This window comes from Setaria italica, chromosome V (assembly GCF_000263155.2).
Source record: "Setaria italica strain Yugu1 chromosome V, Setaria_italica_v2.0, whole genome shotgun sequence".
Lineage (NCBI taxonomy): Eukaryota > Viridiplantae > Streptophyta > Magnoliopsida > Poales > Poaceae > Setaria > Setaria italica.
In genome coordinates, this window is record NC_028454.1 from 37,632,290 (window position 1) to 37,767,487 (window position 135,198).

General features: G+C 45.4%; 21 protein-coding genes and 2 long non-coding RNA genes across 28 annotated transcripts in view; 8 read left to right on the top strand and 15 right to left on the bottom strand.

Moving 5' to 3' along the window:
- Positions 1-10,116: 10,116 nt before the first annotated feature.
- On the bottom strand, positions 10,117-13,549 carry LOC101778817. The gene is made up of 2 exons (XM_004970000.2): positions 13,053-13,549; positions 10,117-10,485 (listed from the first exon to the last, which is right to left on the bottom strand). Exon 1 carries the CDS (start codon positions 13,469-13,471, stop codon positions 13,058-13,060), a length of 414 nt encoding a protein of 137 aa, XP_004970057.1. The 5' UTR covers positions 13,472-13,549; the 3' UTR covers positions 10,117-10,485; positions 13,053-13,057.
- A 458-nt stretch (positions 13,550-14,007) lies between these two features.
- LOC101779226 (glycerophosphodiester phosphodiesterase GDPD6) lies at positions 14,008-19,566 on the top strand. 2 transcript variants are annotated; one of them, XM_004970001.3, is made up of 8 exons: positions 14,008-14,258; positions 15,680-15,858; positions 16,098-16,281; positions 16,608-16,682; positions 17,299-17,408; positions 17,758-17,976; positions 18,141-18,296; positions 19,052-19,566. In XM_004970001.3, the coding sequence occupies exons 1-8, from the start codon at positions 14,243-14,245 to the stop codon at positions 19,304-19,306; spliced, it is 1,194 nt and encodes a 397-aa protein (XP_004970058.1). In that variant the 5' UTR covers positions 14,008-14,242; the 3' UTR covers positions 19,307-19,566. The 2 variants fall into 2 exon arrangements, with proteins under 2 accessions (XP_004970058.1, XP_004970059.1); XM_004970002.4 differs by having other exon boundaries at positions 14,014-14,258; positions 19,070-19,566.
- Positions 19,567-20,041: 475 nt separating this feature from the next.
- On the top strand, positions 20,042-22,866 carry LOC101779891 (protein CHLORORESPIRATORY REDUCTION 7, chloroplastic). Its single transcript, XM_004970003.3, has 3 exons — positions 20,042-20,219; positions 22,138-22,238; positions 22,346-22,866. The coding sequence occupies exons 1-3, from the start codon at positions 20,153-20,155 to the stop codon at positions 22,616-22,618; spliced, it is 441 nt and encodes a 146-aa protein (XP_004970060.1). The 5' UTR covers positions 20,042-20,152; the 3' UTR covers positions 22,619-22,866.
- Positions 22,867-23,191: 325 nt separating this feature from the next.
- Positions 23,192-24,458, bottom strand: LOC111257390. Its single transcript, XR_002677803.1, has 2 exons — positions 23,554-24,458; positions 23,192-23,440 (listed from the first exon to the last, which is right to left on the bottom strand). It is a non-coding gene; the product is annotated as an uncharacterized LOC111257390 (long non-coding RNA).
- A 470-nt stretch (positions 24,459-24,928) lies between these two features.
- LOC101780305 (exocyst complex component EXO70E2) lies at positions 24,929-28,125 on the top strand. Of its 2 annotated transcripts, none has more exons than XM_004970005.4 (2): positions 24,929-25,298; positions 25,965-28,125. In XM_004970005.4, the coding sequence occupies exon 2, from the start codon at positions 25,981-25,983 to the stop codon at positions 27,805-27,807; it is 1,827 nt and encodes a 608-aa protein (XP_004970062.1). In that variant the 5' UTR covers positions 24,929-25,298; positions 25,965-25,980; the 3' UTR covers positions 27,808-28,125. The 2 variants fall into 2 exon arrangements, with proteins under 2 accessions (XP_004970062.1, XP_004970061.1); XM_004970004.4 differs by having other exon boundaries at positions 24,930-25,298; positions 25,968-28,125.
- A 131-nt stretch (positions 28,126-28,256) lies between these two features.
- Positions 28,257-30,264, bottom strand: LOC101780962. Its single transcript, XM_004970006.3, has 3 exons — positions 29,632-30,264; positions 29,183-29,524; positions 28,257-29,097 (listed from the first exon to the last, which is right to left on the bottom strand). The coding sequence occupies exons 1-3, from the start codon at positions 29,926-29,928 to the stop codon at positions 28,588-28,590; spliced, it is 1,149 nt and encodes a 382-aa protein (XP_004970063.1). The 5' UTR covers positions 29,929-30,264; the 3' UTR covers positions 28,257-28,587.
- Positions 30,265-31,474: 1,210 nt separating this feature from the next.
- Positions 31,475-32,913, bottom strand: LOC101781371 (PLASMODESMATA CALLOSE-BINDING PROTEIN 3). The gene is made up of 4 exons (XM_004970007.3): positions 32,606-32,913; positions 32,224-32,466; positions 32,088-32,121; positions 31,475-31,972 (listed from the first exon to the last, which is right to left on the bottom strand). Exons 1-4 carry the CDS (start codon positions 32,787-32,789, stop codon positions 31,738-31,740), a joined length of 696 nt encoding a protein of 231 aa, XP_004970064.1. The 5' UTR covers positions 32,790-32,913; the 3' UTR covers positions 31,475-31,737.
- A 644-nt stretch (positions 32,914-33,557) lies between these two features.
- On the bottom strand, positions 33,558-35,437 carry LOC111257281. The gene is made up of 2 exons (XR_002677708.1): positions 34,046-35,437; positions 33,558-33,973 (listed from the first exon to the last, which is right to left on the bottom strand). It is a non-coding gene; the product is annotated as an uncharacterized LOC111257281 (long non-coding RNA).
- Positions 35,438-35,973: 536 nt separating this feature from the next.
- Positions 35,974-38,713, bottom strand: LOC101781774 (glutathione S-transferase 1). The gene is made up of 3 exons (XM_004970008.2): positions 38,341-38,713; positions 37,349-37,397; positions 35,974-36,641 (listed from the first exon to the last, which is right to left on the bottom strand). The coding sequence occupies exons 1-3, from the start codon at positions 38,488-38,490 to the stop codon at positions 36,202-36,204; spliced, it is 639 nt and encodes a 212-aa protein (XP_004970065.1). The 5' UTR covers positions 38,491-38,713; the 3' UTR covers positions 35,974-36,201.
- A 4,561-nt stretch (positions 38,714-43,274) lies between these two features.
- LOC101774228 lies at positions 43,275-47,035 on the bottom strand. Of its 2 annotated transcripts, XR_002677940.1 has the most exons (4): positions 45,716-47,035; positions 45,413-45,638; positions 44,306-45,331; positions 43,275-44,172 (listed from the first exon to the last, which is right to left on the bottom strand). XR_002677940.1 is itself a non-coding variant. In XM_022827153.1 (3 exons), exons 2-3 carry the CDS (start codon positions 44,648-44,650, stop codon positions 43,591-43,593), a joined length of 927 nt encoding a protein of 308 aa, XP_022682888.1. In that variant the 5' UTR covers positions 44,651-44,653; positions 46,668-47,035; the 3' UTR covers positions 43,275-43,590. The 2 variants fall into 2 exon arrangements, 1 of the variants encoding a protein (XP_022682888.1); XM_022827153.1 differs by lacking the exon at positions 45,413-45,638 and having other exon boundaries at positions 44,306-44,653; positions 46,668-47,035.
- A 1,443-nt stretch (positions 47,036-48,478) lies between these two features.
- Positions 48,479-49,224, top strand: LOC101782171 (CLAVATA3/ESR (CLE)-related protein 10). Its single transcript, XM_004970009.2, has one exon. It carries the CDS (start codon positions 48,493-48,495, stop codon positions 48,841-48,843), a length of 351 nt encoding a protein of 116 aa, XP_004970066.1. The 5' UTR covers positions 48,479-48,492; the 3' UTR covers positions 48,844-49,224.
- Positions 49,225-51,511: 2,287 nt separating this feature from the next.
- Positions 51,512-54,796, top strand: LOC101782579. The gene is made up of 7 exons (XM_004970010.3): positions 51,512-51,895; positions 52,063-52,174; positions 52,336-52,495; positions 52,846-52,994; positions 53,092-53,243; positions 53,739-53,853; positions 53,941-54,796. The coding sequence occupies exons 1-7, from the start codon at positions 51,570-51,572 to the stop codon at positions 54,076-54,078; spliced, it is 1,152 nt and encodes a 383-aa protein (XP_004970067.1). The 5' UTR covers positions 51,512-51,569; the 3' UTR covers positions 54,079-54,796.
- Positions 54,797-54,884: 88 nt separating this feature from the next.
- On the bottom strand, positions 54,885-55,916 carry LOC101782989 (lamin-like protein). Its single transcript, XM_004970011.2, has 2 exons — positions 55,625-55,916; positions 54,885-55,485 (listed from the first exon to the last, which is right to left on the bottom strand). Exons 1-2 carry the CDS (start codon positions 55,878-55,880, stop codon positions 55,157-55,159), a joined length of 585 nt encoding a protein of 194 aa, XP_004970068.2. The 5' UTR covers positions 55,881-55,916; the 3' UTR covers positions 54,885-55,156.
- Positions 55,917-57,435: 1,519 nt separating this feature from the next.
- Positions 57,436-61,573, bottom strand: LOC101783394 (chorismate mutase 3, chloroplastic). Its single transcript, XM_004970012.4, has 6 exons — positions 61,277-61,573; positions 59,653-59,866; positions 59,479-59,565; positions 58,563-58,706; positions 58,155-58,247; positions 57,436-58,007 (listed from the first exon to the last, which is right to left on the bottom strand). Exons 1-6 carry the CDS (start codon positions 61,447-61,449, stop codon positions 57,774-57,776), a joined length of 945 nt encoding a protein of 314 aa, XP_004970069.1. The 5' UTR covers positions 61,450-61,573; the 3' UTR covers positions 57,436-57,773.
- Positions 61,574-71,379: 9,806 nt separating this feature from the next.
- Positions 71,380-72,618, bottom strand: LOC101783793. Of its 2 annotated transcripts, none has more exons than XM_004970013.3 (2): positions 71,753-72,618; positions 71,380-71,694 (listed from the first exon to the last, which is right to left on the bottom strand). In XM_004970013.3, the coding sequence occupies exons 1-2, from the start codon at positions 72,476-72,478 to the stop codon at positions 71,557-71,559; spliced, it is 864 nt and encodes a 287-aa protein (XP_004970070.1). In that variant the 5' UTR covers positions 72,479-72,618; the 3' UTR covers positions 71,380-71,556. The 2 variants fall into 2 exon arrangements, with proteins under 2 accessions (XP_004970070.1, XP_022682266.1); XM_022826531.1 differs by having other exon boundaries at positions 71,380-71,528; positions 71,632-72,618.
- Positions 72,619-89,658: 17,040 nt separating this feature from the next.
- On the bottom strand, positions 89,659-91,138 carry LOC101784205. The gene is made up of 4 exons (XM_004970014.3): positions 90,977-91,138; positions 90,708-90,863; positions 90,093-90,326; positions 89,659-89,858 (listed from the first exon to the last, which is right to left on the bottom strand). The coding sequence occupies exons 1-4, from the start codon at positions 90,980-90,982 to the stop codon at positions 89,799-89,801; spliced, it is 456 nt and encodes a 151-aa protein (XP_004970071.1). The 5' UTR covers positions 90,983-91,138; the 3' UTR covers positions 89,659-89,798.
- An 861-nt stretch (positions 91,139-91,999) lies between these two features.
- On the bottom strand, positions 92,000-96,763 carry LOC101784874 (clp protease adapter protein ClpF, chloroplastic). The gene is made up of 11 exons (XM_004970017.4): positions 96,605-96,763; positions 95,700-96,123; positions 95,403-95,462; positions 95,232-95,323; positions 94,941-95,019; positions 94,746-94,839; positions 93,680-93,792; positions 93,178-93,223; positions 92,867-92,907; positions 92,604-92,767; positions 92,000-92,532 (listed from the first exon to the last, which is right to left on the bottom strand). Exons 2-10 carry the CDS (start codon positions 96,018-96,020, stop codon positions 92,612-92,614), a joined length of 1,002 nt encoding a protein of 333 aa, XP_004970074.1. The 5' UTR covers positions 96,021-96,123; positions 96,605-96,763; the 3' UTR covers positions 92,000-92,532; positions 92,604-92,611.
- Positions 96,764-96,949: 186 nt separating this feature from the next.
- LOC101785538 (glutamate 5-kinase) lies at positions 96,950-100,931 on the bottom strand. The gene is made up of 12 exons (XM_004970019.3): positions 100,736-100,931; positions 100,389-100,634; positions 99,849-99,946; positions 99,697-99,739; positions 99,229-99,290; positions 99,059-99,115; positions 98,562-98,597; positions 98,360-98,437; positions 98,052-98,118; positions 97,896-97,961; positions 97,378-97,481; positions 96,950-97,262 (listed from the first exon to the last, which is right to left on the bottom strand). Exons 1-12 carry the CDS (start codon positions 100,806-100,808, stop codon positions 97,170-97,172), a joined length of 1,023 nt encoding a protein of 340 aa, XP_004970076.1. The 5' UTR covers positions 100,809-100,931; the 3' UTR covers positions 96,950-97,169.
- An 86-nt stretch (positions 100,932-101,017) lies between these two features.
- Positions 101,018-104,298, top strand: LOC101786216 (putative pre-16S rRNA nuclease). Of its 2 annotated transcripts, none has more exons than XM_022826480.1 (7): positions 101,018-101,307; positions 102,431-102,488; positions 103,012-103,083; positions 103,158-103,253; positions 103,464-103,556; positions 103,687-103,795; positions 103,912-104,298. In XM_022826480.1, the coding sequence occupies exons 1-6, from the start codon at positions 101,156-101,158 to the stop codon at positions 103,741-103,743; spliced, it is 528 nt and encodes a 175-aa protein (XP_022682215.1). In that variant the 5' UTR covers positions 101,018-101,155; the 3' UTR covers positions 103,744-103,795; positions 103,912-104,298. The 2 variants fall into 2 exon arrangements, with proteins under 2 accessions (XP_022682215.1, XP_004970077.1); XM_004970020.3 differs by having other exon boundaries at positions 101,019-101,307; positions 103,917-104,298.
- A 10,072-nt stretch (positions 104,299-114,370) lies between these two features.
- On the top strand, positions 114,371-119,534 carry LOC101786612 (probable indole-3-acetic acid-amido synthetase GH3.2). Its single transcript, XM_004970021.1, has 3 exons — positions 114,371-114,819; positions 115,018-115,119; positions 117,818-119,534. Exons 1-3 carry the CDS (start codon positions 114,479-114,481, stop codon positions 119,199-119,201), a joined length of 1,827 nt encoding a protein of 608 aa, XP_004970078.1. The 5' UTR covers positions 114,371-114,478; the 3' UTR covers positions 119,202-119,534.
- A 350-nt stretch (positions 119,535-119,884) lies between these two features.
- Positions 119,885-123,591, bottom strand: LOC101787007 (formamidase-like). Its single transcript, XM_022826481.1, is given in 9 exon segments — positions 119,885-120,171; positions 120,296-120,376; positions 120,379-120,544; positions 121,097-121,164; positions 121,166-121,333; positions 121,610-121,800; positions 121,925-122,162; positions 122,257-122,460; positions 122,462-123,591. Coding segments are annotated over 9 exon segments (1,158 nt in total). The 5' UTR covers positions 122,477-123,591; the 3' UTR covers positions 119,885-120,144.
- Positions 123,592-123,747: 156 nt separating this feature from the next.
- Positions 123,748-130,025, bottom strand: LOC101752872 (pentatricopeptide repeat-containing protein At2g29760, chloroplastic). The gene is made up of 9 exons (XM_022826727.1): positions 128,562-130,025; positions 126,938-127,159; positions 126,603-126,840; positions 126,335-126,525; positions 125,881-126,116; positions 125,091-125,334; positions 124,896-125,003; positions 123,991-124,102; positions 123,748-123,893 (listed from the first exon to the last, which is right to left on the bottom strand). The coding sequence occupies exons 1-9, from the start codon at positions 130,008-130,010 to the stop codon at positions 123,823-123,825; spliced, it is 2,871 nt and encodes a 956-aa protein (XP_022682462.1). The 5' UTR covers positions 130,011-130,025; the 3' UTR covers positions 123,748-123,822.
- A 1,106-nt stretch (positions 130,026-131,131) lies between these two features.
- LOC101753537 overlaps positions 131,132-135,198 on the top strand; it is an 8,698-nt gene continuing 4,631 nt past the window's right edge. The window contains exons 1-4 of the mRNA XM_004970024.2: positions 131,132-131,329; positions 131,435-131,879; positions 132,895-133,634; positions 133,960-135,198. The exon at positions 133,960-135,198 is cut by the window's right edge and continues 134 nt beyond it. Of these exons, the coding sequence (XP_004970081.2) occupies positions 131,132-131,329; positions 131,435-131,879; positions 132,895-133,634; positions 133,960-135,198 (2,622 nt within the window). The remainder of the gene's footprint in view (positions 131,330-131,434; positions 131,880-132,894; positions 133,635-133,959) is intronic.

The following is a 135,198-nucleotide window of genomic DNA, read 5'->3' on the forward strand; positions in this document are numbered from 1 at the left end:
CGTGATTTTAGAAAGTTATGCTAAAGAATCAAAGAGAATTATTTTCAGCCACATAATCGTTCCTCTACCAAACAAACCCTGAATGAGCTGGGGGCAAAACGTAATGAGGCAGTTCTCTGATCCCTTATTCAGTAGACATGGTGGTCATCATGGCTTCATGGCCATAGCCCATAGACAGATGATTTAAATGACTAACCTTTTGCGACTTTGCGTCGGAGCCCGGGCAGACACCCAGGGTCGCTGGGGCTGTGTCCGCCCCTGACTGTACACGGGGGCTGAAAATCTTATAATTGATTTTTTTTCAAGAGAGCCGTTCTTGATCTCGTTAGGTAGATGAGCCATTGATCTATCAAATGAACATATTCGACGTAACTCAATTTAACCATAATCAAATGATATACCACCTAGGTATGCCGACAAGACAAACATTGCCAAATGGAGGGAGTAGATACTAACTAGTGGGCCGGGTACTCCAGAACATAAATCAATAAATCACCAGAGTTTAAAAATAAATTAGGGTTGAGTTGACGCTACAGTGTGCTACAGTGCTGTAACAGTAATTTGGCACCTCCCAAATTGGCCAACTAAACAAGGCCTAAACATGGCCTGGGTTTGGATGGAGGCAGTCGTCTGACACTGATGGTTGGGCGGCATGCGGGACAGCACCGATCCACCGACCACGCCGCCGGTGGCGGGCACTAAAAACCAGCGAGCGTGTCAGATATTACCGTGGTTAGCAGCGAGGCAGCAGATTTGAGAGTTAGAACTAACACCAGAGACAAAGAAAGAGGGTATCAGGGAGTGGGAGCTCATCTGATCCGAAAAAGGAAGGAGGAACATTGATAGGCCTCATGTATTCAGGTGGCCCCAAGCGGTGTTACACTGTAGCTCAGTCGGTGTAGGAACTAGCTAGGATCTTGTGACAAGGAAGAGAGAAGGGGCTGGATTGTGGATAAGGTGAAAATATTGTGGATCGAGATGTGTGGTTGGATCCAAATCAAAGGTTCACAAAATTGACTTACACAAACACAAAATACCTCATGAGCAGATAGATATCCAACTTTACGACTCTATTATATGTGGCCTTTGTTAGTTTGTAAGAGCATGGTGTTATAGGTAGCTAGTCTAGTAGAGAGATCGTCTACTCTGATACTCCCTCGAGTCACAAAATAATAGGTGACAGTTTGGGGTTATGTCACATCAACAATCTAAAGTCTAGGTATAAATCACTTTTCATTTCATGAATTTGGAAATTCAAGAATAGTATGAATACATTTGTCTAAGATGTCGTATTCTCGTAATTTTGCCATACTCTCCAGCTAGCAGTGGATGCAGATCGATCTGCGCCCGGCCGGGAGCGAGCGCGACTTCCTTTTCCTCGCTCGGATCTCCTTTAATTTGTTCCGGCCCGGTCGTTCAAATTAACCCGTGGCCGAGAACACTTCTGGACTGCTAAAGCGACACATGATGCGGCGGATCGGAAGGGACCCGCCCGGCCGTGTCAACCAAAATGCATGCATGGCCGTCCACCAGATGGGCCACGACCCACGGATTAGCTAATTGATCGATCACGTCCTGCCGGCGGAGAGGATCTATCGAAGCCATCAATCAATCAGTCAACCGAATCAACAAGACAACAAGCATGCATGCACACGTGTACGCGTATTGTACATGATGTTGTGGGCCGGCCGTGTTGAGTCGCGCGCGTTCGGTCGGTCGGTGCTCGCGGGACGTGGACGTGGGATCGAGAACGAGAATGTAACCGGGATAGTGAGGATAGAAGGGGAAATCGTAATGGAAGACGAAGAAGGAAGCATGATAGGATGAGTTCAGAGGAAGCTTGGAGTTTAAGGAATAATTTTACTTGTTATCCTCTCTCTTTCCTCTGCTGGTTATATATCTAGTCCACGGACTGTGTCCCTTTCTCGCGTGCAAGCAAGTGACCCATTCTGGGCCGGCGAGACGAATGTTGGTCTTGTTCGTGGCCCAACTGCCAGTTTTTGAGATGAGCCGCTGCTAACATCCTCCCTTCTTGAGACCCTGCTTGCCCGCAAGTAGGTGCACGAGGGAACTGCTGACGAATCGCAACGAAGTCTTGCTAAGTAGCTAAAGAATCAGGCCAACCAGACCACTTAATAAAAACTTTGAACCATTGGGTGAGTATTGACAGTTATCGACCTCCTCTGCAAGATTTTCTCAGGTACACGAGGCATGTCAATAGCATCAGGGAGTGGAGCTATTACCTCAGAAGTTGGTATATTCGCCAACTTCGATTGAGATACATTAAAAACTGGATGGGCAATAGATTGAGCTAGAAGGTCCAATTTGTATGCTACACAACCCACTTTAGCAACAATCTTATATGGGCCAAAATACTTGAATGCCAGCTTCATATTAAAGCGAGGTGCTAAGGAAGATTAGACATATGGTTGGAGCTTCAGAAAAACCATATCGCCCACGGCAAAATGACGCTCAGATCGATTCTTGTCTGCCTGCCTTTTCATACGCTATTTAGCTCGAAGTAGATGCTGGTGGATGAGATTGTTCATTACCTGTCGATTCTGCAACCAATTTGACAACTTAGGAACTTGAACAACCTCGACCGCAGATATCCCAAAGTGCTTTAGTGGTATCCATACAGAGCTTCAAAGGGGATCTTCCAATAGCAAAATGTGTACTTGTGTTATACTAGTATTCTGCAGAAGATAACCAATCAGCCCAATTTGATGGACAGTCATTCACAAAGCAGCGCAAAAAAAGTTTCCATTATCTGATTCAATCGTTTCGTCTGGCCATTCGTTTGTGGATGGTAACTAGAGCTCATTCTAAGTTCAACATCCACCAAATAGAATAACTCTTTCCAAAATGTGCTTGTGAATACTCTATCACGATCAGATATAATTGCTAATGGAAGACCATGTAAGCGGTAAACTTGATTCATAAATACCTTTGCCACTCCTGCTGCGGTGAAAGGGTGATGCAGAGGCAAGAAATGAGCATATTTGGTAAAAGAATCAATTACCACCAGCACACAGTTGGCGTGGCCAGATATGGTTTGTCAAGCTCCAGAAGGAACATGCAGTGGTTGAAGTAAGCCAGGAAGCTTGTTTCTATCAGGTTTTGACTACTGACAAATCATACAGGCTTTGACAAATTGGATAACATCTTTCTTCATACCTGTCCAAGCAAACATTTTCTTAAGCCTTATATATGTCACAGGAATTCCAGAGTGACCACCAATGGCACTAGAATGACAAGCATGTAACAGTCTCAAGTGTAGTTGGGCATTCTTGCCAACCCAAATGCGGTTCTTATATCTGAGCAAACCATTTGTAAGGCTCAAATTGGGCACTGCTGCAAGGTCAATAGAAAGTTTAGCAATGAGTGACAAGGCATGTTCATCCTATTGATAACCAAATTGTACTTCCAACAACCATTGAGGTGATGTTGTTGACACCGTTGCACAGTGAACATCATGGGTAGACTTTCTAGAGAGTGCATTAGCCACGCCATTGTCAGTACCTTTCTTGTAAACAACTTTGTATTGAAGTCCCAACAATTTGGTGAACACTTTCTGTTACCATTGAGTGTTCACTCTCTGTTCATTTAACTGAGCTAAACTCTTCTGGTCAGTATAAATTATGAATTCAGCATGTTGTAGGTATTGCCTCCATTGTTGTACTGCCAATAAAATAGCCATGTATTCATTCTCATAATTTGATAACCCTTGAGATTTGGGTCCCAGTGCCCTACTCAAAAATGCTAAAGGATGTCCTTCCTGAAGCAAAACAGCCTCTATCCAATATCCACTTGCATCAGTTTCAATACAGAAAACCTTTGAAAAGTTGGGGAGAGTCAGGACAGGTGAGAGCAATAAATGATTCTCCATAAAATTGTGTCCAGACAAATAAGACATGCTTCTTAAGAAGTTCTGTTAGAGGTTTACTTATAATACCGAAGTTACGGACAAACTTTTAAGTTCCTTAGCAGATGATGGGCTAGGCCAACTAGCAATAGCAGCAATTTTGCTACGGCCTGTACCAACACCATGTTCACCGATCATTTGACCCAAATAAGAGATTTTCCTTTGAGTAAAAGAACACTTGGATAATTTCACATTCCACTTGTCTTTGGCCAACAACTCAAACACCAATCTGAAGTGAACCACATGTTCCTCCAGAGTTTGCTATAAATAAGGATGTCATCGAAAAACACCAGCACAAACTTCCTGAGGAATGGAGCCAGAGTTGTGTTCATGGCATCTTGAAATGTACCAGGAGCTCCAGTTAATCAAAAAGGAACCACTCCAAACTCAAATTGGCCACAATGTGTCTGAAAGGCTATTTTGAATTCCTCTCCTGGTTTCAACCGAATCTGGTGGAATCTTGACCTCAGATCTAGGTTAGTAAACCAACTTGCATTAGATAGTTCATCCAAGAACTCATCTATGATAGGAACTGGGTACTTGCCCTTGATAGTAATAGCATTCAAGTGTCTGTAGTCAACACAAAATCTGCAACTGTTGTCCTTCTTTTTGACCAAAAGGACCAAAGATGAGAATGGACTAGAACTCTTCTGGATCAGAACTGTTGCTAGCATTTCCTTGACTTGCTTTTCAACTTCATCCTTGAGATGCCGTGCAAACTGATATGGTCTGACACTAAAGGGGGCAGCTCCAGGAACTAATGGGATAGTATGATCACAATACCTGGGAGGAGAAAGATCACTTGGAACTTCAAATAACTCAGCAAAATCTTCAACCAATTGTTGGATCTCAAGAGGAATAGATGCTTCCACAGAATTGCCTACAGACACCTCAACTGAACACACCTGGACGACTGAGCCTTCAGGTAAATCAGGTAGCAGCCCAAATAACGTAACTGAGGAATCCTTGTATGGAATCACCATCCATTTGTGCTTCCAATGAACCTTCATGGGACTAAATTGTTCCAACCAATCAAGACCCAAAATCATGTCATAGGAAGAAAGCAGCAAGACTTTGAGATCAGCTTGGAGTTCATACCCCTGAATAAACCATACTGCTGAAGGTAAATGAGATGTACAATGGAGCATATTGTCATTTGCCACTTCCACTCTAAGAGGGTTTGTTACTGGCTGCAATCCTGACAGCTTATCAGCTAGCTGTTGACTGACAAAAGTGTGAGAACTGCCCGAATCCACTAATATGTTCATCTGATAATGTTGTATAGAACCCATCATGCACATAGAGGGTGTAGGAGTACCAGACACAACAGCTATTGATAATGTAAGGAATAGTTGTTTAGAAGGTCGAGTTTGGAGGTCCTCACCAGAGATTTCATCATACAACATATGGAAGGTTTCTAGCACTTCCTGCACTACATGGAGTTGAATCTTCTTAGCACAAGTATGGTTTTTGGACCATGGCTCGGCACATCGCTGACAGAGACCTTGGGCATGGCGGTATGCCCATAGAGCCACCCAACAATCTTCAGCTAACCGTGCTCGGGCCGCGTCAGTACCATGACGATCCACTGATTGGACCACAGGAGGCTTGTCCAACTTCGGAGGAGATGGCAATTGCATTGAACTATGCACATCATTTTTGTGAGGCAGAGTGTAGTCGGCTTTCTTGAATGGCCATTTCTTCGCAGGGGCGAACACCTCTTCCTACAATTGAGCGAGCACAAAAGCAGTATCTAAAGTGGAAGGACGCTAAATAAGAACAGTAGCTCCTAATTTTTCTTTAAGCCCATCAATGAATCTCATGGTGTAATGTAGAGGATCTGGCTTGCTTTCATAAGTAGCCAACAGATCAACTAACCCAACAAAATGGACAATATAATCTGCCACACTACTGGTCTGCTTGATGTGAAACAACTGTCTAACTAAGAGCTCGTGTTGATTTCTACCAAAGCGGTCTATCACCATAGCTGAAAAATATCCCAAGAACAAGTTTTAAGCTCATCCTCTACTGATTGTAACTAGCGTGCAGAAGCAGTATCAAAGAGCATCGAGACTACCATTATCCAATGGAAGGGTTCAACATTACACAACTCAAAGTAATCCTCACAAAGACTCAACCAAAGCTCGGGATTCTTGCCTTCAAATTTAGGGAAATTTCATTTAGGCAAACGTCCTGTCCTAGATCCCCTGGATTCCCCATTACTAGCAGATTTCCAACGATTATTCAGACTAGGCAAAGGAGGAACGGGCAATTTAGGTGTGTGTGTGGATGGGGGGGGGCGTAACGCACCCTTGACGAGGGATGAACTATGGTCGTAACAGACCCGTAGCCATCCTCCTGGTGGAACTTGTCGTCGCGGTGCCCATTGGGCCTGTTGGCTTCGCTCGTAGCAGATGGGCGCTTGGCAGCCGAGGGAGTAGTCTCCAGAAGAGGAGGCAGACGATTCAGCACCATGCGCTCCCAGTGCTTGGAGAGCTTGCGCACTTCGAGCCGAATATCATCAACCATGCCCTGCATCTCCGGTCGCCAGTCTTCGAGGGATGCGGCAGCGCGCTCCAGCGCGTCGACCTGCACGTCTTGCAACACCTTGAGGTCCGCGAAGTTGCTCTCCTACTTGGCATCGGACTCGGAGAAGCGCGAATCCCACTTGTCAGTTGATTCAGTGTAGCGCGTCTCCCACTTCGCCTCCAGATCGTCGAAACGCTTGGTGAGCATGTCGTGGGTTCATGGCACCGTGGCGGCGTTGGAATCTGGTGAAGTGGTTGTGGGGAGGAAGCGGATCCAGATCGGTAGATTCCCACAAATCGCTCGAGCGTGGATCGGAATCACGGGCTACCCCAATTCGCACGATGCGTACAAACTCAGGAACACCCAACCAGATCCGTTTGCCCATAACAATCAATGGAATTACGAACCAAAACGAACTGAATTCACCTAAGGATTGACTAATCTGATATCAATTATTAACGGGATAGCGAGGACAGAAGAGGAAATCGGAAGGAAGACGAAGAAGGAAGCAGGATAGGATGAGATCAGAGGAAACTTGGAGTTTAAGGAATAGTTTTACAGGTTTGTTTCTTGTTATCATCTCCCTCTCCTCTACTGGCCATATATCTAGTATACGGGCTGTGCTCCTTTCTCGCGTGCAGGCGAGTGAACCCATTCTGGACCGGCAAGATGAATGTTGGTCTTCTTGGGCTTGGAGCTTGTTCGTGGCCCAACTGCCAGTTCTTGAGATGAGCCGCTGCTAACATCCCCTTCTGCTTGTCCACAAGTAGGTGCACAAGGGAACTGCTAGCGAATCGCAATGAAGTCTTCCCAAGTAGTCAAAGAATCAAACCAACCAAACCACTTAATAAAAACTTGAACCATTAGGTAAATATTGACAGTTACCGACCTCCTCTGCAAGATTTTCTTGTTCGTGGCCTAACTGCCACTTCTTGAGCCGCTGCTAACCGAGAACGAGCAGTTCGCAACACGGCAAGGAGCTGGGGCGTTGATGCGTCGGTGGCTCGGTGCGGCTGCAATCTCGATCAACCGCGCGCGTTTGGTACCTGTCCTAAATCACAATCTTCTTTCTTTCGTCATGTTTTGATTCGATCGCGGCCTTGTGTGTCAAAGCTTACTAAGCAAGTTCTGCTTCGTGATTGCTACTGGTAATCAAGAAAAATTCAGGGTCAAAAGGATCGAGAGAGCGCACCAAATTAACTGATAGGGGACAATGCTCGATGATAGGGGGTTGTGGCCTGCCGCTTTGCTTGCAGTAAAGAGGTCTGGTACGTATACACGGTCGTAATCCGTCTTATCACTGCACATTTGTCTTAAGGAAACAAAACACCCTCTCAATTGGCAGCAGCTAGCGGTTCGTCCTTGGCCCTGTTTCCCCAACCAGCAGCAACCAGCGCAGCGAGATTCCTTCGTCATGTGCAAATTTTGTACGTACTACTACTACTAAAAGACTGCAGATCGAGCACTGTTGCAGATGAGCCAACGGCTGTCAGCAACGTGCCCACATCGTGCGCGGGAACTGGGCGCGTGGCTGGTGCAGGCGGAGGGGAGGGACAACAGGGATAAGATAGGGCGGCGTTATTAGAGCGGGAGGGGACGAAGAGGGACGTGCCCGGTCGGATGGGAGCGGGGGAGTGCCGGAGTGGTCGTGACGCTGACGCCGGCCGGCCGGTATGCATGCGGTGATTCGGGTGGGGCTACTGGCGGCGCTGCAGGACGACGGAGGGGTTTGGTCAATTGGTCAATCCGAAATAGTAAAAGATATGAACGAAACTGCTTTCATCAAACAAATAAAAGCTATACCACTCTGGATACTAATAAGGATTTTTATATTAGATCATCATGCAAGTGCTTATTATGCGGTGGCATTCGTTGTTGCGTACAATGTCCGATCATGGTTGGCCAGCGGTTGCGGGCACTTAGGGCTGCACCCGGGGCACATCGCCTTGCAGTCATCCCGCGTGTAGTAACAGATGGTGTGTGGTTGATTCATCTGGCAACAGTAGCATATTTTGGATTTACACCAATCCTTAGTGCAAAATTTCAGGTAGACCTTGTCATCTCTTGATGATGTGGAGTCAAGAGCCGTACCTTCCGAACTTGCATTGTGTTGGTTGAGCAGATCCTTTGTGTTGCCTCATCGTGTAGGAGAGGACGACCTGTTGCATAAATTTTATTTCATCAGGAGGCAATGCAATTATTAAGAAAATGTAATGAGAAGATTAAAAAATGACAAGGCAATGCAACGCGTGCAATGAACAAGATCATGGACATCGCATACACCAGGCTCCAGCCGTTGCCGCCCCCCATATTGAATCTCTCTCTCTCTACCTTATCGATTAAACGCAGGAGAGGTAAATGTTGCTCAAAGAAAATAGGGTGGATGTGAGCTATATATGGCCGTGTTGCACTCGATCAGACCCATATTTACATAGAGAGAGGTAAAAAGTAAATGTTGCTCACATAATAGCCGGTTGATTTGGAACTAGATCAGAAAGATTATAAAATATCGGTGCAATCTTTTGTTTTAAAAAATATATGCATATTGTAGGGCAAGTGCATCGCACCGCTATTCAGTCCCATGCGTTTGAGTAAGTCCTATTATGATCTGCTTCTGTTTTAGACATGGCTAGTGTAACTAGAACTCGTAGTACTGCGAGTAAAGTAAGGCAATGCGATGCTACTACCTTGATTTTGCAAATCTTACACCGAACGGAATAGAGAACATCAAATGATATGTACACATCAAATGCTATCTCTCTTTGTAGATTATTTTTTTTCTCTCCGGTGGGACAAAAGAAAATCTGTTCCAATTGGAAAGAGAAGAAAAGTTGCTCCATGAATGAAGAATGAAAAATGTTCTATAAGAAGAAGAAAATAATTCCAGAACAAATACGCTAGTTGGAAAGAAACATATATACTCCATGACGACGAAGAGAAAAAATGTTCCATAAAAATATATATATTTATATCTCGTCACCATAGGTCTCTCCACTTTCTGCCGCTGGCAGAATTTCAGAAAGATCATGCAGCACGTACGAGATGCATGCGAGGGCGCGCGCCAAAGCGGCAAGCGCGGGACGGTAGCTAACGCTGCGTTTGCCCTGTTGCGTCGGTGCAGCGGGCGGCGATCGATCGATCGGCACCGATCACGAACGATTGACTGGGACGGCAGCTGTCCCGGTCAATGCTTTTGATTCGATTGTGGTCGCGTGTCATGCTCACTAAGCAAGATCTTTTTTCCTTGTTGATAGGCATGGAGAAATTTGACACTAATATATGATTCAGTGCACGAAACTGACAGGCGACAGCACTCGATGATAAGCTTGCCTGTCGCTTGTGGCTTTTATGTGGAGGTTTGATACACGGTCGCAATCGGATCCGTCTTATTAATTGAGGATGCAAATCCCTCTTTTAACTGACAGCAGTGATCCATGGCCTTAATGCCCCAACCAGCAACCAGTGCAGCACAGAGATTCCTGCTTCTTGTGGAAATTTTGTCCTGTCCAAAAATACTGCAGAGCGACATGGAACCTTTAACGGTGAGCCAATTCTGTCACCAATTCGTCGATTAGAATCAGGTTGTTTAAGAGTACACAAGTCAGCACATGCACGTCCCACGATTGACTTCTGCAAGCCAAAATAGAGGTACACAAGGGAACTACAAAATGTACCGGTATGAGTTTGCAAGCCATATGCACATAGTTCTACATAGTACAGAAGTACAAGAGGGAAGTATTCCATCTTTTGTCAAATCATCATAATTTCGCAGTTAAAGCAGATGATGTTCGCATTTGAACGGAAACCTTACATTTTTTGCATTCAATCATAACATCCGTATCAGGTAGACAGAGTCTTGGAATACAACTTACAAGAAAGGTGCATTCAGTGAGCTCCACGAGTGCCATATTATTGCCGCCATCATCTTTTACAACCAGAAAATTTTCACTGGGAACAAGAGAGGGATACTTTAAACCCGAGATGAAAACAGTGCAGATGCTGATGGAGTCCCATCACAACAACATGGATGCCTGACAAATGAACCAGCATCAAATCAGTAATCTTTGTAATCTTTATTGTAATGTAACCATATAAAAAAAGACAATAATTACACATGACTTCCATTTCAAGTGTGGAGCAAGCTATAGCTGAAGGTCCAAACCTCAGCTAGGAGCTTGAACCATCTAGTTTCATTGTGACCTGATATTTTAAAAAAAATAAAGGATAAACAGCAACTGCAATACTCCCGAAGTTCCAATGCAAATGTGTGTAAATTTTAGACAAGAAAAAAAAAAGATGCTGCTTTGCTGTAGTGCTACTACAAACATGCTAACATGACAAGCATTGACGAAAGATCACAAGGTATTCATTAGTGAGAAAATGCAGTTGACACGAAAAGAAAGTTGAACACAAGAGATCCTAAAAACTTTGGAATTAAGGCAATAAACTCAGCAAGCAAAAAATGAACAATGCCAAAAAAAACTAGGCCGGTGGGGTAAGATCACCCCACGGTTTTGTTTTAAGAAGAAAGCTGAACCTTCTCCCGGCCCAGAAACCCCCCCAAACCCTGACTTTGCCAGCGAGGGTTTTTTTTTTAACCTAGCCTGAAAATTCGCTCCCACCGGGAGTCGAAACCAGGACCGGGTGCTACTAAAGCATTGCCACCACTAGGCTAAAAGCTTTCCCAAAAAAAAAATCGACAATGCCACAATGGTGATGTACAAATAATCAGTTAGGGGGTGTTTGGTTCTTTAGGAGGTCCTAAAATTCCTGTCACATCGAATATTTAGATAATAATTAGGAGTATTAAACATAGACTAATTACAAAACCAATTGCACAGATGGAGACTAATTTGCGAGACGAATCTATAAAGCCTAATTAGTCCATGATTTGACAATGTGATGCTACAGTAATCATTTGCTAATGATTGATTAATTAGGCTTAATAGATTCGTCTCGTGAATTAGGGGGTGTTTGTTTCTTTAGCACCTCCTAAAATTCTTGTCACATCGAATGTTTAGATACTAATTAGGAGTATTAAACATAGGCTAATTACAAAACCAATTGCACAGATGGAGACTAATTTGCGAGACGAATCTATTAAGCCTAATTAGTCTATGATTTGACAATGTGATGCTACAGTAAATATGTGCTAATGATGGATTAATTAGGCCTAATAGATTCGTCTCGTGAATTAGTCTCCATCTGTGTAATTAGTTTTATAATTAGCTCATATTTAGTCCTTCAAATTAGCTTTTGAATATTTGATGTGACATGAATTTATTTTAGTAAGGACTAAATATCCAAACACCCCCTTAGCCTCCATCTGTATAATTAGTTTTATAATTAGCTCATGTTTAGTCCTCATACTTAGCGTCCGAATATTCGATGTGACACGAACTAGACTTTAGTCCATGGAACCAAACACCCCCTTAGATTCATTTTGAGATGTACAATTTCTTTGTAGAACTGAAACCAGGCTAAGCTTTATCAATATCACTAAACAGCATAAGTTCGCTAATCAGCTTGCCAGCAAAAGCCCCTCCCCCTCCCTCCCTCCCTCTCTTGCTGCGGATTGCCATTCACCTTTATCCCATTCACATTCACTTAATTCAAGCAAAGATAAATTTCGTAAGTCGAAACAAGCGTGTATCTTGAACCTGTTATCTAGCCTATTCATTGACTAGCAAATTAAACATGATAACATTATTCAGATGGACTACTTATCATAGAAGGTGACCTCAGGCTCCAAACATTTCCTCATTCGTTGATGAAAATCAGCATAATAATATACAAATTTTGAGATTCCTGTACCACCAGACCAACCCAAACAGTGGCAGAATCTGTTGCCATTTGAAAGCCCCAACCCCTCTCCCACACAAAGAATAAAATGCACACACACACACACACGAAACATAGAAAACACCTCTACACTCTACAGAATAGGGAGTGACCACGAGACATGAGTTTTACAAGTAAAGCAGAGTAAGCCAGTTCTTGAAAAATATTTATCTGATGTTGAAAGGTTATGGTATATCAATCACTGAATGCATGTCAACAAGCTACAATCCCTTCCCACGACCATTATCAAATCTTAAATAAAACTATAAAGACATAACAACAGAGGTTAAAGGTTCTTCGGACAATGACATACTGAAGTGAAACAAATCAACTTTGAAAAAAGACTGCTCTACAATGAAAGTTTACACCTACAGAAATCACAACTCACAAGCATTAACCAACAGAATTAGGAATTTAGGACATGTATCAAATTACAAGCAAAAGCAGCTATAACATCCCCCATCAGGACAAGAATTCCTAGGTCATATGATCATGTCAAGTTCTTTGGCTTGTTTGATCTAACATGAGACCTTGCCTGACATTGCATTCCTACCAAATTAAAGCTAGCTCCATATGCAAGTATCACACGGCATAGGCATCAAGAAGCAATTCAAGTTTAATCTGGGTAACTTTCAAACGATTTGCAATACCTCGCTTAGTAAATATTGAATATATATACCTGATTTTAATCGCAAATAATGACGAAGCCCTTGCTGCAAGCTCAGATCTAAGATCAGAAGGAAACACAACTCCTCACCTGGCTCACTTCTGGTAGCCTCCGCCAATGGTGTTGTCGTCCTCCTCGACGGTGGTGTTGACGTATGGCACGGGGAAGTCCTTGGTGGGGTCGAACTGCTTGGCAGCCATGTAGCGCTCGAGGTCGGGCTTGCGGAGCAGCGTGCGACGCACGGGCGGGCGGTTCCGGCGGCGGTCGCGGGTGAAGTACTTGATGTCGTAGACGGTCTCCGGATCGGAGGTGGGCACGATGGCCTTGTCGCGGTCGTCCCGGATGGTGGCCGGGCACTTGTCGCGGTACTCGAGCGCGTTCGGGAGCGCGCTGCGGTACTCGGGCGAGGCGCAGGGCCCCGTGATCTCCCACGGCTTCTTGAGGAACCTGCGGAGGCCCTGGAACAGCGACTTGCCGGCGCCGGCGGCCGAGGAGGCGGCGGAGGCCATCGAGGTCGGCGCGGTGGTGGGATCGACGGAGTTGGGAGGGGAATCCGGGAATGGGGGAGATCGGCCGATGCGGCGAGAACACGCTGGAAATCGCGATGGGCTCGGGTGCTGTTGGGCGGAGAACGTGGGCCGCACTAACGGCAATAGCGTCGAGTCCGCGCGGAGCAGGCCCAGCCCATGAAGGCCAGTAGCATTCGATTCCGGCGCTGAAAGGGAAGCCCAGGAACCGGCGCCCCGCACGGCAGCGCTCGGAGTATTCCCAGAATATTCCGTCGACGGCGATGGAAACGTGTAACAGCACGCGTCTACTGACTGCTACAGACGGGTGGGCCCCGAAGAGGTCGCATGGCGTTGTAGCCACCTGTCAGTGAACGGTAGGGTGGTTGTGGGCCGTAGCCGTAGGGCGATCTCATTGGTTGGGGCGTGCATTGATTTTTTTCGATGAAATGAAAATGCGTGCGTTGATTTGGTTGGATAGCGCGTTCCGTTCCGTCATGGTCCTGGGAATGGCGATTGCTACTGCTAGTGATGGCGTGACGGAAAGAAAAAGCGGGAGAGAGTACAAGGGATAGGGGGGTGGGGCCCGCAGGCGCAGGCGCACAGCACGGAGCGTGGAGCCGCGCCGTCTCCTCTTCTGCTCCGCTGAAACTCCGGAGCTCGCTGCCTTGCTCGCTCGCATATAGCGGGGAGAGCCCGGGAGGGACTGGAGGGAAGTGGAGCAAGAAGAGTGTGGGCAAGAGGGGGGAGGGAGCACTCCTGCAGACCTGCACCATGCGCCCATCTCGCTGTAAGTGACCCTTCCTCGATTGATCAGCTCTTCCTTATTTCTGAATGCTCGCCGCAGCGCCCACCGATCTGATAAACCTGGTGTCTGCAAACAGATTGCAGTAGATGATTCGGCGTTCTCTCGTTTAGCTTTGCGGGATCGCCTTAGAATTTTAGGGCGGGGGGCTGCATTGGCCCCGAGCTACTGGGGAATGGCCAGTTTTGGGATGATCCAGCATGGATTTTGTTGGTTCGTGACACGGAAATAAGGCGGCGAGTGGTATTTTTTTTTCAGGGTGCGAAATTGAGTGGGATGTAGTAGAATGAGCTCGCTCTGAAATCTGAATTGCCTATCTGCTGCTACTTCTGTCTAGTGGCCCATGTTAGCTTTCTGTATTTGGTATGCCTTGCTGAGGTAGATATGTCTGGATGAATGGGAGCAGAGTGGATTTGGTGCCTTCCAGGCTGCTTAATAGGGAAATTGATGGGTTTATGGGGGCAAATTAGATAATGATACACTAATTTCACACTGCACTACTGAAGAAGATAAACTCCGATGCATTAAGACTTGTTCTGATTTCATATGCTGCGTTATGTGGAAATACAATAGACAAGTGACATGTTCCATTCTAAATAGACACTCTAAATTAAATTTGAAAATTGATCTCGAGAATTGTGACTTGTGACCCTCAGTAGACAGTGGATGGAGGAGCATGGCAGATAAGAAAAGAAAGAAAACTTCAACAAACGGGGAGGATTTTTTTCCTTTCTTTTTGAACTGCGAGGAATCTTTCATTGGCTAAGGTTTCAAAGCATAAACATTCCTATTCTTTACATGCACATATAGAAGAAGTAGAAAACAAAGGCAGCATCAGCTAGATTTGTTCTTTCTTCTGTATCTGATATCAAGGCTAGTCATGTTCTCTCCATATAGCAATTGGCATTCTTGCATATTCTATCCATGCAGCTCCAACCTAAATATCTTATCAGATCTCCATGATAGAATCTTCATGAGCAACTGATGGCATTTCTTCGTTTGACAGCCCTGACGTCATGTCTATTCTAACCATGACTAATGTTTTCTGGATCACATATCCCCTTAGCTATGTTGTGTAGCTAATAGTTGACATATCACTATTCAATTTTGAAGCATTCTGTTCTAGCCCATGTTCTGATAGGAAAAATTCTAGTACAAGTGTTACTTATGGCCCTGTTTACACACTATAAGAATACATGTATACAGGTGTTTCTCACAAATTTTACAATCAAATACTACTCTTCGAATTATGCAAAAATACAAATACGATCTTATAGTTTTGTGATTGCATATTTCTAAATAGCATGCAAAATAGGCTAAATGAACATCTTAAATTTTCCCTTTAGTTGCATTTGCATAATGCACATAGCGTATGCCTAATTTATCTGCATCAACATCCCTGACAGGTTGTGTTCCCCTTTTTCTTCTGCTACTATCACATTTGGCATTTGCTAGACCTCTCTTTCCACTACCAAGTAAGACGAAGAACGAAGAGAAAAGGCCCATACAGACATTTCGACCATATAATATTGCTCATCGTGGCTCAAACGGGGAAATTCCTGAAGAAACAGCTGTTGCATACCTGGTACTGCTCAGAAATTTGCAAGCGCGTATGATTTATATCAGGATTTCATATTTCTATTTTGCTAATGGAATAAGCTATTTTTCATAAGCGGGTACACCTAAATGCTAAAGGGCTTGCAGATATTGATCACTGCAAATGACTGTTGTATTCACATATGACAACATTATAGTTTTTGTAGTATATGGACGATATTGCATTCTAAATTGGAACTTACAATTAACAAAAAAATCATATTGCAGAGGGCTATTGAAGAAGGTGCAGATTTTATAGAGACTGACATCCTTGCTAGCAAAGATGGGACCTTGATCTGTTTTCATGATGTAACACTTGATGAGACAACTGATGTTGCCGAGCATAAGGAGTTTGCCAATCGAAGAAGAACCTATGAAGTGGAGTGGTCTAATGTTACTGGATGGTTTGTAGGTTTGCACCTTACAACCAACCTTGACTCCATCACTCATTTTGTTACCATTGTAATTTGCATATCTGCTACATGAAAAGTAATTAAGCAATAATAAGGATATAACAATACACCCCTTCACTGTTTGTTGACTCTAATTCAGGAACTTTTTAGATGCTAATGGTTGGCATTAGTGCATATTGGTCGATCTAAACTCTGAACACTATTTACAGAAAATATATTGACAGTTTTAACTCCATGTTGGTATGATGGGTGGAATGAGAATGATAGATTTGTAGGCTCATGTGTTCTTTATTATTTAAACTAATATTGAATTGTTGGTTTTCAGTGGACTTCACCCTGGAGGAACTTAAAACACTTAAAGTGAAGCAGAGATACTCATTCAGAGATCAACAGTACAATGGTATGGATATCCTTCCATTCTTTTGTCATAGTTGTTTCATGTGATACTTCCTCTTCTACGACCATGTTGTTGTGCTCCAAAGATCCTTGAAGCAGTTCTTGTCACATGCATGTGCATTTTCTGAATGCCCTGCTACTGGTGGTTTATACTCCTTATCACAAATGCCATAAATATGGCAATTAGCTGGAAATAATTAGTATGATCACTTGCCTGCCAAAATATTCTGGTATATTTTCCTGAGGGAATATTCTGACATGTTTCTGTGCATTGTAAACAACATGCCCTGTCGTAGTTATTTATAAGTGCAATAATATTCTAGGAAATCAGAGGAACTTGTTGTTTTAATTAGAGAGCTCAGAAATGTATAGGATGTGATTCGTTGGTTCCTTTTTTTCAATAACATTTCTTTCCATTATGTAATACAATCTAGGATTCTGATTTAGCATAGTTGTTACTGTTCCATTTCCTTTAAGAAGTCCTTGTATGTTTAGAACTAGTACAGCTATATTATTTTGTGTTAGATTTTACTTGAACCAAGAACACATTTGCATGAACTGACATGAAAGAGTGTGATTGGGGATTAACAATAGCAATCCATTATTTTCCTGCCATGCAGGTATGTTTTCAATCATCACGTTTGAAGAATTCATTTCAATTGCCCTAGATGCGGATAGAACTGTTGGCATATACCCAGAGATTAAAGATCCAGTTTTTATCAACAAGCATGTAAGTTGTTCTCAGAAGAAGTATGCACTATTATGATTTGCAATGTTATCTAATTATGTCATTGCCACAAAAAATTCTTCTTATATGTTACATACGAACTCTATGTAGAATGATCATAACAGCCGCTGGCTGCTTAGCTTATGAACAGGACTGAAGATGTTGCTTTATATAATGATTCTGTCTCATATAAAAGAGTTTCTTTTTGTTACAAACGTGATCAATCGTTGTTAGCCCTGACTATGATAAGCTGGATAGTGCAAACCTTCGTTGTTCTATTTTTCATGTCAATGTAAAGGGCTAACTTCTCAATTTCTGACGTAACATAATGAGTTCGTATTACTTTCAACAGGTCAAGTGGGCTGATGGAAAGAAGTTTGAGGACAAATTTGTGGATACCTTGCTTAAATATGGATACAAAGGTCAATACATGTCAGAGAATTGGCTAAAGCAGCCATTGTTTATACAATCCTTTGCTCCCACCTCCATTATATATGTATCCAAATTGATTGACTCTCCCAAGGTATTTTTGATTGATGATATAACTGTGAGAACACAAGACACGAACCAGGTACTAACCTTTTTGTAACAGTGTCTCTCACCCATTTGTTCCAATGCTATGAAAGAAAAACAGTCTGGATAACAAAAATCAATCCCTGAGGTTTTAGAGTTCATTTTGTGCAACTTCAGTGGAACATGTCTTTGAATATTACTTAAGTCATTTCCCATTTGCAGTCATACTGGGAAATAACTTCAGATGACTACCTTGCATATATTGGGAAATACGTTGTCGGCCTTGGTCCATGGAAAGATACCATTGTTCCAGCTGCAGGAAACTACTTGATGCCACCAAGTGATCTTGTTGCACGGGCACATGCTCATAATCTCCAGGTACAGAATTCGTTTGTATTCATTTCATTATCTAAACTTCAGACTTTACATGGATTGTTGTAAAGTAATACATACTAGTTGGACCAACTTCCATATGTCTGCCATCTTCTATGTTTGTCCATCTAAATGCATCTGGTCGCTGATAACCAGAAGGATCTTGGTCGTTTTTTTCCATGTTCAGGGGCACGTATGTAATCTAGTTCCTGTGGGGGGGTGTGGTGTGTGTTTTGTACTCAGGTTGGACCTGTTCATTTCTCCTTAATGAAATGACACGCAGTTCCTGCGTCGTTCGAGAAAAAAAAGATAACCAAAAGGATCCTACAAAACATCACGGCCACCTTGTCATATTGATCTCATGCTCTTTGACAAAATTCCAGCCAGTCACTGAATGCATCGAGTTCGAACACAACACATCAGCCAGCTGCCAACACCTACATCAACAACGCAGCTCTCTTTGTTTTCTGAAAGTTACCCACATCTGTGTCCTGATCCTCACCTTGTCCTATGTGTTGAATTGGGAAGGGTGCATACCTTCAAAAAAAGGATAAGGATTCCCTAGTAACAAGTGGTCTAGTTTAGTCAAATTCTTTGGCCCTCATTAAATGCGTGTTTAGCTCTGCATTGTGGTGCAAACTTTCTGCTGCAAAAAGAACATGTGGACCAAATTATCACACTGCTACATACTTTTTTTACGCTTGTTTTGTTTCACAGAATATGTTTCTCAAGTAATATATATGCTGAAACATGTTAAACAGCATTCTGTTGTTGTGCAGGTGCATCCATACACTTACAGGAATGAGAACCAGTTCCTGCACTTCAACTTCCATCAGGATCCCTACGCTGAATATGATTTCTGGATAAAGAATGTGGGGGTTGATGGACTGTTTACAGATTTCACTGGAACCCTTCACCAGTACCAAGAATTGACATCCCCGCACCGGAAGGATGAAACTGCAAACAGCCTCCTAGTAAAAATTAGTCAAATGATCTCAGCATATGAAGGTCTCTGAACATTCTACCATTGCTGAAAATTGTTTGTACTTGCAAGACTACACGAGTGTATCATGGTGTTACTTGACCTTGGAAGGTTAAAGAAACGAGTTGTTTTTGCTAGGTAGCACGAGTCATACCTCTACATTAAAACCCTGAATCGCTGGGGCAAATATCTATGGTAGAAATAATTATTTTCCGGAAGGATTTGTAATGGTTAGTTGTTGATAAATTTCTATGGTGGAATCCCACGATGGGCAAGTTGCCAAGGTCTTGTTTACTTCCCAAGTTGGGAGTTGCAAAATTAGCAATTTGCCATAAATGCGATACTGTAGCGTTTTGTTTGTATCTGTGAATTATTGTCCAAATATTGATTAATTAGGCTCAAAAGATTTGTCTCGCAAAGTACAACAAAACTGTGCAATTAGTTTTTGATTTCGTCTACATTTAGTACTCCATGCATATACCGCAAGTTTGATGTGATGGGGAATCTTCTTTTTGCATAGTGTTAAAGTTGGGAGTTTGGAGGGAAGTAAACAAGGGCCAAGTTGGCCGGTTTGCCCTGTCTGCTGTCTCCACACTGTGCAATCGTACTCCCAACACCTCCCCCCCCCAAAAAAAAAAAAACTGTGCAATCGTACTCACCGGCTGGTGTGTGTTGAAATGCAGCTGGAAAGTAATGGTTCAGTGGTAGCATGTCCCTATCTGTCGTCACTGGGAAGGAACCAGTCTTCTCTCTAGATAGACGCTCTTGTCACCAATCTCAATGAGGATAACCTCAAAGAGGGCTTCTGAAAAGCTTCAGGTTGGGGAGCCATTGAAGGGATAAAGAAGATTTCAGGCCACACAACCTGAGCGAAGGAAGAATGGAAACGGCGGCGGCGACCGTAGCCCGGCCACCGGAGTGCGGCTCCACCGGCGGACTGCTCAGTGGTAACGTCAGTTTCCCAACCACTCTTATCCTCTGTTCTGCTGCTCAAGCAACACGCTGCACACCATGGTTCTCCGTGTTAGAGCATCACAGTCACTGCATACAAGGACCAACATGCCATAGTATAGTAGTTTAAACTGATAAACTGAATGCGCACTAGATTGTGACTGGTTTGGTTACTGATTTTGCAGAGTTTTTTTAAAAAAAAATCGGCATCTTGAACAAGTCATCTCTAGTCTGCTTAAACAAAACTGTCCATACTTGTAACTAAACTGCACTGCTGAAAGTCTAGGGACGACTTCTGAGGGATATTGCAGTTTTATTCTAGCAAGACCCGGCCACAAATTCATCAGATAATATCTTTGGAATTTGACTGATTGTGTGCACAAGCACAACCCTTTTGACCAGGACTTGGCAAGAGAAAGAAAATCAGTCTCGTCCTGCAGTTGGTAACCGAAGTATGTAAGCTAAGACTACATTCGCTAGAACTCGAGAAACACAGACTAAAACAAGAATCAACCCTCCAACATTTAGCATCTTCTCAGCATGGAAATGTTTTGGAAAGAGGGTTGCGCTGATCCCCCAACTTTGGCACGGGAAATCAACACCTGGCACTTCAAAACCAAGTCCACTTTTGAACCGGGCAAACCTTTTGAAAAGGCTCTGTTGGCGCAAATTCGGGGTCAACATACGAAAGCACTAGAGCGTGCAGGTTGCGAACAGACCGAACAGCAGTGATGCTGCTCAAACCGGTCAAACCGGTCTAGCAACCCGGTTGGACCAGTTTCCTAGGATTTTGCCTAGATCGATCATTTGAAGGTATAACTACCATACTTACATGATGGAAGATAGCTAGGTTTACGAGCAAACCAGCAAAGGGATAACCAACGTACTTACGTGGTGAAGAACGACTAGTTTATGAGCAAACTAGCAAAGGCTGTCAATGCTCTCGCTTCGAAGGGACCCCGTCAGGGCGTGGACGTCGCTGGCGTGCTCTAGGTCAACCAGCAAGCCTAGGACGCAATCTCTGGTCGTGGAGATCAGTAGACGAATAGCATGGAGGTTGGAAAAAGAATTTAAGAGATAAAAAGTAAATACATAGTAGATTGATTCGATTCGGTTGTCTTCAATCGGTTGTGGCCCTTTAGATTTATATAGGGTGGGGAGGTCTTGCCCCAGTAGGTGTCGAATGTTATACAAATCCCGTGTCAAAATACAACTCCTAACTCGAATTAGGCTGGTCAAACTGGTCGGACCGCCCATTTAAACCAGTCTAACCGGTTAGCACAGGGTTAAATCTTGCCAAAGCCATAACTCATTCATCCGGACTCCAAACTGGACGTTCTACATATGCATTTTGATCGTCTCGATGAGATCTTACGCAATGGTGAAGTCCAATCAGAGATTTGACAATGTTAGTAGAACCGGTCTGACTGGTTTGTAGATCGGCTTGCCTAGATTCAGACAACAAACTCCTATGATGCCAATTTTAATCTCAAACGGGTCCATAGAAAACTTTCTGGGTCATACTCCTGCATATGAAACCAAACGCTTTTCCACGAGTAGTCAAGCAATGCTACCACTTCAATGTTTCTCTTGGCATTTTTCATGGCCCATAAAAAACTTTCTGGATCATGGTGGGCAAGTTCTGCTCCTGCATATGAAACCAAACGTTTTTCCACGAGTAGTCCTCTTGGCATTTTTCATAGCCCATAAAAAACTTTCTGGATCATGGTGGGCAAGTTCTGCTTCTGCATATGAAACCAAACGCTTTTCCACGAGTAGTCAAGCAGTGCTACCACTTCAATGTTTCTCTTGGCATTTTTTCATGCACCCACCACCGCTGACCACGCTAGCATTTCTCAAGAGTCACAGCGTACAGCTGCACATCGAACTGCACCTGACGTGTCTCCTACGCAGGCAGGAGGAGGTCGCTGCTGCCCCACCGGCGATCTGGTGCCGTGAGCTTTTCCACAGCCTCGCTGAAGCGACCTCCGAGAATTCAACACCACGGATCCCAGGTCCAAGTCTTGCCATGGAGTAACTTCGTCTCTACGGAGAAAGTGAAAAGTATTTTACTACGCCTGCCTGAAAGTAACCGCGCGAGCTCATCATTTTCTTTGGGTAGGTTTGCGTGGCGCGGAGGCGGCGAGCGGACATCCAGTCGGACACGTACGTGCTGATCGAGCCCGGCATGGAGGAGGAGTTCGTGTCCCGGGAGGAGCTGGAGGCGAGGCTCAAGGGCTGGCTGGAGAAGTGGCCCAGGGACGCGCTGCCACCCGACCTCGCCAAGTTCAACACGGTCGACGACGCCGTCTCCTACCTCGTCAGGGCCGTGTGCGTGCTCGAGATCGACGGTGAGGTCGGGTCCGTGCAGTGGTACCAGGTCGAGCTAGAATAGTCGGGGGTGTCATGGCTGTGCAGCTCCTTCTTAACGTCCTCCTAAGAGTGTAACATTCCCGGGGAAAATTCCCAAACCTGGATTGGAAGACACAACTACTCTCAACTTGTACCGTGCAAATTGCAAAGGGTCAATTGATGATGCAGGCCTTTCCCACTCGAGCAAACTGAGCGAGTTTGGTTGTTTCGGATTATTATTCATGTCAGATTGGGAGTATTTACGATAGTCCCTCGATTAATATTTTTCAATGGCTTAGAATCCCAATACCACTTTCATTATTATTTGAATATTATACTAATTCGTACAGAGGGAGTTGCAACTACTCCGCAGCTACTCCTTTATTTGAGGAGGGGAGTGAATTATTAAGTTGTTCCAATAATTTATTGAAAAAGGAGAAAAATAAAGGGAGCCGGCCGGATCACCATTTTCTTAGGGTCTCTCCAATGTGTGGTTCGTAACCTCTCTTATGGAATCAGGACCTATACATTGTGAAACTGATTCTATATGGAACCAGATTCCATACATAGAACCAGGTCCCATGCAATATAATATAGGGAAAATGGGAGAGAGAAGAGAGATGGAGGGTTGCGGGTTCCATATTCATAGATTCAACTTGTTCTATACATTGGAGCTAATACAACATGTGATATCAAATCATTGTTGGGTCCCATCTTAGAAACAGGGGTGCACCTTATACCTTGCTGATGCCCTTGCTAACTCTCGTAACATGTTAGTTGACTCTCGTAACATGCTAGTCGGATCGGGGAACGGAGATCTACCACTCCAACGGGCGCTCCTATCCCAATCCTATACCCACCGGACCTGGTTCCATACGCTGTGAGGTCGGTTCTATCGAAACGAAACACAGAACCGGGCTCCCATGCATGGGAGCGGGTTCTACAGAATAAAAAATTTGATCTCCTCCCTCAACCCACCTTTCTCTCTCCTGCCGTCGCTGCTCCCGCCCGCCGCCTGGATGAAGCCGAGGTCGAGCAGATCCGTATGGACGAAGCTGAGGCCATGGCACCGCTCCGAGCTCGCCCGCGCTGCTGTTCCGGCCGCCGCCTCGCGGTGCTACCTTCGACCCCGCCGTCTGCGGTACTTCCTGGCTGCCTCGTCCACGGCCACACCTGCAACCCCAGCATGCGTTGCTGCAGCATGAAGGTTGGGGGCGTCGCTGACTGAGGATGGACGGAGGAGCGTCGTCACCTGGACTCGTTCGGCCTCCGCAGCAATGGCGTCTGGAACGAAGGGGCCGCTTCACTGGAGGCTATCTTCTCCGAATCCGGCACCATAGCCTTCAGATCCAGCCGCTAGGTGTTTGATTTGTGCCTTTTTGGGGAGTAGGTTGGGAGGATTTGAGGCAGATCAGAACTGGGAAGGGAAGAAGATGGAGACAACAAGAAGAGGAAGCGGCGTGCTGCCGGTTGCCTCCATGGGGAAGAAAGGGGTAGTTGAGAAGAAATTGATTTTCTTATTTATATGTGGGTCCCACTCAAACCATGTAACCGGCTCTTTCCTGTACATTGGAGACGTCCATGGACCTTACTTTTATTTGTTTCGTCTTCTTCCTCCCTCCCTCTCACCTAAGGTCGCTCCTACTACCCTTTGCTCCTCTCCTCTAGCTCGGTCCAATCTATCTCTGCCGTTACTACCGACCGCTGCACCAATGCCGGCGACCGGATCCACTAGTGGGGCTCGAGGTCTTTCACCCGCTACGGTGAGCCGAGCTCGCCCTACTATGCCCTCCTCTGGCTGGCCGCCAGTGACGCACCAAACAAGCGCCGCTCGATTCCGCCTACATCCGTCGCCCCGCCCTGCCCCGGCACGCTGCATCCCGCCGCTCATCTAGGCATGTATTTAAGAAATTAAGAGGGAGCATAATGGAGAGAAGGAGATGGAAGAAAAAAAATAAAGAAAATAGAATGCATGTCATGAAAAATAGAGGGAGAGAATTAGAAGCTATTTTGCTAACATAAAAAAATAAAGGCAGCCTCATTTAGCATTTGTAGGGTCTGATTTGGGGCTACCGTTGGAATTACGCTAACACAAAAATAAAGGTCAGTGGGACCAGGCCAGTCACAGCAGGGAGGAAGAGCCGGTGGCAGGCAGTCGCTACTACAGTCAGCAGCAGCGCAAGCCGGGCTCTCCCAGAGTCCCAGTCCCAGTCCCAGCCAGCTGGTGCGAAAGCTCGCCCCCTCTCCGTTTCCACAGAACGGTCGCGTTTCCGTTGGAACGGAACGCGACGGCCTGTCGTCCTTGACTCCTTCGGCGAGAGGGACGGACAGGAACAGGGGCGAGCGAGGGCAACAAGAGAGCGGGAGACCCGGGCACCACGGCACCCCCGTTCCAATTCCGTCCGCTGACCATCCCCGTCCCCATCCCCTCGCCGTCGTCTTCCGCAGAGGCCCCCCTCCCCCTGCCGTCGCCGTCGCTCCCTCGGGTTGACTTGACTCGTACTGTTCCACACTACACCACACCCCTCCACTGACCACCACCCCAATAATCGCATTCCATTCTCCTCCTCGCTTTTGCACTTTGCGCCTCTTTCTCTCTTCCTCTATCCTTCCTCCCGCCAGACTCTGAAGATTGCTTCCGTCGAGTTCTGAATCTGGGATTGTGGCGGCTTCGTAGGCAGCCGCCGGAATCCGCAAAGAGCGGCAGCTCGTCGGTGTCGGCGGTGAGTCTCTTCTTCTTGCTTCGTAAGGGTTCCTTGCAGAGTTTCTTACTGTTTGCATCATGTGTTCCAGTTAATTTTTTCCATCGAGTTTGGTCTCGCTTTAATAAGAGATATTTATGGCCAGATTGCCCGTGCGGGCACTTTTACCCCCAAGAAGTGCTATATGCCTCTAGTTAGTGCGAGAAATTTTGCCAACTGTTCTTGGAAATAAGAGGAACCTGCCCTGTTCTTGCTGTTGAACCAGAGCAAACTGGATTATTAAACCATCGGGCTGGTGGAATCTTATATGATCAAATTTTCTCCAATATTTTTTCTTGAGAGAAAAATAAGGAAGTGAGAAAAAGGAAATGACTGGGTAAAGAAAGAACAGGATAATTAGTTTGTAGTTGTTCTAGTCCCTATCACCTTAACTGTGATGTTACCTCTATTCACCCTTTTTATTTTCAATTTCTACGTTGCCTTTGCTATTTATATGGCTGTGCTTGCACTGCTTGAAAATCATGTTTGGTTTTCGTGAATCAGTGTTTAATTGTCTACTTCCATTTATTTGTCACTTTATGTTTTTCTATTATATGTACTTATTTGCATCAGTAGCTTTCCGAAATTCCATTATTAATTCTGAAATATATTGGAGTTAGACCTGATCTTTGTGCTAAACAAATGAAGCAGGGAAGGTCCTAACATGATGGCTGCGGAGTTAGTTAAGCAGTACTCAAACATCACTTTGGGAGAAGACAGTGAGATATGTGATATTAAACATGCGCTTAAGGCATTGAGAAAGAAGATCCTTAGTTTGGATTTTGACAACTCTATGCATGTCCATGATCCACAGGACTCATTTGAGTACTTGGAAGTGCTGTACAAAATCAGACGACTGTCTGAAAGGTTAAGGAACCTAGACCCTTGTGGAGAAGCCAAACAGCTGGATGAACTCACTGTGTATGCCGATGACCTTTCTGAAATGGCAATGGCAAGGCTTGAAGAGGAATTTGTTTATCTTCTGACACATTACAAACAGCCATTAGAACAGGAAGTTCTCTCTTTTCGCTCTACAGAGGATGGCAGTGTGGAAGACTTTTCAAGCAGCTCATTCAGCGAGGAACAATCAGAAGGGAAGGCAACACCAAATGATGTCGCTGGAGGACCGGAGTATCTTGTTCCTGATTTGATTCAACCCGGTGCACTCTCTGCTGTCAAGTCCATTGCTAAATTTATGTTCCTGAATGGCTATGATAAGGAGTGTTGCCAAGCTTATATAAACTCACGGCAGAATGCAATAGATGAGTACTTTGCATCTCTTCGTCTGGACAAGCTCAGTATAGAAGAGCTTATGAACACAAGTTGGACCAAACTGAATATTTTAATAAGGAGATGGAACCGAGCAATGAGGGTTTTTATCCGAGTCTACCTTGCAAGTGAGAAGCGCCTTAGCAATCATATCTTTGGTGAACTTACAGATTCAACTGCTGACTTGTGCTTCTATGAGATTTCATTTAACTCAGTAATACAACTTCTGAGCTTTTATGTATCTGTAGCTATTGGTCCTCCAAAAACGGAAAAGCTTTTTCGTTTGCTTGATATGTATGAGGTCCTGAATGATCTTCTCCCTGAAGCTGAATCCCTGTTTGAATCAGGATATGATGATATGATCTTGAATGAGTATCATGAAGCACTACTGCAGCTGGGAGAATCTGCAAGAAAGACATTTGCAGAATTCAAGTATGCCATCCAATCATACACTTCATCAAATGCAGTGGCTCGTGGAGAAGTGCATCCACTTACAAAGTATGTTATGAACTACATAAGGGCTCTCACAGCATACAGCAAAACTCTTGATTCAATTCTCAAGGACACAGATCGAAGACACCTGCATCTTGCTTCTGACATTCAGTTGATGGCGAATGCATATCCTAATTTCACAGCAACAGCTTTGCATCTACAGTCTGTTGCCGCAATTTTGGAGGCAAATCTTGAAGCTGGTTCTAGACTGTACAGAGATGATCGATTGCAGAACATCTTTATGATGAACAACATCCACTACATGGTCCAGAAAGTGAAGAACTCGGATCTCAAAAGCTTTCTTGGCGATGACTGGATCCGGGTTCACAACAGAAAGTTTCAGCAGCATGCTATAAGATATGAGAGGGCGTCATGGAACAGTGTCCTCTCTTACCTGAGTGATGATGGCTTGTGCGCTGCTGGTGATGCTGCTTCTCGCAAAACCATCAGGGAGAAGATAAAAAATTTCAACCTATCCTTTGAAGAGGTTTATCGAGTTCAGACAGCATGGTCTGTCCCAGATGACCAACTTCGTGATGATGTCCGGATTTCAATATCACTGAAAGTTATACAGGCCTATAGGACATTCGTGGGAAGATATGGAAGCGTCCTTGATGGCTCAAGGCATCGAGATCGTTACATAAAGTATAGACCCGAGGATTTGGAGACACTTTTGCTAGATCTTTTTGAAGGAGCTCAAAAGTCACTGCTGCATTCTTGTCGAGCGTGAAGCTTAAACCAGTTCGTCGAAGAGATGCATCAGCCCCCTCCACCTTATTTTTGGTTTTCTTCTTTGGTTTGTATTATAGAATCATAGAATGTATAGTTGAATTATTATAGTGATGTGTTGTTCTGTCTGCCCAACTTGCATAATTTTGCCTTTTGTTCGCAGCTCCTCTTGCTGCATAGAATTCCTTACAACATTGCCGAAGTTCAGAGGATGTTAGAAATAGCAATCTGTTGTTCCCAAAACTTTGATACCTGAGTATGTATAGTTTCTGAATGTCTTGGTACTGATACAGTAATCTTGCATCCTTGGTTCGTTTAATAATTTGCCTGCACTATGAAGGATATGTGTTGCTCTGCGGGTTCAGAATCAAATCTTTCAGTGTGATAAAGACAGATAGCTTCATGCATTACTGAGCTGTAAAGTACGAAAGCAGCTCATCATAGCTGAAGAGTTCAGTGAAGTATGAAACAAACTTGGTACACTATCAAATGTTTGATAGAAATTACCAACCAAAATCAAAGAATTTAATCAAGCTCCCACCCCCTATATCTTCTACACTTTGTACATGATTTGGCCATGTTTTCTCCTAAAAGATAATCGTTAGGTATTTCTATTTCTGGAAGAACACATGCACATGCGTGCTCATAATTCCCTGCAATATTAATTAATCAGAAAAAAAGGAGAGAAATGGAAGAACATAGAACTACTGCCACCCCTATCAAAAAATTTGCGTGGGCGAACGATTTGATAACGGTCAATCGAAACACTAGCCGTAGCCGATCACTTATTCTGGTCGTCGACGTCCTTGTTGAGGTCTGCCGGCGGCAAGAAGTAGTCCGTGGTGAGGCCGTGCACGTTGAAGTCGGCCTCCTCCACCGTCCACGTCTCCTCCAGCTTGCGCTTGTGGTTGACGGATCCCTCGCCGTAGCGGAAGAGGGTGACGGCGGTGTGGCCGCCGTGCGCGATGTTGATGCCGTCGATGTAGCGGTAGTCGGAGATGACGGACTCCATGCTGGTCTCCCAGAAGATGTTCTCGCTGCGGCGGGCGCCCTTGCCGGACTTCATGCGGAGCAGGTGGGAGTCCTCGAGCTGGATGAGCAGCCCCGTGCGCTGGCTGAAGTAGCCCCACACCGTGTGGTGGATGATGTCGAACGCCGGCGCGCTCCGCGCCCGCAGCGTCATCGCGCCGGCCTCCAGCTTCAGGATGAAGCACTCCTCGCCGTTGAGGATCTTCTCGCCGATGCACACCGCGTCCGAGAAGAGGTTCGCGATCGAGCGCGGGTCCAGGCCCTGCAAACGAGGTTGGCGATTGGAGATGATGCATCTTGATGAATGGAATTTGCATGTGCCTGGCCCTGGATGATGCTTTTATTACCTGGAGGGAGCGGCGGAGGGGACGCGGCGGGCCGCGGGAGACGTGGGACTGCTCGGCGGCGGACTGGCGCCAGGCGACCTTGCCGTCGCTGCCGGCGCTCATCTTGTGGCCGGCCATGATGAGCTCGAAGAACCAGACCTCGGGGGTCTTCTGCCAGAGCACGAAGCCGCCGACCTCGGCGCGGCCCTGCGCGGCGGTGACGTTCTGGTCGCCGAGGTGGAACTCGGACGCGCACATCCGGACCTTCCCCACGGCGTACATGCTCCGCACCCCCTGCAGCGCCGCCTGCCCACCCATTGCCGCGATGTACTGCTGGATGATGTACTTGGCCGTCGACGCTTGCTTCAATCCATCATCGCCGTTCACGCAACGCACCGGATCAATTCTATTTCTCAGATGATTACTGTGGACGCGTGCATGGCAGAGGATCATGATGATGGGTGGCTTACGATGGAGGAGTCGCGGATGGAGCGGCTGAAGGCGCGGTCGTGCGGGACTGGGCAGGGGATGAGCGGGGACCCGACGACGTTGAGGAAGAGCTGGAGCTCGGCGGTGGCGGAGGCGTGCCCGTCGACGGTGGCGCGGTCGAAGGCCTGGTTCTTGAGCCACGCGCGCATGTTGGCGCCCCCCGCGCCGCGGCGCTTGTCGGCGCCGGGGGCGTTGATGAGCATGTCATCGGGGATGGGCACCTCCAGCACGGTGTCCAGGGAGTCGTCGCGGTCCAGGTTCGGGCACAGCTTCCTCATGGCACGGCCGCCGCGTTGTCGCGCCGCGCATCAATGCCACCGATCCGTTCGTGGGGTGCGGACGGGCAAGCGCGCGGGTGTAGCAGAGCTAAGCTAGCGCGTGCCTGCCGGAGACAGGGGAGAGAAAAGAAGAGAGAGAAACAAGCGGGAGAACGGGAGGCCAGGAGCCGGAACATGTAGAAGGTGGCAATGGCGGAGGCATGCAGTGGAAGCGAGGAATAAGTGGATCGCGCAAACAACGGGGGCAGTGTTGAGGAGGCGAGGAGCTAGTGCTCGAGCCTCCGGAGGGGAACGCAGGCGCGTCCTGCTTTCGCGCTGGACGCGCGGACAAGCATCCGCGCCATGGTCATCACTCATCAGGCCATGCATTGAAGTCAGATTTTCCTCCACATAGTTTCCAACACCGACATGGAACTCTTTTGGTCCTGTTTGGTTTAAGGCATGCAGATATTTACCTTTGAGATTAGCACAGCTAGGCTCAATTCCTACGAAATCTCCAACCACTACTGGTCTTGGCACAATCAGTGTCACCGGAAACGTGTTAATGGTGACATGTTCCTAGCTTGGCCCAGGAAAATAGGAAATTGTTCCCATTCTGGTAACGCTGGAACAATCATGCCCTCTATCTTATCAAAACTTGGTGGCGCAACCCATAGAGTTACGCTTCATTCATTCCGTCAAATCATAATAGTTGGGTTAATAATTCGCGACTTTAAATCAATGCACTACTGTCCTCTTCTCTAGTTTCGTTGTATACTCCAAGTTTTGGCTGGTAGATCCTGCTCCAGCAAGTATCCTGTGGCGACTGGCTCCACATCCTAGTAATCTCTGCAAAGAGTGGGCATTTGGAAGTAATCTTTGCATGGCACTACGCTACTGTTCTTCAATGATGAGATCAGACAGTCTGAACACTTAACTTCAGCAAATACTCCATCAGCAGCATTGGGTGTGTTGGGTACCTCTTGACGTACTGAACTGGCTTGCCGATTAAACTCCATCCCTTGCAGATTTCTCGGGCATTCAAGTAGTCAATATACTCCCCCGTCCTATAAGTTATAAGTTGTTTTAGGATTGTCCTAAGTCAAACTTTTCTAAGTTTGATCAGATTATAGAAAAACTACATGTATTTATGGTATGAAATAATTGTCATTAGATTTATTATGAGATATATTTTTATAATAATCTATTTGATGCCATAAATATTGATACTTTTCTCTATAAATTTGATCAAAGTTAAGAAAGTTTGACTTAAGACAAACTAAAACGACTTGTTTTTTTTTTGGGACGGAGGGATTTGACTTAGTTTTTTTGTGGGACGGAGGTAATTCCAAAACTTGCTGAATGCCGTGTATTAGCTAGTTGGGCAAGCTAGCTCTAAAAACTCTGTCCATGTCAGCCCATTGGCCCGTCTCTTTTTTCGACGAGCAGAGCTGCCACGGCGCAGCCTGTTTGTAGTCTCGAAACAAATCGTACATTTCGTCGACAGTCAGGCCAAATTATTCAGTACACGAGCAGCTATGAATCAGTATGAAAGTAAAACACACGATGGCACGAGCAGGAGCGGTGAAACACTGAAACGTAACAGAATCTAGACTTCATGTGAAGTGGTACTAATCAAACTCGATCCATTTCCACGGACCGCATGGCCGCATGGGGCGGAAGTAGAATAAGTTAAACCAGCGAGAAATTAAACATGAGAGCAGAAGAACGAACAATAGCCGAAGCCCTCGTGTGCCCCGGAGGATTACAGAGGAGGAAATGGCGCTTCCTGACGCTGCTCGGCTGCCTAGTGATCCAGCAAGTCTGTCACTAGCGCACCAAGAAAGCCAGGACGGAGACGACGGCGAGGAGGAGGACGTGGCGACCAGCGAACGCGGCGGCGGTGGCAGCGCTGACGAAGCTGGGTGTGGGTCCAGACGCGCCGACCGGTGTCGTGAAGGTCCCTCCCATGCTGGGCGTCGTGGCCGGGTTACTTGTGGAGCCTGGCGGCGACGTGCCGGTGCCGGCGCCGGCGCCGGTAGAGTTGCCGCTTGTCCCCGCTTCGCTGCATTCGATGCACAACGGAGACGAGAGCAGCAGAAGAACACGTCAGTCCTGTGATCATTGTTTCCACCAGCGAACAGCACTGCTTGGTCGCTACGACTAAGAATCATACGTACCTCGGAGTCGCAGGGTATTTGCAGGTTCCAGAGCCTGCAACCGGCAGCAAAATACGGTTAGATCACGAGCGGGAGACGCTGCAGAGTCAGTCATGTATGTGACGGCGAGGAAGGGGATCGGAGAGCGTTGCGTTACTGGGGTCTGTGTCGGTGAGGTTGGCGGTGCCGCCGAAGTCGCAGGTGGCGCCGCTGGCCTGGCTGTTCCGCTGGAAGTAGCTGTTGGCGGCGTAGGAGCAGTGCGCTTGCACCGAGGTGGGGCTGTAGCACGGCCCGGTCGGGAGCACGGCGGCGCAGTCCGCGCCGTGCCCGCACGCGTAGTCCAGCGTCTTCTGCAGCGCCGTGTCCGTGGCGTCCGACCGGCACACGCACCACGCCCCGTCTGCATGCATATTCATGCGCCACACGGGGCACACAAGCAAATTGTTATTTTCATAGTACAGGTATACGAAGAGAAACTCGATCGATCGATACGGGCATGGAAGGCTATCTGTGGACAACGAGGTAGCGAGATGCCTCACCTGATCCTCTGAACGCCATGGCCAGCAAGAGCAGCAAGAACACCGGAGTTGCCATCCTTAGAGCGTGGAGGCTGTTCCGGACACTTGACGGGGAGCGCCCCCCCTTTCTCTCTCTAGCTCGGCGCCGCTGAATCCGCGCTGTGCTAGTAGTAGTAGTAGAGCGCGGCGCGGCGTCAGACTCCATTTATTGGCAGTCACCAATGGCCGCGCCCATTTTTCTGCCCATTTCGGCCATCCTGCAGGCTGTCGCGCTTTGGACGGAGCTGCGCCCGCCCCGTCGGCGTTCGCGGCCGGCTGTGTGTTTTCTGGCTGCTTTGGGGCCGGGATGACGAGCCATCCGTGCTCCAAAGCAAAAACACCAAGCAAAGTTGCTTGTGTGCTTTGAAGTGGCAGGCTGCTAGTGCTAGCCAGATGGCTCGAGGCCATTAGTGTGGAGCCCTTTTATCCCCTCTTTGGAGAAGCAAAGCTATGTGTACATGTCGGCTTCTCTGTGGAGAGCAACAAAGTTGTACATCCATGCGATACTTTCCGTCGTGGAAGATGTAGAGGAAAAAAAAGATGTACTCCGTATCTGCAATCTGCTCATGCCTGCATAGGTTTGAGCTTCTCTACTCATGATGCTAACCCCGCAACAGTCACAGGGTTTGACTTGCATTATCTCACCATCACATTTGTAGTAGTAGTTCAAAAGAGACTGCTCCTAAAAAATTGAACAGTTCTGAACAGATACATAAACCCACCTTGAGAAATTCGCAAAGGAAACCTTCCATCTATTATTTTCAGTTTCCAGGCAAAGCAGCAAGCTGATTCGTGTTGCTAAACATGCCATCTGCATTTTTAAGGACATATCGATTGAACCATCCAGACTTCAGTACCAATTGGACCATGCACAACGGATTTGTTATGATAACAGCAAACCTGGCCGGTCACCACTCAAGACACAAATGAGAAATCCTCTCCAAGCACCTAACAGAGTTCATTATCATAAGTTCCCAAGACAAGAGCATAGGAATGATCATTTCAATAAACAAGACCGGATCACAAGCATCTACCACAAACCATTTTTTGAAGATGTTATATTGAAAAAGAGGGAACGACCCAAGAGGTCGGCAACTACAAACGACTCTGCCATTTACAGCTGGAGAGCAGCCGCATCTCAAAAGAAGACACAAAGCAACTCAACTCAAACTCGTCCCAGTAAGCCAGGTGCTTCGCCCCTGCCATAATCCAATTCGATGCCTCACTCTTTTATGACCACAAAGCAAGGTACCTCCACATGATCGAAAATCATGTATTACGCTCCTTCCAAACTTCCCGCATGTTTGGATGATAAGGGATCTTAGCCCCTTGCATGACAATCCTGTACTCCTGTCGCACAAATCATGAAGATTCAGCAAGAAACCATGAAGATTCAGCATTGAAGGCACACCATAACAGCACCTTGAACAAACAAACACCAAGACAGAACTCTAGCTTATTCCAAGCACCACCTGCGTTAGGACAACCATTTCAAACAGATCCATCAACCCGTGCTCCCGCACGAGCTAATATTTTTAAAAACTATTATATTTGAAAATTATTTAGAAATTAGGCTCTTACTACTCTCTTATTTATTTAATATTGTAACTCAATACTCATATAGATATGTGTACTTATATTAATAGTTGTGATTGATTTTTAATTAGTAATTACTCTACACTTTTTTCAATCCACGTTCACATTTTTTTCATTTTGTATTGCACCATCATATATTGTGTTTAGCATTAAAATTAATATTTTTCATCGCTTCGTCACATACATTAAAAATAGTTTACATGGTGACACCCACCATGTGTAGATAGCTTAACTTAGTATTTCTATATTAACAATGACACAAATACGTAATTCAAATTCATATATTAGTTTACTTTTGGACATTTATGTACGATGAACACATATATAATTAGATTAAGATTTAGGTTTTTATTTTAGGTTATTTTTAGTAATGACATAACTTAGATACAAATCTGGAATAGTATTTGATGTTGTGTTTTGTAATGATATGCATGGGTAAATTAGATGAAGATTATGTGGTTATTTTTAGATTATTTTTTATTATGGTAGAGCTAGGTAATTTAGATATAGGTTTAGAATGATAGTGTTGGGTAACATTATAGAAAATATAATAGATTATTAACTATGATTATTAGAGTTTACATGATCGATGTTCGAAGTTTCTGCTTTTTGTAAGAAATTCTAGAGTTTATATTTTTTTCTAGCATATCTCATGAGAATTAATAATGTGGAGTCTCCAATTAAAAAATGAGGCCACATTGCTACAAAACTGTTACATAGAGGCTTGAGTTACCTCTTATTTATTAAGTATTCTAACACAATACTTATATAAATATATATTTATTATTTTCATTCGATTATGATATATTTTAGTTAGTAATTACGTATAATTTTTCATCCACATTTATAATCTTTAACTTTTCACTTTGCATCGTAGTTGTGTGTTTGAATTTGTTTAACAAACCTAAAGTTTAAGCTACAATTTTAACATAAAAATCTACATCCTTGTCACTTCCTTTATTTATTTATAAATGTTGACTATCTTATTATTATATTATATACTATTAGTGCAAAAAATATGCAATTTAGAACCATATATTAACGTACATTGCATTATATTTTTAATGATGATGATTTTGATTCAAATTTAGAGTTACCCCATGTTATTTTTAATAATGACATATGTGGGTAATATAGACGCAAATTTAAGAGGTTAATTTTAATTTATTGTTTAAATATTAGTGGTGGGAAATTTAATTGCAAATTTAGGGGGTTATTTGAAATTATTATAATGGTATAAGTGGGTAATTTAGATGAAGGTTAGGTGGTTATTTTTTTATTTTATATAATGGCATAGGAGAAAACCTAATAGATTCAATGGCTATGATGATTTGAGCCTGCCGATTGATGGCTAGATGTTTTTCTTTTTTTTGAGAATTTCTAGAATTTCTTTCTTTTTCTAAAATGTCCACCTAGGATCCTAGGTGATGCAGATGTTTTTCTTTCTTTTTAGAATTTCTCTCTTTTTCGAGAATGTCCACCTAGGATCCTAGGTAGCATCACCTGAAAGTTTAAAAGGAGCTCCAATTAGTAATAGTAATAGTAAGACGATGAGTAATAGTGAGTAATAGTAAGATGGCTTCATCAAGCTCCAGTTTTCCCGCAAAGCAGCAAGCTGATCCATGTTGCTAGACATGATAGCATCTCCATTTTTTAGAAGGGCATATCGACTGGACCATACAGTGCACATTGGATTTGTCATGATAACAGCAAACCTGACCAGTGACCGCTGAAGACACAAAGGAGAACTCGTCTATCTGCAGTCACCAAACACAGTTTATTATCATTGCGTTCCCAAGACGAGCACAGGAATGCTCATTTCAGTACAATTCAAGACCAGATCACAAGAATCCTAGCACAGAGCATGAAAATTCAACATAGATGGCACATCATAGCAGCACAAAACCCGAAACAAGCAAACAGCGAGGCAGAACTCAGATTATTTCCCACGCACCACCTGCACTAGGAGAACCACTTCAAGCTTATGGCTTCATCAGAGCCGCAACCTTCTGAACAGATGGCCTCTCCATCAGGCTAGACCACCAGGCCTTCACATGAGGGTAACCATCAAGCACCGACGCGTGGGGTGTCGCAAACAAGCACAGGGTGGCAGAGACATGGTTAAGGTCAGCAAGGCTGAGGAAGTCTCCAGCCAGGTACTTGTACTTGGTCAGGCGCGCCTCGTACACCTCCAGCACCTTCTTCAGCTTCTCAAGGTTGTCCTCCACAACCTTCTGGTCGGTGGTTCCCCCAAGCATAGGACTGATGAGGCACTGGAAGAGGATGGCGTCCAGCACACAGGTGTACTGATTAGCCTCCACCTCCATCCAAACATCCACCATTGCTGACTCCACGAGATTGCCTTCCTTCAACAGCTCAGGTTTGTTTTTACGGGCTGCATACTTGCAAATTGCACGCGATTCTGATAGGAAACATAAGAACAAGTTAAAGAAGATATAACATCATTGGTAGATACAAAAGGATTCTACAGGAGCATTCAACTGTCTAAAACCTCTCAGAAAGTGATGATAAATAGAAAGAAAAAAAACATAACACCTCTTCACTTGATTAGATTTTACATCGAAATTATCCTGATGAGTGATCAGAATGCAAGTAGACAGTGTAAGTTTGATGTGTGTGCTTGAATAATCTTACTGGATTCAAGTTTGCAAATTATCACTTCTTTGGAACAATACCCACTCATCACTAAGTGACACCGCATGACGAGCCAGGACAAGTTGATTAAAAGTCAAGCATTGGGGTCCCTTTCGACTTTAGTTTTTATATGCAACATAATCCTAAATATAAAAATTATCATCATTGGACTGGTCCAAAAAAATATTGAAGTGCGTTACAAGTAGTTCCTATGGCACAACGACATTTTGCAATCAGACAGTATTTTTCATATTTAGGAATGTTTGAAAGTTGTTGGCTTCTTTTAGTCAAGGTCTCTGAACAACCCATGTGCTTAGAAAAGGCTGAGATACCTTTTCTTTTTTAAAAGGAAAACTTTGAAGTGCTAACCTCGTCATATGTTATGAAACGGGTAATAGTACCAAATAAACAAATAGTGACAACAACAATGTACAAGAAACAACTCAAAAGGATCTCCACGAGATAGGATCATACCCCAGATGCACAAGTCACCATCTTGCAAAGCTGGAACCTGACCAAATGGCTGCAGAGAAACAGATAATCGTGTTAAGATTCAGGACCTTGAGTCTAAAAACTCATGTTTTAGTACATTACATACTCGCTAGTTTAAATTTCCAATGAGCTTATGATTGTGTAATCATATTATATTTCAGATAGGTGATACATGCTACGTCGTTTTATCATTAACAAGCTGATGACATACATATATTCAACAGACTTTTGTTTTATGTCAACGATAATTGTAGAGAAATATATAAAGGAGTTGTTCTCATGTATTAGTTTCCTTCTTGAAACGGTTTAAAGAGAACACACAATTGAGCATCTAATAAATTTGCAGATGTACAAGACTTTAGTCATTTCAGCGTACTAAACCAGTTACCAGTACAATGACCTTCAGTTTCTAAGCTTTTAACTCCCCAGATCCGAAATTCCCATTGCCCTTTTCTCTCCCTTGCTAGCACTTGGTCAAATCAAGTGAGGAGCAATCCAGTGCATGAATCAAACCAAGCCAATAACAATTGGACCAGGACAAAGAGGGGCGAACTAGACCAGAGCAGCCGGCAGTCGATATCAACCTTCTTATTGGCCCAAATCGAGCATAACGGAATTTCAATCCTTCTCGTCCAGCCCAAATCTTGACTATAGTCAAGAATGTAAAAAGTAACATTTGCGCACATATCTACACCGCACAGTTGGAGGTGGAGTACAAAGCATGATCCTCGGATATTTAAATCTCCTAAATCTTAAATCACCAACTCCCCCACCCCAAACCCTAGCCAATCCTAAACCCCGTTGAAACCACGACGAGAGGCTATGCGCGAGAGAAAAATCTGCCCAGTTAACCCGTCGATGATAGCGACCGCAGCACCACCAGAACGCGAACGGAGCACCGCCGCTGTATTTCCAGGCGGAAAAAGAAAAAGAAAACACAACATGAGAGAGAACCATCGGGGAATAATACGCACGTTGCGGGCGAGGTGCTCGGGGCTCTTGTGCTCGGCGGTGGCGAAGTTGATGGGCACGATCTCGTACTCGGCGCCGGCCTCCTCCAGCGCCACCGCGCACCTCGTCACGTTCCACGACATCGTCGCGCCGTACAGCTTCATCGGAGCCATGGCCTCCCGAACCCGACCTTCCTCTCTACCCTCCCCTGGGTTCTTCCTGGGATTCTCTCTCCTCGTGGAACTCGCTGCGCAGAGTGGACCATTGGGCCGGGGCCCCGTTTAATAGACGAGCGACCGGCTGGGAGGGCGCAGCGGGTGCGGGTGTGCCTGTGGCTGTCGAGTGGAGTGGGAGAGGGGTAGGTGCGGTGGGCGTTAGCCAGCCCGTTGGTCAATGTTCCCGCGCGTCTAGATGCTTCTGTTCCGCTCTCGTACGAGTTTTTTTTATCTTGAATTTCTTTTTTCTCACAGGCAGGAGCCGACGCAAGTGATTACGCTCGGCTCGGTAGTGCGCCACCGCAGCGTCGAGATTCGCGTGCCCGTAACGTTGCTTTCTCCCGGCCGTAACGTTGATCCATAAACGGAGACGAAGAAAGGGTCCATTCATGTGGATGTGTGAGCAAACTGGACAGCTCAACGACCTCGGGGAGAAGGCTAGAGCTGGTACAGCAGGTTCGGTGAAACATCGCGAGCAACGACCTTGGGTCTCGTTTAGTTGGCCAAATTGGTAGGTGTCAAATTACTGTGCTGGCACTGTAGCACACTGTAGCGTTTCGTTTGTATTTGTGAATTATTGTCCAAACATTGACTAATTAGGATTAAAAGATTCGTCACGCAAAGTAAACAAGGGCTTGGTACAACCTGCACGCTTTCTCGATGTCGATGGATGTGATGATGTCTGTACAACGTTGCAACAGTGGCCTTAGCACGGAATCGACGTGACAGCACGTACTGGACTGTGAATAAAATGGAGTACGAATTAGCTCAGGGTTTTAATCGCGCGTCTTCTATTCCAGTGAAATGCAGAAACCTTCCAAAACAAGCATACGCATGCGATTCTCATTCCATCTATGGGGGTCGCCATATATGTGTTGTGATTTGCGAAGCTGTGTGAAGTACTCTTTTGCTGTTGACCCACTCGAGCACTACTCCATGTCGTCGCATGCATATAGACCTGGTTTTGTTTCCCTGCTTATTTTTAAGCACCCGTCACATCAATGTTTAGATACTAATTAGAAGTATTAAACGTAGACTATTTACAAAATCCAGTACATAAGCGGAGGCTAAACGGGGGAGGAGGAATCTATTAAGCCTAATTAGTTCATAATTTGATAATGTGTTGCTACAGTAAATATTGCTAATGATGGATTAATTAGGCTTAATAGATTCGTCTCGCCGTTTAGCCTCCACTTATGTAATGGGTTTTGTAAATAGTCTATGTTTAATACTTCTAATTAGTATCTAAACATTTGATATGACACGTGCTAAAAATAAGCAAATGGAACCAAACAGCCCCGTATTCTTGTTCGATCATGATGACGCTCAACACCCAACAGTGGCTGGTAGGCAACAAACAGCTGACAGGCACAGTACCTAACTGAAAATCATGGTCACGGATTTCTTTTCTGTTTATGTGTACCAGCATCTGGCAAAAGAGAGATAAAAGTCGCTTGACGACGCTTTGGCATCAATCCACGGAGAAGCACCGCCAATCGAGTGATTGATGGAATATATACATTATACAGATGGGAATAAAATGGCACGTTTAAAACTTACATGGAAAAGCGTCTTCTGTAACAGTTCCTAGTCCCTTAGTACCAGTTGTACAACCGGTATTACTACTTCGGTACTAAGGGTGTCTTTACTACCGGATCAAATAACCGGTACTAAAGAGGGACGTTTAGTACCAGGCGTTTATACCAACCGGTACTAAATTGGCTGCCCCATCCCATGTGGCCGCGACCAGTGCTAAATATCTTTTTTTCTGTTTATTTTCTCATTTTCTTTTCTATTTCTTTATTCTATATTAGTATTTTTTTTCTTCATACGTATTCTAGTTCCTTCCAAACTCCCCGCGTGTTAGGATGATAAGGGATCTTAGCCCCTTGCACCACAGTCATGTACTCCTGTCGCACATATCATGAAGATTCAACATTGAAGGCACACCATAACAGCACCCTGAACAAGCAAACACTGAGACAAAATTCTGGCTTATTCCAAGCACCACCTGCGTTAGGACAACCATTTCAAATAGACTAGTCCCTCAACCCATGCTCCCGCACGGACTAATATTTTTAAAAATTATTGTATTTGAAAATTATTTAGAAATTAAGCTCTTACTACTCTCTTATTTATTTAATATTGTAACTCAATACTCATATAGATATGTGTACTTATATTTATTTAGTTGTGATTGATTTTTAAATAGTAATTACTCTACACTTTTTTCATTCACATTCACATTTTTTTCATTTTATATCGCACCATCATATATTGTGTTTAGCATTAAAATTAACATTTTTCGTCGCTTCATCACATATATTAAAAATGGTTTACATGGTGACACCCACCATGTATATATACCTTAAGTTAGTATTTCTATATTAACAATGACACAAGTACATAATATAAATTTATATATTAGTTACTTTTGGACATTTTATGCATGATGAACACATATATAATTAGATTAAGGTTTAGATGTTTACTTTAGGTTATTTTTAGTAACGACATACCATACGTGGGTAACTTAGATACAAATATGGAATAGTAATTGAAGTTATGTTTTGTAATGATATGCATGGGTAAATTAGATGAAGATTATGTGGTTATTTTTAGATTATTTTTTGTAATGGTAGAGCTGGGTAATTTAAATATAGGTTTAGCGATTTACTTTAGAGTATGTTCATAATGATAGCGTTGGGTAACATTGTAGGAAATATAATAGATTGTTAACTATGATTATTAGAGTTTACATGATCGATGTTCGAAGTTTCTGATTTTTGTAATAATTTCTAGAGTTTATATTTTTTTCTAGCATATCTCATGAGAATTAATAATGCGGAGTCTCCAATTAAAAAAATAAGACCACATTGTTACAAAACTGTTACCTAGAGGCTTGTTTACCTCTCATTTATTAAGTATTCTAATACAATACTTATATAAATATATACTTATTATTTTCATTTGATTATGATAGATTTTAGTTTGTAATTACTTATAGTATTTTCATCACATTTATAATCTTTAACTTTTCACTTTGCATCGTAGTTATGTGTTTGAATTTGTTTAACGAACCCAAAGTTTGAGCTACAATTTTAACATAAAAATCTATATCCTCATCACTTCCTCTATTTATTTATAAATGGTGACTACCTTATTATTATATTATATACTGTTAGTGCAAAAAATAAGCAATTTAGAATCATATATTGATATACATTGCGTTATATTTTTAATGAAGGTGGTTTTTTATTCAAATTCAGAGTTACATGATGCTATTTTTAATAATGACATATGTGGGTAATATAGATGCAAATTTAAGGGGTTAATTTTAATTTATTGTTTAAGTATTAGTGGTGGGCAATTTAGTTGCAAATTTAGGGGGTTATTTGAAATTATTTTTATAATGGCATAAGTGGGTAATTTAAATGAAGATTAAGGGGTTATTTTTTATTTATATAATGGTAGAGGTGGGTAATTTAGGTATAGATTTAGAGTGTTACGTCATGCTATTTTCATAATGGCATAGGTGACATTTTTTAAGAAAACATAATAGATCCAATGGCTATGATGATTTGAAACTACCGATTGATGGCTAGGTGTTTTTATTTTTTTGAGAATTTCTAGGATTTCTCTCTTTTTTTTCTAGAATGTCCACCTACGATCCTAGGTAGCATCACTTGGAAAGTTCAAAAGGAGCCTCCAATCACTAATAATAGTAATTGTACCAGTAGGGTTTTACTACTCCTGTTTCCTTTAAAAAAAATCCGAACTTTTGTCGTAGCACGAAGCCAACTGCCAACCTAAGCAATATCCTGACAACATCCAAGATGAAGGTTCGGAACCGGAGTCGTTCCCAGTATCTTGAATTTAAATTGCCACATTTGTTGAATCCTCGAAGATTGCCACAGTTTTTTTTTTTGCCTGTTCAACCCCCTCGCAGCGTCACCGCTGGCGATTTTTGGGAGAGGCGGAGAGATAACAAAACCAGCAACCATCGGCTCTGTCATCCATTCAAGTTCTCAAACACGCAGTCAACGTAATTAAGAAAATGCACTTGTGGCTTATTGGGCGCTATTTGGAGAAGAAAACAACGAGTTTGAATAGACGCAATGCAAGAGTACAAATCAAACTACATCATGTAAGGCGTAAGTTATAGTTGACTGAAGAGACTCGAAAGACAAAAGTACCTGGAGGTAAGGCAGGTACTAAAGGTGATAAGATGAACTTTTTTTTTAAGAGTACTGCAAGAGTTTTACCGATAATTTATTAGAGAGGGAAAAGGAACAACATACAGCCAAATACAACTTCAAGAAAAAGAGGAACAATTCTTCTTCTTTTGCAACAAAAGAGAGATACAACTTGATGGAAAAGTGCCGGGTGAGCGAGCAATGTTTATTGTAGTTCAGTCAATTAATAGGGAAGTTGTATAGGTGCTAATGAAGGATTGCTCAAGGAGCTAAGGTAGTGTTTGGTTACTTGAATGAAGTGGAACATGTATGGGATGGTTCATCTGGATAGGATGATTCTGGACGATATAATACAAGTTGGATGTTTGGTTGTGTGAATAAGATGGTACATGATTTTGTTTGGTTGCTTGAATAGGATGATACAGGATGGTACAAGATCATGTTTGGTTACCTGAATGAATCAGGGTATGGTAACTTCCCTACTATAGGTGGTAACTTTACCTCTAATATAATGAGAAAGCAAATAAAGCGTGTTAGATAAATAAATTGACATAAAAGAACGCATCCAGATATAAGCCCAACACTGAGATATATCACAGATAATAGTTCATACATATCAGATCATAGTTCATTCATACCAGATAATACCATACCATAGTTCAAACATATCAAACCATCAACCACCGTAGTAGTTCATCAACCACTGTAGTTTTAGTTCTACGGTTAGCAAAATATTAGAACCAACACCAACATGCTACAAAATACCCCAGCACAGTTCATGACTAGGTACAACACACAATCACTAATTATAAACCACCATAGATTACAGTTTTAGTGGTTAGCAAAATATTTAGATTGCTACTTATAGATCAGCATCGGAAAGGTGCTCCTTGATGTACCTTGCAACCCATATCATTTTGCTTGATAGGGGCAACTTGTAAAAGGCCTTTGCTTGTGGTGGATGGTCACACAAATAAGCATAGTAGTGATCAAGATGGGCTGCATCAAATCCAGGGATACTCATCATGGCATCATAAAGTCCCTCAGGAATGTCACCATCTGAAGCAATGGCCTTGGTGACATTTGTTATGGCTGCTGCTAAGTTCCCGAGGCTCTGGCTAATCATAGTCACCATGGTAATATTAGGATCTTCAACAGTGACCTTGGCCTTCTTTGGTGGTGGTGGTTTAGTACCTGAGGACTCCCCGCCAGTATTGTTGATAGACATTGTCACCTCATCGGGCATTGCCCCTACTTGATCATTTGTAGGTGAAGCATCTTCAGTGTCTTTTGGTGCATTCTCTGTTTCAGTAACCTCTGCAGCGAGAGGGTCATTTGCTCCCTTGGCATATGCACCAGTTGCCAAACTATTGCCAAAGATAGTGGCCATCTCATGGTAGTGCTCAATTGGAGTGTTTAAGTAGTTGGCATCCTCACGATGGTCCTAGCAAGCCAAATACATTGGTGCCATGAATTTTAGTAAAATATTAAGACTCATATGACAACAATTTCAACAAACTAAGAAGAGCATAAGGTAAAAATTTCAATCCAGTAATAACAATCATATGGCAACTAACCCGAATATGACCAATGTAATGCTCTCTCTCAAGGGTTATGGTACAACTTTCTTCGTCCCAATTAGCTGCACTCAAGCTTTTCAGCTTCACAATCTTTCCATAAATCTTTTTCCACTTTCTGAGGTGGTTGCTAACTTGTGTACCGGTGACATGAACACCCAGACAGTCATTCAAAGCCCTTGCACAGGCATTCAAATGAACTTGCTTGAAGCCTGAAGAGGTTTTAGTGCCACTAGCCACAAGCTGAGACAAGTAGTTGAGCATAAAGCTTGACATAGCACTTGTCCATTGAATTGCACCTCCACCATGTGCAGCCAAGTTATCTCCCTGATGTTCCTGGTCCATCTCCTACAACATACAAAAGAAACACAAGAATTCATAATATAGAAAAATTATTCATATTAAATCAGCAAGGATTCATATCAAAACAGCACAAGCATTCCTATTAAACAGTAAAATGATTCATATTACAACATCACAATGGTTCCCACTAGGCACAACACAATGGTTCATAGCTGCTACATAAATTCGAGAAAATAAACAACACAAAAAATACTTCATTGGTACAATACAAAGCACATTATTAATGTCCGTAGTGATTTTGACGATCTGCCCACATTGCTTCAGCAATCAATTGCCTCTTGTCAACCATAAACCTATGGTCATTTGCTAGCTGCCTTGTTATCCTTCGAGGGTTAGGTGTCCAATTGCTCTCTGGTAGAATGAAACGGTCTGTTCCTTGAGAAATAACCCAATTGTGAAGGATGCAACAAGCTAGGACAATATCAACTTGAGTGCGGAAGGGGAAGAATGGGGTTGCATCATCAAGAATTTTGAATCTCCTCTTGAGTGATCCAAAGGCACGCTCTATGGTCACCCGTAGAGAAGAGTGCCTAAGATTGAACAACTCCTCAGCATTTTGTACAGGGTTGTTTCCCCACTCATTCAAGTGATACCGTACAGCACGGAATGGTGGCATGAACCCAGGTTTGGCTCCATATCCAGCATCAACTAGGTAGAATTTTCCTAAGATATTACCAACATGGTGATTAAATAAGGTTCAATTGAATTGGTATGAGCATAAATATCTAGAAACAATTATGTTACCTTCCGGGACACGTAGTCCATTCTCACGCTCTATTGCATCAGCTAAAACCACAGCATCATGTGCTGTCCCCTCCCAACCAGCCAGCACATATGTGAATTTCAAGTCAAAATCTACCGCTGCCATAACATTTTGGGTAGAAAATGATTTTCTACCACGAAAGGCTGCTTCCATAGACTTACTAACAGATGCTCTTATATGTGTTCCATCAATAGCACCAATACAATCCTATTGTTCACATAAAAAAAATCAGAAACCAAAAGTTATGACCATATATCCCTAATCTAGGGTTTGTCGTGTCATACCTTGAAGTATGGATCCCATCTTGGGTTCCCTGCAATTTTGGCTGGGGTCTCCAATGAAGGTGGCCGAATAAGATCATTGCGTAGCTCACCTATGGCATGGAGGACTAATCCAAAGTACCGACTAACTGTTTCACCTGACCTATTAAAATTAGTACCAACTAACCTATTTCGTAGGTTGTGACCAACTGTATTCAAGAACATGGCAACTTGTTCCTCAATGCATACATGTTTAGTGTCACGTAACAGAGAGCGTTCCCTCAAAACTTGGCACAACTGGAAAAATGAGATTCTCTTAAGCCTTATCATTTTTGTGCATGTTGTATCATCCTTGTAGATCCTTGTGTTAAGATACTCAATTCTAGACTTATCCCTCTCCTCCATTGGCCCATAAGTAATACGTTGCCTTTTATTGCTTAATATTCTAGACATCACAAACAAAGCCACCATACATGAAGCTGCATATGCTGCTGCTGCGGTAATAAGCATCAATAATTTTCTCCTAACAAGGTTCCTGTTGTCCATCTACATTACCCAAAATAGTGCAAAACATGTATCAATTTCATAACTAACCATACTGTGTCAGAACAATATATCAATCATGTTTCAGAAATGCACTTTCTAAACGCCCAGAGGGTCAAGGTAAGCTACCAGAAAAAAAAAACAAAACAAAACAAGCTGAGTACAGAGGTGAAACCAGTACAGCACTACAAGCATCTCGAAGATCGGCCTGAACCATCACAAGAGCACGTCACAGCCTGCACGAAATCCTAAAATTCTTACAGGAAGCCTCTACACAACAAGCAGACGGCCAACTTCATCCGTCCAGATCCAGAACAATAAAAAAAGCCCCAATCTCTCACACCATCCGTGAATCCAGAACACGAGCGCGTAAGGTCAAACACGAATCCTAGATCTACTGGGAAAGTAGGAGGGAGGGGGGTGCCGGCCTTACCTGGTCCAACTCTTGACTGTCGCTGGTTGCTGGAGGAGGCGTGGGCGGGGCGGCTACTGTCGCTGGTTGCTGGAGGAGGCGTGGGCGGAGCGCCGCCCAGTGCCGTCGCCAGGGGCGAGAGAAGAAACGGAGGGGGTGAGAGAAACAGAGGGGTGGGGAAAAACCGAGTGGACGGGAGGTGAGCGGTGAAAAGGCGAGCGCGCCTGGTCCTGGATCGGTCCGTTCCGTCAATTTTGCCGCACCGCTCGGTTCAGCATGGGATAGGAATATTCTTGGAATATGGATGACCCTATCCTGCACCGCTCGATTCAATTCGACCAACCAAACGTGGTGACCGTTTCTGATTCTGGACGGACTCGTACAAGTACCGGTTCATGCAACGAACCAAACACTACCTAAAATTTCAGTTTCAACCAAAACTTGTGACCTGTGAAGCACTTCGAAAAATAAAATGACCAATTGTCCTGGGATAGTAACATTAGTACCGTACAGATTCCGTAAAAAATCAGGACAAAACGTTGTACGTCCTGTATGTACGTCTAGGTCCAGTAATAAACTGTAAAAGGTCAACGAATTTCACAGGACACTTGGCAGTACAAATGAACTATTTAAGCCCATGACGTCTCACACCCGCAAAAAGAACTACTTAAGCCCATGGGCCGAATGGAAAGCCGTACGTATATGAGCTTGATGGATGGCTTCAATTTGGGCCTTATGAGTTCGCATGTGAAAAGTTAGGTCCAGTAAAAGGTCAACGAATTTCACAGGACATTTGGCAGTACAAATAAACTATTTAAGCCCATGGGCCGAATGGAAGCCGTACATTATATGAGCTTGTGATGATGGATGGATTGAATTTTGGGCCCAATGAGTTCGCATGTGAAAAGTTTACCTCGCGCACCCGATTAAGAAATGGTGGTTCGGATCACAAGGAATCGTTTTTTTTTGAGTAACGGGATCCCAAGGAATCGTAGAGATAAGGATAGAACTAATTCAGAATTCAGGGAATTAGAGCATCTCCGAGATGTATAAAAAATAGCTCTAAAAATTTCTAAATAAAATTTTAAAAAATAATTTTTAGACCTTGCCGAAAAACTATTAGGAGGGAAAAATACCTCTTCAAACAACAATTTCAAAATTTTGGTCCAGAAAAGACTAAATTCTTATCCCATCATCAGAAAGCTTGATTTTTCTAGTAATTCATACCCTTTTTTCATAGGTTTTGGGAGCATGGAGAGGAGGCCAAATTTAAGTTCAAGATGGAGTTGGTAGTGGACAGCGAAAAAGTTGGGAATAGAATTAGACAACTTTTGGTGTATTATTTTTTTAACCTTGTTCCTAAAACTAACTGTTGAAATTATATATCAGGTATTTTTGGAGATGCTCTTATATCCATCAATCTCTATTCTCCTGCTGAACCCTATCAAATCGCTTCATATACTCTAACAAACTTGTAGTATTGTATAATTTGGAAGGTTGTTTTGATGGGGTTGAAACAGCTATGAAAATCGCAAAAAAGAGAGAAAACATGTGTACACTATCGGTGAATTTTTTTATTTTTAACTAGCCACGGCGCATGGCGCGACTAAAAGAGTCACGCCGTGCAAATAAAGTTGGGATGGAGTATTTTTAAAATATCTTTAAAAATTTAAAAAAAATCATTATCGGTGGACGGTGGTGCGGCGAAGCCGGTCAACTGAAGCTTCGCTTTCCCGGCGGCCGTTTGGCTCTTCTCCGTTTCATGCGCGCCTCGCCGTTGCTATAAAGCCTACCACCCCCAAGCCCCCAACTGCAAGGAGATAGAAAGAGAGGCCGAGCGCCAATTATGAAGCCCTCGCGTTGCCTCTGCCTGCTTTTCCTGGCCTCCATCCTCGTGGCCTCGTCGGCCGTCGTCACCGTGTCGCTGAAGGAGACCGCCGAGGAGAAGAAGGCCTGGGCGGCGCCGGCGCCGGCGGCGGTGGAGCCCGATGAGGCCTTCCTCGCCCGCCTCTGCGACGAGCAGCGGCGCGGGCGGGTCCTCCCGTGGTGCAAGCAGCTGCACGCCAGGCGCCGCGGCGGCGCCCACCACCGCCACCTGCCGATGTCGCCCCCCAGCCGCGACGGCGAGGAGATCGACCCGCGCTACGGCGTGTCCAAGCGGCTCGTGCCGAGCGGGCCCAACAGGCTGCACAACTGAACTGATCGTGCGACGCGCGGCTCCGTGATTGATGCGCGCGCGCGGCCGTCAGTTTTTCATGCTAGCTAGTTTCCTTATTTCCCTTTCTTTTCTTTTTTCCTAGGATTCTTGCATTGCTAGCTTTCTTTGTGTCATTGGTTTCGTTCAAGCCTAGATTGCTGGAAAGGGTTGACAATGGAGGATGATGCATGCGCCGTGAAGCATACTCGATCGAGCTCGGATCTTCGTTTACCATATATAGATCCAATCTTAGTAGCAGGCACTCCATTGATAATGAAGACATGTAGGTTCAAAATCTACCGTAGGTTGGTTGGTTTCTTTTGTAGTGATAATAATGTACCTTAGAGTACTATATACATCTTGCTTGATTTGTCCTTTCAAGTTCTTGTTCATGCATGCGTTGGCTCTTGTTGTAAGCTTGCCGGAAAGGTCAAGTTTCGTGTTCATATCCACGCGCTCGATCTCTCAGACTCCTACTACACGCTTACTGGGCATATGTGAGTTTCTGTTCCTGTTCTGTTTAATTTCACTGTGTGTTCTGCAAAGGCAACCACCAGTGTTCTTTGCAGGCTCCGACAGTGGAGTAGTGCTAGTTAATGTGGTCCAGCTTTTCCTGTGATGAAAAAGCCGAGTAGTTCGAGAAAATAACTTCTCACAGCCATTTTGCCTTTGTACTAACTGCTCACTTAACTCCGAGTTGTATTGTAGCAATTGCGTTAATCCCCTTCGATTCAGTTCTCGCGATTTCACGGTGGATAGATAGTGAACGCCTACATTTTAAAGATAGTTCTAAAGATAGAATAGATTTGATCCAAAATTTACTGGTAATGTAGTTACGGCATGTTCCATCACTAATTAAGGTGGCGAGGTGCTTTGTACCAGAATTATTGAAGATCTGATTTCAACTTGCAGCTACAGCCGGCCGTTTTGGTGACTTTTTCAGGCTATTAATGTGTTGTTCAGCCTTCACCGATGCGTAAGATCAGCTGGACAGGCCCTGGTCGACAGTTCGACACTTCCATGAATTGAGGGTAATGGCTGACTCTTTATTCAGGTGTACTAGGTTCCGCACTTTCCAGCTCAATTCAGTCAAGAAAAAGCCGATGTGCAATAAACTGAACTGAGCTGGTGTTCGGAAAGCACTTCACCTTCACTGCAGGTGGTGCAAAACTGCGCTCATCCAATCTCCGTTCGTGGAAAATGCATTCATCCAGTAAGCGCTGGGATCCGTGCAAAGAATAATGCAGGATCAGGGCAGTCCAACGAAATAGTAAACTGCTCTTTCAATGCAAACACCACTATTCCATATTTGAATTTTATACTACTCATCTCTTATTATGTCTTAGATGGTTTTCTTTTTTTTATAAAAGAAAAAGGAACAAAAGGGAAATAGTAGCCCAGCCCTATAAACCATCGTTGCCCATTCGGGCCTGGTCCAGCCTATCCTCTACGGGCCATGGCCCAACTCATGAAGCGAAACCAAACGGCGCCACCCAGTTCTTTCGGTGCGGGCCTTCCCTGCGCGCTTGGTCCCACCCCATTTGCATCGGGCGCGTTTGGCAGCTTGCAACGCCTCAGCCAGACCCACGAGTCCAGGCTCGAGCAAGACAGGTTATATCCATGAAATGCAGAGATGTTAATTAGCAAATATACACCATATACTGCTAGTTGGGTTGGGAATTTTTTTGAGCTGCACAGTAAAATGGGCTTACCTTGTATTGAGAAAGTGGTAGAGTTACCACAATCTTCCTCCTCCCAGCACGCGCTGCCGCGCCTCCGGCCGCCGCGCGTCGCGGCCACCTCCCAACACATGCCACCGCGCGCCACGACCTCCTCCCGCACGCGCCGCAACGCCACCTCAGCTTCGCCTCGGCACCGTTGTTGCTCGGCCAGCGAGCTCGGCCGCTCGCCCTCACCGCCGCCGCTTAGCCACGTCCCCCGCCAGAGATTGTCATAGTGGAAGTGGAGTGCGGCTTGGGGGACGAGATTGCGAGCGCTGGCCGTTGGGATGGAGCTGTGGGCACCTTCTCCTTGTGCCTTCCTCTCCTCCGATCGTGACGGTAGCGGCGGTCGGCTCTTGCGGGGCCCGCCTAGCCTCCCCTTCGTCGTGGTGCTACCGCTCGTCGACCCAGCCCCGCACGACGAAGGTGCTCGCGTGTGCTCAATGGTAGGCATGACGGGTGGCTCGGCGATAGGAACAGAGAAGAGGTGTCGAGCGTGGGACGAGACGGAGACAGCCTACGAGCATGGCGCTGCTGCAAACACCGGGGAGATGCAGATGCTGCCTTGCTCCACCACTTCGGCGATCGTCGCGTCACCTTTGCGCTCTCCTCCCTCTTGTAGTTGCTCCCGCCATGACCTGCCAGTCGACGCAGGTGAAGGGGAACCTACGAAGGAGTTGGCGGCGAAGAACAGAGGAAGGTGAGCATGTTTTGGTGTGTGACGAGAATATACTAAGGATCACCGCAACGAGGCTATCGAGCCTGCATCGCGTGGAATGACCGATTTTAGCGTTTCACGCGGTGCAGCCTGACGGGCCTCTTTTGCATCGCGTGGATCTGGCCTGGGAGGCTAACTAGGATGGCGAACACAGCTGGTTGCACCAACCAGCTGAACCTGGCCCAACCTCCGTCCGGGCCAACATACGAGCCCTTCCTCTCCAAGTCCAGAGCGAGCGGTTCGGCGAAGTTTGCAAGTTGCGGAGCGGCTGCAACTCGCCTTGCCTGATGGGGCGGCTGCGCGCTTTCTGCCGTCTCCGCCGCCTCCTCGCGCCGCCGCCGCCACAAGCACCACCACTGGGTCACTCTCTGGCGCGCGGGCCCCACGCCACTGCCGCCCACGCCTCGCCCTTCTCGAGGCTCTTCTCGTCGGCCTCGGCGGTCGCGGCCGTCGCGCCCCACGAGGCCCGAGACTCGGGTTTCGGCGGCTCAGCGTACTGGGCCTGGATTCGCGCGGCGACGGAGTCGGCTCCGGCGCCCGCGCTTCCGCCGGAGGAGGAGGACGAGGGCCCGGAGCGGTACATCCCCGTCAAGGCCTACTTCCTCTCCACCAGGTAAGCACGCCGCGTCACGCCAACGCTTGCTTGATTGGTGTTTGATGATTTATCTGTGGGGGGAAACGTTGTGTGCTACCGTGCTATTTCGAAGTTGCGCACGCCCAATAGGCCAGCGAACTAAAATGATGGGTTTTCCTTTGATTTTTCTCTCCACTTTGTGGCAGCATTGATCTGAAGAGCATGCAAGCAGAGCATGGTAGTGATATTGTACCTCCATCGACCCGTTTGCTCAACTACATTGCGCTTCGGTACTCCGAATTCCCGCCTGAGATTATGGTTAGTGATTACAGTTTAGCATCACCTTTGTTTGGGGGCCTATTGAAATCTAGAATTAACTGATCTCAGGCACATGCGGGCCCCTTTTGGACATGCTGTTGTGACATTGACCTATGCTGCAGAAATTGATATCCTTGTGATTTTGGTTGATACTTGTGCAGGACATTGGAGTGAAGGACAGCAGATTTTGCTATCGCTATGTGGTTGTTTTCCAATATGGTTCTGCTGTGCTTTTCAACATTGCTGATCATGAAGCTGAATACTATCTTGATATAATTAGGAAACATGCTTCAGGATGGCTTCCGGAGATGAGAAAAGATGGTACGTCCATGCAATTCACTCCCAGTTCATATGTATTATCTGCTAAACTGAGTTCTGTTTGCTGCTTTTTAGTTGTCTCCTTTTCCTGTGTTCCTTGATAACATCAGTATGAACAGAAAACAATCCATTTTGCCTTCTATAATATTCAAAGATACTATTCCATGCATTCTATAGAACTTAACTTAAAGAGAATCATTCCGTGCCTAGGCTGTGCTTTATATGTGTTTTTAAACCTGAAATAAGTTTCCACTGCTTCCCTTTCACTGAGACTGTAATGGTGCTTTGTTGTACAGTCCCAGGAACTGTCCTGCTTAATTTCTCATTGATGGCATCTATTTTGCAATAAACAGATTATGCAGTGGTTGAGAAACCGTCGCTAACAACATGGATGAAAGGAGGTCTTGATTATATAGTTCTTAAAAGTTTAGACACTGATGGGATTCGCATAATTTCAAGTGTTCTTGGTCAAAGTATTGCCCTTGATCATTATATCCGGCAGGTACTGAAATTGAGCAAAGCTAATGATCTTTTGCATGGTGATTGTATCATTAAAACTGTCTAAAAGTTGTGAACTTCTAAAACACTAATGTTGATAGGTTGATGATATGGTTGAGGAATTCACTGAAATTAATCGTGTCATGGAGAAGACTGGCAACTTCACCATGCAGAGAAAGAAGCTCTTTCAACTTGTAGGCAAGGCTAATTCCAATCTTGCAGATGTTATCATCAGACTTGGTCTTTTTGACAGGTATGTCTTGAACACTAAAGCACTATATTCATTTTAGGTTGGTTCCATCTCCTGTACAACATGTATGAAGTTAAATATTTTATGTATGGAAGAATGTGTCGGTATCATTGAGGGATTTTTCTGTAGGATGGAAGGTGTTTAATTCTAGATGCTAGATATTGCTTGCCTATAGACCAGTGTTATGCGCACATGCTATTCACATTTGGAGAAAAGTTATCACGTGGGGTTTATGCTGTTAGTTTGGAGTTTCTTCCACTGCATTGAGTAAAGATTGATGATTTTGATCATCGTACTTAGAAATTGGATATTACTATGTTGCAGTACTCACTGTTTTAAAAGCATTGTGCTTGCCATGCGCAGATTATATCATATTTTTGTTGGCTCTGTTGCATTGACCACATGTTTCTGCTTTGACTCACTGGTTGCTTTTGTAAATGCAATTTTGCTTGTGGGGACATGTACCTTCTGTCATTTAACGACATGAGTTTTCCCCAGGTCAGAAATTGCCTGGAAAAATGCAAATTATGCACAAATTCTGGAGTATCTTCGGGAGGAATATGAACTGAATCAGCGTTTTGGAAGCCTCGACTTCAAACTGAAATTTGTGGAGGTAAGTGCCTTGTGTACTCATTCTTCTATGGTGCAATCTGTTTCTTTTTGAGTTTTCGTTTGTGTTTATAATTTATTGTTGTAACAGCACAACATCCATTTTCTCCAAGAAGTCCTCCAAAATAGACGGTCTGATCTGCTGGAGTGGGGTGTCATAATTCTACTGACTATTGAGATTGCCATCTCACTATATGAAATTGTCAAGGATTCCAACATGATCTCTTGAGGGTTCTCTATCCAACAGATCTGCGGCACTCTTATCCACCTTCACCTAACATCCCGAACCTATCATCTTGTTATGCTAACTCCAGGCTCTCCTGTTCTTAAGAAAAAAAAGGTAAACGAAAAGGAATACTCTAGAGTTCTCCTCTGTCCTGACACACTGCCACTTTTGATCTGTAGCCTTAGATGAAAACAAGTTGGGTATGCTGCCACTTCCTATGATAGCTTACCTTCCTGGGCACTCTGAGTCTGACCTTTGTGAGCGTTGCATCTTTGAATTTCCTTTTTATCCTTTGATTCCAGTTCACTACTAACGAAAAAAAGTTAGTCCAATTTTCGTATGCCCAATGAATTTCATGGCTGCCATGGTTTTCAAATTTAAGCAGAGTACTAGTTTTCCTTCCAGAATTCATATCAGGTGTTCTTGACACATGCACTTTGCGACATGTGCCAGGTTTTAGTATTTCCATAGGACTGCTACGTCCAATTTTTGGCATGGCTTGAGACCAGCAGGCAGCTGCCAACTGGACCTGATGTAAAGAAAAAAGCTCATACTATAGCTTTATAATTTGTACAAATATGTTTGCGTGGGAAGCCTCCCTTTGGTTTAAATCTAAATTGCACCGTCTATTTCGAATCTTACACCGGTGAGTGACAGTGACAGTGTAATGGTTGAGTCACCATAGGATTTTTGACTTGTAATTACCATGCATTCAACCACAGTTTTGTATGTGGTCTTCTTTCACAGTTAAGCGTAGTTGCCTCAGAGCCATTTTTCTTCTTCCTAGACCGTTACTTGTGTTGGCTTGATTTTCAAACTTCGGACTTTTTTAGAACAAACTTCAGAAGTTCAGTGTATGGTTGGTTAGCAGCTGATGTTCTGTCAAACTGGCAGCTCAGATCATGCAGAAGTTCGTGAAAATCGCCTTAAACCAATCGCTCGTTTTCAGGATTATTTGATATTTCCTTCGACACACGACTACGCTAGCCTGCTAAAACTGGGTACCACGGCAGCAAACAGCTGTAGACTACTACTCTGTCAGGAAGGCCAGCCCGGACCCCCAATGCTTGCGCCTTTCCGTTCACACCCGAAACGGCAACGACCCCAGCAGCAGCAAGGCAGCGAGCCCCACCCACCGCCAGACCCCGGCCGCGGCGCGGGCGCGCGACGCGTGGGACGACGGCGCCATGGCCGGCGGCAGCGGCGCGGGCTGGACGAGCACGGACACCTTCATGCCGTTCCAGCAGTAGCCGCGGCTGCAGATAAAGTAGAACCGGCCGGTACGGTTGAGCTGGAACGGGAAGTTGTGCCCACGGCTGTAGCTCAGGATCGGGCTGCTGCCGTCGCACCTCGCGTACGCCGTCTCGTTCACCTGCACCACGTCGTACCTGTCCTTCTCGTACTCGAAGTCTGCAGCATTGCACGCGCGAGTTCTTTTGGTTCAATTTTTTGTTTGATAACGCGAATCTAGATTATTCATCACACGGACGGCGTCTTGGTGGCGTCAAAAGTTTGAACCGGGAGAGAGAAAAGGGAGATTGGTTGATACCGAGCCAGTCGCCGACGTAGAACTCGTGCCGGTCCGCCCAGTCGGTGTAGTTGACATTGGGTGCCCAGCGCTTGCGGTCGCCGACGACGAGCTTCGCCGCGACGGAGAGGGCCGGAGCCGTCGCGAGGAGGAGCAACACCACGACAAGGAGGCGCGGCGGCGTCGCCATTATTTCTGGAGGCCGAGATGCAGAGCGGAACAGGGGGGTGGCGGCGGGCTGGAATGGAAATGTGGAATTCGTGAATGAAACGGGCATTTATTTATGGAGTGGAGGAAACGAGATGTGCGTTCCTCTTTGCTTCTCAACTGGTTTTCGTGTAAAAAGAAAGAAGACGGGATTGGTTTCTGAACTGGGTTTTCGCTATGGGTTCATGGTAAAATGCATTTCGCGTGACCTGTGGACCTGGGGTCCGCGTATGACGTGGCATGCGCGATCAAACCCCCGTGTTGCTTCGAGGCGACGACTCCGGCTTCAAATTTGGTTCACCCGACTTTTAGACGAGGCGGATCGTGCAGGACAGACTTGTGCGGACCTATCACCTATGTGGCCCGTGGAAGCGGGACGGACGCGCGCGCGAGGAAGGCTGAACTAATCATGGAGGATCGGTGGGTGTTGTGTTACAGCCACTGAGGCGCCGCACACCATGCTGTGGTGAGAGCTCTTGAAGGCTGAAGCTGTCAGACGCCGAGTAGCTGCAGGCACTCGACTACTCGAGTCGACGGCGTCGCGAAGCCGCCGGAAGCCAGCGAGCGAGAGGTTCGTCTATGGAGACGCGCATAGGAGTGCTGTCGACGCTCGCGTCGTGGAGAAGGGTGAGCAGGCGCCCGGGAAGCAGCCCCACGAGTAGCGGCGGCGCCGGCGCTCCGGCGAGCGCGAGGCACGGAGCAGAGGAGGCGCGCGTGGAAACCCCCTGCGGCCCTGCCCGGGGTCGGGAGTGGACGGTATTTCATTTACCGTCCACCTCTTGTGCCCTTGACAACCGTCAGATTGGATCCGTACGGCCTAGATTCGACATAAGAGCGATCGGACATGGTTGTTCTCCGCCGTGATGCCCCCCTGCTGGAGGGCGCCGGCAGCCTCACCGCCGCCGGCGGCAGGCGCTTCCAGTATCGTCGTTGCTCGATCGGTGCTGTCGACCTCCCGGCCGGCGTTTGGAGCGACCGCCTCTCTATCGCCCCGCTAATGTCGCCGAGGAAGTCGAGCAGCGCCGGGCGCCAGGTGCTCGGGGCCGAACGCGCGCAGCTGATGGCTCAAGGAATGTCTGGTGCGCCCGCGAGCAGGGCCTCGTCGGTGTGCTCTGGATCGGCACGCTCGCCGGTAGGACAGGTTCGTACTGCCGCCCGTCAGGGCTGCCGTGCCAAGCTGGAGGGAGGTGGGCCGTCGAGGAAGGCGTTGGAGGAATTCTTGATGGCGACGAAGCTCGAGTGAAGTTAACTAAGCTGTCCGTGAATGATGACTGTAAATTTGTAATGTATGCCCATTGGGATGCGAAGGACGAGCTTGCCTCCTTGGCTCCTCCTAGATCTGAATACAAGATTGGGTTACGGAAAGGGGAAGGAGAGGGAGAGCGAGGAAGATGAGAGCGGGGTTCTCTTCGCCGGCAAAAATCCGGTGCTACATATCCGATGGGAGCAGCTGGTCGCTGGTGGCGGAGATGCGCGCGATTCGTGAAAGGGGATAAGCTGTTGTCGTCGTCGTCGCGCAAGCTCGCGAAAGACGAGAAGCCAGCAGAATGACGGTGGTTGGTTAACCCCCCGTGACTCAGATAACAGAGCAGCTAAAACAACACAAAGAAACCACTGTAAACAGATAAGACCGTAAAACAGCGTAACCAGCACCTTAATTCCGAGAACCATTCTTTTTTCGAAGTAACCATTCGGCCTCCGGCTCACAAAGGCACCCCCCACCAACGAAAGTGACCCAGTATTTGCATACAGCATTCAAGCGTTAACAGTACTCACTACATGCACATGCGAGTACGCGACAAACTCCACATGATGATTCTGCATGTTCCTGCCACAACTCCACACACGGTGTATATTCTCCAACCTCCCCAAAAGCGGATACCTACAGACGTTCTGGCTTCAAGTTATTTTTAATGCCAGGGAATTCGAATCTCGGAGTCTAGAGCGGTATAAGCAGCAACACTCAATCCAGCCTCCCAAGCAAGTACGCGACCTGAACCTCCTTGGTTAGCGGCATGATTCTCCTGTACAGCCCGGCGACTATGCTGGGGTTGATCTTGCACACCGGTGGGGCGCCGTTGGCCTCAGCGCCGATGTTCACCTCTTGCCCGAAGATCTTGGCCTTCGCTTCCACCCTGTGCTCGATAGCACGCTCCACAGTCTCGTATGTGAGGAGTTGCATGAGTTGAACAGGGTCCTGAATTGCGCAGAGCACCACAAGAAATAGGCAAATGAGTTGTTTGCAACGGGATCACATTATCGAATTTGATCCGAAACTCTGCAGGCAAAACAAAAAATAGACATAGTAGTTGTAGACATATTTGCACGAAGCAGCAGCACAGACCTGGGCTTTTATGGCAGGCCTGTAAGCTTCAGGGGACTCTTGAAACTTGGCCTCTGCCACAAACTTCCCATAGTGGATTCTTTTAGAGAGTGCCTGAATGGTAAAACAAGGAACAGTGAATAAGCGCCAAACTATACAAATGCAGAATTGCACAAGTCACCAGCGAACATCAGCATAGTAAACCTTGCATGGATTGGTATTGGAAGATGTGGTTTGACTTTGTTTCCTAAAATATATTCTTTTAATCGAATGAAAACTGCAGCAGAGTAAAAGGAACTTTCACAATAAACTAGTTGACTACAACACAAGCAGATGTGCACCCACGGTACTTAAGTGGAGTAAGAGGATTTGACATAAATATCAGCTGTAAGGTGGATTAAGAGGATTTGAAATGAATATCAGCTGTACCTGCAAGAGAGACGTGTCACAGAGAGCACTGGATCCATAATTGCCATCGCTTCCTTCTTTCGCCAACCTTGGAAGAAGTTCATCGAAATACAGCTTCCAAATCTTTTTGTTGATGTTAATAGAATCAGCAACGGGATGCAGAACCTATGCAAAGGATGAGGGTGAAGTATGAATCCATATGAAGTTTACTAACATGGACATAAGATCAGGATATCTCATTAGCATTATGAGCCTTGCAATAGATGACATTCCAAATGCAATGCAGCATAAACAGACGTTTCATGTCACAGATTGATTGTGATGGGCAACAGTGCTTGTACTTGTACACGACCACAAGATTCATGCAGGTCAAACCATCAAATGATTAAATTGAAGCAAAATGCTAAGTCATCATCAGTGAGTAATACATACAATGCTACTTTCACCTCTGCTTCACCTAAGATTCCTTGGGAGCTTTTGCATTTACTCAAAGTAAAAAGAGCACATGTTGCAAATGAGAGGCCACCTTTTTTTGAGCTAATAAGAAAAAAAATGACCCTTCGCTTATTTCAACTCAATATGATATGACAGAGAGTTATACTGCTCATTCCATGATATAATGGAGAAAGTAGAGTATCTTAGCAAACAGGGAGCATTTTAAATGTCTTGTATCTAAGGTCTGTGGCATTTATTACAATAACGATAGCAGCACACTGACTGTATGTTGTTCACTAATTGAGAATTGCTCAATATATGAGCCATACAGGCCTTTTAAGTCAGGTGCTAAATAACTGTAACAAAAAACAAAGTCAATTTATCTACCTATATGAAGAAAATGATATATTAGTCTGCAAATAGTGGGCTATATTTCTTATACTGATGAAGAAACTACAAAAATCATCAAGAGAAGCATTTGAAATCCAAGAACATGCATTACCTTTGGGTATTGCATAGGTGGCAACCGCGGCTCAGGCAGATCATCTGGAAAGAATGCGTGCTCATCTGGGCTCTTGTATCTCCCAACCTATATTTAAAAACATCAGCATATTTTATTCTTTTGCAAGTCATGATCAATTGTTTTTGTTAAAAAAAGAAACCCAAATGGATTCACCTGCGCATGTAGCTTTTCAGTTTCTCTAACTATGTATTCAACCAAAGATCCTTCAAAACCCTCCATGTGGAAAGAATTGCTATCATATGTATCAGCATTGTAACGGTACTGGGCTCTCTCCAAGAGGCCGAATATGATGCTGTCTTCTAGTCTAATCAAAGTTTGTCTGATGCTATCCAGTGTCAATATTTCACTTCGATCAACCCTCCCTTCCCTAGCAAAAGTGAACAATTAAGAAAAAAGAATGATCAGTTCCTTCAGTATAACCCAAACCAGCTTTAGCAACAAGAAAAAGCAGTCAAAGGATAACATAAGAGAGTCAAGTCTTTCTGCAAAAAGCAACAAGGTTAACATCCATAGTGCAATATGTCAATTCCCTCAAGATTCCACTTACATTTCTGGAATAGTTTCACCAAAATTCAACGAAGCTTCGTCACAAAGAAATTAGAACATACAAGTTATCAAAGCACACTATTAATTTTTTACCACCAAGTCTCCAGACCTATCATTGGTGGAAGTGATGAACAACATAGCTGGAAATTTCCACGGTACAGTTGCAACAATGTGAACATGTAATGCCTACAGGCTACAGCATGCTTTTGGCTAAAGTCATGACTTCCAAGTCAACTCTACCACCAAATAGTAAGTCATGACTTCAAGTCAACTTCACAGGATATCAACACCACGTCCATTTTTACACAATAGTAAACTCTCTGTTCTTAGAGAAATAATTCAACAAGGAGTTCCCCAACTTCTAGGAGATCAACCCAATCACAGGAAAACAGCCACAATTGCCAATACAATCACCGCAAAACAGCCACAAATTGCCAATTCAATCACCACAAAACAGCCACAAATTGGATGCCTGAATTCACGCAATCATTCTCTAAAGCACAGATGGTCGGATTCAGAAGGACTAGTCTCGGAAACGGAATGGCTAGAACACCAACTCTCCCGATTCATAACCAACGCAAACCCAAATCCGACTCCAGGATCAGCACAGGAAATTACCACACTGCAGCCAGCCGTACGCGCGCAAGCACAAACCTACATACCCTCCCACGGAACCAAGCGCAGCACAAAATAGGCAGAAACTGGATGCCCGAAATCATGCAATCAGTATCTAAATTATGTATGGTCGGATTCATCATCAGGATTAATGCCAGAAACGGAAACACTAGACCACAAACGCTACCAATTGATACACCACAAATCCAAACCCCGCTTCCAGGATCAGAGCAGGAAATTATCACAGTGCAGCCATCCTTACACGCGCAAGTACAAACCTACATACCTCCCCTCCCACGGAACCAAGCGCAACACAAAACAGCCACGAACTGGACGCCCGAAATCACGCAATCAGTATCTAAAGCATATACTGTCGGATTCATCAGGACTAATCTCAGAAACGGAACCGCTAGACCACAAACTCCCCCAATTGATACACACAAATCCAAACCCGATTCCAGGATCAGCACGGGAAATCACCACAGTGCAGCCATCCCTACACGCGCAAGCACAAGCCTACACACCTCCCCTCCCACGGAACCTACTACCAAGCGCAGCAACCGCTCGTCACACCAAACGAGTCCCACGAGGAGGAGAACCCAATCGGAGTACGTACTTGGCCACGGGGGTCGCGGAGTTGTTGGCGGTCGCGCGCAGCGCCTTGGTCCCGGTCGCCGCCGAGCCGAGCCCGAAGCCGACGCGGCTCCTGCCCTGCGCTCCTTCTCCCCGGTGCGCGTGCGCGGGCGCGGGCGACGCCGCCGCGGCCTTGGCGGCCAGCTTGAACTCCATCGTCGCCACCTACCGCCCCGCCACGAGCACCTGGAATTCGGGGGCGCTCGCGGGAGGTGGGAGGGAGGGAGAGGCTGGTAGGCCGGGGAAATGCCGGGGGATTTATTTGTAGGTGGTGGGGGCGGCCGGACGGTGCGGAGGGGGGTGTTCGATCGAGAGGGAGAGGCGACGCGATGGACTTGGAGGAGAAGTAGGTGGGACTTGGTGGGGTCAGGAGTGGGAGGGGGCGTGCGGACGGGCCGCAGAGGAAGAGAGGAAGCCAGCGAGCGAGCCAGGCCAGGTCGCCAGGAGGACGTGGTAGGCCGGGAGGGGATGGGGGATCGGAATCCGGGGGCGTCGGCGCGTAGAAAAGTGACGCGCGGCGGGGTCGTGCGGTGGGGTTAGGTTGGGGTGGGGGCGCGCGGGCGTGGCGTGCGTCCCGGTTTGCGGCGGAGCTGTCCGCTTGCTGGCGCGCGTCTGGTGAGGGATCCGTTTGGTACTTCGGGTGGTTGGTCTCGAGCGCTTCCGGATTGGTGAGGAGGCTCCTGTTGTGAACCATTTGGTGATCAACACCAGTACCTATCATTAGCGGTTACTTACCGAAGGGGTCTGCGGGAAAATACGATCGAGGGCGAGGAAACGAGCGACTTCGAAAAATTTCGGATTTCAAATTTCGAGTTACTATTCACAGCACTATTCAAATTCGGCGAACACTATTCAAATTCGCGGTACTATTTAAATTCAGCTCACTATTCAAATTCGGGAATATGAATAGTGCCCGAGCACTCACCGGGAGTGGATGGAGCACCTAAACGTGGCGGCACTATTCAGCCACTATTCACTCACTATTGCGTACTATTGAGCTACTATTCGGGGTCGTTTTCAGGGGATACGAGCACGCGCGGGTGCGTGATTAGGTATATTCCTTAATTAAGTCTATTCTCAGGATCTTTGCGGGTTGGCGAGACCGAAGATTCAGCCGGTCGTGCTGCTATGCTTGTGACAGTCCTACTCGGTACTCACCGCATGCCTCGCTGGCTCGCTTCGGAACCAGGCCAGCCCGGTCTGCACCCTCACCGTCCCCAGCCACGCTCACACAGGACTCAGGCTCTACTGTCTCCCCAGGCAGTTCACCCGCAAAGATCCTGAGAATAGACTTAATTAAGGAATATACCTAATCACGCACCCGCGCGTGCTCGTATCCCCTGAAAGCGATCCCGAATAGTAGCTCAATAGTGCGCAATAGTGAGTGAATAGTGGCTGAATAGTGCCGCCACGTTTAGGTGCTCCATCCACTCCCGGTGAGTGCTCGGGCACTATTCATATTCTCGAATTTGAATAGTGAGCTGAATTTAAATAGTGCCGCGAATTTGAATAGTGTTCGCCGAATTTGAATAGTGCTGTGAATAGTAACTCGAAATTTGAAATCCGAAATTTTTCGAAGTCGCTCGTTTCCTCGCCCTCGATCGTATTTTCCCGCACTGGTATCAGAGCCGAGGTTGTTAAAATTTTTGTTTTTGAGGGTTTTTCTATATCTAGTCAAGATATTTGAATTAGTTGTTACAACCTTAAGTAAGTGTTCTTGCTTTTAATGGAAAGTTTAGTTAGCAAGATTCATCACTATGAACAAAAGTTAAATAAAATACCTCATGAATATAATACCTCTATGTTGAGTGAATGGCCTGCTATTAGAGAGAAAGAAGTTTATTTTATTAGGATGTTATATAAGTTAAAAAAGGATAAAGATCTTTATGACGAAAAAATCAACTCTCAATTAATAAAAGAGCAAAAAGCTAAGGTGAAACCAGTAGACCTTAAAAGCCATAAAGCAAAAGAAGTTCCGCAAAGTGATATCATGAAAGATTCCACTATTGATAAAGAAGCCCAAAAGAAGGTTAATGAAAGGTATCTTTTAGAAAGCTATGAAGAAGAAGAAAATAATGTGCAGAGTCACAATGATTTTATAAACTCTCTTGGTGAAGAGGAAATACATAATATAGAAAATGCTATGGATGCGCTAGAAATAAAAGATGAAGAAACAAGTGTTTTGAAAGAAGCTAGAACTGAATTAATGGATCAAGAAGATTGTGAGCATGATTGGATAAAAGGAAGAGGTGATTATAATATCAAATGTGCTTTTTGTATATATTATCCTAGTCAAGATAATAGATTTACATGTAGTGTATGTTTAAAACAAGCATGTACTTCATGTTTAAGGAATGCTAATCAGAAATGAAGACAAGAAATAGAAATAGTAGCAGAAGATAAAATACTAGCAAGTAGAGTTAGAAATTTAGAAAATAGAGTAAATATCTTAGAAGCTGAGTTGGAAGATCTAAGAAATAAAATAGATTTTAATAATAATAAGATTGAAGGAAATGTTAGTGGCAACACTGAGTTTAAAGATCAAGCCATAGTTGATAAAAATAATGATAAGGCTATACAATTAAAAGATGCTATAATTAATTTTGGCAGCAAATACATAGTTAGATTACCATTTAAAGAAATTGTAGGAATAAGGATACCTGTAAAGGTAAAATTAACACCTACCATCACTTATAAAATATTAGCATTAGTAGATACTGGTTGTACAAAAAATATTATACATGATAAATATTTTGCAAGATGCCCAGGGATAGTACATACAATAGATCCAGATAAAGCAGAAATATCTACTGATATGTTAGGAATAAAAAAGCTTCATAACCAGTTAGCTTACAATATTGAGATACAAATAAATAATACAAAATATATAATTGATGAGATCACAATAAGGGACTTATCCATGATAAATGATGATATGATATTAGGAATAAGGTTTTTACAGTATTCCTTACAAACAACAATTATACATGAGCAAGGGATTACATTCATCCCATACCAAGATAATATTCCATATATAACAGAAGTACGAAAAACTATAAGCTCTAATGAAGGAAAAGCCAAAATAGAAACTCAAGAATATGATGATAATAAGTATGTTGATAATATAGATGAAGAATTAGGTGAAAGTATAGAAGAATACCATATAGCAAATACATGCATAGAGTGTATTAGTTTGCAATCGCTATCACCAAACTGGTATAGAGATATAAAATCTAAGAAAGATATAGATAAGATAGTACAAAGGTCAGAAGAAATTCAAATAATAGGAGAAATACCAATGAAATATTGGGATAAGAATGGTATAGTTTGCAAGCTTAATATAATAAACCCTGATTATATAATTAAGACTAGTCCGATAGAAGCGACACCTAAAGATATAGAGGAGTTTAAAATGCACATTGAAGAATTACTAAAGTTAGGAGCAATAAGAGAAAGCAAAAGTCCTCATAGGTCAGCAGCCTTTATAGTTAGAAATCATGCTGAAATAGTCAGAGGAAAGTCAAGGATGGTTATTAATTATAAAAGATTAAATGATAATACAATAGATGATGGATATAATATCCCAAATAAGCAAAAATGGATAAATAGAATACAAGGAAGTAAATATTTCTCAAAATTTGATTTAAAAGCTAGATTTTGGCAAGTAAAAATGGCAGAAGAATCAATAGGCTGGACTGCCTTCACATGTCCTCAAGGTCATTTTGAATGGTTGGTAATGCCATTATGTCTAAAAAATGCCCCTGCTTTGTTTCAAAGAAAAATGCAGAATATCTTTAATGAAAATCAAGATTTCATATTAGTTTATATAGATGATTTATTAGTTTTTTCAAAATCTTATAAAGAACATATAGCTCATTTGGAAATGTTCTTTAGAAAGGTAGAGCAGCATGGGTTAATACTTTCTAAAAAGAAGATGGAAATATGCAAAGAAAAGATAAATTTCTTAGGCCATGAAATAGGAGAGGGAAAAATTTATTTACAAGATCATATCGCAAAGAAAATTTTGCAATTTCCTGATATCATGAATGATAAGAAAACCTTGCAGCAATTTTTAGGAATAGTAAATTATGCTAGAAATTACATAGAAAACTTAGCAAAACTAGCTGGGCCATTATATGCGAAATTAAGAAAAAATGGGCAAAAACATTTTAATTCCGAAGATATAAAGCTAGTAAGAATCATAAAAGAAAAGGTGAAAGAATGAAAACCTCTAGATTTACCTCTAGATGACTATTATTTTATTATAGAAACAGACGCATCTGAAATAGGGTGGGGTGCTATATTAAAGCAAAAGCCTCATAACTACTCCCCAAAAACAAAAGAAAAAATATGTAGGTATGCTTCAGGTAAATATAAACTAAAGGCAATAAATAATACTGATAGAGAAATTTTAGCTGTTATTAATGCGCTAAATGCTTTCAGATTATATCTAGGATTTAAAGAGTTCACGGTACGAACAGATTGCGAAGCTATATGTAGATACTACAATAAAATTAATAGTAAGAAAAGTTCAACTAGAAGATGGGTTTTATTTGAAGATATAATTACAGGGAATGGATATAAAGTAATATTTGAGCATATAAAGGGAAAGAATAATACCCTTCCTGATATATTTTCTCGTTCATCTATTTTGCAGGAATGAAGAAGGGAGTGAGTCCAACAGGGATTGACTGTTTCTGCTTTGGAGCATACAAATTTAAACCAAGGGATCATATTGTACTAGACGAAGTACAAGAATGCATTTTAAACAATTTTTGGTACCAGTACAACAATAAATGAGAAGATAAGGGATATATGCTAGCTATTTTAAATAGCCTAGCTGAATATTTCCATACAATTAACGGGCTAATACAACCAAAGGAGTCACCCGAAAATATAGAGAAAAAGGCCATATATGTGATATATAAAGGAAAGAATCCTGGAATTTACGTATCATTTGAGCAAGTAATAGCACAAAAAATAGAAAAAGATAAAGACGGAGGAATATTATGGAAGAAATATACTGACATTGATCAAGCTCTTACATATGCTAGAAATATATTAGGAGTAAACTACTTTTTAGAACCTGCTGCTAAGGAATATATTCAAAAATATCAAAAAAATAAGGGAGCTTAAGCCAAGCCCATCTGGAATAAATATAAAAGAAAAAGATTCATCTAAGGCTCCAACATATAAAGAAATTCTGAAGAGAGAAGCGGACTCATCAAATGAGGAATATATTGACAATAAGTTAAAGGAAAAACTTGAATCAGTATTTCCTCAATGGAAGAATAATTTAAAAGAAGAAATAATGAAAGAAATAAGGCTTGAAATAGATGAGAAATTAAAAAATATGCAAAAATACTATGAGTTGAAAATGGAAGTACCCATATCTGATAATGATATGATGGATTTCCGAGGAGATAGCCAAGAATAACCAAGAAAAGAGGCAACCAGAGGAACCGGATATTGAAGAAGAAGAATAGAAATACAGCTCGCAAAAAAGAATATTTTATCACACAAGGGAATAAGTCTCCAGTGTTGTTAAGGTGTTAACAACAATTCGGCCGGGGCTGAATAATACTACATGCCATGATGTTCTGATTGAAGTCTGCGACGTCAGACTTCAATCATTCGGGCGTGGAAGACCATACCAAGCAGCATCCAGAATATCATGAGAAGACAGTGCGCGATAGAGGACAAGGCAAAAAGAATAAACAGCAACTCTACTGTACCCAGGACAATTATTGAGGAGCGGAGAGCCGTCCAAGTGTCCAGGCAACAGAAGAGGAGAATAGTTGAAGGCACCAGAAGCCTTAAGCACGAAGCAACTCCAGAAGCCTCTGCCGCGACTATAAAAGGAGCTACCAGGAGAAGCATTGAGGATCACCACCAGACCACCAAGCACCAGAGAAGCAGATAACCAGAGCATCACCAAGAATCACGAAGACACACTCCACCACCGAAGACCTCCACCCACACCTCCACTCATACTCCATGAAGACATCCACCACCACTCTCTGAGAGAAAAAGAATTAGCCACCATATTTAGAATCACCCACTACCGCTGTATTACTTCACCTCTGTACTACCACTACTAGAATAAAGGGAGGCCGTTGGAGCTCGTCCCTCGGTTTGTAAGGTAATCAAGGTTTGTGCTAAGTGCTTGGGGTTTCCCGAAAGGGAAAGCCGCATGTAAGCTTGTCCTGTGGAAATGGATTAAGCTGTCCTGATAGCATCCCTGCCTTCCTTTAAGCTCGTTCTTATGGGGCGATGTCTCTACGCTAGGGACCCTAGAGGAGAAACCTCTGCGTGTGTCATTCTCATGTTAGCCCTGGTAGCGACGTTTGAGGAGAACCCTGTGTGCGCAGAGAAGTGTTCCCTTCGGGTGGAACTGCCTGGGGAGACGGTAGAGCCTGAGTCCTGTGTGAGCGTGGCTGGGGACGGTGAGGGTGCAGACCGGGCTGGCCTGGTTCTGAAGCGAGCTAGCGAGGCATGCGGTGAGTACCGAGTAGGACTGTCACAAGCATAGTGTGGCGGATCCACTTCGGATTCGCTTGATTAGACAGGGTTAAGCCGCCTAATATGCGACACTCATGCCTAAGCCAAGTTAACACGAAGTGCCGTCGGATTTCATCCGATTAACCACTTGAACAGGATCGAGTTTAGCAAACCCACACGAAGGTGAGTGGTTCCAGAGAATACAACGAGTCCACTGAGTTAAACAATTTAACCCTTTAGTTCGGCCACCGAAAACCAACATCAGAGTTTTTACAAGGTTCAAAGGAAAACAACAAAAGGTAAAACCACTAGCGGAAGCAATCGTCGGGGTCGGACATCCCTGGTGAGGCCAACCGGGACATCACTGATTCCTCTCCTCGCCGTCCGAGGAAGAATCCCACTCGACCGTCCAGCCAGGCGGGAGCTGGGGCGGCCAAGCGCCAGCAAAAGAGGGGTCGGGAGCAGCAACTTCACCTGAAATACAGGAGCCACAACAAGGCTGAGCTGCTAAGCTCAACAAGACTTAACCGATAGGAGTAAACTACTTCTCCTTCTAGACATGCAGGGCTTTTTGGCTGAGGGTTTGTTTGCCAAAAGCACTAAGTAAAACCCTATTTTCAAGTTTTAGCTCCGGTTCTAGGTTCATTTACCAGTCTAGGTTTTGCAACCTATTCTAAGCAATCATAGAACCAAACAAGATGTATAGATATATCAACAAACAGGTCATCATCAGATTCCTCATTTACTCAGGGTGACATAGCGATCAAGCAATCTCAAACTGTGAGAGGCAGACGAATCGATTCGAGTTTTTTAACCATGCATGGTGAACCTAACCTCACGACATCCGCGCACCCGGAGGTCGCTTCCTGTGTCGGCCTTCCCCATCAATCCCCTAACCCGTGTCGGGCCCATTTCCTTTGATGTAAGGTTCCACAGACCCGGCCTCTGCCGTCCTGTGACCACGCTTACCACCACGTGCGACAACCAGCAGGGGAAACTCCGTTCCAAGAACAATGGGGCGACCGCTCACGTCTAGGTTCAATCCGGTACTAGGCTTCCTCATCCCATACTAAGTATGAGGCTAGTACTTTCAAACACTTGATCACGAACACCACCACTGTCGGGCCTTAGCAAGATTTTCATAGACAGACGGGGTAACCATCCGTCCACCAAAGAGTTACCAAAACCCTGCCCCGTCCATCGTCCTTATAGTTGTAACAGAAAGGTAGACATGCAACTCCTACAACTCGCGAGTGATAGGAGATCACTCGACTTTTACCGTCTCTTAGTTTAAGCAATGCAACTACTCGGTCCAACAGCTAGTGCTCAGATCATGGGGATAACTAAGTCATGCACCTAGGGTTTCAAACAACTCCTATACATAAATGCGCAATCATGTTACAGAAGGCATGCGCAAGTCTGGTAAAACACACAGGGTTTTCATGCAACCGGGGCTTGCCTTCGAGCAAAGAGGAAGAAAACTTCTCGACTTCGGGGGCGACTTCGGCTTCAGCGGGCAGGAGCGCAGCTACAGCTTCGTCTTCTGGCGCCGGGTGTAGCTCGTAGAAGCCGTCGGCGAGGTGCAGCTCTACACGAATGCCATGCAAGAGTTAGCATAGACGGTTATTTCAACAGCAACACTGGCTCGCCTGAGCCCAGAAACTTGCGACAAGGAGCAGGAGGGTAGGGAGGTTCAAGAGAGCTGGTGAAGATCAAGAGGCAAGGGTCGGGAAGGAACTTATGCTCGGATCCTTGAACTAGAGGATGTGGTATACTAGGGATCCTCAAACGCAAGCGCTGAAGGGTTCCTAAGTTTTACACATACACCCTCGGGTTGAAGAAAAAGATCACAGCCGAACCCTCAGGCGAGGTGGATAAGGGTCGGCGGAACAGATAGGGTCGGGCGAGACGGAACCGAGGCCGGGCGGATAGGAGGGGTCGGGCGAAGCGGACTGGGGTCGGCAACTTACCTTCTTCCTGAAAGGAAAGCTTGGGGTCGGGAAGAAGCAGACTTGGGCGGAGAGACTAAAGCTTGAACAACGGCTAAGACCGGGGAATGCTACGGCGGCGGTGGTGCTTCTTGCAGATCACAAGAGAGTTGTTACGCAGCACGGAGGAGCAAGCGGCTGGGTAACTTAGAGAAAACTGAGGGAGAATCTGAGAGCAGAGCTCCTCAGGAACTTGGTGTGTGGCGCTAGGAGCTTGAGCAGGGAGCGAGAGAATGGTTGAAGGCAACAATGGCGGAGGGAACTCCGGCGGCTGGTGCATTCCTTTTATAGCTGCTGGAACGGAGAAAAGGAAGCGGCGCGGGAGAGACAGAAGGGGAGCGGCGCGAAGGCCGGGGAGAGGCAATGGAGTGCTCTGCCGAGGCGGCGATTGAGCGAAGAGGGCGGTGGTGCAGGACTCCGGGGGTAACGCCAGCGGTCATTGGGTTCTGGCGTCAGGGCGGCGTAGGAGCGGGTAGGCCGGTGGTTGAGATTTGGCGGAGGCGGGCGTCGCCGTGCGGAAGATTTGATAGAAGCGACCGGTTTAACGGCGCTAGAATCGAGGGCGCACAGGTGAGAAGACAGGCAGCCGCGGGCGCGCGGGCGAGCGCGGAGCAACAGATTGTCGGGCGGCTTTTGACAGGGCGGGGAAAGGAGCTGTCGCTGCCGCGGTCGGGGTTGGCGATGGAGGAATCGTCGTGTAGAGGAGACCAGGCGGCGCGACTGTGGTCGAAGTGACGGAAAAGACGGGCGACATCGGGCTCTGGGGCCGGGATCTGGCGGCGTGATGATGGGCGCGAGAGGCGAGGTTCTGCAGAAAGGTCGCAGAGGGGCTTCCGCTGCCATTGAGGGAAGGGGGCGCGAGAATCCACTCGGTCGCTCGCCAGAGACAAAACTGAGCGACGGGCGTCGGAGAAGACGAGCCACGCGGCAGAGGGACTCTGAAGCGGGCATGCAACTCGAGTGCGCCTGTCGCGGAGGATCTGGGGAAAAGATCTCGCGGGTCCACCGGTCGGATAGAACGGATGTTTGAGAAAGATTTAGAAGGATCCGACGGTGGGCTGAGCTTGCCGGGGTCGGGATCGGAGCGAAGCGGGGAGGGGTCGGGTCTCCGGGGTCGGAACCGGGCGGAAGGCTGAGCACTCAGGCACGGTAAAAAAGACAGATGACTATGATCAAGGGCTCCGATTAAGATTAACTCGGAAGGTTAGGGGTCGGTCGTCACACATAGCAGCACGACCGGTTGAATCTTCGGTCTCGCCAACCCGCAAAGATCCTGAGAATAGACTTAATTAAGGAATATACCTAATCACGCACCCGCGCGTGCTCGTATCCCCTGAAAGCGACCCCGAATAGTAGCTCAATAGTGCGCAATAGTGAGTGAATAGTGGCTGAATAGTGCCGCCACGTTTAGGTGCTCCATCCACTCCCGGTGAGTGCTCGGGCACTATTCATATTCCCAAATTTGAATAGTGAGCTGAATTTAAATAGTGCCGCGAATTTGAATAGTGTTCGCCGAATTTGAATAGTGCTGTGAATAGTAACTCGAAATTTGAAATCCGAAATTTTTCGAAGTCGCTCGTTTCCTCGCCCTCGATCGTAATTTTCCCGCAGTGGTGTATAAATATATATAGACACACACAAACAGTCCCATACTCTTAACACGTTATCACGCAGGCATGCTCGAACACTAATGAGTTCGGCCACAAGACATTCATGGCGACGATGCAGTTCCTGGCGTCCTGGTCGCTGGAGAAGAACAGAAGCACAAAGTCGATCAATGTCGAATCCAAGACGAACAAGCAGAGATTCGAGCGATGATGAACAAGCACTTCTTGCTGCAGTGCATCACCAGTGGCGTCTTCAGCGACGCCCTTGAACATGTCTTGCCCAACGCCGGCGAAGCATCCATCGACTTCAGAAGGAGAAATCAACATCAGGATTTCACAGATAAGTAACGGCACCGTTCTTACCTTGCAATGTCCGGCGGCGACCGTCGCACGTCTACTCACGATCCTGCGGCAACCTCGCCCGCGGCACGCCCGCCAGCGCCCCTGCGTCAGCGGTGGCGTGCTCCCACCTGCACCCCAGCAGCCGGCGGCGGCGTCCTTGCACCCGAGACGGCGGCGGCCGATCCAGCGGCGGTGGTCCCAGCAGCACCGGTCCTGCACCGGCTGCGGCCCCGCGCGAGCGGCCTCATCGCCGTACAGCAACGGCTGCCGGACATGACCGCTCGCACCGGGAAGCAGCGGAGCATGCCTGCACGCTCGCCTGCATCCCTGCGGGAGGCGGCGGTGCCCGCTCGTCAGCGCCCTTACGGCTGCGGCGGCGGCGCATGCCGGCTTCGGTGGCGTCTTCGCCCGGAGCAGCCCACCGGCAACAGCGGCGGGTGGCAAGCTCGACCGTCCGAGCCCGCGCCCCACCGGGCGGCTGTGCACGACCACTCGCGCCCTTCGATGCTTCGGCAGCGGCGGCGGGTGGCGGTGTCCACCTGCACCCGGTACGGCGGTGCTCGAGCCCCGATGGCTCGCACCGCTGGTCAGCGGAGGCGGCCGGGTCCAAAGGCGGCGGCGACGGTCGGACCAGAGGGAGGGGATGGAAACCCTAACCGCTCCTCCTCCATCCTCGCGGACGCATATGGGCCGGCTCAAAGGCCCAATAGGCTTCGGCCGGATGCGGTTCTGGTCTGCAGCCAGCATGGGCTCGCCCCAACGACCATTTCAATTTTTTTCTTTTTCAGCCACGAATCTACATTAAACCCATGCCTTCAATGTATTTTCTGTGCTGAAAATTTAATAGAGTTTATCTGAGTCTGCATAAATATGTTTTAATCCCTGACTTTAACAGTTTTAATATGGTAGAGTAATTTACTCCTATATTTCATCAGACCCAGATATTATGTCTGTTTTATATATGTGTTCCATGCATAGTCCAAAACATACATGTTTGTTGCCTTGTTCATTTGGCAACTTAAAAATTCTCTTAATTAACTCTTAATTAAGTATCACTTAATTACTGATGGATTTTATGCAAAATAATCAATACATATCTTGAATAATTTATTTGGGATTGGAACACAAGGTGATGGAGTCTTAGACATCGATTGTAATATGTTCATTTTGAATATATTAGCCCAGAGACCATGTCTACTGAGAGGTCTACATCATGATTTGATGATTACCTACAAAGTGTTCTCCTATGTAAATGTTTGGAAATTGTAAAATGGTCTTTCATTACCATTATTTATTGTCAAATGGTTATACACAGGGTAGTAGAGTCTTAGGCATTGGCTGCAACTTATTCTTCCAGAATTTATGCCTACAGCAGCAATTTATTTTGCCTACTAGCGAGAGATCTACTCTAATGTTTAATTACATGAAGATTATCTACAAGTGTATATCAACATTGACAATGACACAATTGTTGAGGTTTACACTATTGTGTGATTACCTCCAATTATTCCAAACCACAAGATATGGATTTCAGATTATTTTTGCATCATGATTACAACATTACCTTAGTGATTCTTAATTTACCATCACGTAAATTAATGAAACCTATGATTATGCCTTGGAAGAAAATGACCTCCAACTAACTTTGCATCTCAACGACTATTGGTAGCAATGAGTGACCCTAGAAGGGATCCTCCGCTCCTAGTCAGATGAAGTATGGTGTTCTCTTTTATTACGGTTCTATTTCCATAAGAAGTTCAAGCATTAATATCTATTGGAATTGAACTGACGTGCTTTGTGGCTTGCTCTCAAAAGAGTGCTATGAACAACAAAAGAACTCATATGATTTCAATTACAAGTTGAACCATACATGTATGTCTCCAGGATTTTAAAACTGTTGTAGACTACAAATCTTGTTGTTCATAATATTTGCTCTAAGTTGAAGTCTCGCAAAATTACCAGTATTATTCTCAACTCATTCATACACTGACCTACGTTGAAAAGCTTGATGAACTTCTTTTCAAGCATCATCATTAGTACCACATTGGTACGGAGCTTATCCCTAAGGTTCATAGTATTTGAGTAATGTTGAGACTAACAAGAGTTCTAATGGATATACTTCTAGATCCAATGAACTCATCTGGTAAGTGCGAACGCAATAGGAGGCAAATATCCATTGCATAAAGATAATAGAGAATTGTGCCATAATTCCCTAAAAGGATGCAAACTCGCATAAATAGCAGAAAATAGTGTATCATTTTGGTGATTACCTTCTATGATATTACAGAGACTACATTTTGACAATGATCTTGCATCATTTGTTCCCAAAATTGTAGCAGCAACTTCGTCGCCTGTGAATGGTAATCCAAAATCAAGTGTCACCTTGATACCAAAATTGGCAAGACTATTTTTTATGCTTTTTGTAGTTTACTCTTTGAGTAAATTAATTTCATACATGATTAACTCATGTAGTACATGGTTCATATTTTCAAGATGGAAAGTTTCTCCAAACTTGCATTGGATGGGACTTACTATCTACTGGTGAGGGCTAATGGTTGTAAAGCCACTATAACCAATATCCAATCCAAATGCTCAGCCATTTGTATAGTTGACCATTGTGCAACTTTACATTTTTGTTGCATCTTCTTTCCTAAGATTTCTATGAAATCTTAATGGAAAAAGATCCACTTATTCTTTGTGCTCCTTCATGGAATGATTAACAAAGAAAGTATTATTATCTAAAATATAAATGAATACTTGCACATTCGTTTACTATGACTTCTAAGTTCTGGATAGTTTTACAAGTTTCACTTGTCATATGACATGTAGAAACATAATGGATCTAAAGAGATAGCAACCATTTGAGATAATGACTATGATAATGTGACGAATCATCGCTCACTCCATATCAATGTTCTCAAATATTTTGGCTGAATTATATCTCCAAATCATTGGAGAATTGCAAGTTTAGGGGAGAAATTTTGATGCTTACTTCAACATGTGAGACCTATTGCGTCTCCATTTCTTAGAAATATTATGCTTTTGTCTACTCATATCATGTACTTCATACATGATGCTCATATTTTATATGAGTTTTGCTTACTCATAATAGAATCATTTGAGATTTAAACTAGATGGTGAAGAAATTTTGATTGGTGGGCATCGCATCACTAACACAAGTATAGGAGATTACGCTCTATCTACGGGTATTTTAATATCATTCGTTGATACACTCATGTATCCAAATTCTACAAATACTCTTATGAGTTTTCATGATATCCTGTGTGGTTTCCATATCGAAACCCATTACTTAGAGTAATGATGTGAATCAGCACTCGGTACAATGGATGAAAACTAAATACTTGTGGCAACTTCTTCCATATCATCAAATATGTATTATACATACATCAATCCCATATCATATGTTGCATACAAAATAATTTTCTCTCTTGATGAAATCAAGATTTAGCATAATTGCCTGGTCATTCTACCTTAGGATGATGAAAAAATTATTATCAATTCTATTGGTCACAACATCAATTCCCCAAATCATCAAATTTGATGTGCATCACATGCACAATAAGGGAATTGAATTTAAGGTCCTCTTACCTTAGAATTTGAATATGAGCATCCAATTTCTTTTTCAAGAATATGCATGTGGCTCTATTCAACCATTGTGTGGACCAACTAGGTACTTTACAATGCACCTTGATGCATAATATAGTCCCATGTGTATCGCTTGAGGTGATACAAATTTTTGCCAAACTCTTTGCTCAAATTATTCAATTTTGGAGCAAATGATCGATCCTGGACGCGGGATCGCATCCATGAACTTGGAGTGGTTTGGCCTTTGGAACTATAGCATTAAGTACCTTATGTCCATAATGGTCTAGTTGAATCTCTAGTGAGAGAAAATACTATTTGCATGATCAACATAGAATTACAAATTACCAACATTAGTTGGTGGAATGCGGACGTACACATCGCATTCATTTCAAATTCATCAAACTACATTCATATGGCTCCCTCCGTTGCAGTCTAAGTACGTGGATATTTGACTTTTAGTCAAATTTTTATCCCACCTGTGTGTTGGTTATGTCTTGCACATACCAATATCACCACCTCAGCATACATTCATGGGCATTGGAGATCCTAGAGGTATCTTTATCCATCATTCATAACATACCTCGGATCGTCCATGGGGGATTTATTCATAGCCCATATGCTGATCACTTTGAGGATGATTCTAGGCATTAGGGGGAGATTCATACCACGCATAAAATGTCAGGAACCAAGAGTGAATGTCACATATTGACATCCCCCTCACATGTATCCATGTACTGAAGAATTTGGACTATTAGTTCAGAATCTTATGTTTGCAAACCATTGTAAATAATCTGCCAAATGCATTTACTCATTAAAGGTGTCATATGATTTCCAACCTCATTGTGCTAGAAAGAGTAGAGGTACCTTTTCAAAACCACTCAACTCCCTATAAGAGGGGGAGAAGTATGGTTACAAGGGATATAGCTTCTTGCAAGATTCTATGGAAACAAAAGGAGTAAATGCTAATCAACATAAGTTGATTGGCACCTTATGGATATTCACTATCCAAAACCTATGGATGTTCTACGTCCAAAAGACCACCACATGTGTACACATATTCAGGCGCAGGATCATTAGAACGCCCTAACTCTGTCGTTGTGGGAATTGACATAGAGTTGAAGGGTTAATATTTTTACAAGCAATATTGGTTCTATTGAATCAATCATACAAAGTCTACAAATATCGACATATCTCCATCTTAGATTGCCATGCACACTGTTCACCTAAATGGCCGTTTAGTCCATTTAAACAGCGTTTAAACGCTAAACAAAAGCCTCTCATGTTGTTTAGGCCCTAAACGGTGAATTAAACGGTTGGACCATTTAAACCCATTTAAACCTTTAAAAACCATCTAATCCGTCTAAATAGAATCGAGTTAAACGTGATTAGATGAGCTAAATGACCATTTAATTCATAATTTAGTCAATAGGAGGATTACAACTACCACAATCAACACTAAACTAATTAGCATCGTTAGTTTATGAAGTGTTGTGGGATTTAGATTTCTTTCAAAAAGATTATTTGGTAGAATACTTACATTTTACATTTGTAAATATGTAGCCTTTCTAGCATATTTGACTTTTATGTACATAAATATGTATATTTTAGAGTTATTATACAAAACTGTTAGGTCATTTAATCCTGTTTAAACACTATTTAAGCAGCCTAAACACTAAACAAAGGGTGACCGACTGTTTATCGTTTAGCGTCGTGCACCTACTAGATCCAGACCAAAAGTCCTAGGCAAGAGTGTTTATACACTCATTTTGGGTCAATCAAAGGTGGCGATCGAGGAGAATTGCTCTTGCTAAAACAATGATTGAGTAATATCTTACTCTCATAATGCTTTCTTTACGAAAGCAAGGTGATGAGATAGCAAGAGCTTGTAGCATATGGTTTCATGTAGAGACCTAGCTAGCATCCCATCGGTATGTGTGAAAATTATGTTCCTTTGATCATTGGCGGATCTTGTGAATTTGATAGATTCAAATATACAAGTCCCCATGAATTTTGTGTTCAGAATCAAAATCGCAACATACGTTGTGTACAACTCTTCAAGTCAGTCCATGACTTGAAACAGTTAGGTTTGATTATGGTACAACCAACTTGGTGAGTTCCTTCCTCCGAAGGGTTATTTCCAACCACGATGATTGCATATGTGTGTTTGTATTGGATATTCTATCATCTCCGATCACACACAATAAATCATGCAATCATCTTAAGACAGATTATGAGGTGATGATTTGGATAAAACCAAATCATGCTTAAGTCTACAACTTAAGTATATACATCGGTCTGCCAATATGCAATGATATTGGACATAATATCCATTGACACTGGTCATTTAATCCCTAAAGTGGATCAATGTCCATTTCGGCCCTGGGATTAAACCTTTGTGCCATCAAAGCGCATATGTATCTTGCAAATTACAACATGTCTCATATTGCATTTGCAGATACTTGCTAGCTTAAAATTGCGCAACTCCGATAATGCCATTTGGCTGGAGAAGGATATCCATTGATATCTATATGGTACTAAAGGACCTTGACTTGTTATTAGATACGTTTAGATATGATCATAGTGGGATATGAAGATACTAGCCAATTAATCCCCATAATGTATGCCAGATCAAAGATCGATACCTTTGTGGTAGAGTTCTCATGGGAGTCATCATAGACTCTAATGGTTACTTCCACACCTCATTCTGAAGCATCATATAAAAACATATGACTTCGTTGAGGGATTAATTATGATTCCATTGAATCATAGCCATTATCTATCAAGATAATGGTGCTTGTATTGCTTGGATGCAAATAGTTTATGTGTGAGCAATATCACTATATTGTCCACAAAATGGTTTATCCTCAGGTATTGTTGTAATACATTTGAGGAATAACCAGATTGCAAATTAAACATGCAAGTACTTTGCAAGTTTATTCACAAAGTCTCTACCAACTCTCACACTTCAAAAGTGTGTAGAATTGGTATGTGATGGCTTTGAGGTTTGCAAGGTTCAGGGGGAGTCTCCTCATGAATTAGAACCTATTCATGCATCATATTGTACTCTTTTCTTTTTATGAGCTTTCCTCTCAAGGTTTCTCATATAAAAGTTTTTAATGAGGCAATATCAATACAAGAATATATATCATATCTTCTATTTCCCCACCGGGTTTTAAAGGAGGTATGCAAAACATATCATGTCATATCTTCTTCTCTGAAAGGGATTATTGAGAGCATATCAAAGACATGCATTGCTCCCTAAACTTTTATGGGTTTTGTGAGTGAGCAATGACCATATATATATGCCATATCATTTTCTCCTTACTTTTCCCACTGGGTTTTGAAGGAGTTTTGATGGCATATCCACATGTACATTCCTCATATTTTTCCCACATGGTTTTTGGAGGAATTAACCAATACATTGATCTCATTGATGGAGTTGATCAAGGGGGAGTGTTGTGAACCATTTATTGGTGATCAACACCAATAACTGTCATTGGTGGTTACTTACCGAAAGGGTCTCGCACCCTTTCACCATGATCATTCAACATGTATATATATATGTACAAACAGATCAATGCAATACACAGAGAATTCCACCCTTGTCATGTGTCTTCCATTTACATTTCAGTAATTCTACTCTTAACAGCTCCAACAAAGATGTGGGGTTTGCTCGGTGGTGGTGCGTGGCATTCTCGGGTGGTCGTGGTGCATGGCCCATGCCATTGCCAGGGCGGCACGGTGGGTCGTGGTCTGGAGTCTGGACGGGTTGTGTTGTGTGCATGCATCTCGGGTCAGAACCGAATACTGGCAATCTAGCCATTTCTAATTTTATAGAGTGTGATTACCTTTGGGCTTTTTTTGCGAACAAACATTTGACGGTTGGGTCTACCATTTAGCGAAGAGACGCTGGCTAAAATAGACTTTCTAACCTCGAGACACATTTATTAAAAAATAACTTGAGGCAAATGTTAGATGTTTGGCTCACGGAGTAGTACAAATTCTTCCTTTCTTCTTGGGGCTATCTAGCTTCCACTCGAGTGTTTCAACTTTCCCTCACACCTAAAATTTTCTAACCGTTGGATCTGCATATGACGTCTATTGTTGTTTCTTCTTCCTTCCTTCTTCTTCCTCAGTCCTTCTTTCTCCTTCGAAACAAAACAGCGGAAGCTTCCTCCTCAATGAGTCAACGCCAGTGCCCCCACCCCGCCATCCTTCACCCCGTCTCCGGCGGCTCCCGCCGCCGAATCCACCGCCGCTCCCCACCCGTACGCTAACCACTCTGGATTTGGTGACGCCGCCCCACCTGGCCCAACCACCATCCTCCACTGCCCGGATGGCGGCGCCACCGCTGTCGTGCCTCACCGCCCCCGCGCCCACCACCACCGCATGTCCGTCCTGCCACCTTTGGACCTCTATCTTTGCCCTGCAACACCAGGAACCCCAGGGCCTGAATCCCCCATCCCCAAACCCAAATCCCCTATGGCCCTAACCTCTTGCCCTCATCGAAGCTCGCCGGAGATGGATCAAATGGAGCTGGGTCTCACCGGAGATGAAGAAGATGGGTCAAATCTCAGTGAAGATGCAGAAGATGGGATGACGAGAAAATTCGAGTGTGAGAAGCCAAAGAAATGCGCTAGCACAGTATAGCTTTCCCCTTCTTTTTTCTCGGTTGATTGATAGTTCAATTCCCATAAGAATCAGGGAAATCACATGTTCGCCCTGATGTCCCAAACAAGGAACCATTAGGTTGCACTATGGGCGAATGTGTACCGCGTCTTTGACTATAGATATATAAATAGGTGAATTCAGGATTTGCTACTTGGTTTGTCATGAAAACGGCAACACATGAAGCTGCAATCATAATTTTCAATCGTTCAATGGCAGCTTTCAGTGGCACGAAGAGTTGAAGACCGACGTTTCTGCGCTCCATCTAGGCAGGCACGACTAAATGTGCTAGAGTTTTCGACGGCATCGTGACTGTATTTTATCACCGACAACAGCAGGTCTCCTGGAATCTTTTCCCAAAACAAAAGGCTTTTACAAGCAGTCAACAAAATATGTTGTTTCCACGAAAGCAGAGTCCGAACAACCATATGTGAAGCCTTCGCCAAGATTCTATGCACCACACAAGTTGCCAGTAAGATGTACGCGGTATGCACAATTGTCCATAAGAGGGTACGGAAAAAAAGATGATATGGGAGAATCATTTTCTTTTATTTTTTTTACATTTGTTGAGGGTGTAGTGTAAAAGCAAGGTAGCCGTAGCTTCTCTCAAGGATGGCTCTATTTATTGGCTATAACTTTTTACATGTAACTTTATCAAATTATTCTTTTTATAAATGAATGAAAAATGCTATATAACACTCGAGTGTTTTAGCCTCCACCAGCACTCCATTTTTTCCGTCACATGCACAGGCTGGAGCAGAGAAGGGGCTTCATCTTCCTCAACTCCGGCGATGGCTCCGACGAGGTTAAGATTCGAGCTTTGACGTTCGGGTTTGGGGTTTGAATTTTGGGACTGGGGATTCGATGCCGACAAGTGGCAACGGCCTTAGAGGGACCTCGCCAGTGGTAGGTCTGACCGGTGGTGGAGCGGTGAGGCAAGGCGGCGGTGACGCCGCCAGCCGGGGCGGCGGAGGAAAACCGGTGGGCGGGGGTGACGATGACGATGATGATGGGTGGAGGCGGTAGCGGCAAGGGCAGCGCGGCTGCTGCTGCAGTCGGGCTAAGGTCTCATCGAAACTTCACGGCGGCGCGTAGTGGCGCAGGGGACTGGATAGTTGGGAAGAAGCTCACGGCTCGAGTGTGCAAATGACTATAATCCAACTGTGTAAAAAATCGAGTGTGCAAATGACTATAATCCAACTGTGTAAAAAATCGCAGATGATCCAAAACACTCTGAGTTGCATAGCTTGAGGTTTAGCAAAATTCCTCATATACAGCCACAATCCGAGATTAGAAAATTTTGCCATTCAATTGATAAGCTCAAACCGGTCGCATGATGAGTGTTCCGTACAAATCATCAAGAGGAAAGAGATGTTGCCACAAATGAATAGGCCATGTTTGATTGACTTCCACACCTTCGCCGCAACTCACCACGCTGGCATCCTTGGCATCCAAATGTGACGCGCATAAAAAGAATTATGATGACCCATGTATGCCCGTTTGGTTCGCTAGGATTTCCTAAAATTTCTATCAAATCGAATGTTTAGATACTAATTGTATTAAATATAGACTAATTACAAAATCAATTGCACAGACGAAGGTTAATTTGCGAGATGAATCTATTAAGCCTAATTAGTCCATGATTTGACAATGTGGTGCTAAGTAAACATGTGCTAATGATGGATTAATTAGACTTAATAGATTCGTCTCGAGAATTAGCCTCCATCTGTCTAATTAGTTTTATAATTAGCTCATGTTTAATTCTCCTAACTAACCTCTGACTATTTGATGTGATATAAATTCTAATTAGTTTTATAATTAGCTCATGTTTAATTCTCCTAACTAACCTCTGACTATTTGATGTGATATAAATTTTGGTCGTTAGTCCGGACTAACGACCTAGGATACTGAAAAGTAAACTGCATTGGGCATCGACCGAGCACACTCCCAAGTCCCAACCAAACGAAAACAATTATGATGACCCATGTATCCGTGTTCTAAGCGTAGGTCACACGCCAACCCTCGGCTCCATGCCTCCATCCAACAATGTTTCTTTCTCATTCCCGAAGACATGGTCTCAGGCCATGTTTAGTTACTCCCAACTCCCAACTTTGACACTATGCAAAAAGAAGATTCCCCATCACATCAAACTTGCGGTACATACATGGAGTACTAAATGTAGATGAAATTAAAAACTAATTGCACAGTTTTGTTGTACTTTGCGAGACGAATCTTTTGAGCCTAATTAGTCAATATTTGGACAATAATTTACAAATACAAACGAAACGCTACAGTGTGCTACAGTGCTGTAACAGTAATTTGGCACCTCCCAAATTCCCCAACTAAACACGGCCTCATACTCTCATCCGCGAGCCAAAACATGATCGTCAAGCCTGTGTCCCCGGAAATACAGACCCGACGCGACGTTAACCAGCTGCCTAAAGAAAGAACAAAGTCCCCTCGATGGCCCGGCCGGCACAAAGTCTCGCGACGAACAGGCAGCGGGGGGTTGCATCAACCTTTACGACACAGATGCTCGAAGCTTTTTTCTGCTCCAAAGAGAAGCTTTGGTAGTTCACGACACGAGCAGGCAGGAGTACGCAAGTAACGAAGCGGCATGAGTAGACTGTGCGGTCGTTGAGGTCAGAGATCATTCTTTTTTCTAAAAATGTAATGAATGAGAATCTGTAAAGTGATTAAAAATGCAGAGCTCTAAAAGTCTTCAAAATCTAAAGAGCTCTAAAAGTCTTGCTAATATTGGTCATTTCCTATTACCCCGAAAAAGTCTAAAGAGCTCTAATATTGGTCATTTCCTATATTATGCTGGAAAAGTGATAAAAAAGTACACTTATAGGTCGAAGATGGGTGGATCTTGCTAATATTGCAAATTTACGTAATAGGAAATGACCGATCTACATCACTGAGATAACCTTTGTAAGGCGCCTCGGTTTTTTCTCGCAGTTCGTTGCGTAGGAGTATAGGACCATGCAAAGGAGTTGGGGAAAGCTATACCACACGGGAGCATTTTTACTGCTCCCCACACTCGAATTTAGCTGCCCAGCCACAACAGCTTCTTCCATGCTACAACAGCTTCTTGAGCTACGGCACCACCTTCTTCTTCAGCTCCGGCCGAGTTAGGTTTCCGGGTTGGGTTCGGGGTGGAGGTTACCTCTGGCCTCTGGATGTAGAGGGAGCTCCGGGGTGGTCGCTGGTCGGCGGTGGTGGCGGTCGAGACGGCGGGGGAGCGGAGGTGGCGAGGCGGCGGTGGACCCTTGGTTGGGCGGTGGTGGCGGCGGGGGCGAGCACCGGCGACGAGTTATTGCGCGAGTGGTCGAGACGGCGGCTGCGGATCCAGCGGCGGGAGCCACTGGAGACGGGCAAGGCGGCGGTGGAGGCGGGGCGAACGGCGGAGGCGAGCTTGGAGGGCCGGAGCAACAGAGGAGGGTGGAGATAGGTGGGAGGAGGGAGGGGCGGTGGGGGAGGGCGGGCCTTGCCGACGTTGGGGACGACGCCGGCGAGGCGACAGGGTGGAGGCGGCGGGCGGCGTCGGGGTCTCGACCTCTCGGAGATGAAGCGGCGTGCGACCGGATGTTTGGATAGGGAAAGGTTTGGGCTGTGCGGGGGTGGAGAAGATAAGGTTAGAGGATGGTTGGATTTAGACCGTTCGTCTCAGATCGAATGGTCAGCAAATTCGAGTGCGGGAGGGGGTTATTATACACGAGTGGGACAAAGACACCCCCAAGGAGTTTATGACGATCTCACCATGACCTTTCATGTCTCCTCAGTGGTGTAGGGCGTGGAGCAGTCTCAATGTTCCGACTGAAATCTGTCGTGTACTCGTGTGCATTGTGGGGTTTTTTGGTCATAGATAAAATTAGTTGAGATTGTAGCTTATACTCTATACCATGTTAATTGAGTTTATTTTAAAATTTTAGTTTATTACTTAAATTAGAAGTGAGTGCAGAGTGATGTTCTACTCTCTTTTTTTTAAAAAAAAATCACTATTGTGTGAATAATTCACGGATTTTTCATTGGAGCTCTTTAGATGATTAAAATGAGAAAAAAATAAGGGGCTAGATGACCTGCATTTTTTTGATTGCTTCAGCTAAGTGGTAGTATGCCCAAGCAACTGTTAGTCATATTTGGAAACGGACAAGTTGAATCCTAGTACAACATATGTGAGTGTCCAAATGCTCAAAATGGAGCACATATACATCATACAGCACACTTGGAGAGTTTGAATAACTCTAGAGCTCTTTACATAATTGATGAAACAAGGATGAAGAAGAGGTTAAGTGACCTGCATTTTTTTTTATCGCTCGTACCATGCGTCCTGGGCTCCTGGCCGGCAGGCCCGCCTCGTTCATCTGCGCGACATGTCCACTCCCCGGCCCGATGGCCGGACTGCCCGGCCGGCACAAAGTCTCGCGACGAACGGACACAGCAGGGGGTTGCATCCACCTCACTGGTGCACGAAGAGAAGCTCCAGCTTTGTTAGTACGCGAGCAGGCACGGGGGGAAGTGGCACTGCTTGCTTTCACCGGGAAGGACACGCAGCAAGCAAAGGCCAGAGGAGCAGGCGGTGGTGCAGATAATAGTAGAAGAAGAACCGGTCCAAGGCACGGCACATCGCCGTCACGTCGATGTTTCAAGGTTACCACGGGCGACAGCGGAGAAAGGCCGCCTCGTCGTGGCATATCCGGCATGATCCAGTAAAAAAAAAGCGGCATTTTACGATGGAACGGAGCTGCGAGGAGAAAGTAAATAAAGGGAATGTGGTACGAATACGAGAGTGACCCTTTTATTGTGCAGTAGCTACTACGGACTACGGAGTAACTTGCATTGCAGCGACCGATCCGCTGGCATAGTGGCATCTTTAACATGTGCGTTCCTGCTTTTGCCACGTCTTCCATTTCTGCGTTCAATATGATCTCCGGTAGTCCGGATGAGCGTTTGGTGCCTAATCTTGTTTGAATGGTCAGAACTGTGCTGCTCTAACACATGTTTGTGACTGAATAGAGCGAAAGCAACCAAGTTTTCCATGGTCTTTTGCTCCGTCTGTTAGTTTGGCCATGGCTTTGGCGCATGGAGATATCGTAATCCATATTGCATCACGAAATGGGAGTGCTCTCTATGAAACAGCAGCAACTACATTATCAGTGTGGGAGCACCTAAACAGAGGATATAACGATGGATATTTTTTTATTGGTAGACATACATATACGATGATTTCCAACTTTTTACGAGTAAGGGCATACTGACAACTAACTTTTCTAGAAGGATCACTCTTGTCTCTGCAAGATCAAGCTTGGTGAAATGGAAGAGCTTCAAAACGATTCAGCAGAGTTTTGCGAGTCCACCACCTCTGCTGGCCCTGGCCTTTAGAAAGTGGTCCATCTCTGCTAAATGGCAACGGACCAACAGTGCTCTGCAGTCTGTACCAGTACTGCATTCCTTTTTGCTAGAGTTAGCTGAAACCCAAGCTACATCGATTTTTCAGCTAGTATTGCGTGCTATCAGGCATACATACTGACAATTAAGTTAATTAAGCTCGTGATAATGTTTGCATTTACCCAACATAAACTGCGTGCTTATAGAAAACTGCTGGGAAAGCGTTAGAAATGTGCACGAGAATATGCTATCCTGATCGCCAAGATGCAGTGGATGGCATACCAGACAAGAGAAACGGAACTGAGTAGATAGACAGGATCTAGCTCGCTGTAGGATTGGAAGACCCTCAAACAGCTGCATCTGATGAGAGCTAGAGGTAGGGCTATGAGTGTTCGTTGGTGGGACCAGGACGGTGAAGGCGGCCAGCAAATAAAGGAGCTAAAAGTTTGGCCAAAGATGGGGTTGAAGGGCTCTTTCTGTGAAAACCCCAGACACAATAGATGTCCACGCCTCCACTAGAAAAATACTCCCTCCGTATAGGGGGAAGTCGTTTTGGACAGCGACACGGTCTCCAAAGCATTACTTTGACTCCTTGTTTTTATAAAAATATTTATCAAAAAGTGATATATGTATATTTTTATGAAAGTATTTTTCAAGACAAATCTATTTATATGACTTTCACATTTTCAAACTCAACAACTTAAAAGTTATTCATGATTTATATTCCTAATATTTGACCCAAACCTTATCCAAAACGACTTCCTTTTCCTATACGGAGGGAGTACATGGGATAGACGTCCACACTCTCAGGTTTCTGTTATGTCCTTTTATTACAAGAACTAAGCTTAATTGAATGGATGATGGGAGTAGATGACTTGATGTACATTCTGAGTTTCTGACCATTCAAGTTCGACTTCCCTTGGACTTTAAATTTCTACTTCAATCATCCTGATTTTGTGAAAAATAGATAGCGCATGACTATTTCAGCCATTCAAATAATGCTCCTTTCAGTTTGGGCTTCATGACTATTTCAGCCATTCAAATAATGCTCCTTTCAGTTTCAGTTTCATTTTTTTGGGGGTGTTTTGGACATGATCTCAGTATCAAGGAGTGAAAAACGAAAATCGGTTACAAACTTTCGAAGAAGAATGAAAGCTTTTCTTCCAACACCAGCAGAATCAATGCATCCAAAGTCCCAAGAAAAAGAGAGTTGATGTGATTAGCAATAATGAAGAGCAATTATCAACCATGCCAATCAGGCTGTCATGACGGCACCAAACATTCATGCAAGAGATTACCTGATAATGAGTGGCACACTGGCACCCACAAGAAATTAACCTCATTTTCTTTTCTCCCTCATTTCTCTTGAAAAGCCTATGCTCATCGGGTTAAACCAACCTTTTGAACTGCGACATGGGCTGATATATGTGATTGGTAATGGGAAAAAAGCGAGGTCCTGGCTTGATGTCTGGATAGGGGACTGCCCTCTCAAGATCTTATTTCCAGGTATTTTTGAGGTTTGCAACCAACAGGAATGGTCGGTGTTCCAGGTTCTGCAACACGGGGCATCAACCTGACTTTTAGGAGGAACTTCGGGCCTAGCGACGAAATAGAGTGGGAAGAATTGACCAACTTAATAGGAAATATCACTTTAACTGACACACCTGATTCAGTAAAATGGGCTTTAGAGAAGTCAGGAGATTTTTCGACCTATATAATGAACTGACCTTCTCAGGCTTCACTAATAGATGGCTGATGTGTGCCTGGAGAACTAAACTACCCTTGAAGATTAGAGTGTTCCTGTGGCAAGTCTTTAACGACAAGATACAATCCGCTGGGCAATTGAACAAAATGAATTGGCCTGGCAAAATCGAATGCAAGTTATGTGGACAGACAGAGACCACAGATCATATTATTTTTCAATGTGCTGTTGCACAGTTTAGCTGGTGTGTCTGCAGAGATATTTTAGAATGGCCTTTCCCACCAACAAGTTTGAATGACCTTAGAGAGATAGCAAGAGAGGGTTCTAATAGGCAAATCAAAAACATCCTTTTCCTGTTTGGATGCGTGGCGTGGAGCCTATGGCTTATCCGTAACTATCTAGTTTTTAACAATTTAGTAGTTTTTTCCCAGGTTTGTATCGTGCAATTTCCTATATGCAGAAATGGAAGATCTTGAGCAAGGAGAAGGAGCAACTCTGGATCAATATGGTGACTCAAAAGCTGAAACTTCGACTATCATCGTTAAGGTCTGAAGATGATCAAAGTGCATGAAGGAGGGAGGGGGAGCTGTGATGCTGACTTCTCTTCTACTGTCTAGTCTTTTGCTTAAGAGGGTGTTTGAGAGTTGAGTAGAGTACTTCATCAAATCATGTAATAACTTGTTAAACTCGTGTTCGCATATTCTGCTGTTGGTTAGTTTCGTGTTTAGAGGGGGAAGTAGAGAGTGGTGGCTGAATCTTTAGCTGGAGGCCTTGAACTAGCTGGAAGCCAAATTTGTGCTTAAACCTTTGTAAACTGGCAACCCCAGTCAAACTTCTGCTTTATAATAAAGCCGGACCGTAGGGTCTTCTATCTAAAAAAACTGCGACAAAAAAAAGTCAAAAAGGCCGATGGAAAGGAACAACACCAAAGTGGCAACAAAAAGCAGTGATCAAGTAGTATTGCCACCTATCAATGGCATCCCTGGGTAGTGGACATGTCATCATGCTATTCACCGTTCCCGTAATTTCATACATCAGGAAGTGGCAAAAGGCAGGGAAAGAACGACCTGGCTTTATGTGACAAGTTTTTGTAAGTACATTGGGTGGGTATTATGGCTTAATCGAAATAATTTGGTCTTTGACAACGTAAAGGTCCATTCCCATATGGCATTAGATTTGCCGATTAGGAAAAGAAAGATGTTAAAGATTAATAGAGAAATAGATGTAGACGATGTCACGCTTCATCGTCCATCAAGTTTACGAAGTGCATTACAAATTTGAACTGAAACATTTTTGTACCATCTTTTAAGATAGTCCAAGTTCCGGTGTAGTCTCCCAATAAATGTTTCCCAAGTTAATAGAAATATTCTAATATCACTTTCACTGTTATTAGGAGAGTTGCTTTTGCATTCTCCCAATAATCTTATTCCAGTCCAACTATCAAATTGGGAGAGTCACGACTCCTTTATTTAGAGAGTGTTGGGGTGAATTATTGGGTTGTCCCAATAATTATTGGAAAAAGGAAAAGTGAGAGACCAAGTTGAGATATGCCTTGGTCTATTTATGATGAGTGATTGATTGGATGATTTGAGGCTTTACCGGTTGATGTGCATGATTATGCTAATAGCTAACCGGAGGTGTTGTGTTGTGTGCGTTGTATTGTGGTGTGTGTAAAATATATCTTGTGTATTGTGTCTCTTAGCTTATGATGTGCAGGTGTAGGATGCGAGATGGCGGTCGACGGTATGAGGTGAAGGTCAAGCGAAAGATTCATACCGATGAACTAGGGCTGTGAAGGGTGGACACGAGTAGGCTTGAACCGAGTGACCTGAAGAGTCCGGTTGGAGTTATGGGCGATCCACATGGTGCACAGAAGAGCAAGAGCATACAAACGAGATGAAAGTCGAGTAGGCAGCGGTATCGAAAGACTTGGAGGTGTCGAAGGTTTAGCGGAGACCGGATACGCGTCGACATCGGTCTTGCGGGGATTGATACACATAAGCCACAAAATAAAAAGGGCTTGATAAACACCAAGCCAGGTGGCACGCACATCTGCTATAAACCAACAGCCTTTGCGATCAACATCAATCAACCAAATCAAAGGACCCAACATTGAGCGACCCAACTTGATTTGATCCATCGGGGACTCCAAATCCCCAAGGGAATCGATCATCGCGCAATAACACAAACGCAGCGACAGCCGTGGAACAAGGCTTTTCCCCCTCGTTTTACTTTCAAACTATTTAGGGTTACATCAACCTTTTTCCCGTTCCAAACACACGCGAGACGCGACCTTTACGCCGGCCTCGCCGGGGCCGTAACTCCACGCACGGAGTCACGTACCAAAGCCAACGGGACGCGGAAAAGCTGCGATCGAGTGGTCTCGGGCACGGGGAAATGACGCTGCCGGCCGGACCGGGGCGGCCGGGCAGCACGGCAGCCGGTCAGGCACGGCCACATCACGTCGCGTCCGTCATCTCCTCCGTCTACTAGTTAATACGCGTACGACGACCAAACACAAGAAACACCGAGGGATGACGAGAGAGAGACAGAGGTGGTGTTGTGACGAGTGACAACATCATGGCCATGGTTTTCTGGAACGGAGTGTCTTTACAGGAGCGGGGAGGCACACCGCACACAAAACAAGGGAGCTGGCCGCTCATGATGAGCAGTCATCGGGCAGGCGGGTATGGTGGATCCCTAGGCGACGCAGCTGAACCCCAGGCAGCCCATCCACACGCTCCTCCTCGTCAGCCTCTTCTGCACAGGATTAAGAAAAAGCCACAAGACTCTTACACTAGATTCCAATGCTCTTAAAGAAAGAACAGCAAGGAGTAGCTTCTAGCATGCTTTTCTGCTTAACTGCTTTCCAGTTGATTGTGTGTATATAGGCAGTGAAATGTGCTCAACGAATGATGTATTTCTTGGTGGGTGCAATTAGCCAACTGAACGAAGAGCATCAGCGCATGAGTCAGTGAGAAAGCAGGGCTTTACCCTGGGCTCGTGGCAGAGCATGTCGGGCGGGATCTGGTAGAGGTCCTGGTCCACGGCCTTGACGGCCAGCCGGCACGCCTTGTAAGCAGGGGAGGCGTGGGCCCCCGCGTCGGCCACCCGGCTCTGCTTCCCCTGGATCTTCACCGCGCCCTGCTCGCCCAGCCCCACCACCACCGCCTGCCGCTGCTTCTCGTCCTCCGCCTCCAGTGTCGCACTGCCACTCCACTTCACCGCCTAATGCATGATCAACAAACAAGTGAAGGTGATGTTTTGTGAACAAAATGCCACATAGTAGTATATTAGAAACTGTGTTTAATGGTGGCAAACTTATTTCTCTGAGCCGACAGATCGAGGGTGTCGTGTTGAGAGGGTAATCACACTCTTTGCACTAAATATCACCTTAACTGGATCATGACAGTAATTATTTGTACGTGCTACTTAACCAATGACTAGTGAGAGACAAACTTCTATAAAATGTGTATTTTGTGCAGACTGATACTCTATCACAGAAACTATATCTCCCTCAAAATGAGGAGAAGAAAATACTGAAAGACCGGCAAAGAAAGTATAGTACGCAGCATCAGGCATTCCAGTTCCTAATAGTCAGTTCGTCACCTTCTTGGCTGGCTTGGGCGAGGGCGGTATGGCCACGACCAGACCGGCCTGCATGGCGGAGTCGAAGTACTGGGTGACCGGCCAGTCGCCGGCGCCGCCGTAGTCGTAGTTCCACTCCCCGAACGCCGGGATGCGCTGCCGCCTCGCCTGCACCTTCTGCATTCGCAACACGAGAGAGAGATAGACGGCCAGCAGATCAAGACGAGATATCACATAGGTCGAAAAGGCATTGCTGGTTGGTCGCAGCAAGGGGGGAGTCCGCTCGCTACCTTCATGGGCCGCCGCCGAGCTCTAAGCGTGGTAGGAACCGAACGAAGCAGGAGAGATCAGCGGAGCTCCAGGCGTAGGAGTCGTCGAACGAAGCAGGGAGAGATGAGCTGGGTGGGGGTCAGGGGAAGGTGACGGGGGCGAGACGTACGTATTTATAGAGAGCGGGGGCTGCTTGGGGGCGAGCCAGCGAGGGAGTGGAGTGGGAATGTTCGTTCCATGCCTTTCCGTCGCACGCGAGAGATGGGGTTAGGTGGTTACAGGATGGGCGCGGTCGTGCAGCGGGCGTGCCACGGAAGGCAGCAGCTTGCAGCTGCGAGTGAGCGAGGCCGGGCGGGGCCACAGGTGTGGAAGTCAACAGCAGCAAGCGGCTGTGCGTCCCCCGGTGGTGACTGGTGAGCCTGGGCGCGCTGTGCGGGTCCGGTTATCACGTGGGATCGAGCGAGCGGGGGACTGTGGCATGCGCTGCGCTGCTGAGTGCTGACCGCAGCGCGGGGCAGGCGCTGCGTGCGTCGGTAGGATCGGCAGCGTGAGGTCTTGTTGGAGGCGAAAGGGCGGGGCCACGGCCACCAGAAGGGGAGTTCTGTGACTTTTGTCCTGGGCTCTGCAGCAGATGTTTCGGACCGGTCGAGAGAACGTAGCGTGATTGGGGGTGGTGGTATACTGGTACTGGTAGCGGTATGGATGGAGCAGGGGTGAACAGTTGCAGGCTTTACTCTACAGCAGGGCTGGCTGTTTCAGTCGCCAGGGGTCCTCGCCGGTCGGCGCTCACCCGCGCCACGCACGCTTTGCCGCCTTGGCGAGCCTAGCCACTAGTCCCGCCCGCAGTGCGCCGCCGCTGCCGTCGGATGGGAGAGGGCTAGGAATCTAGATGGTGATTGTGGGCCGTGGCTGCGGGAAAGCTCTGCGCCTATGTGGGCTGTGGCCTGTGGGCCGAGGACGTAATTTTGAATCCTCAACGCTTCTGCGCTCCATCTTGCACACGTAATGTAGTGTTATCGATGCATCATGACTGTGTTTTATCATCAGCAACAAGCAACTCTCCGGTAATCTATTCCAAAAGAAAGGCTTGCACAAGCAGTTCTGTTGTTTCCACGAAAGCGGAGTCCAAACAACTGCATGCGAAGCCTCACGCAAAATTATTCTGAACTCCACTGAAGTTGCAAGTAGGACATATACACAATTATCCATAAGAGGGTACACAAAATGAGGTGATATACGGAAGAACTGTACACAGCATCTACAAGGATATATTTTTTCTTCTTCTTTTTTGCTTTTGCACCCGTCGACAGTATAACGTAAAAGCAAGGCAGATGTAACTTCTCTAAAGCACGGCTTCATTGATTGGTGATGGTATAACTGTAGAAGAGTAACCTCCAATCTGCAAGGGTGATATGTAGTTTATTCACTGCAGCTTACCGCTGATGAGCATTTCTCCAATGGTCTTATTGCATTACGTATGCCATCTGCCCTGGTACCAGATACTTCATCAATTCACATCTCAGCTGATGGTGGTGAATCAGAGTGGTTCCAAAACAACTCTAGCTACATGAAGGCACTGCACAGACATAGATTAAGTTAAGTTTGCAGGTCAATTTGATGATACATGAATTTCATTTTAAGTGATACCTTGCTCTTCAGCTGTTTGTGTCGCCATCATCATCACTTTCATCTCCGGAAGCTTCATAACGTGGCTGGTCATACTTCTCACGGAGTTGTTTGATAGGAATGAAGTCCCCTGCCGTATCCTCACCATAGAATAGAAATTCAACGTAGGGGTGATCAAACCTTCCCTGCAGTAACAGATGAAGGATAACCGTATTACTTCAGTTCAGCAGGTAAGTTGAACAACCAAGCATATGATATGATATGAGATGAAGACGTGTCCTCACTTTCTCTGATTCTTCAGCTGCTGACAGATTTTCTTCTGCCACTGAAATTAAAAAGTGGAAATCATATATCACAATGCCATAAGTTGATTTTTTTTTCTTAAAAAGGTAAAAGGACATCTTAGATAAAGGTTTGGATAGCATGTATCCTGGTTTAACGTTCTGCACCATTTGGCTCATTAACGAAAGGTCACTTACACATAGAAACAAGAAATTTCCGAAATAATAACGATAGATATGTTTCTGTCTAAAAGGGTCAAATTCAAATATGTCCATTAAAACCAATAACAACTGAGAAGGAAAAGAAACAATACCATATGCAACAAGTAGTTCTGGATCAACATATACATCAACCAGGACCTGAAACATTCAATAATAAATCACATAGCATGTCAAAGACTTCAAAATACCATAAACTGAAACGATGAGTGCCAGCAGAGAAAAGGTGCATTTCAGGTATGTTGATATTGCTATATTAATTATTTTCAGTGATAAAAAGGTCATAGAAAGGGAACAATGACTATCACAGTCATGAAACAGGAACTTATGCCAAGGTGTACAATCATAGATTTCACAAGTCTATAAGCATGCCCATTCTAGAACTACAGAACTATGATCAGATCAATGAACTATGTTAGCCTTTGCAAGGATAGATAACATAATATCATTCTGTTAATCTAGTGCAGCTGTAGCTTACTGTAAACTTGACAAAAATAGCATTGCAGACTTGCAGTATAGCTTGCAGATACTACGAGGAGAAAGTACTGAGATCTTCAGTGAACTGTGGATACAGAGACGACTGGAAGCCACATTTACCTGGTAAAATGGTTGATTTGGACCTTTAGACAGCTTCTCCACATTTGCTGTCTCCATCCATGACTTGGATTCACAGCACACAGGATCCATGCCACATATCACACCTCTATATCCTTCAACAGGAGTACAGGTGGCACAAAATTAAGTATTAGATAAAATACAGCGTGTTTACCAAAATGAACATTAAAACCAAGTGCTGAACTAAAAACATATGTTGGAATATGCTCTGAATTCCTAAAGGCTTCTACATGCACCAACCGTTTGACATCTAACTTAGCTTGTCCTAAATTGGGGAGGCATTTTGTGGTAGCATGCTTGCATGCATGTTTACAGATTGCATGCATGAATTTTGTTAGCCATTCATTGTTTGGATTGCCTGCATGCTCCAGCCTATATAAACCAGTTGAATGCCGTACAATAGAGAGTAACACAATTAGCAGAATCATTCTGCGTTTCTATTCCTCTTGTAATCTGTTTGGGTTGAGTTAACCACTCATTGTAAAATCCCTAGCATTTGTAGACCTCCAGATATATTGAATAGTGAAGATCATCTTTGTGTATCCGTGTCTTGCTTCCAAAGGAGTTTCCACATAAATCTGTGTCTCTTGTGGTTGTGATCATACTTGTTTCGCCAATTGATTTCTAACAAAATAAGCTCCACAGCGAATAAGGATGAATAAAGCCACAAACAAGTTTTGTCAAATTACTGGAAAATATTATAAAATAGGCCTACTAACATAGCTGATACCTATTTGGCTATTTGCTATATCTCAGTGGTTCTGATTCAATCCAAGCTGGAATTGCGGAAATGCCTATTTGCTATTTTCAATAGATCTGGTGCAACCCCAAACTGAAATAATGGAAATGTGAACGCAAACATGCATTTCAAAGACACTGAGAATATTGAGCAATCTTATAATGTTCCAAAAGAGGAAGCAGTTAAAAACGTTTTTGACAGTCTTTATTGCTTGACAGCAATTTTAGAAAAATGCTACATTTATCCACTGAGACTATGTGCAGCAAAAGGCGAAGTATATTTAGATGTATGGAAGTACTCAGTACTCACCATGTACCTTGTGACGTACTTTCTGCCCTAGTCGAAACGCATATTTCACATTCTGATAAGCAAGAGCTTTAGCAGATACAGCAAGAGATTCGGCCTATATGACATTTAAGTTCAAGTGTAAGGTATTGAACATTATAATCATTTTGATCTGAAAACATAATAATCACAGAACTAATGCACCTCAGGTTTGTATACCTCAAGTTTGGCGATTTCATCACGCAGACTAGCTGCCAAAGCATAGTTTTCACTGTCAATAGCTTTCTGCAAGTCTGCACTGCAACAAAAGGAAAAATATGAAGTTACATTCCAAATGGAGGGTGTCCTATAACCACTTTTACCCTTATCAGATTTGTCCTAAATTATAGGTTAAATGAAGTAGATACCAGAACACATGAACATGAATTCTCATGGAAAAGATGTGTACGTGAGAACATGTGCAAGTGCTTCCAATCTTCTTATCATGGAGAAATTGAAATGTTAACATACCGTACACGTAAAAGGTTCAGAGCTTTGTCCTGAGCTTCAGTCTTTGATGAACCTCTTTTAGCTTCACGTTGCCTAATTATTTCCGTTTCAATCTAAAAAGGGAGTTCTTGTTAGCAGCTTCTCATCCCATGTATTTGCTTTGTTGAGCTTGAAGTGAACTTGTTATGTTACCTCAGTGAGTTTTTCCCTCAATTGTTTTGCCACATCAAATTGTTCTATATTCAATGCATACTGGTAAAACAAAACAATCAAGAGTGAGGTTGGACTTGCAACCCATGATGTGTCAAATATTTGTATGTATTAGTTGATCATAGTAGTGTAATGATATAGATTTACTTTTCAGTAAATTGATTGTATACTAGACAATAAATCACTAAAATTATAGACATATGACAAATAGTAGCAGCTGGAGGAGTACTTTTGTTCATAATAGATTTAGAAGGTACAGGCTAATAAGCTACTGCTCACTTGTATCCGGGTCTGTAAATCCATCTGGAAGTAGAAGATCAAGATATCTTCATTAGCAGACTCACTGCGCTCCAGCCTTGCATCACTGCTACGCCCTTCTCCTCCAAACAACCATCTAGCATTAGTTCTAATGGCAGCATTCATTCTCCTGCCACTGGTCTTTATGTGTAGTTTATTCATGTGCCAGTGGCATGAGTAAGCTCCATGGCTTACTGCATTAATCTCACATGGCAGCTTCAGCCCGTTCCTTGCAACACAAGCCCTTCTGCAATTTGTTCTGTGGGGTGAAGCAACTGAACCACATATAGAGATGCCCTGCATTGTATGGGCTTGCAACTTGGGACGCTTCAATCACCACAATCTATCCCTGCTCAATGGAGTGTACAGGTGGTCGATGGCATCTCCAACTCCAGCAAAGCACAAACTGAAACAATAACATCAACAAAGTAACTTATCCTGGACTGGAGCACACTACACTTTCAGCGAACAGGTTAATAATTAGCAAATGAACAACAATTTCTAGTTTTTGTCTCTAGATTTTGGTCAATATGTTCACAGTTACAGGCAATTCCGTCTGTCCCAATTCCCATTCGCGCACGGGAGTCGGAACGCCCCGCCACAGTTCACACAACGCGGGCACGCGAGAAAGGCTGAAACTGAAAGGGGGCTGGGCTGGGGCATGGAATGAATTGGCCGGACCCGCCTGCGCCAGCGTTCGGTGTACACGCCGCAGCGGAGCGAACCGCGAGCGGCGTCGGGTAGCGGGGGCCATCACCGGCGCCGAGAGGGGACCGCGCATGGCAGAGGACCGGCGCTCCACAGCGGTGAGCAGGGCTAGACGAAACCGTAATTCGGTGACTCTGGAATCCCAGGTCCGCCATTGTTGAGAGGGATAGGTCACTTACCGGAGGCGACGACGGCGCGACGGCCGACGGGGAAGGAAAGGGAGGTGAGGGCTGACTCGTCTGAGGTGGCTGAGTTTGGGCGACGGCTGCTGTTCGTTGGTTTGGGCGGAGCCGCGGATGCGGAATGTGCAGCTACGGTGGTTGTGGATAGAGATGAACGGAGCCTCCTCGCCTCACCTGCACCAGACGGCCCAGATACTACCGGTCCCGGCACTGGATCAGCCCAGGCCAGGAGCCCAGATTACCTGGCTATTCTCAAACGAATGTTCTGGCCGTGTTTGGCAAAGGAAAACCCGCAGATCTGCTCCGAGAAAATAGAACGGATAAAACCATGAAATGAGGTCATGCGTCATCATTCTTCCAACTAAATGCATCGATACTTTTAGCAACCAAATCAAAGTTACTGAGCTACAACATCAAACAGACGCATATTGACCAATGCGTCATCACAGTTAGGAAAAAGTAGCCGTGAAGTATCAACCAAAGCCGAAGGCTCACCAGCGATCATATAACTGGGGTTAATAAGACCGCCAGTAATCGTTCAATGTTTTGTAATAAATAAAATCTACTTGGAAGAGCGTATAATGGTTCCAAGCCAGTCTTCAGAGTCCGTGCTCACATCCCCCTTTAAAGCCCTCTGCGAGTGTTCTGTTCCAGCCTGTATCACAGAACAAATCGAAAATGCTCGGGGTCACGTCCATCCCAAAATAACTTGCTATGAATCTTGGGATTTTCTTGCTACAAAGCGGCAATAGTTTGCAAGCATTTCCCACCTTCGTAATGTAAACGTCGATTCCAAGCCTAGCTATCACTGCAGCTTCTAGTATTTTTGTCTCCATTCCGCCAGTGGTGTCATGTGCAGCTACTGATATCTCCACTGCAGTACATAGCAGACATATCAGGTTACATAAACCTACAATAAGCAGTTCATAAGCAATATAGACAGGGTCATCAATTTTCACTAGTTTATAGGCCTAATACTAAACATTGATCCCAACAGCTTGTTTATAGACTTCTGCTTCCTCACTAGAAGGTAGGGGCATTTGATTATCAAGTCATTGAAGAGACAGAACATTCCCAATGATGCCTTAGCAACTATACTGCATTTGCTTATTCATTTATTGAACTGCCAGCCCAGTAGGGAAGTTGTCATCAGTTAGCTACCAGAATCAGGTACAGCCATGTATGGTCGTCCAACTTCAGAGGAGCATCTTGGCACCGCTATACAAGTGCTAGGGCCTAGGATCATTGGATCATCACCATACACATAAAAAGGAATACAGCACCATACCTCCTTTATTGTTGCCTTGCAGTAATGCAGGTTTTACAATAGACCAGCTTCCATTATCATCCACCTCTGTTAAATAGCACAAGTCAGTTGGAGTTTCATAGTATCAACACAGATACTATAGGCAGCCAAATCAATATGTGCCAAGCGAATACTAACCTATCTCCCTTAGAAGTACTGCATTTGGATCAGTTGGAGGGCGATCATATACTCCATGGACATCTGTCTACATCTCAATTTTCAGACTAGCAGATAAAATACAATCTATTGTAAGAATTGAACAAACAGTTGAAGTAAAATATTCTGAGAGAAGCAAAAGAAGATGAGCCCACCAAATGAAGAAAAAAGAACAGAACAAATTTTCAAGGAAGACAGTACAACCAAATAAAGAATATGGTGTACTAAATTATCTTCCATTGCTATGGGACAATTTTAAAGCCATGAGAAAGGAGGTACAGTAACAGTACCAGAAATACAACATATTTCGGACTTAGAAGCTGCGAAAGATGCCGTATGATGACATCCCCACTCAATATGGTGCAGTCCTGGTCATTGAGTAATAAGATCAGTTTTAGTTTGAATAAACAAATCAATTTTATAGTCCAGGCAGCATCTATAAATACAAAACTCTAAAAGAGAATGTAGACATGCTTTGCTTCAAGAACTCACCAGCAATTCGTCAAGAACAGCATCTCCATGCAAAACCTGCAAGAAACATGGGTGTTACACTAAAGTAACAATTTATCTTAATTGCTGATCATGTTTATGTTCCTTCCACATGCGGATCTGAGAAAAAAACTCATGGAACTTATGTAATGCTTCCACTATGCTTAGAATTAATTAATAAATAATCCATATGACTTATGTAAGTATCCTGTTCTGTAATTCATATTGGACACTAACTCCTATACAACAACAGGCTTTGTTGTTGTTGTAATGACATATGTTAGCATCCAATATGCATTACACACCATGACCAGGCTGCCAGTGCAAATAAGATTTGAAGGATGCATCAAAGAAATGCATAAGAAATAACTAATAAATATGATACATACTTCAGTAAAACCATATGTTTCTTAAATATGTGGATGACTCATGCTAACAGCTTAGGCAACTTTGAAATTCTGAAGGGATAGTTGTTCAAAACCTTTGGTGCAACAACTTACAGGGACAAAGCCAGCATGGAGTGACTGAATTATTTGAGAAGCATCAGCTGATGCAAGCTGCAAATGCATATTAAAAGGATTAGGTATGTATGAATGTAAAACAACTGTATACTTCCAAGATGATGTCTAATGATATGCAAGAAAAGCAATAGTTTCTCAAATTTGCTCACTTTTCTTTGCTTGGTAGACCACCCACAAGCAAATGGTGACATACCAACAGATGGTATTCCTTCTGCAAAAGAATGTGCATTTCCGTAAGTCCTCTACTCACCAATGATTCTAACTGACAATCTAGTAATAACCATTCAAGGTCTATTTCAAAATGGACAAGTAATACGCCAGTCAATTTAGTGAAAGTTCATTAAGATTTGCGGATAAAAGCAGAAATTGTTCTTGACAAATGATGATAAATCCTTGCATGGGATCATTGGCTAAATAAGAACTTAAGTATACGGTAAAAACTAAACACAAGGAAACATATTCATATCCTACTACAGACAGGAAGGGAACATAATCATGAATTTTAAATACCTACAACGTCGATATGAGAAATATCACAATTCAGACCAAGTCTAGCATTAGGCGTAAGACTACACAGAAACAAAGATACATAGAAGAAATCTAAAAAAAATGCATACCTCTTGCCAGGGCTCTAACAATTTCTTGGTTGAGAGAAGTGACCTAAATTATAAAGTTTAGTGCATTAGAACATGCTTCCAGAATATGCATCAGAAAAACAGAAACATTGGATAGGATATAATAATATTATAGGCATCAAAAGTGTCCTCACTGAAATCCTTGTAGCAACAAAGCCAGCCTTCACCAGGGTGGAGTGCAGCCCTCCTTTATGAACTCCAGATCTACTTGCTTGGAAGTGCCCAAAAGACCCTAAAGCAGAACGTGGAGGAAGCAGAATATCACAGAATCAATATCCTAAAACTATATTTATCCGCATTTTTTTGAACTCTACCTTTATAAACCTACCAGTCCAATAATAGTTCGTAAGAATTATATACGCCAAGGTAAATTGATTAATCTCTACCAGTTGCTTAGAAATATCTCTCAGGAATACCCTAGGGCCTATAAAATCAAAGTTGAAACTACAGCTGAGCAGTGTCGAACCGAATCAGGCATTCCAATGTGCGCAGTTGCTCCTCCAGCGAGAGGCATTTGTGCCATGTTAGTTGCTAATTAATAATGCATACATTAACATGGCATTTTGAGCTTACAAGTTGGGAAGCAGAAATATGAACCGCAATGTGGGGTCGACTTCAGCTTAGCAGGAGTAAGACAGACAGCCAGAGTCAATCCAACAGAGTCCGAGCAATACCGGCGCCGTGCACGACGATGAAATTAGTGTCGAACCCCAGCCCAGCCATCCCCGCGATCCGCTCCGCGTCCACGGCCGGGTCGGCCGGATCGCCGTGCCTCCTGCTCCAGTCCATCCCCAGAACCTTCCCCGGGGCGCCATCGCCGTCGGATTTGGACATGGCCTGCCGCAGCTGCGCGCACGCCGACCGCAGGCTCTCCTCGTTGATGCTCTCCAGCTCGCCCTTGTTCGTGATCGCCGCTCCACCTGCGCTACCCGCCGTATCTCCTCAAATCAACCAATGCCAGAGAGGCGTGCAGGCACGCAAGGAAACGAGGCATGTCGCGGCGGACAGCGCGAGAGAGTACCTAGCTTGACGATGCAGCGGACCGGGCGGGGTGCCGTGGGGCTCGGCTGCTCCTGCGCTGCCTCTTCCGCCATGGAAGCTTCACTCCTGCGGTCTGCAACGGCCGAAGCGGAGGGGGCTCCGGAGTGACAGGGAATCTGAGCGCCGCGCTGCGTCGCGTTGTGCGGTGGACTGGTGGGGCGGGCATCCAGTTCGAGTTCGAGACTTGCCCTGAGCCCCGTTGCTCCATCTGCCGTTGGATGGTTGTTCGTATTAATCTGGGCCGTCCAAACTGGGCATTTTCAGTTCCTTTTACTTCCTCTTGTCTGCAGTCCCCTTCCCCTAATAACTCCGCCGCCGCCGCAGCCGCCGCCGTCGTTGCCTGCGCGGCTGCGTCGCTCCGAACCCATCGCCCGCCGCGTTGTTCCGTCGGAGATATACAATGAGGCTGCTGCAAGCGGAGGAGCTTTTCCGGAAGGTTCTGGAGGGCGGGTCGAAGAAGAAGGCGGCTCGGCTGCTCGGCCTCGACGTTGGCAGCAAGTACGTCGGGCTGGCCGTCTCCGATGAGAAGAACAGGATCGCTTTGCCTCTGAGGTAAGCGCCTCCAACAATTGCTGCCCGTGCCCGTCGCACAATGTGTTCGATACTTTTAGTGATATAATGTCTGAAATGTCTCGAGGGTTTGCTTTTGTTCCAATGTTAACTGGCATAGGGCACAATTCAGTGAATTCATTGTACTAATTCCAGCATATACATATTTTTTGCTATATAAGGATGCAAATGTAGTTGTCCATATGAGTGATGTGCATCAATTGTCCCGCTGTGAATTATTTCAATCGACAAGTTTTGCTGTATAACAAGTTACAACAAAACCATTGACCCGCAGGAACTGTATTCCAATGCCAAATTGGAAAGTGACGTGCTCAATGCAAGACAGTATGCATTCTACGATTAAAACAATGCCTTTGTATCTGTGTTCTGCATTTTGAAGCAACACGAATTGTGTCCGATTCGTATCCCTCCCCCCTTTTATTGGTGGTATCAGACGCTGAGCAGTTATGTGGTTTTAGCCTACTACCGTATGTGAGCATATTAAATGGTAAAAAGAAATGCAAAAGACTACAGATTTATCCATATCTACATGTAGTCTAAACTCTAAAGCTAGATGGACAGCTGAACTCTATATGTGTGGTTATTAAACTGTCTACGAATCAATTGGTTGATTTTCATCTGAACTTGGTGGGCCTGTTCCACCCAGACTTAGAGCAGTTTGGTAATTGGTAGTATACTCAATAAGGCTAGGCCAAACTAGTCAAACTTGAATTTGACGGGCTGTGTGAGCCTATGATGTTTTTCCCCTTTCCTTGCTTGGATGGTGGCACGAAATTTGCTTCAGTGTGTGCTGATCTAGGGTTTTACAATAATTCTCTCTTTTGTTGTCATAAATTTATCTGTCAAGTCTGAGAAGATTCTCCTTGTAAAAATAAGGGAGTCTGAAAAGACTCTAATTACAAGCTCGACAAGATCGCGCCTTATTTTCTCAGCTACTGAGTACTCACTAATTGAATGCTTTCATTATAGTCATTCTGTGTCTTGTGAAAAAGAGAACAATGTCCGTGCAGCAGATAACCTGAATTCATTTCCTTGTTAATCAAAACTTGCCTGTTGTTTTCTATCATTTAGTTATTCAGTTGGTTGTACTGAATGAATCTTGCAGTGTCTTGAGTCGGACAAAGACAAACATCAACTTGATGGCAGATGATTTCAAAACATTGGTATGTTGATATCCTGTTCAGTTTCTGGCATCGTATCTATTGTGGGTATACCAAAAGTTAGCCCTTAGAAAAAGATTGAGTACTCAGTCTGCTACAAAGCTGTCATGGTATAATGAATGATGCCACATCACACCATCATTCTTTTTAAGTATTTGATTAAGCTTATTTTCTTTTTTGAAAAGCCTGATTGAGCTTGTTTTCACAGTTTGTAAACTAAAATCAAATTTACCTCTACCCAAGAGGAAAGAGGGAGACATACTCCCAGTGACAGTAAGATGTCAGGAACTCAGGCTTCTTTACTAATTTAGTTTTATTTTAGCATGTATTTTTTCCAAAATATTCTGGTCTGACACTGTCCACAAAAATGTCAAAAGTGATTTAACATCAGAATATTGTCAGTCATTTTGCAATACTGTTTTATTTTCAACTTTTACTTGTTGAACTTGTTCATTCTTCTACAGTTTTGGACCTTAGTCTAATTGACATGAATAATGTTATTATACTAACTTTGTTTACTGGATAGGCTTCGAAATATTCCCTTGCTGGGTTTGTTGTGGGCTATCCATTCAACCTGCATGGTCAACATACTTCAGATGTAAAGTGCTCGTGCTCTTATACCGTTCCCAATTCCACTTTATGTTTTCTAATGTTCTCTTTTCTGTAAATCAGGGAGTTCAAGTAAGGCTTCTTGCTGGAGAGCTTTATCAAACAGGGAAACTTGATGATCTGTGCTACACATATTGGGATGAAAATTTCACCTCAAAGGTGAATTATATTTTCTTCTCTGAGCATTCTTGCACAAACATATTGGGATACTACATTGCATTGTTGTAACACACTAGGATGATAATTGGATTCATTAGTGTTGCTCCTTAATATGACTCGCCTTTGCACCCTCTTCCCATCTCCCTTTTGGTTCTCTGTTAGTTGAGTTTTTTGATTGATCATTCGATCTTGTTGTTGTGTTATCTACAGTGTGTTGAAGCCCTCTTGCATCCTCTGAATCTAAAAAATCGAGATGAGGCCAAAACAATGACAGATAAATTTGCTGCAGTTTGCATACTCCAGGTACGTGATCCAGATATCAGGGTGACTTCTCATGTTTTCAGTTGATACGTTAAGTAAGATATGTAGCTCGTTCAGTTGAAGTATTATTAGTCAGCTTTAGTGACATAGACAATGATCCTTTCATGAACAGGGTTATCTTGACAACATGAACAGAAAATTGAGACCTTCCGACAAGTCTGAATCATAAGGTGGCACCCAAGCTCCACTGAACTAACCAAAGAGCAGGTGGTCATCTTCTGGTAGGTCTGATTTGTACAGAATTTGGAGGCTTGCTTTTGTCATCTTTGTTGTTTACATCTTTGCAACATGCTTATGCTGCTCAAATATTCTGCATTCTTGCACACTTTCTTTGAAGTGCAGTCATGATAGCACCAAGATGTGAATGGAGCTCCGTGCCGGTGCTTCTGTTGGCATCGCATGAGTTTTGTGGATTAGGAGCTAACTGCTGAGAGATCAAACTACCAATCCATTGCCTGGCGCAAGCAGAGCTAGTGCTTAGCTGCTCAGGGCGAAATCGTCATTGATGATGCTAGATATGCTAAAATGCAGAACATCTCGTGATGCCAAAGTATTGAGAACCTCCTATTTTTAACCCGGCCATCCAGCCCCTATCCGCTGATGAAATTCCCCGATGGGGACACCAGATAATGCAGTATGACTGTAAAAGGGCCCATCGTTGCCACTGATACGCTTGTCTAGTCCCGTTCTATACTATAATTTCCATGAGACCAACACTTACGCATGCTTGAGTGTTTTTGCCCCATTATTTATCTCTCAAATTGATCAGCCAGGCCAGAGGAATCAGGTAAGCTGTCGAGATCGAACCGATTCGATCTCAGGATAATGTTGCTTGTTGCATTGATGCTGCACCCGGGGGTCCATGGTTTTTCTCCACAAGGCCGAGCTCATCTCTGTGCTTGCGTATGCATGCCCTGATATGCTCAACGTGACGTTGACACTTGGGTTGGCTGGCTGCAGCGCTCACAGACCGTTTTTGGAACGGTTGCCCCGTGTAGGACTCGTGCACCCTACCGGATGAGCATTGCCGTTCCAGTGCCTGTTCCCACGAGGGATGGTGTGAGGGAACTACACGGAGAGAGTCCATCCCCTGTGGAGATCGGCACGGCCGCAAGGCCCCGTAACTTCAGTTACCAAACTTTCCAACCTAGAAGATGAGAAGAGAAGGGAAATTTTGCAATGGCAGACACGGCACGCAGATTTCACAACAGTGGCGCAAGCAAAACTGGCACTGCCACTTGTCACTTCACGGGACACGGGACCTCATGTACGCGAAAAAAAAAAGTCTGTGCAAAGTCTGGGTTGGGAATTCAGAAACAGTGGTGAGCATGGCTGCATGGACACCAACTGGTTGCGCCTCCGCGCAAAGTCAACAGAGCTGACAGACAGCTCGGTGTAGCTTCGACCGAAAGAGATTTGGCGACCAAGAAAAGACAGGTCAGGAGCACATGAAGTCAGCGGCCGATCGTACAGGCACTGTGTGTGTTTTTTGCGTTTCGGAGCCGTGACGTTCCATCATCAGTAGATTGGAGATATGCCACGTTGGAGGCAGCTTGAAGCTCAAGAAGCCGGCCGGTTTACGACAGTTTGATTCGACCGGCAAGCGTGTGGTGCAGACGACCCCCGGCAGGTGCCGACCTGGGGGCCAAATGCACCACAGCACCAGCTGCTTGCCCTTCTCTGTGAATCGTTTGGTCTTGTTTTGGCAATTTCGTGAACAGATAGACCTCCATGCCTGATGCTTTGAGTTTTGGACAGATCGTTTCATGCTGATTTTGTCTGCAGATTTGCGGATTTTGACCGGATGGACAAAGCACGCTCATTTTCTGTTTGCAGGAATGCCGTGTGCTTTGGGAACAAATTGGGGCAGGATGTCTGTCAATTTAAGGCAGTCAAGCCCGTTAATCGACCAGCTGCCAACATAAAATCAGGATTCAGCACGAGCTGAAACGAACGTGAGGCACAGGAATTCAGCACAAAAAGTTGTCTCCCGACTCCCGAGTCAGAGGCCCGGAGCACTAGAGCAGCCACACACACAGCCTGGCATTGAACGCCGATCATTGAAGCTAAAATTCTGCTTGTGGCATCACCGATCGTACTGCCAGTGCTGTGTTCTTCATTACAGAGATCAGAGACGTGATGTGACGCTGGCTGAAGATAAGGCACGTTGGAGGCGGCTTGACGATGAAGAAGCCGGCCGGTTCACGGCAGCAGATTCGATCGGCGAAGCGTGCGGTGTAGACGACCGGCAAGGCGCGCCGAGCAGCCATTGGTTTTGGACCAAATGAAACAGCTGCTTTGGCACTCGCAGGCAATAATTGTTTATTTATTCGTTTTATTTTTTTCGGCAATTTTGTGAACAGATAAGCCGCCATGCATGATCCACGTCTCAAGTCTTAGACAAATCGTTGGTGATGAATTCGTTGCAGATTTGCAGACTTTGACCGGATGCACGCAGCACGGTCAATCTGTCTGCAGGGATTGTCTTGTGCTCAGGGTGCAAATGGAAGCAGAATTTTTGGTCAATTTAGGATAATCAATACGGTTCCCTGCGCAGTTGGCAACATGAAAACAGAGTTCTGCAAACAGGAATTTCGCCACGAATTCAGCACAAAAGTTGCCTCTGGGTCAGAGCAGCCACAGAAAGCCTTGCATTGAAAGCCTGAACATGAAGCTGAATGCCTGAATCCTCTGAACTCAAGACTGTCCCGGAGCCGCCGCATAATGCCAGTTTGGCAGGGTTCCGGCTCCTCCGAAAACAGCTCTGGCTTCCTCTGGTGGAGTGGCTTCTTCGGCTCTGGCTCCTCCTTTTCGAAAATCGTTTGGCAAAACGACTCTTCCGTGTAATTTAAAATGGTTAGATAAGATGAAATACCCATAATACCCTTTCATTTTTCCTTTTCTTTTTTTTCTTTTCTTCCTATTTATTTTCTTTCTTTTCTCTTCCTATTTCTTTTTCCTATTTCTTTTCTCTCCTCCCATTCCTTTTCCTATTTCTTTTCTCTCCTTCCTATCCTCCCACGCCGGCCTCCCATTCTTCTCTCTCTTCCCTATACTCCCACGCCGGCCGGAGCTCTCCCCAGCCGATCCACTCTCCCCTGCCGGAGCTTTCCCGCCGTCAGCCATCCCCCGGCCGCCTCCGCCCCCGCCTCCTCCCGGCCGTTGCCGTCTCCACCACCGCCTCTCGGTCGTCTCCGTCCCCGCCGTCGCCGTCACCGTCGACCGCCGCCCGCCGAAGCTCTCCCGTCTGCCGCTGCCCGCCCGCCCGGAGGTGCCTCCGCCTGCCTGTGGACCCTCCCCCGAGGGCAACGGTGGGCAACAACGAGAAGGAGCTGGAGGAGCCACTATTTTTGGCTCCTCCCCGACAGTTAAAAAAGGGCTCCGGCTCCGTGGGTGCTTCACTCGCGGAGCTATTTCGTGCGTTGACCTTTGGTAGGGCTTCAGCAGAAGCCGCGGCTGGAGATGAAGTTGGAGTCCTACCAAAAGCGCCGTAAGCATATGACCTTGTGAAGTCCGGTCCTTGAAAAGCCTTAAGAGAAGATATGCGACTGCGTCACGTGAGATTTCCCGGCGGACACTTGCTGATCAGCACGCGGCAGATAACTAACTAATGGCACCTGTCAGGATCCAGCGTGCAAACTTCGGCTTCTCTCCACTGGAACCTGTATCTCGTGTGACAGTGAACCAGTGACACCGACCGGCCCGGCAGCGTGTGATCGATCACTCGCTCGGTTGGATCGCTGCAGCTCGGCGGACCACACGTCGCTAGGACAGCAACGACTCCTGGGAACAGTCCACGGACTCATGTTCATGGTGTGTTGGATTCTCTTTGTTCTTTTTTTTTAAAAAAAAGGAGAAGGACAATGAGTGGAAGTCATAGACCTGATTCGACCAATCTTCTCGTCAGACACGCAGAGCACGAAGCGAACTAGGCCTACGAAATGACTGGTACAGGACGGGATCGCTGTTTGCGTGCCATCCCGTCGGTGTCGGATGGGCACATAGCTGTGCTGTCCCCTCCCGCTCCGCGACTGGCTGGTCCGGTTTCCAGCTCGTGGCCATTGTCTTATGGCGGTGCAGCTCACTCTGAAGAACTTTCGCCCCCCAACCCCAAGAGCAGAGATGGAGCGGAAAGCTGACTCGGAGCTCGAAAGTCGCGGGATTTGACGGTGCGGGTGGAGTGCGGTCAATCTCGCAGGATCACGGTCACCACTGTTACGCCTAACGTAACACGACCGCGATCCGTAATCCGTTGGACTCGGTCCTCTCCGCATGTGTGTCGAGCCCTCACAGGTTCGGTTCCAATCGCAACGCGCGCTGGGCGCTGGCTGTGGCAAGAGCGTGCGTGGTTGGCGTACGTGCAGCGCCGATGGAAGCGGCCGGCGTCGCCGTGCCAGGCAGGCGTCGCTCTCCAGGGTGCCGGGCTGCCGGGCGGCTGCCTGGTGGAGACGGCGACCCGAGCCATGCATCCACGCGCGGTCGTCGGGCCTGGGAGCCTGACGCCCTGCCCCTGACCATTCCGCGCGTACGGTGCGGTGGGCTCCGCACTGGCGCGTGCGCACGGGGGGATGGTCGTATACTCGGATCGATGGCGCGCGGCCGGCCGGTCTCCGGCCTTCACATGGGAGGTGGGAGCCGCGACGGCCACGCGAGCACAAGACGCCACACGGAGGGTGGGTGAACTGTGAAAATCGGTGACCGATCGATCGATCGGTCGGTCGCTCATCAGCGTGCTATAGCTAGCGAGCGTAGCCGCGTAGGCGCGGCATCGTCGCGTGGCTACATTCGGCGGGGCACGCAGGCCGGCCGGCACACAGCGCGTGTGCGTGCGCGCCGCGGCCGCGGGCATCGGAGTCTGGGCGCGCCGAATCACGGCCGGCCGTGGGGGGTGCTCGGCCAGTTGGCTGGCTGGATTGCCTGCATGGGACGGACGACCGGACCGATGGATGGGGCGGTGCCTGATGCGCGCGGTCGGCCTCTTTTTCCGTGGGCGTGTTGGATTCGGTCCGGATGCGGCCCCAACATAGCCTACTCCTACACGGTAGCGATCGAGTAGCTGCTGCGGCCTCGCGGAGCGACGCGCGCGGGTTTTTTCTACTCGAGGCTATACATGCTCTCGCGTTGGAGGGGAATCGTGGGGGTGTATTTTTAGGGCTCGAGGATCAGGGAGTGTCGCCCGACACGATCCAGCATTTCCATTTTGTTAACGCATCTCCCGAGCGTAGGGTGGCGGGCGTCTGTGGTAGGTTGTTCCTGATGCAGCTGGGATGAGCCTGGCTATAAACAGCAGCGTACGGTGTACTAGCTAGTACTGCGAATCAGATGGAATGCTCCAGTCAAGTGAAGTCAAGCAATCAAACAGCAGAGCCCCTCTTCGTATATGATATAGCCTTCTGTCTTTCTTTTTAGATAATAAAGATCTTCATCTTTATGTCTGCACAATAAGCCTCCCCTAATACAGTTCGACATTAGCTCCAAAACAGCCGATTGTGCGTTTGGGTCTCATTGCCTTGTCTGCAAAAACATGTACTAATCTAAGCAGAGTCGCCTCAAGACATTACTATCATGTCGCTCTTTCATGGGACAATCCAAATCCACTCGATAATAACAGGCCGGCTGTCCCCAAGTATTCAATCGACAGTAAAGACTGGCCTTGTTGGACCGCATGTGTAATAAGCATTAAGCAACCTAGCTGAGTACAGCTGCAAGCGTATATGCAATGCCAGTTGCCAGCTGATCAGTAGGGAAAGCGATAAAGCTCTTGTACCCAAAACAAACCACACGACTTCCCCTAGCCATGAGCAAACGACCAAAAGCACTCGCTCACATGGGGTTTTGCAGCGCCCGTCTGGCTCAACTGCCCCGAAATCAACCCACTGATGTCACTGGAAATAATGCTCGATTATGGGCAGCTGGGGTAGGACGACGCAGCACGTATACAGGACTGGTCTACGCCAAAGACTCCCTGCTGCCCAACCCAAAAGCAAGAAGATCATTGATCGGCAGGCGACAACCCTCCCACGAAGTCAAGCTACGTGCATGAGAGCACCCCGGCCGGATAACCCTAATCTATGCTAGCCATCTACACCACTAAGCACGCCGCTAATTCAACAGGCCGGTCTCCCAGCTAATCGATCGGACTAGACTAGACTAGACTAACCCGTGAGAAATTACCGCTTATCTTTATGTATATCCATCTTGACATGACATGAACTAGCAGAGCACAGACATGTAAGCTTTTCTTTTGAGGACGGATCGGCGCGTGCAGGCACATCAGCTGATTGACGGCCACCAGAAAGGCAGCGACGACAATGGTGTAAATACGAGCGCCGCGACAAGCCTCGTATCTCGTATCTCTTAAAAAACTAAATTAGGATTAATTATTCGAAACTAAAAGTTCCTTTTTTTATCCCAGGTCATTCGTCCAGGATTAAAAACCTCCTCTAAATTATTGCAGATATGAAATAAGAAAACAACCTGCTAACACAGAGGAAAAAAACACAAGAGAACCGAGCCAACAACCATGAATTTTTCTTTTTCTGGTTTTGTTCTGATCAACTCATGTGTTCCATCAAGCCAATAATTATGAACATATTTTATAAAATAATTTCTCAAGATCTTTGTACTAACCTATTGTACACCATTAGCATTCACCTTCAAAAAAAGTAAGGAGATGGAAGGAAGGAAAATAAATAGTTTGCAGCAAGCATGACTGTCGGGCACAATCCAAAACCAAATCAAGAAAGGTTAGTTGGTAAAAAAAAGAGAAAGTAATAAGAACTCCATGAACAAAATAAGCAGGAATCAGGAAGAAAACACACACCTATTTTTGAATTCCATTTCCACCTGCAGATTGAGCAGGCACAGCCGCACACTGAGAATTGGGGATGAGCGAGGCATGGAGGAGGTAGGCATGGAGTGCACCACCTGCAAGCGCCCGCGCGCCGCGCTAGACGGCGGCATGGTGGACATACCGGGTGGCATGCGCGGCCGCCAGGGGCAAGGACCGGCACAACAAGGTCGTGACGGTGCGGGGCTCCGGGACCGACGCGTCCAGCTCTCGGTGCCCATGGCCATCCAGTTCTACGACATCCAGGACCGCCTCGGCATCGACCAGCCCAGTAAAGGCCATCGAGTGGCTCATCCGCGCCGCTAGCGCTGCCATTGACGAGCTCCCGTCGCTGAACTGCTCATTCGCCCTCCCCGGAGCCGGTGCCGCCTCCTTTCCGCCGGCAGCCAAAGATGACGCGAAGGTCAGCACCTCCGAGACCAGCAAGAGCTCCGTGCTCTTGCTCACCAACGCCCCGGCTCACGTTGCTCCTCATCCCGGTCCTCGCGCTTGCCGTCGTAGCTACCAGGAGCCACCGGGCCCGCACCGCCGGTGGCCAGGGGCCGGCCGGGGAGGCCCCGCGCGTGCCCGCGTGGCCGGCGGCCTAGGAAGCCCGCGCGCCGGCGGCCAGGGCCCCAACCGGGAGGCCCCGCGCGCCGGTAGCCGGCGGCCAGGGGGGCGGCCGGGGAGGCCCTGCGCACCGGCGGCAGACAGTGGAGGGAGGAGAGAGGAGTAGAGGGAGGAGAGGAAGCGGTGGAGAGAGACAGAGAGGCCGGTGGTGGGTTGGGAAAGAGGATAAGGTAGTGGAAAGAGAGATGAGACCGCCGGTGGGGAATAAAAAAGAGAGATATAGTTCCAATTGTTGGTTTCAACCAGAACTAAAGATCATTCTTTAGTCCCGGTTAGAAACACCAACCAGAACTAAATGGACTAACTGGCTCACCAGATTCCCTCATTATTTCTAGCCATTACAATCGGGACTAAAGGGGGCCGTGACTAAAGAGCCCCCGTCGAAGCTGGTTTTTGGACTCGGGACTAAAGCTCTTTTAGTCCCGATTAAAAAATGACCGAGACTTTTGTAGCCGGATGGAATGTCATTTCTCTACTGGTGCGACTGACATCCACGGACTCGCCCGGCCGGCCGTCGCTTTCGTTCCCCCATTTGCTCCTTGCTTGCCGACCGAGAACTCTGAACTCGCCGCGGCAAACAAACCGCACGAATCTGACGAGCCGTTGGACTCGGGCCGGGGGCTCCGTTTTTCTTCCGCCGGAGTTGACGCCTCGCTCGCCGATCAGATCCGCGGTTGCTTTCGGGATGGAACACACACAAAGCAGTGGAACCAATCAATCAGGGTTTTTGCTTAGGTTATGCTTGGTCAGTCCAAACCCCCAACGAACGCCCCGCGCTCAACTGCAATTATTCCTCCGAGCACGTCACTGCAGCTAGCGGCTGCCAGTGCCTCCCTTTATTTTTCGGTCGCCCTCCCTCTTCCGCCGTTGACGAAGTGAGGTGTGTAGAGACACATCACACGTATCTTCTCTTAGATGATATGATAGGATAACGTCCCGGCTCTGCATCATGAAATGCACACATATATAGCCACAGTGTATGCATGTGTGTCTTTTTCGAACAGATGCATATATGTCTTGAAGGAATTACAAATTATTGTCATTTCAAATCGAGCAAACATTAAGCATCCATAGATAACACTTATTCTTACTTATTCTGAGAATTCCTCGCTCGTCGTTCCGGAGAAAACGATGGTTATTAACATAATTTTTTGCTGACTCCTTATTCTAGCATTACTACTTTAGGGTGATGCTATCGTCGTCTTTGTTTTTTTATTGATATACTATAAACTTCATTCTTTTAAGTCTTTTATTTAGGTTGGCTATTGCATCATCTGGATTTATTTATTTATTTGAATCAGTCTCTGGGTTTAATTTGAAGGATAAGGCATCATCATTCATCGATCAGGTATTCCTTTGAAAAGGGAGTATCATTCATCGATCATGCATCCATCTACGACTATCCGAGGCCGCGCGCCGGCCGGCCGGCGCGGCCGGGCATGTCAGTCAAGCCACCGCGCCGACCGATCAGCCTCGCCCGCCCGCGATTCCCGCGCGCATGAACGGCGACTCTGGATCCATCCATCCGAGCAACGCTCCAGCTCGCTCGGCGCCGAGCGCACGCTGCCGCCTGCACGCGCCGCGCGTGGCCGCGTGAGGGTTACCCGCGCTGCGGCCGCGAGCCCTGCCAGCGCCACTCCGCGCCGTCTGCTTTCTGTGGTGCCGCGGCGGAGATGCATGCACGGTTCCGGCTTTCCGAGCCGAGGCCCGTATACGTCTCCGTCATGGTTTCGTATAGCGACCTGATCCGGCGGAGAAGCTTTTTTTTAGGATGCACGGCGAGTGGTTTTCTGATGACATCGAGAGAGGGTATGCCAGTCAAGCAGCCTTTTTCAGGTACAAATTTCAAAATACGCTGCGGCGAATGGCGACACGTGTCCTTCGCTTCCCCCTCCCAAGTCCCAACCTCTCTTTGGCTAATGTTTGTCGTCGCTGATGAAGATAAACTAAAATTATTGACCGGATCCGATTACCCACGTAAAGCCAGACCGTTCTGGTACCAAATTTACTGGACTCGTCGCTGTCGCGGTTAAACTGCGACGAGAGTAAAACACGGCACAGCCTGGAATCTACACCGCGCGCGCGGCGCCAACTCATCGGAGATGTTAACGTGCATGCCAAATCCAGCCGCGGAACCGGCACCCTTCCCGTAGAGGGCCATGCACGCCTCGATGGGCACGGAAAACACGTTTGGCTCTTTTCCCCTCGCAGGTAGACAGGAGATCCAACCTGCGTATCCAGCTGTGGCACTAGTCCAACGAACCACAGTGCGTGTGCTAATTATACATGCTTTTTTTGAGAAGGATGTCCTAATTATATTAAGACAGGCAAAAAAAAGAGAGAGGGAAACAAATTAATTAAACACGTTTACATCCAGCCCGGCACCCTACATGCATTTCGATGAATCCAAGAAGGAATATGTGGTTGGTAGGACTTTGGAAAATCAATCCAGCGTTTTAAGTTAAATAATTACTGTGAAAATTGTGCTGACGGCTTCTACTGTGAAAATTAAGCTGAACCGTAGTACTGTACATGGGATGAGTACTGTGAAAATTAAGCTTAACTTGTGTTACCTTTTTAACAAGTAGGTTAATCTCCTAGTAACAGTTATTAGTACTCACTACACTATGACTCCGGAAATTCTCCAAAATGTCAAAATACGCACCCTCGAAAATGTCAAAAATATTCCCCGTGGAAATTCCTCAGTCGCCTGTACAGTGCTCATCAATCATCATTGCCGTCCATCTCCAACTGGTTCCCAACAACACAAAGAAGGGAAATCCCAATTTTCCAATAGGTCCCTATCGGCTATCGCCTCCCTCCATTTGCTTGCAGCATCACCCCCATTATCCTACTACCCAGCTGATTTCCCCTGCTGGTGGTGGTGCACGGTGGTGTGTCGACACATGCCTCCCCGCGCCACCCCATTTTTCTAACCCGTGTCGGGCTCCTCTCCGCCCGCGTTGGGTTAGTTTAATCCGGCGTCATCGCCAACCCGACCGGTCGGCTAATTAGCCAGGCCAAACCAGAACCATCGTAGCGCGGCGGGCGCACGGGACAAGCGCGCCCAGCCGCGCTCCCGTCTCGTCAGCCCCGATGGCGCCTGCCGGCCGCGCCGGCCGCGAGTCCCATCGCCCGTCCGACGTGGCGGACAGCGCGGGCCCACGTGCTCCCGCCTGGTGCGGGCAGTGACGCCCGCGTGGGCCACGCGCTGCCGGCCGGGCTCGCTGCTGCCCCGACGTGCATGGCGGCCGTGGCCATGCCCTGGGAGCACCCCCCCGCGCGCTATATATACCGGGCCCTGCAACAGCATCCTCCCCACACAAACTGCGAACGAGAGAGAGACAGAGAATTGCAAGCCGGCAAGGAACGGCAACCAAGCAAGCCACCCGCAAGTAAGCTAAGCTAGCCAAATAAACCCCCCGTTTCGTTTAGCTTTTCTGCCATGGCTCCCACGGCGACGGACGCGGCGGCGGCGAAGGGGAGGGTGACGGCGCTGGGGGTGGCGGCGTGCGAGCGCGACGCGGAGAAGCTGGAGATCATCGAGGAGATGACCAAGAACTTCGACCCGGAGCAGGTGCGCGTGCTGGGCGAGATCCTGGCGCGGAACAACGGCGCCGAGTACCTCCGCCGGCACGGCATGGAGGGGCGCACGGACCGCGCCGCGTTCAAGGCGTGCGTGCCCGTGGTCACGTACGAGGACCTCCGCCCGGAGATCGAGCGCATCGCCAACGGCGACCGCTCCAACATCATCTCCTCCCACCCCATCACCGAGTTCCTCACCAGGTATGTAGCTGGCCCTTCAAATCAGATCCGTTGCTGCTTGCTCATCTCCGTTGTTTAATCCTAATCGCGGTTCCGGTCAATGGTTGCAACGGCGACGACGACTGCAACCGCGAGAGGATTAACGCTTGATTAATCGGTTCGGGTGTTGGTGGGTGAATTGACGCCTTGCTTAATTATTCAAATGTGTGCCGCGTGCAGCTCGGGGACGTCGGCGGGGGAGAGGAAGCTAATGCCGACGATCGAGGACGAGCTCAACAGGCGCCAGATGCTCTACAGCCTCCTCATGCCCGTCATGAACTTGTGGGTGACCCATCTATCCTCATCATCCAGCTTCTTTAATTTCTACAGTGCTGTATACGCCTTCATGGAAATTGTCTTCGTCGTCCTCCGATCCGTATCCTAGCTCGCTTGCTTTGGATAGATTTGCCTGTTTTGACCCGGCCGAGGCGATAGGGCCAAGCGATCGAGCTAACCGTTTTCGGCTGCAATCGACCAAGCTGATGATGAGCTGGTGTGGTGCACGCACTGTATTTTTAGGGCTTAAGCTAACCTCTGATTTTACTGAATTGACCTAACTGAATTAAAGTGGTGTCCTTGTATACATCTTTCTACATGCGTTTCACAATCCATCACTTTTATTTGGAAATATTAATAAAAATCTACCTATAATAGTAATTTTGAGCCCAAATAAAGTGAATGCATGGTAGAAATGCTAGTGGAACGAAATCATTTGTCATGCTTTCGTAGCCTGTTCGGCTACCCGGCAACTTGCCGGAGGCGTGGCTAATCATTCAGACCGGGCCTAAAATAATGCGTGTTTGTATCTTAGACGCCAGAGATGCCTCGGGCGTTTCTCTACTTTTTAGACGCCAAGATTCCCCTTTTCTTATTTGTAGCATCGTCCAACTTCTACCTTGCTAAAATAAGGCCGTGGCAGCTCAAAGTCCATCGCATACGTAACCGGGAGGTTGGAGCTGTGTGTAACCTTGTAAACAACGCGACAAAACGCACTGCCTTCTCGCGCTGAAATATGTGCTCGATCAGTGGTGGAAGATTTAGAGCCAATCAACTTGCCTAAGCACACGTATGTGTGGTACGCTGGATAAAGTTTTGTTAATTGTGCTTGTTGCCCCATTATACGACAACATGCACGTACGGACTGGAAAGAATGACGCCACTATATCCGTGATCACTAATTCTGATATCTAATAAAGCCTTTTTTCCCCCCTGAAACGTATAAGAAAAAAAACTTCTCACCATGTTAGCTCCTCACAGTATCTTTCGGAATTTGAGTCACCAAATTAAACACTAGTAGCTTTTTTCTCGTGGAGCGCAAATTAACATGGATGCATGGAACGGAGCGTGCACGGTGTTCGGGGAGCGGCTATCTCTCGCCCCGGGCAGCCTCCGCACCTCCCTGCCTTGCTCGCCCCCCTCCCCCCAGCTGGAGCCGTGAGACAAAAGCCCAACGATTGGGAGGAGGGCGGCGGCGGGGCCAGCTCGATCCCTTCCGTCTTCTCCCTCAACCCTAGATCTGCCCCGCCATCACCATCGACTCCGCCGCCAGCCGCCTGGGCGCCTGCCTCCCCGGTCGCGCGGTCGCTTGGGCGCCTGCCTTCCCAACCTCCTCGTGGTCTGATCGCGCGGGCCTACCCGGCACCGCCACCGCCGTGCGGCGGCGCGGGAAGGACGTCGGTGGGGCCGTTCATCGCTGGCGGTGTGCGGTGGCCGGCGCTGCATGTCTCTCCTTTCTCCCTCTCCCATCGCACCCCACCGGTCTCTTGGTCGCCCTTGCCACCGTCGTTGCCACCAGCATACGTCGCTGTCGGGTCCGACATCGCCGGATTCGCCCCTTGGCGACGGGGATCCACCCCCAACGGCGTGGATTTGCCCCCTCCTCCTCCTCCCCCAAGGCGGCTCTCCTTGTCATTGGTGTCCGCTGGTGGCCCTTGGGGCTGTTGCCGGCGCCCATGAGGGGCCGTGAAGGTCATCTCGCCGGGTCGCCGGGCTGCTGGGGTGACTCAGGAGATATCGTTGCCACCGCTGGTCGTCATTGTCGAGCCTCGGGAGCAATTATCATCGTCGCCGCTGCTTTGTTGTGCTGCCCGTGTAGGCGCTGGGTGCCGTTGAGCTCCCTGTTCCACCGCCCATCCTTGGTCATGTAGGTGCCCATTGCCGGGCCCTGGTCGTGGGGCTCGTCGTCCACCTTTGGTCGCTCTGGTGGTGGGAGTTTAGGGCCTATGCTGTCGCTCATATCTACTGGCGCCCCTCTCCGGGTGATGCTGCACTAGCTTGGTCGTAGCTATTTTGGTCGTCGGGCGATAGTGGCGTGCTTCTTTACCGCTCGCTGGTGCGTCTTTGGATCAACGTTGGGTCGTCGCAGTCGCCTCTTGGTCACCCACGGTCGTCTGGACCTTCCCTATTCTCAAAGGTACCTGCAAATATTCCTCATCGTCGTCGCCGTGGATCGCTCGCTGCCATCCCATCGTTTTGCCTCTCACCCAGGCCTCGGCGGTCTGTTGTGTGGAGATGATGTTGGGGGCCCTTGGCGAAAGCTTTACCTGACATTCGCCGTGTCGACAACGGTTGCATCCTTTAACGTAGCTTACCCCGCTGGGGTGTTGTTGCGGCCACCAAATCCATTTGGTTTCACCAAGTGAAGACTTGGACTGCTTTTCCGTGGATAGTCGAACGATGGCGGCGTTAGAGTCGCTTCCTCCTTGGAGGCATCGTCTTGCATGACTTTCTCGCTCTGCCTCCGCTGGCTTCGGGTTGTTAGGCAATCGGTGATGCGCGCGTGTTCTTAGTTTCCTTCTCTCCTGCAGGTATCAGTCATCCTAGGTCGTGTTTAGTGTGGTGGTGCTGTGGGTTTCTTTTCTTTTTTGTTGTGTTTGTGTTGCTCGTGGGTGGGGATTCTTATAACTTTACGCTTTGGGACCTCTTCTGGCGTCGTTGTAATTCTCCTCTTTTTAATTATGGATGATGATACTATCTGCAGGTACGTGCCTGGGCTGGACAAGGGGAAGGGCCTCTACTTCCTGTTCATCAAGTCGGAGACGACGACGCCCGGCGGTCTGCCGGCGCGGCCGGTGCTGACCAGCTACTACAAGAGCGACCACTTCAAGCACCGCCCCTACGACCCCTACAACGTGTACACGAGCCCGACCGCCGCCATCCTCTGCACAGACTCGTTCCAGTCCATGTACTCGCAGATGCTGTGCGGCCTGCTGGCCCGCACCGAGGTGCTCCGCGTCGGCGCCGTCTTCGCGTCCGGCCTGCTCCGCGCCATCCGCTTCCTGCAGCTCCACTGGAAGGATCTCACGCACGACATCCGGACGGGCACCCTGAGCGCCAAGGTCTCAGAGCCCTCCATCCGCGCGGCCGTGGGCGAGGTGCTCAAGCCGGACCCGGACCTCGCCGGCTTCGTGGAGGCCGTGTGCGCCGCCGCCGACAAGGAAAACAAGTGGGAGGGCATCATCACCAGGGTGTGGCCCAACACCAAGTACCTGGACGTGATCGTCACCGGCGCCATGGCGCAGTACATCCCGACGCTCAAGTACTACAGCGACGGGCTTCCCATGGCGTGCACCATGTACGCCTCGTCCGAGTGCTACTTCGGGCTGAACCTCCGGCCCATGTGCGACCCGTCGGAGGTGTCCTACACCATCATGCCCAACATGGGCTACTTCGAGCTGCTGCCGCACGACCCGGACGCGAGGCCGCTGTCCAAGGACGACCCGCCGCCGCGGCTGGTGGACCTGGCGGACGCCGAGGTGGGCAAGGAGTACGAGCTGGTGATCACCACCTACGCGGGGCTCTGCCGCTACCGCGTCGGAGACATCCTGCTCGTCACCGGGTTCCACAACGCGGCGCCGCAGTTCCGGTTCGTGCGCCGCAAGAACGTGCTCCTCAGCATCGACTCCGACAAGACGGACGAGGCAGAGCTGCAGGCCGCCGTGGAGCGCGCGTCCGGGCTGCTGGCACCCTACGGCGCAGGCATCGTGGAGTACACGAGCCAGGCGGACGCCGCCACCATCCCGGGCCACTACGTGGTGTACTGGGAGCTGATGGTGCGGGAGGGCGGGAAGATGCCCGAGGCGGCCGTGTTCGAGCGCTGCTGCCTGGAGATGGAGGAGGCGCTCAACTCGGTGTACCGGCAGCTCCGGAACGGCGACGCCATCGGGCCGCTGGAGATCCGCGTCGTGCGCGGCGGCACCTTCGAGGAGGTGATGGACTACGCCATCTCGCGCGGCGCGTCCATCAACCAGTACAAGGCGCCGAGGTGCGTCTCGTTCGGCCCCATCATCGAGCTGCTCAACTCCAGGGTGCTGTCCAAGCATTTCAGCCCGGCGTGCCCCAAGTTCAGCCCGCACAAGAAGTGAGAGGACCAGCAACCGGATTCAACATCTGACGGCCCAGATTGAGCTGGACGCTACAGTCAGCTAGCAGCACTACTACTTCCTTCCCAGTCGTTTATACTGCGTGTCTCTCCTGTTCCTCGTGCGCTAGGGAGAGGAGTGAATTAGTCACCGGTGACAACTCCTGCTTGCTCCAGCCAGATGCCTGGTTCTTTGGTGTTAGATCAAGCTACTCCACTGCTAGTAGTTACGTACTTGTGTGTGATGTCATTTCTTGAGTGGAAATGGCGTGTGTTTGTAATTGTAAGACGGTAACGCCATTCTTGGCCCAATATCATAATAGGCCTTCTCGAACTACCTGCTTGTGTTTGCATGCGTGTGTTTTGCTTTTGTTAGTTTTTTTAAGTTGCTTTTGCTAGGGGTTACCACGGAACGAATCAGACATCCAGAGAATGAACCAGACCAGCAGCACATAAACGGCTATCGGCCGCACATAACAGCTGACAGCGATCGAGAAGGACTGACTCCCAATTACAAAAAGCAAAAACTTCACTCACACATGATGATTTTGCCAGCTAAATCGAAGATCTGCATTTTTGTTATTCCAGGCTACGCACACACGTGTAGGAAAGGTGGAGAAAATACATATGATTATTTATATGCAAAAGTACATGGACTCTGCATCAGTTTCTAGATCATATTCATCACTAGGGCGCTCATGTGCCACTTTTGCCTTGGGTGACAGGCAGGTGTCCATCGTTTGAGCAGCTCAGAAGATCTGGAAGCCTTCTCAATTTTGGTCCTGGAAGTGGTCTCCCGCTCAAGCGTTTTGGTTTTATATCCTGCCTTAGAAATTGAAATATTAAACACTGAAGTTTTAAAACAAGTAGGAAATTGCGTTGGGCTGAGCAGTTGTCAGCAGACCTAGTCAAATATTGCTGTAGGGATGGCAAGAGTTGTCACTGCGTTAGGAGAGTCTACTATTCCAGATATCCTACCCTCGCAAGGGCAGCACGAAAGTAAAAGATATACATGTATCAAATCCCCAATCCCTGATGTTAAAATACTATTTAGCATGCATGATACTTAAGATAATAGTTAGTTACCCTAATGCCTACCTGCTCCTTGGAGTACCCAAATCTGGAAAGGTACTCAACGGCATTCAGAACTGCACGTTTGTAGGCAACTGATGCATCAAGGGAAGGAAATGCTGCTTCCCAGACTCATCCACACTGATGCCCTCAAACACTAACCACTCTGACAAAAGTGGCTCAACAGGACCTATCTCAAAGATAGGATTCACATGAAGTGGTGTTGGACCAACTGGGGTTAAGTATTCCTTCATCCCACCTCTTATGATCTCACACCTATACAGAGCACATGACAGAACTTTTGAGGAGCATGCAATGGAAAAAGAATTGTCCACATCCAGATTTTATTTATCCAACTGACATATCCTCATCAGGACCAACAATATTGACATGTGTTGCCCGTGTGGTTCAGACATGACTGATTACACTACAGACAGATTGAGTTTGATCTCAACAAATAATCCACTATGCCTATATGGCTATATGATCTGAAGCATCAGTTAAAGCAATGCCATGAAAACACAATATGGAAAAAAAATCAAAATAAACCTCTGTATCCTATGAATTGACTAATTCATATTCTACATGTGCTATCTGATAAAGTCCTTTGCAAGAAGCTATGAAGATGTCTGGTGCTAGTGTACTGGGCTAGTGTCATAATAACATATGATGGAATCTAATAACATTCAGTTTTCCAACACTGGTGGATCCGATTTGATGCAATTGGCTGTTTGGGCCCATCCTTATGGTCCTCTGAAATTGAAGATGCATTCATAAAACATAATATAACATGTAGTATTGAAGTGTAATAAGAACAAAGTTTATTACTTGAGCTCAAGGAATCCGCTCATTTCAATTGCTCCACACAATGAAATTTCGCCATCGCCCTGGGAGAAAGTGCATATCACCAGTACTAAGGTTTGCTCCTTCAACAAATATCGGTAGATAAACTTTTGAACCTCTGCTTAGATTCTTTATGTCACAGTTCCCACCATTCTCCCTTCCAGGAATGGTTCTAGCTGCTCCATTTGCAATTTTGTGCCATTCAGCAGTTCCCTCTTGGATCTGCATGACATTGTAATTGTATTCATTACAAACATGGCACTTCTACCAAACAGGTGGAAAGATGTACTTTAGATCTGCTAGCTAATATATGCATATAGAACTCTTAACTTGTGTTGTAGGAAATACAAAGTGTAGAATGTTCTTATATGCACTTCCCACAGTGAAAAACAACATTATTAAAAGATGGTAGTGGATGGTTGCAAACCCTCAGTTTGTTGTAGGTGATGCAAATTTTACATTTAATCCAAGGCATTAAAGTGAAAAAATTGACCATGCCTTCCCAAGTAAGCAGTTCTCAGGGGTCGGTAAATGAACAAGGGGCCTCTGGTGCAGAACTTCACACAGTTTAAGGGTCTCTTGGTTTGTCTCAGCCAATCTTTTCTCCCTTTCATTCCATATATTAAGAAGTTCAACTGATGGTGCAGTTCCTACCATACCAGGATGAGTTAATCCTGGAAAACGAACACCTGGTATACACAAATTGGAATATTTAAGGATCAAAAACTGGAAAGCTTCATTCCCAGCAACAACAAGAAACTTTTTTAAAAAGCAACTGCCAAGAGCTTGTACGAGTACAACAAAAAACTTTACCTGGTATCTGAGGGGAGTATGCATAAATTCCTTCAAAATACCAAATGGCTTTTCTTGCGCTAGGGAAGTGGTCAGTTAAGAATCCACCACCATTCTCCCTTTCGAGTATTGCAGTATAATCCCACTCATCGCCAGGAAGTGGTCCAAGGTTGCAGATCTCTACTACTAGAAGATCACCAGGTGAAGCTGGAACCCCTTCAGAATCAACTATTCTTAGCGGACCACTAAGATAATGAGCCTGTGGAACATCCGTAGTCAGTTTGGCTCACAATGAAAGCACTGGAACAAAAGAAAAATTAAATGATATCTTCACAAGAAAAATACAAACTTACAATTGTGAAATCCATGGATTTCATATCATCTGCAGAGTTATCATCCCTAACCCGGCCTCCACTCCAATCAACCATCTCAACACGGAACAATTCCCCTTCAGTTACATCAGCAACAGGAGGGATATCTGGATGCCAGCAGTTATGGAGAGGGACCTTTTGCTCCCATGGCTGCTTCTTCACATTTATGGGCACTACTAATCTTGGGGGTCAGAGGAGCCATGTTTCATTACAGTATCTCCTCAAGAGCTTCCCATTGGAAGCTTGGTGCACCTTTATAATGGCAGGATATGCATGCTGACGAGACTGCTAATGGTAAAAACAGGAAGGCAAAAAGGAATCCCAGGAAAACATTTTTCAAACAAACTTCCACTTGGGAAGCTCACTTGAATATGAGCTGTGGATCTGATAACTAGAATTCATGTTCCGTTTTCAAAGAAATATTCCAAAAGGAATAGGCACAGTTTTACCTTGCAATACTATTCATGTGTTTAGAGTTGCTTTACATAACCGAGTCACTATCAGGTAAGAAATTTCTTGTTGGTCCCACCCATCCCTATAGACTATCCAGAGCTAAGACGTTGAGATATTTTCTTGTACAACAGCAGTACCAGCCAACTTGGCTTGTCTTATTCATTTTTGTTTTCCACAGGTAACATGCAACACTTGGGTACTTGAGCACATTTTGTTTTTGGCAATACTCCAACATAAATTGAATGTCCATTTCCCCGCAACACTAAGGGCTGTCACCAAACAAAGTTTGTCTTCCTGCTAAACTGGACAACACTATAGAAGCAGGGATATTTAAAGCTGGCTTCTTTTAAGAATATCTGCAACATGCTAGTAGGTAGCTAGAAATTTTATATTAGTTGCAAGAAATAGAATTCAGAAGTAATAATACAATAAACTACATTAGTATTTCATTTTTAAAAGTTATGGGCAGTACTGTATAACTTTCCCATTACAGGATATAGTTATTACTCTTGAGCCAACAGTGGGAATACAAATTTACCAGAGCGTACGAAATACAATTAACACAATATTATTAATCCAAATCCCTATTCAGCAAATTGTTGGTACAACCTGGAAATAATAAAAAAATGCATAAATCGAGAGTTAAAGGCTCAACTTATTTCCACAAAAAATGAGCATTTTAGCACTTAATTACCCATGCTATCACCAAAGCTGCTTCATCTTACTAAACTTTACATGTCATAAAGCTTGTGCTTTCAGCTCCTAACATAAACTTTATGACATGTAAACTCAAACCTAGCCGAATCCATCCAAATTGGGGCCTCTATCTGAAACTGTTACAAATTGGTCTAATATCTGACAATGTGAATCTTGCAAGTTAGGTAAATCTGTTACATCATTCATTCAAGGGACGACATGGTATTTCTACTTTTGCTGGCAACACCGATCATAGTACCACTCTCCTTTAGTGACTTTCACATGAATCACCACCCTAAATAAGTAAGTTTCTAGAGAGGGAAATTAAATTTCAACATTATTCATAGCACGACTTTGTAGCAATACAGAAAATATGACACCACTCAGGTGTTTCTATCCTCATACATGATTATTGTCTGACAAACTAAAGATCAACATTCTGGATTCCAGGTCACATACATAGATGATTCCTGGAAGTTGGAAATATAAAGATGATTATTTATATGTATAAGTAGAACGATACTCATCAATTTCTAGATGATATGCATCTCTAGGGTACACTTCTACCACTTTGGTCTTGGGTGACAGGAAGGTGTCCATCATTTGAGCAGCTCAGAAGATCTGGAAGTCTTATCAGTTTTGGTCCTGGTCTCCCTTTCAAGTGTTTTGGCCTTATATCCTACAACAGCAATTGAAATATTATGCATCGAAGTTTTGAGAAAAAAGTATAAGTTTAGAAGAATATGTACAAAGGAAGAATATACTCTCTTGACTTGTCTATTGATATTGAACCCTTGGAACTTTAAAATAAAGCAATGCTACCAGCAGACTAGTATATATTTGACTAATTTGCTACAGAGTAGAAAAGGTCAAGTTCCATCTTGAAATAGTAAGCAAAATAGGTCTGATCCTTACTGAAAAATGATATGTTTGCTCTGGCTATTGTGACTGCTTCATATAAAATCCAGGAAGTAATATTTACAAGTTGTTCTTCTAGTTTGATCATAACAGCAACCGTCAGGGGAAAGTGTGTTTTAGAATGTTGAGGCTCTTGTATTACTGACTGCTATATAAGAAAATAATTTGGTGATACATGCCACTGATGCACTGACCAAGTGCTATCAGGCTTACTCATATGATCTACTTTTAACAAAATGTATAAAGTAATATAAATCTACTCATGAGTCACATGCACTACCTTTTTCTCTCTCCAATAACATCAATTCACTAATGTTTGGTGTAAAATTTAATCTCATCAGCATCAACATTGATCCGCTGTGATTTGAACAGCCTACTCATGAGTCACATGCACTACCTTTTTCTCTCTCCAATAACATACCAGCAGCTCATGTTAGATACTTAGATACAATATCAGACAAAAGGAATAAGTCATGATCTATAAAAAAATATTTTAACTAATCTAATAATTTTAAGGAGCAAAGGAAATTGGTGTTGGTCTGTTGAAGGCAAACCTGGTCAAATATTGCTGTAGGGATGGCAAGAGTTGCCACTGCATTAGGAGAGTCTACTATTCCAGATATCCTACCCTCACATGGACAGCAAGATAGTAAGAGATATACCTGTATAAAATCCCCAATACCCGATGTTAAGATAATATTCGGCACAAATGATACTTCAAGATAACAGTTAGCTACCCAACTGCCTACCTGCTCCTTGGAGTACCCAAATCTGGAAAGGTACTCAATGGCATTCAGAACTGCACGCTTGTAGGCAACTGATGCATCAAGGAAATGCTGCTTCCCAGACTCATCCACACTGATGCCCTCAAACACTAACCATTCTGAGAAGCGTGGCTCGACAGGACCTATCTCGAAGATAGGATTCACATGTAGTGACGTTGGACCAACTGGGGTCATGTATTCCTTCATCCCACCTCTTATGATCTCACACCTATATAGAATGCAAGAGAGATTCTGTTACTTTGGAGAAGCGTACAAGGGAACGTGAGTTTGCATAGGCAGATTTACATCAGCTGTAGGGTTCAGAATAATTGATCAGGCTACATCGCAACACACAAATGGAGCGAGTTTGATCCCACCAAATAATTCACTATGCCAGAATATATGAACCACAAATCATGAGCTATCTGATAAGTCTCATGCAAGCAGCGATGAAGAATTGAAGATTTTTTCTCAAATACGCAGGAGAACTGCATATCATTGCATTAAGATAGAAGGAAAAAAAGGCCAAAATAGCCATATGAAGAATTGAAGATGACTGGTGCTAGTGTACTAGGCTAGTATCTTTATAAAAAATGATGGAATCTAATAATATGAAGTTTTCCTACACTAGTGAATCTGATATTCTAATTTGACACAATTGGTTTTTTGTTTATATCATTAGAGGTCGACTAGACAAATATAAGATGTCAGACATGTTTATGAAACATAATATAACAAGTAGTATTGAAGTGTACATAATGACAAAATTTATTACTTGAGCTCAAGGAATCCACTCATTTCAATTGCACCACAAAATGAAACTTCACCATCGCCCTGGGAGAAGTGCATATCACCAGTACTAAGATTTGCTCCTTCAACAAATACTGGTAGATAAACTTTGGAACCTCTGCTTAGATTCTTTATGTCACAGTTCCCGCCATTCTCCCTTCCAGGAATAGTTCTGGCTGCTTCATTTGCCATTTTGTGCCATTCAGCTGTCCCTTTCTGAATCTGCACAGAATTGTATTAATTATGAACATGGCACTTACAAAGAAACAGATAGCAAGATATAATTCAGATCTGCTAGACAATATCTGCATATAGAACTGCATTACTGGTGCCATAGGTCAAAAAAAAAATCATACAGATGCGATTCAACCCTTTGCAGATTGAAAGACACAAATCTTGAAGCAACACTATTAGTAGAGATAGAGGGTGGTTCCTATTGCCTTTCCAAGTAAGCAGTTCTCAGGGGTCGGTAAATTAGCAAGGGGCCTCTGGTGTAGGACTTCACACAGTTTAAGAGTCTCTGGACTTGTCTCAGCCAATCTTTTCTCCCTTTCATTCCATATATTAAGAAGTTCAACTGATGGTGCAGTTCCTACTATACCGGGATGAGTTAATCCTGGAAAACGAACACCTGAAACACGCAAAATGGAATTATTGATGGATCCAAAACTGCAAGGCTTCACACCCAGCAATAACAAGAAACTTTACCTGGTATCTGAGGGGAGTATGCATAAATTCCTTCAAAATACCAAATGGCCTTTCTTGCACTAGGGAAATGGTCAGTTAAGAATCCACCTCCATTCTCCCTTTCAAATATTGCAGTATAACCCCACTCATCGCCAGGAAGTGGACCAAGGTTGCAGATCTCTACTACAAGAAGATCACCAGGTGAAGCTGGAACCCCTTCAGAATCAACTATTCTTAGGGGTCCACTAAGATAATGAGTCTGTAGAAGCCTTTAGTCAGTTTGGCTCACCATGAAAGCAGTAGAATAAAAGTAAAACCAAATGAGATCTCCAACAGTAGCAAAAATATAAACTTACTGTTGTGAGATCCAGGAATTTGATATCATCAGCAGAGTTATCATCCCTAACCCGCCCTCCAGTCCAATCAACCATCTCAACACGGAACAATTCCCCTTCAGTTACATCAGCAACAGGAGGGATATTTGGGTGCCAGCGGTTATGGAGAGGGATCTTTTGTTCCCATGGCTGCTTCTTTACATCTATGGGCACTACCAGTCTTGGAGTCAGAGGAGCCATGTTTCATAACAGTATCTCCTCAAGAGCTTTGTCCCTTTGGAAGTTTTGTGCACCTTTATAATGGTAGGATATGCATAGTGATGAGTCATGCTAAAGGATAAAAACAATAAAACAAAAAAGGAATCTCAGGAAAACATGGTTTCAAACATGCATTTGTTTGGGAAGAACACAGAAATATGAACAGTGGATCCAGTTAATAAACCCGAATTTATTTTTAAAGAAGTACTCCAATAAACAGACACAGACTCACCTAGCAACAATATCATGTGTTTGGAGTTTCTTTACATAACTGAGTCACCATCAATTAAGAAGTTTCTTGCTGGTCCCGCGCTACTCCATAGAACATGAAGAGCTAGGAGGGTGAGATATTTTCTTGTTCCACAGCAGTACCAAGTACCAGCCAACTTGGCTTGTCTTATTCATTTGGGTTTTCCACAGACCAGGACATGCAACAGATATGCTACAGATGCACAAAGTTAGTTTTTTAGGCAATATTCCAACACAGCCTGAATGCCCATCCCCACAAGACCACAACACTAGCCACTAGGGCCTGTCAACAAACCAAAGTTTGCCTTCCTGCTAAACTAGACAAGAATATGGAAGCAGGGATAATTCAATTATGTCTTCTCTTGCACAAAATCTACAACTTGATAGTAGGTAGCTAGAATTTTATATTTGTTCCAAGATGCAGAACTCAGAAGTAATATCGTCAGCAAGCTAATTCTAACCATTTAAGAATGATGGACTGTGCTGCAAGACCCTCTTATTGCAGGACAAAATTGTTTGAGCAGAAACAACAGTGGCAACACAAGTTTTTACCTGGGTGTAGGAAATACATTTAACAGAGTATCATTAGTCTAAGTTTGTATCTAGCATATTGCTGTTAGAACTTGGAAATAATGAAGAACTGCGTATTGAGAGTTAAAGAGTATTTGATTTCCCCCCAAAAATAACCATGTTTTTATGACAACACTTGATACATGTGCTATCACCAAAGCCGTTCACCTTACTAACCTTTTACATGTCATAAAATTTGTGCTTCCAGTTTTAGATATTAGTGATCTAACTGGGAGAGTGGGAGGGACAGGATGGGTGTGCTTCTACATGGTACAGATTGACTGAGTCACAAAGTGAACACCATCAAATATTCGTCACATGTATGTTTCTCTGACCTGTCCTCTAACATTCCAAGGCTCCAGCCTGCATCTTTTGTCAAACACGCTTTTCTTCACCACTACATGACAATGACATCATCACGCTCGACAGGCTGTTGTAGTAATCCAAGCAGCATCTGTCTATAATTTCACTTTCCAAGACTACATTGGTGATGTAGGTCAGAGCGAAAGAAAGGGCATGCTTATCTACCTGGTACTGTACAGGTTAACTGACCATCCAATATTGCTCAGAGAGCACATTCCATCAAATCTCCATCACTTGTATATTTGCTTAAGCTGTCCTCTAACATCTTAAGGCTCCAGCCAGCATCCTTTGTCAATCCTTTTTTCTTCATCCACTTCAAGACCTCCTCAGCCTCCAGCCACCTCCCTGTCCCAGCATACAAGTTGGCTAGCAGCACATAATGTGATGCATTCTCAGGCTCAAGCTCCACCAGACGCATTGTCACATGCTCACTCAATATTGAGTCACCACGGGCCTTGCAACCCCGCAATAGCAAGCCCCAGATGACAGCATTTGGCTGTGATGGCATTGTCTCAACAAGCCTGAAGGCATCATCCAGGTGTCCAGAGCGACTAAGAAGGTCAACCATGCATCCAAAGTGCTTGATCCCAGGTTGAAACCCATACTTACCTTGAACAATCGAATTAAATATTTTCCTCCCAATATCAACAAACCCAGCATGTGCACATGCACAAAGAACACAAATCAGTGTGACAGCATCTGGCCGTACACCGTCAGTTTCCATCTGGAAGAACCATTGCAGAGCTGTTTCTCCATCCTGAGCCAGAGCAAGTGCCCCAATGATAGAATTCCAAGTATAGACATTCCTCTCGACCATTTCAGAGAATACACGAGCTCCTTCTGCAATGTGCCCACACTTCCCGTACATGTCAACAAGTGCGGTGCCTAATACCACGTCCAGTTCCCATCCCTGCTTCTGCACATACTGATGGATCCAGATGCCGGTATTCAACGCGCCATGTGCCGCACAGGCACCAAGCGCAGAAACCATGGTGACGCGGTTGGGGGCAACAGAAGCAACAGACATCCACCGGAAGGCAGCCAGAGCCTGGAAGCTGCGGCCGCGGTTCCTATACGCGGTGATCATCGTTGTCCACGCGACGACGTCCGGGCATGGCATTTCGTCAAATAGCTGCTCGGCGTGCGCCAGGTCCGTGTCGCAGGCCGCGTAGCGCGCAAGGAGGGCATTCTGGACGTGGAGGTCGCGCGCGAAGCCGGACTTGGCCACCTGGGAGTGCACGGCCGTGAGGTCGCGGAGCGAGGAGAGGGAGGTGAGCATCAGCGGGAAGGTGTATCGGTTGGGGCGGACGCCGAGGCCGAGGAAGTGGCGGAAGAGCGGGAGCGGCGAGCAGGTGGGGGCTGGGGGCAGGGAGCGGAGGAGCGAGTTGAAGACGAAGACATGGGGCCGCGGGAGCGAGGCGAAGAGGGCGAGCGCGGGGTCGAGGCTGCGGAGGCGGCCGCATGCGAGGAAGAAGGCGGAGACGACGGTCGTGTTGCGGAGGAGCGCGGGGTCGCGGAGGATGCCGCCGCGCATAGGCCCGAGGGCCGCGGCGGAGGTGCAGGTGTTGATAGCGTGCAGCACGCGCGCGACGGCGGGTCGAGGCGGCGCGGTGGGCGGGCGGAGCGGCGGCGGCAGGCCGGTGGGGTCAGTCATCACGGCGTGCGGAGTGCAATTGGGTGACGGCGCGGTCGGTTTGGTTGGTAATCGCAGGGGCGGCTTACCATGGCTAATACCGCTCACCGATTTTTCGAGTTTTCTAAAAATATTTATACAAATAGATAAATCTAAAAGTATAGCTAGACAGCTAAAGTAGAAGTTATAGAGTATGGTTAGTGAATTTCCAACATGAAGGTAGAACATAAATAAACATTCACACTCGAGCATTTCTCAACGCACCTGATGGTTCCAAATCTCCAATACAACAGGCATTCTTATGGTTAAATTAATGTATAAAAGAACGTATAGTACTAAGAAATAGAGGATGTGCCAAGAAATAGAGGATTTCTCCTAAGTGAGAATGGAATACGGAGAAGACCCATGTACTCATTATAGTCTATAAAAAATTGTTGGTCAAGCATATTCATTCTCACCTAGTATTAGTCCCTCTTGGCTAACCAAGCATGCTCCAACCTAAGTGAAATGGATGGCATTATAAATCAATTCATAATTTATCATGACATATACAAAAAGAAATAAAAAATTGCATTACCTGCTATATTAAGATAAAAAAATTCATGTATAAACAAAGGTCAACAAGCATTTTTAAAGAAAAACGAGCATATTTCTCCTCTTGCATTTATGACAAATCGAGCAGAAGGTGATAAGTAAAAGTTGTTCCAGTATAAAAATGTTCCAAATACGTTCCAAAACTTAAAAAGGAAAAGAATAAAAAAAATAAAGGAACAATCGGAAATGAAAGAAATAAAAAGAAACAAAAATGAGAGGAAAATAGAAGAAAAGAAACATATGCTCCATTGGCTGACAGAGCAGTTCAGAGTAAAAGTAATGTGAAAATAGGCCGTCCACGTGCCACGCACCGTGTACAAAACAACCAAAAAGGAAAAAAATCAACAAAGTTCGCTAAACATGAAGATATACATATATCCGCTCCCTTCACTTCCCCTCCGAGCCACATTCGGCGTTGAGGTAGGCCGTAGAACAACCACACCTCGAAAAATTTTCAGATGTACTCACGTGCGCACCACCGTATGCGACGATCCATCAACATACCTGCCGCCACCGCAGATCTCTAACACCAATACTCACCATCACCCATGCCCAGAAGCATTACCATAGACCCATCGACGGATCCACCGCCACCGCTGTCCTCACCGCCGGTGGCCGTTGTTACCTTCTTCATCGCGTTTTATGGGTCCGTAGAGAACCTCATTCATGCTGTCGGTGTCCTCGACATTGGCTCACCTTGCCCGGAGGAGGTCGCACCAACAGCAGCCAGTGCTGGAGTTGCAGCGGTAAGTTCGATGGTCCTACCCGTCAGCCACGGGAGGTTCGCGTACATTTTACAAGCCGGTTCACCGTTCACAAAACCGCCGCACAATAACTCCATTTTATTTCAGGGTTTGTCTCAGTCCCAGGGAAGCTCTGGCGAGAGACGCCAATCGGAGGAGGCCGAACCGTCGCCAAATTCTGCCCAGCGCATCCCGATCATGCCATCGCCGGCGGCGGAGCCGCCGCCGAAGAAGCGGAAGCTAGTTGAAGCCCAGGACCCAAGCCCCTCCCCCACTTCGGTGCCCGCGACACCTCCTTCCCCTGCTCCGCCGCCTCCTCCCGAAACCCTAGCTGCGGCGGCGCCCTCAACCTCCTCTCAACCTTCGGCGGAAACGGCATCCCTGCCGTCGCCGTCGGAGGAGGAGAAGCTTCAAAAGCGCCGCAATCGGGAGGAGCTGAGCAAGGCCTTGATGCACTACCGCCGTATCCGTGATTACATAGGGCAGCGGAAAGACTGCGGCCTCACGCCCGAGCTGGAGCAGGACTACCTCGACCTCATCTCCGCCTCCCGAGGTGGCTAAACTCCCCTCTCTCTCGTCACGTACAGTAAAACTGGAATTGCTTTCGTCGTTCGTTGATTTAGTGATTTGCTATAACCTGGGTAAAGCTTGAACGGCTCACCATTCGAAATTAGATTTGTTTGTAGCTGCAATCTCTACGGATGGTGAAATTCTGGGCACTTCGCCCTATTTTCCTTCGGCTGTTCTGGGTTAGAGTGTGGTTTTTAGTTCATATCTGTGCTTTATGGATGTTCAATAGCCTGTGAATTCAGATGCTAAACAAATGGAATCATGCAATCCGCCATGAGGAATATACAGCTTCACAAAGGATATTGTGGTAGCCTGTTCATTTTCCTAATTCCCTTTGGTTGATTGAATTTGTCCACTTCAATTAGCTTCTCCGGTTGTGCATTCCATTTAAGCCTGTGAATAATAACGTGTACACAGACGAGTAAATTCTGCATGTAATTCCTGTGCTATTAAATAAAATTTGGAAGCAAAAGTTGATTTTAATACCACTGCATCATTGATTGAAACTGAAGTGAGCCTGTTGAAACCGTGACAGTTGTGTTATATGTGCATCTTTAAGGCTAGTCAAGATTCATGATTAAATGGTTCCATTATCTCTGGAACTATATAACTTAACCCTAAAACTTTACTACAGATGCCCATTTTTGCTCTGTAGCAACTATGCTTCTCCACATTTTCTGACAGTTCGATTAGCAAATAGTGAGGACAAAGACTTGTTTTCTGTGTTATATAAAAACGAGAATTGCACAACTTTGAAAGAGTTGGAAGTTTATCTGCCTTCCTTTCATTATTTGTCACACCTTTTGCTCATGATGTGCTCAGATTTAAAGGCATCATCTTTTACTGCGTCTCAATTTGATTAACAAATAGAGCCATACTTACGAATAAAATTTCATGAGTACAACCTTCACTGCACGATTTAAGCTTATTAATCCAGTAAAGAATCAGTTCTTCCATGTTTACAAATATCCTTATCTTTTCCTTGTCTATCCATGCAGGTTGTGAAAGTGTACAATGTTTTCTGTCTTTGCCAATTCCTCGATTTGCTTCACACTGTCCTACTGCACTCGAGGCAGCGACTAAAGTTACCATCAACATGTACAAATGCAACATGGCCACTGTAACAGGAGGGAAGGGTTCGAGTGGTATTGCATACAAGACAGTTAGAGCTTGTATCGTTGGCTTAACTGACATATGCTCTGCAGCATCTTCTGAAGCACCCAAGTCACCCGTTATCAAAGGAATCTGCTCTGCGGTTTATAGAACTGTCCTTTCCTTCTTCATTTCAACCTTTGAGGGAAAGGATATCTATCGTATGGACTCTAAAAAATGTCTAATGCTTCAGGACCCTGTGAAGTTGTTAGAGACTTTAAAGCTGGAGTTGAATAATGCCAAACAACCAGTATTTGACAGTTTATTTGAACTGGGAGCACTTTGCTTGCTATGCATATTTCTTTTGTTCCCAGAGAATATACTAGAAGCCTGTTTCACGCTGCTTGCTTCCGCAGAATCTGATGATGTAAAAGGAGAAGGGCTGTACTTTTTAAATCAGCTGACCTGTCATCTGAACAGTAATGCTGCAAATGATTCTCTGGATGATAAGATTGATGGACAGTCTTCAGGGACGGAAGGAAATCTGCCTTACACCAAAAAGATTGTTCGTTCAAATAATTCGTCCGATGATAATGTTGATTTGGAGAATTCTATGGTGGAGTCAAATGAGTGTTACATCACAATGGTATGGATCATTTTCTATTGATGCTGAATTTTTACCTTTCCATTAAATAGTTTTGAATTATGACCCATTGAAGACAATAAAGGGTTCTAGTGTACATCTTTAATCAAGGATCTATTGTTCGTATTCTGCTTATCTGTTGCAACTTGCAAGGTTCTGCTTGCACTTAAAGTTAAAATTGACTAAGGAAGTTTGTGATCTCTAGAGACTTCTTTGTAATCTTCCACTTTATCTTCTTGTAAAAATCTGCTGTATAACTTCCCTCTTCATTTCTTTCTGGAGCTCTTTTGCTTATTTATTTTACAATCTTACTAGGTTTCATTTGCAGGCCATCTCTAGGCATCCATCTTTGAGACATTGGATATTATCAAGGTACAAGAAATTATGTGATTCCTGTAAACCTGCTGTGGTTTCAGAGGTGTCATCTTGTTTGAAAGTTTTGGGCTCGTTGTCAGAACCTGTTGAGGATAAAAGTGACATAGGCAATGGATCATCGGTGCTCGAGAAACTCGACAAAAATGTCAGAGAAAATATGCAACCAGATGAACTAGTTTCTTCATCTGGGCAGGGAGCACTTTCAAAAACTGAGAAAAAAGATAGCTATGGAGACAAAACTTCACAGGACAAGAATATGGACATGGTTCATGCTGATAATCAGAAATCTGATAGGCTGGCGGATGCAAAAATGGATTACTGCAAAGGAGTAAGTGTTGTCGCTGATACAGCGCATCAAGGTACAAGATCTGATTCGGTTACGCCAAAATCTGTGTATGATTCTGCTGGAGGATCTACATCACTTACTTCCCCAGGACAACATTATGGGAAGGCAAAGCACATATATTCTGAACCATTTGATATTTATGGTCCTTCTGTCAAAAGGGATGTGATTTCAGTTTCGAAGGAACTTTGGGTTGGTTTGCTGGGAAATAGAGCTGCAGAAGCATTAGTCAGATCTAAGTTTGAGGAGTTTGGTCCATTAGCTAATTTTTTATTCTATCCATCCAAAGATTTTTCCTTAGTTGAATATAGAAACATAATGCATGCTCTGCGTGCATGTGGATATATGCAGGGTTCCTCCATTTGGGGCGGTTTTCTTCAAATAAGGTATTTAGACAGACTTATAGGTAGCAAGGGATTTATTCATGGTATAGCTATCGGTGAAAGCCGTCATATTTATGTTGCTAAAGTCCAGAACCAAAAAGACAAAGATGAGGTGTTTGATGAATTGAAGGCAGCAGGGTTGAAGAGACCATGTGGTGTTACTGATCTCTCTGGTGAAAATGCTTTGCTTCTGGAATTCGAGACGGCAGTTGATGCAGCTACGGCAAAAGTCTACATTAGGAGTCAAGCTCCTGCAGATGTTTGTTCCAGGGATAAGAATGCACCTGGTCATCAACTCTTGGTGCAAAATATAGACAACTCAGTCCCTGACATGGAGTTAATCAATGCCTTCTCTCGATTTGGTGAGGTCATAAGATGCCAATTCAATAGGTCTGATGGGAACTGCTTTATAGTTTATAGATCACAAGATGCTGCTGCCTGTGCAAAATCACACTTGCATGGAGCA

Excerpts from the sequence above, each read along its gene's own strand:
- LOC101778817 (XM_004970000.2), bottom strand. The coding sequence starts at position 13,471 with ATGGCCTCCGCCGCCTCCTCGGCCGCCGGCGCCGGCAAGTCGCTGTTC.
- LOC101781371 (XM_004970007.3), bottom strand. The coding sequence starts at position 32,789 with ATGGAGTCTGACGCCGCGCCGCGCTCTACTACTACTACTAGCACAGCG. Across the intron at positions 32,467-32,605 it reads CATGGCGTTCAGAGGATCAG|ACGGGGCGTGGTGCGTGTGC; the intron begins GTGAGGCATCTC and ends ATATGCATGCAG. Across the intron at positions 31,973-32,087 it reads AAATACCCTGCGACTCCGAG|CGAAGCGGGGACAAGCGGCA; the intron begins GTACGTATGATT and ends CATCGAATGCAG.
- LOC101786216 (XM_022826480.1), top strand. The coding sequence starts at position 101,156 with ATGAGGCTGCTGCAAGCGGAGGAGCTTTTCCGGAAGGTTCTGGAGGGC. Across the intron at positions 101,308-102,430 it reads AGGATCGCTTTGCCTCTGAG|TGTCTTGAGTCGGACAAAGA; the intron begins GTAAGCGCCTCC and ends TGAATCTTGCAG. Across the intron at positions 103,084-103,157 it reads ATGGTCAACATACTTCAGAT|GGAGTTCAAGTAAGGCTTCT; the intron begins GTAAAGTGCTCG and ends TCTGTAAATCAG.
- LOC101779891 (XM_004970003.3), top strand. The coding sequence starts at position 20,153 with ATGGAAACGGCGGCGGCGACCGTAGCCCGGCCACCGGAGTGCGGCTCC. Across the intron at positions 20,220-22,137 it reads CACCGGCGGACTGCTCAGTG|GCAGGAGGAGGTCGCTGCTG; the intron begins GTAACGTCAGTT and ends TCTCCTACGCAG. Across the intron at positions 22,239-22,345 it reads TTCAACACCACGGATCCCAG|GTTTGCGTGGCGCGGAGGCG; the intron begins GTCCAAGTCTTG and ends TTCTTTGGGTAG.
- LOC101784874 (XM_004970017.4), bottom strand. The coding sequence starts at position 96,020 with ATGCAGGGCATCTCTATATGTGGTTCAGTTGCTTCACCCCACAGAACA. Across the intron at positions 95,463-95,699 it reads ATTTACAGACCCGGATACAA|TATGCATTGAATATAGAACA; the intron begins GTGAGCAGTAGC and ends TTGTTTTACCAG. Across the intron at positions 92,908-93,177 it reads AGAACTACTTGTTGCATATG|TGGCAGAAGAAAATCTGTCA; the intron begins GTATTGTTTCTT and ends TTTTAATTTCAG.
- LOC101781774 (XM_004970008.2), bottom strand. The coding sequence starts at position 38,490 with ATGGCTCCGATGAAGCTGTACGGCGCGACGATGTCGTGGAACGTGACG. Across the intron at positions 37,398-38,340 it reads CCGAGCACCTCGCCCGCAAC|CCATTTGGTCAGGTTCCAGC; the intron begins GTGCGTATTATT and ends GTTTCTCTGCAG. Across the intron at positions 36,642-37,348 it reads TGGTGACTTGTGCATCTGGG|AATCGCGTGCAATTTGCAAG; the intron begins GTATGATCCTAT and ends GTTTCCTATCAG.
- LOC101774228 (XM_022827153.1), bottom strand. The coding sequence starts at position 44,650 with ATGGACCAGGAACATCAGGGAGATAACTTGGCTGCACATGGTGGAGGT. Across the intron at positions 44,173-44,305 it reads ATTACATTGGTCATATTCGG|GACCATCGTGAGGATGCCAA; the intron begins GTTAGTTGCCAT and ends TTGGCTTGCTAG.
- LOC101786612 (XM_004970021.1), top strand. The coding sequence starts at position 114,479 with ATGGCTCCCACGGCGACGGACGCGGCGGCGGCGAAGGGGAGGGTGACG. Across the intron at positions 114,820-115,017 it reads ATCACCGAGTTCCTCACCAG|CTCGGGGACGTCGGCGGGGG; the intron begins GTATGTAGCTGG and ends TGCCGCGTGCAG. Across the intron at positions 115,120-117,817 it reads CTCATGCCCGTCATGAACTT|GTACGTGCCTGGGCTGGACA; the intron begins GTGGGTGACCCA and ends TACTATCTGCAG.
- LOC101783394 (XM_004970012.4), bottom strand. The coding sequence starts at position 61,449 with ATGGAGTTCAAGCTGGCCGCCAAGGCCGCGGCGGCGTCGCCCGCGCCC. Across the intron at positions 59,566-59,652 it reads CTGAAAAGCTACATGCGCAG|GTTGGGAGATACAAGAGCCC; the intron begins GTGAATCCATTT and ends TTTTAAATATAG. Across the intron at positions 58,008-58,154 it reads GGCCTGCCATAAAAGCCCAG|GACCCTGTTCAACTCATGCA; the intron begins GTCTGTGCTGCT and ends TGCGCAATTCAG.
- LOC101780962 (XM_004970006.3), bottom strand. The coding sequence starts at position 29,928 with ATGAGGAAGCTGTGCCCGAACCTGGACCGCGACGACTCCCTGGACACC. Across the intron at positions 29,525-29,631 it reads CCATCCGCGACTCCTCCATC|CAAGCGTCGACGGCCAAGTA; the intron begins GTAAGCCACCCA and ends GATGGATTGAAG. Across the intron at positions 29,098-29,182 it reads CCCTCCGCCGCTCCCTCCAG|GGCCTGGACCCGCGCTCGAT; the intron begins GTAATAAAAGCA and ends CCTCGTTTGCAG.
- LOC101782989 (XM_004970011.2), bottom strand. The coding sequence starts at position 55,880 with ATGCCCGTTTCATTCACGAATTCCACATTTCCATTCCAGCCCGCCGCC. Across the intron at positions 55,486-55,624 it reads CTACGTCGGCGACTGGCTCG|ACTTCGAGTACGAGAAGGAC; the intron begins GTATCAACCAAT and ends GCAATGCTGCAG.
- LOC101782171 (XM_004970009.2), top strand. The coding sequence starts at position 48,493 with ATGAAGCCCTCGCGTTGCCTCTGCCTGCTTTTCCTGGCCTCCATCCTC.
- LOC101782579 (XM_004970010.3), top strand. The coding sequence starts at position 51,570 with ATGGGGCGGCTGCGCGCTTTCTGCCGTCTCCGCCGCCTCCTCGCGCCG. Across the intron at positions 51,896-52,062 it reads GCCTACTTCCTCTCCACCAG|CATTGATCTGAAGAGCATGC; the intron begins GTAAGCACGCCG and ends ACTTTGTGGCAG. Across the intron at positions 52,995-53,091 it reads TTGATCATTATATCCGGCAG|GTTGATGATATGGTTGAGGA; the intron begins GTACTGAAATTG and ends TAATGTTGATAG.
- LOC101783793 (XM_022826531.1), bottom strand. The coding sequence starts at position 72,478 with ATGCTGGCTGCAGACCAGAACCGCATCCGGCCGAAGCCTATTGGGCCT. Across the intron at positions 71,529-71,631 it reads CGTCGCTGAAGACGCCACTG|CGACCAGGACGCCAGGAACT; the intron begins GTGATGCACTGC and ends GTTCTTCTCCAG.
- LOC101784205 (XM_004970014.3), bottom strand. Across the intron at positions 90,327-90,707 it reads CGCCCAAGCCAGCCAAGAAG|GCGGTGAAGTGGAGTGGCAG; the intron begins GTGACGAACTGA and ends ATCATGCATTAG. Across the intron at positions 89,859-90,092 it reads TGCTCTGCCACGAGCCCAGG|AAGAGGCTGACGAGGAGGAG; the intron begins GTAAAGCCCTGC and ends AATCCTGTGCAG.
- LOC101785538 (XM_004970019.3), bottom strand. The coding sequence starts at position 100,808 with ATGGCGGAAGAGGCAGCGCAGGAGCAGCCGAGCCCCACGGCACCCCGC. Across the intron at positions 99,740-99,848 it reads TTGTTGCTACAAGGATTTCA|GTCACTTCTCTCAACCAAGA; the intron begins GTGAGGACACTT and ends TTTATAATTTAG. Across the intron at positions 98,119-98,359 it reads CGAAATATGTTGTATTTCTG|ACAGATGTCCATGGAGTATA; the intron begins GTACTGTTACTG and ends ATTGAGATGTAG.
- LOC101779226 (XM_004970001.3), top strand. Across the intron at positions 16,282-16,607 it reads TGTTACTGGATGGTTTGTAG|TGGACTTCACCCTGGAGGAA; the intron begins GTTTGCACCTTA and ends GTTGGTTTTCAG. Across the intron at positions 16,683-17,298 it reads CAGAGATCAACAGTACAATG|GTATGTTTTCAATCATCACG; the intron begins GTATGGATATCC and ends CCTGCCATGCAG.
- LOC101780305 (XM_004970005.4), top strand. The coding sequence starts at position 25,981 with ATGATGGCTGCGGAGTTAGTTAAGCAGTACTCAAACATCACTTTGGGA.
- LOC101752872 (XM_022826727.1), bottom strand. The coding sequence starts at position 130,010 with ATGACTGACCCCACCGGCCTGCCGCCGCCGCTCCGCCCGCCCACCGCG. Across the intron at positions 125,335-125,880 it reads AGTGGATTCCTTGAGCTCAA|GTGTGAGATCATAAGAGGTG; the intron begins GTAATAAATTTT and ends CATTCTATATAG. Across the intron at positions 123,894-123,990 it reads TGTCACCCAAGACCAAAGTG|GAATCATCTATGTATGTGAC; the intron begins GTAGAAGTGTAC and ends TCCAACTTCCAG.